We start from the raw sequence: 142,699 nt of genomic DNA, 5'->3' as shown, positions 1-142,699 counted from the left end.
GACACGGAATTTGAAGCAGGCTCCAGGCTCCGAGCTGTCAGGGCCCCATGCGGGGCCCGAACTCACGAACTGTGAGATCATGACTTGAGCTGAAGTTGGACCCTCAACCAACTGAGCCACCCAGCCGCCCCTCAATAACAACATTTGAAAAGTAAAAGTCGAGGAGAAAAGAGAGGGGAACTTAAGCCATGGAGTTTAAAACCTGGCTCCCAAGCTGGGACAGTGGCCTGCCTCGATGCCATCTCTGTGGCATCTCAAGACCCAGCAGATACTAGGATTGGCCTCTAAATTCACTGGCACAACTTCCGCATCCTGATGGGCAGACGCTGGCCACGTGGAGGATTTCTGAGTCCTTCTGTAGGAAACCAGGCCAGAAAGTAAACACGAGAAAGAACGGACTCATTCATGCTCTCGCTCCCTTGTTTAAGGAGGCCTGACAGCCCCCGTGTTTGGGCTGCGCAAAGCCGGGAAGCCTTGGCCCTCTGTGGTCTATGCTGGGACCATCCACATGCCCAGGATACCCTTGGACTACCCATCCCTGTGGAGCTCTGTGATACTCTCAAAGGGCAGGTGAACCTTACCCAAGGTCCAGGGGTCAGGGTCAGGGATGTCAATAATCAAGGGGGACCCACAGAGACAGAGCTGTGAAGGGGAGCTGAGGCTAAGAACAGTGGGAGAAACGGTCCCGAGATGTGCCACACTGCAGGCACCCCAAGTCTGCTTCATTGCAGAAGATAGAAGCTTACCGTCTGAGGCTGATCTTAAAGTGCTATGGATCTACCTGCTGAGTTGCACTGCCACCTGAGTCCAAGGTCCCCCCTAGCCCGCCCAATCTGCTGGAAGGTACAGAGAAGCATTGGCCTCTGCACCACTGGGACTTAGTTGGCTGCTAAGACGACTATCGTTGATTTTGTATGTCTTCTTGCGATCTCCAGTTTGTCATACCTACCACCATACAATAATCTTGCTAAAATGCAAACTTTACTTATTTATTTTTTAATGTTCATTTATTTTTGAGAGAGAGAGAGAGAGAGAGAGAGAGAGAGAGAGAGAGAGAGAATGAACAGGGGAGGGGCAGAGAGTAAGGGAGACATAAAATCCGAAGCAGGCTCCAGACTCAGCTCAGAGCCCGATGTGGGGCTCAAACTCATGAACTGTGAGATCATGCCCTGAGCCGAAGTTGGACACGTAACTGACTGAGCCACCCAGGTGACCCAAATGCAAATTTAATTATATCACCCCTCTCTCAAAAACCTTCAAGGACTCACTCCTCAGTGCCTGCTGGATAGTCAGCTTTCTTTTCCTAGTCTGTCATCACCAGCTTTCTAGCCACTTGACTTCAGTCCAATCAACCTTGTCGACTCGCCATAGAGGTGAACACAGATTCCTCCAGACCTTTGTGACCGTGTGCACACAGGTCCCTCTCCTTCCCCAGAGCTGACCCAGCATGGGTCCTACAACAGAAGTCTTGGTAGAAACAAACTGAAAAATGACAAAATATATAGTAGACATCTTTGCAAATGTAGGGGTTACAATAGAAGAATACCATCGAGAGAGCTAGAGGAAAACGTAATCCCTTTTGAAGGTCATATTTCCAACCTGTTCCCTGAAAACACCCCTCCCAGAAGTGTCAGGAAGTGGGAAAGCAATCTGTGTCCTCCCCAGGAGGGTCCTAGTGTACATGAGCACATTTACAGTTCTGAGAAGTCCTGTCATTTAAAAACAAACAAACAGGGGCACCTCGGTGCCTCAGTGGCTCAGTGGATTAAGCGTCTGACTCTTGACTTTGGCTCAGGTCATGATCTCACGGGTTGTGAGTTGGAGCCCCGCACTGCCAGGGGGGAGCCTGCTTGAATTCTCTCTCTTCCCCTTTCCCGCTCATGTGTGCATGCTTGCTCCCTCTCTAAATAAATACAATAATTTTTTTAAAAATTAAAAAAAAAATAGAACAAACAAAAGCCAAGAACAAACTAGCGTTTAGCCCAGCATGTCCCAAATGCAGTTGATTGTGGAATCCTGACTTTCTGCCCCACCCATCAGCATCCCTTGGAAAAAGCATTTTGTAGAATATGACTGAGAAGAATTACGTGCAGTTGTTCCTTTTTCACTGTGGCCTGAGACTTTTTTGAAATCTCATCATTTTTTCCCTCTATGCCCATAATATAGTATTTGGAAGAAGTCTTGGAAGACCAGTGGTCTCCCAAAGATTCTTGTCCCCTTGTCCCAGAATAATAATTTTTTAGTTGCGCACGTGGCTATCAAGAATAAAGTTGGCTCTACCCAGCCTCCCATGCGGCTAGATGTGGCCATGTGATGAAATGCTGGTCTGTGGAACGTGAGAGAAAGGCTATAGGTTCTCGGTTATATTCACACACACACAAAGGAATATGCTCACCCCTCTTCTTCCTCCCCTTCCTTCACCACAGTGACTGCAGTGCAAAGGGGTGGGGAGCCATCTTGAATCATGCAGTTAAAAGCAACACAGAGCAACAAGGGCAGAGCAAGACAGAAGGAGCCCGAGTGGCAACATCACAGAGCTGAGATGCCATACCACCGTGTCCCATTCTATGAGAGGAAAAAAAACTATTTCTATCGTGTGTAAGGTGGTATTGTTTTTTATCTCTGTCACAAGCAACCAAACCTATATTGTCACAAATGCAATCACCGTTTATTATCTTGTCTGACTGGAATAGTAGGCCTACCATGTAGGACATGCTTCTCCACTTTCTAATTGTGTAGTTCTTGGGGAGTCTTCAGGACCCAATTTTCCTGTCCGTGGTGATGGTTGCAGGGGTGTACACGTGATCCATGTCGACCAAGCAGAACTCCCTCTGGGATTTTTCTATTCGGAGCTGACGGGGAAGAGCTTTTCTCTTTGCCGGTTATGACGCTGTAAGAATATGAGCCTGGAGCTTCCTAAGGATCTAGTTCCGGGCTCCTGTGGGGATTGATGGTCTGAGAGACCTGGGCCAACCAGCATAGTCACGTAGGTCAGATTCCCCGGAAACAGACCGTGAAATGGTCTGTGTGCGAGAGATTACTGAGGAGGGTTTCTAGGGGTGCCAGGAAGGGAGTGGGGGAAAAGAAGGAGGTGGGGAAAGGGAGGAAGCTGAGCCACGGTGGCATTTCAGGTGAAGTGTGAGCCCCACCTGGTCCCTTAAGAAGCTCTGAGTGTAGATCATACCCTAGGGCTATCCTTGCCTCGGCAGGAAAGCAGGACCTGTCCTCTCCTGAACTCTCATTCACTGATTAAGGGCTGCCCTGGGGGATGCAAAATCCCAGTGCCTATGGAATAGCTCCAGGAACCCCAGGGCAGTCTTCTCTCGAAAGTCACAGATGCAGGTTGAGGAAGACCAGGGAGTCCCCAGGGTTGGGTGCCTAACCAGTGAGAGGGCTGCCAGAGGGTCTGGACAAGGTGCTGGTGGTAACTGCCACCAGAGCCCCCATGGAGCCAGCCTGGAGAGCCCTTGTGTTTCCTTCCCCGGGTCTTGACTTCACTGGCTCAGGCCACAGGCTCCCGGGCATTATCAAGGTGCTCCTGAGGGACAGAGATGGAACCAAGTTCAGGCCGAGGCCTGGCACCACTGACTGTGCTGAGTGGGCAGCTCCGGGGCTCAGCGAGGAGCAGTTGGCAACCCCCCCCCCCCCCCCCCCCCCCCCCCCCCGCAAGCGGGCGGCCAGCTCACAGCCAGGTGAGTCAAGGCCAACGTGAAGCTTGGGTTGGTGGGGATTGACGCCCCCCTGTGGGAGAAACTGGAAAAGGGTATGCTTGTCCCCCTCACTCTTGGACTGGCCCCCTCAACGCCACACTTTGTTCTCCTTTCTACAGCTATGCTTATCCGGTCCCATTGTGGGGTGTTCCTTGGCCATACCTACAGCTTACTCCTTTGTGTGGCCTCTCCGGCCCTGCCCTCAGGCCGCCTGGGCCTGCCCATCCGGCATCGGCATTGGCTTTCAGAGCAATCCTGCTCACGCCTGCTCTGCCTGTAAATTATATCCTGGTGAAATTGATTAAAAAATATATATATATTTTTCCTGCAGGGGTCCAACCTCATGACATCCTGTAAGTTTACAGGATTCTTATCAGGATCTCTAGCAATGACTCAAGGACCCAACTCCATCACTGGACAGGGAGTGCTGTGGGTTGACTGTTATCACACCCCCAGAAGATAATATGACGTAGTGATCAGAGAGGCTACCATTAAATACCATTGAATGGATGGACCCACCAATGCGTGAATGCCTGTTACATACACTCTTATTGATATCCCTTAATTCATTTACTTGGTCAACAAATATTTACTAAGCAGTCACGATATGACAGGTGCTATCCATTTAGATGTTGAGGATACAATGGTGGCCAAAAACTGACAAAACTCTGTGCCCTCATGGATTCCATTCTAGTAAAGGAGATACACATAAATAATATAAATGAGTGAACCCTGATGGATGGTGATAAGTATTAAAGAGAAAAATCAATCAGGATAAGGGGTAAGGAACATGGAGGATGGGGATTAGCATCACTGAGAAGGTGACATTTTTAAATACGGGAACTGTTCCTTCTTTCTTTCAGGTTTTTTTTTTTAATGCTTTTTTTTTTTTTAAGTTTATTTATTTCGAGAGAGAGCGAGCGAGCGCACAAGTGGGGAAGGGGCAGAGAGACAGGGAGGGAGAGAGAATTCCAAGCAGGCTCTGCGCTGTCAGCACGGAGCCTGACACCGAGCTTGAACTCACAAACCGCGAGTTCATGACCTGAGCTGAAATCAAGAGTCAGACGCCTAACCTAACTGAGAGCCACCCAGGCGTCCCAAGATTTTGTTTTTAAGTAATCTCCACACCCAATGTGGGGCTCGAACTCACAACCCTGAGAGTAAGAGTCACTTGCTCCACCGACTGGGCCAGCCAGGTGCCCCTCGAGGGACCTGTATTTTATTAATTTATTTTTTTAATTTTTAATAAAATTTATTTTGAGGGAGAGAGAGGCAGAGTGGGAGCAGGGAAGGGGCAGAGAGAGAGGGAGACACAGAACCTGAAGCAGGCTCCAGGCTGTCAGCACAGAGCCCCACACAGAGCTAGAACTCATGAGCCGTGAGATCATGACCTGAGCCGACTGAGCCTCCCAGGCGCCCCACGGGACCTGTATTTTCCTTTTGCAATGGGGCCCACCAATTCCGTGGCCGGTCCTGCATACAGCACTTTGTTCTTTTGGATAGGCAGTACCTTCTCTCAATACCCGCTTTGAAAGCATAGATATGGGGTGCCTGGGTGGCTCAGTCGGTTGAACATCTGACTTCAGCTCAGGTCACGATCTCACGGTTCGTGGGTTGGAGCCCCACGTCAGAGCGTCAGGCTCTGTGCGGACAGCTCAGAGCCTAGGGTCTGCTTCGGATTCTGTGTCTCCCTCTCTCTCTGCCCCTCCCCTGCTCATGATCTGTGTCTCAAAAATAAATAAACGTTAAAAAAAAATTTTTTTAAGATTGTTAAAAAAAAAAAAGCACAGATACTCCCAGTAAACAAGAATGATTTGCATTTCTAATACATGAGTGTGACTTGTTTTTCTTCTGACAGCTGTGAAGTATGAGCTATGACATAGCAATTGTACCAGTCAGGGTAGGCTGCATAACAGAACCCCCCAAGTCCTGTGGCTTAAAACCTCTCACGCTGTGTGCTCATCATGGGTCAGCTGGGGATTCTGCTGTGCATCGTCCTCACTCCGGGACTGAGGCAGAGGGAAGTTGTGTAATGGCTCTTCCAGCTTCTTCTCAGACGTGACACCCATCACTCAGACTCACATTCTGCTGGCCAGTGCCCATCACGTGGTGACACCCAGCCTGAAGGAATGTGGAAGTATAATCCAAACAGGGGCCCAGGAGGACGGGGCAGATTTGTTAATCCGTTATTCTAACACCCTTTAGTAAATAATCCATCTTTCTCTCTTAATTCTCATTGTCCCTTTATCATACAGTAAATTTTTATTGACCTTCAGGCCTTTTTTGGGATAATCTTTCTGCTCCATTGATTTCCATCTCGATGCCTATGCAGAGTTACTGTTTTAATTTCTGGAGCTTTATAATGTTATTTAATCTTTTTTTTACATTTATTTATTTTTGATAGAGAAAGACAGAGCGTGTGTGCGGGAGGGGCAGAGAGAGAGGGAGACACAGCATCTGAAACAGACTCCAGGCTCTGAGCTGTCAGCACAGAGCTGGACGCAGGGTTCCAACTCACAAACTGCAAGATCATGACCTGAGCCGAAGTCAGACGCCCAACCGACTGAGCCACCCAGGTGCCTCTATAATGCTGTTTAATATCAAAGAGGACCATCGCTCCTGGGTGGCTCAGTCCATTAAACATCCAACTCTTGATCTTGGCTCAGGTTATGATCTCACGGTTTGTGAGTTTAAGCCTCACATGGGGCTCTTTGCTGACAGCACAATGCCTGCTTGGGATTCTCTGTCTCCCTCTCTCTCTCTGCCCCTCCCCCACTTGCATTCACTCTCAAAAATAAACATTAAAAAAAGAAAAAGAGGGTAAGTACTTTTACCAGATTCTTCTTTGACAAATTTTTCTGCCTATTATCGTCCTTGATCTCTAGACTGATTTGAAAATTACTTTGTCAAGTGTTCTCCCCCATCTTGTGTGATTTTGATTAGAAGGGGATGGCATTGGAGACAAATTTGCGTCTCTTCACAATACAGAATTGCTAGTAATAAAATTTTGTGAGTATTTCCCTCAGGTGGTATGATTTTCTCCAAATATATTCAGTAACTTCCTACTCATTTGATCTCCAAATATTTTGTTTCATAGTTACTGTGAGCGAGACCCTTACTGTATTGTTTTCTAGGCATTATTCTAATACAGGAGAAGCGCTCTTGAGCTTGATATTCTTTGTAACCATTTATCCTACTGAACTTTCTTTAAAAAAAAAAAAAAGTTTATTTATTTGGCAGGGGAGGGGCAGAGAGAGAGAGAGACAGACAGAGAGATGATCCCAAGTAGGCTCTGTGCTGATAGCTGATTTGTAGGCTGCCACGTAGGCTCTGTGCTGACTTGGGGCTAGATCTCACAAACCTTGAGATCATGACCTGAGCCAAAATCCAGAGTCCGTTGCTTAACCAACTGAGCCACCCAGGTGCCCCAAATTAATGATGTTTTCTTTTTTTTTTAAGATTTTTTTTTTCTTTTTTTGAGAGTGAGAGAGGGAGGGAGGGTGGGACAGAGGAAGAGAGAGAGACAATCTCAGAGGGCTCCATGCTCAGAGGGGGCCCTACAACCCTGGGGTCATTACCCGAGGAAATCAAGAGTCTGACGCTTAACCGATCGAGCCAAACAGGCACCCCAAGTGTTTGGTAGGTTGTACATTGATTTACATTTACTTATTTACAAATTATGATTAATCTCTCGCTTTCACCATTAAAAAAAAAAAAAACATCTTCTACTTCTCATTTCTGCAGCACGAGTGAAACTTGCTGTGTGAACCGATGCGATTTTCATTTCCACTATTTTCTGTGATCTCATGACCACTGCTCTCCAGCCTGGCAGCAGCTAGGGTGTTCGGTGCCTACTGGCTTAGGGAAGGGGTGACACAGCAAAATGCACAGGGAAAGGAAGTCAAGTTCTTGGAATTTTTATTTTTGAATGTCTTTACCACATTTAGAAGAACAGATGAAGAGGTGACTGAGCCCTTATACCGGGTTACTCAGTGTGGCCTCTGACCACTGCTGGCCCGTGAGCTGTTTGTCACTGGGCCATGATGAGTTAGGTACATATCTGGAGAGGAATCATTTAGAAACTTTTATAGCAATTCGATGTTGCCACAATATCCAGACGCGTGAATGGCCGACTGGCTTCATGGAACAGTGTATAAACCAAAAATATTGATCCATGACAACCGGAAGTAAAATGATTCTTCACCCCACCGTGTTTGATCTTTAGATTAACTTCTTTAGATTAACCAAAAGGTTCTGGATTGAGAGAAAAGAGGAGAGTTAGAAGGAAGCAAGTGGGTTCAAGACCTCAAATGTGTCCCAGCGTCCTGGCCCCGCCCCCAGATGCTCTGTAAATGGAGGGCGGGGGATGGGAGAGGAGAGCTGCCAGCGGAGAACAACAGATACCCTTGACAGACTGGGAAATTGGAATGGGAAGGGGCCCATGCCCTTCTCTAAGTAGAGCCTGGGAAGCAGCAAGTTTCGATCATTTCTTTGAGAGATGAAAAGGCCCTGGGCAGAGCTAGACGGCTGGATTGGAGACAGCCCACACACTTCCCACACACCCAGCATGCCGCTGGGAGCAGCAGAATAATTTGCTGTGTATCCAAAAGGAGCCCAAAGGCGGTGAAGAACCTTGGAAACTCCCACTATGTAGGCCCAAGGGCCACCTGATGTCCTCGAGTGCCCAGCTGGGGTGCAGAAGGAGCTCAGGGGCAGAGACTTTAGGGAAATGTGCAGTTGATACACTTCGTGGTGAGCACAGCATACTGTATAGACTTGTTGAATCACTATGATGTATACCTTATATACTTGCTTAATATTGGGTCAGCTATCCTTCAGTTGGAAGGGAGGAAGGAAGGAAGGGAGGGAGGGAGGGAGGGAGGAAGGGAGGAAGGAAGAAATGAAGGAAGGAAGGAAGGAAGGAAGGAAGGAAGGAAGGAAGGAAGGAAGGAAGAAATGAAGGAAGGAAGGAAGGGAGGGAGGAAGGATGAGAGAGAGGGAAAGAAAGAAAGAAAGAAAGAAAGAAAGAAAGAAAGAAAGAAAGAAAAAGGAAGGAAGAGAGAAAGAGAGAGAGAAAGTGGAAGGTAGGGAGGGAGGGGGGAAGGAAATGTGCAGCTGAGAACAAGGGACAACACCATGGGTACATGTATGGACCAATGCCTAAGGTCTAGACAAGACAAAGGACATCTCAGCAAATAACAGTGTGGAAACACAAGGGCCAGATGCTTCCTCTCCCGAAGACCTTGACACCACTGGACACTCCCCTCCTGCCACTAAGATGGCAAACCTGGCGGCAAGGAGACCCTCCCATAATGACCAAGAGTAAATTTCAGGCACCTGGTGGAATGGTGACCCGTGGTTGAAATTCAGTGGAGTTATTGAAAAGGCAGAAAAAAATCGAACACCATACATCTTGCAAACTTGAGTCTATGAAATGAGATTCATGCCCACTTTTGCTTTGTGTAACCAGAATGAGAGGTGCTAAAGGATGCCATACCTTGTTTCTGATTTTAATGGGAATGCATCTGGTATTTTACTGTATGACATTTGCCATTGATTCTTCATGCTTTTATGATGTCAAGGTTCATCTATTTGAAGCTGGTTAGAGAGTTTTGTTATTAAATCAGGAATAGATGTCGAATTTTGTCTAATGCCTTTGGCACCTATCAGGAGGGTCATATGATTTTTGTCTTCTAACCTATTAAAGGAAAGTAGTACAGAAAAGATTTTAATACACTTTCGACTTTGCCTGTTTTAACTCATAGCTGAATTTGAGCTTATAGCTTATTTACAATTAAAAATTTTTTTGTTAATGTTTATTTATTTTTGAAAGATAGAGCACGGGTCAGGGAGGGGCAGAAAGAGGGGGAGACACAGAATCCCAAGCAGGCTCCAGGCTCTGAGCTGTCAGCACAGAGCCTGACGTGGGGCCCAAACCCATGAACCATGAGATCATGACCTGAGCTGAAGTCAGATGCTTAACCGACTGAGCCCCTACTTACAATTTTAAAAACAGTATTTATAAGTGAGTTTTGTGTGTACTTTTTAAAAAAATTCATTTAGACAAGATTTGATAAGGGGTTATACTAGGCTTATAAAATTTTCTCATGCTTAAGATTCTAGAATGTAGCAATTATTGATAGCCTCTCTTGAAGATTTGCTAGAAAATTTCCATGCTATTGTCCATCTGGGTCCAAAATTTGGATGAATAAGACCTTTGGCGACCCCTTTCCTATCCCTTAGAGTTAGTGGGTCTATTCGGGTTTTCCATTTCTTACTGAGTCAATTTTAGGAATTTATATTTTATTCTAAAAGTACATTTCATTTTCATTTTTAAACTCTCACATCAAGTTGTGCTTAACATTCTCGGGGCACCTGGCTGGCTCAGTTGGAGGAGCATGCAACTCTTGATCTCGGGGTCACAAATTCAATCCCCATGTTGGGTATAGAGATTACTAAAATAAATTTATGAGGCGCCTGGGTGGCTCAGTGTGCTGAACGTCTGACTCTTGATTTAGGCTCAGGTCATGATCTCGCAGTTGGTGAGGTCGAGCCCCATGTTGGGCTTGGCACTGACATGGCAGAGCCTGCTTGGGATTCTCTCTCTCTCTCTCTCTCTCTCTCTTTCTCTCTCTCTCTCTCTGCCCCTCCCCTGCTTGTGTGCACTCTCCCTCTCTCTCTCTCAAAATAAATAAACCTTAAAAAATAATTACTAAGTAAATAAAATTAAGAAAGAAAAAAATTGTACCTAACATTGTCTTCTCTGAGTATCTACTCCTGAGTAGAAAGCAGTATTCATCTGAAAGCAGAATTCCCAGACTCCAGGTGGCCCCTCCAATGTCCTCTCCAATCTCACCACAAACATGAATCTCCTTTTGGGACACATTTCCTGTTACTGGAAGCAACGCTCCTCTAATTTCCTGCTCCATTTTCTTTTGTGTTCCTGAATCTTTTCATGTGACTCTTTTCATCTTTACCCACAAGAGTCTGTTTTTATCCAGTGTCAGGAGTTTCATGGGCTGATCAAAGACTGGGATTTTCTGTTCTAATCTTCTAGCCTCAAAGGAAAGTCATACTTTCTCTGGGTTATTTGCCAGATTTAGAGGATGAGCTGAGAGTGAAGAGAAGGGCTGGACGCGCAGCTGGGGTAGGGGACGGGAGGCTAGCCTCTTCCCCATGGCACAGAGGGTTCTCCAAGATCTCACCTGCCTGCGCTCTCTCCAAGGCCCCTCCCGTTAGAATATCTTGGCAATAAGGAGCCGGCAGCTCTCAGGCCACATCTGCTTTGTCGCCTCTTACCTTCTTGTCAGCCCTGCCCCATCTGCCCGGGACGCCCTTGTGGTGCTTCTTGACTCGACAGGTGCTTCCTTGAGTTTTCACTTTACAATTATTTAAGCTATACATTTATGTTTTGTGCACTTTTCTGTATATGTATTATATTTCACAATGAAAAGGGTTTAAAAAGAATCTACATATTTTTATATTATACTTTTTTTTTCCTGAAAGAGTATACTAGCTTTGGAGGTGAGTGGGTAATTTTAATACAGTTCCATATTTAAATAAATTATGATTTTTCAAAGTCTGGAAAATGACCAGGTAGCAGGGAAACCCCAGGCTGATCCCAGATGACCAGAGACACTCTCACAGTCTTGGCCGCGTCCAGAGATATTTCAACACACATCTGTCCCCTTCCTGGACCACAGACAACCACGCCTTTGACCTGCTGCCTTCTACCCTCATTGCAGACTGTCAATCAGGGTTTTGGGCCTCAGGACCTGATCTTTGCCAGATCTGGCTCTTCAAGGCTTTCTAAGGATCTCAAAGAGCAACAGGACGTTTTTAAAAAAACAAAATAAAACAAAACTTCAAACACAATGAATTCTTTTTTTTTTTTTTTAAGTTTTTATCTATTGGGGCACCTGGGTGGCTCAGTCAGTTAAGTGTCTGACTTCGCCTCAGATCATGATCTCACCGTTGGTGGGTTCAAGCCCCATGTCAGGCTCTGTGCTGACAGCTCAGAGTGTGGAGCCTGCTTCAGATTCTGTGCCTCCTTCTCTCTCTTCCCTTCCCCCCACTTGTGCTCACTCGCTCTTTCTCCTTCAAAAATAAACAAACATTAAAAAAAATTTGTTTTTTAAGTTTTTATTTATTTTGAAGGAGAGAGAGAGAGAGAGGGAGAGAGTGTGAGCAGGGGAGGGGCAGAGAGAGAGAGAGAGAGGGAGAGAGAGAATTCCAAGCAGGCTCTGCACTGTCAGCACAGAGTCCAACGTAGGGCTTGAACTCCTGAACCGTGAGATCATGACCTGAGCCGAAAGCAAGAGCCAGACGCTCAACCGAGCTACCTAGGTGCCCCAAACACAATGAGTTCTAGTTCAATTTCCCTTAAAGAAAAGATACAAGAGTCCTTTCCAGGGTAGAGATTGAAAAGGAAGGAAGCTAGTCTTGTTTTGAGAGTGGCATAACATATATTTATTGAGCAGTTGTGGTAAATAAGTTAATGAGTGAAGTGGTGCCCATGTCTTTTAACTTGGCTAGGCCAGCAGAAGCGTGAGCAAAGGCCTAGCAACTGGGTTGAATGACAGAGAGGCCACAGGTGATTGGAGGTCCAAGCAGCAAGTATAATGTTGATGACACAAGCTTCTCTGCGCGTGGGTGGTGGGAACACAGCAGAATCCAGGCCCTGCAAGGGTTTGGGGGAAGAAGGAAACATGGTACGAGCAAAGAGCCCGTGGTACGGATCCGTGCAGGAGAGCAGGAAGGGGGTGGGGATAAGAAAACGGGCCCACATACAAGAACAGGGGGAGGCAAGAGGAAGAAAATCAGGGCTCAGTTACTGAAATCATCGCTCACTTTCCCTCTCATCTGTGGCACAGAGAGCAAAGAGAAAAAACGTTCGTGTGTAGCTTTGCTGGGACACCAACAGCTAGATTCCTTTCACCCAGGGCTAACACAGACCTTAGGACCCCGGGCAGTCCTAGGAGAGCGGTTCAGCTTCTCAGGGACAAGTAGGCTGTGCAGACTGACCCACTCTGACCTTCGTCCCATTTGCTAGAGAATGAGGAATCCTGATTGCAGAAGAGAAAGTGAAAAGGCAGAGAAGCAGCATGAGTTTATAATAGGACCCCCCCCCCCCCGCCCCCCGCCAAACTCAGGGAGTTGATGATGCCAAGTGCCTCTAAAAGTGGAGTTGAGGTCAAGCATACATGAATGGATTGGCTAAAACATCTAGTTAAAAATTAGACTTTATGTGTTTATGAAAATACAACAAGCTTTTGATTTGTGTACTTTTATGTATGCTATACTTCAATAAAAAGTGAAAAATAAAATGAGTTAAACCCGACCTCTCCTCCCCAACTCTAAGAAACAGGGCAAAGATCACTCCAATACCCTTGCAGAAATCTGGAAGCTTGCTCTTTGCAGAGGGTTTGTGAAATCAGGGTTTTTGACCGAGAGGCTGGGAGATACCATTTACAGGTGAGGTGAGAGCAGCATACTGAGAACAGGGAGTTAAGTAAGTAAAAGTCTACAGACCGAATGTCGAGACTCCCAACTCTTGTTGCCAACTTTGTTCTCAGGCACTGGTGGCCAGCCCTGTCTGGGAAAGACCAGCCTCAAGGAAAGATCGAAAGTTACTGACCACGAGTAACTTTGAATGAATGGTCCCTACAGAAGATCCCATAGTCAACAAGGCCCTTCCCCAGGCACAGAAGCTGCACTAGGTTTTGTATCCTGACTCTGTAACATGAGCTGACAGTCATGGATCACCTGAGAGATAGAGACTGAAGTGAAGAAATAGAAAAAGCAACCTAGAGAAAAGAAAGGCATGCAGGGAGAAGGAAACTCCAAAAACAAACCATGAATATCCTCAAAGACATTCATTCATTCATTCAACAAATCTTTTCACTCAACAAAGACTACCAGTGCCCCTTGTGCCAAGCATGGTTCAGAGGTGCTGAGAACATCAGTGAACAAAACAGAGTGTTTGCCCTTCCCAGTGGCATGGGGTGAGGGAGTGGAACAGGACAGAAAGCAATGAAGAACACACACAATAAGTAAAATTAAATAGTGAGCTAGAAAGTGACAATTGCTATGGGTAGCATAGAGTCGGGCAGGAGAAGGGAGACCGGGAGTGCTGATGCTGTAGGCAGGGGTGGGATGCGAGTGTGGGCAGGTTGCAGTATTATCATGGAGGCCAAGGCATGCCTTACTGAGAAGATGCAATCTGGGCAAAACCTTGAAGGAGTGAGGGATTCTGGGCAGAAGGAATAGGTAAGGCCAAGGTGCCAATGTGGGAACACTGAGGAGGCTGTATGGCTGGAACAGAGTGAGCAGGAGGTGGAACAGCCCATGACAGGGAGGCCAGGGGGAAGAGAGATCATGTCAGACCACATCAGCCACTACAGGGACACAGGATTTTTCTGTGAGTCAGATGCAGAGCCACCGAGGTATTTTGAGAGGAATGACATGATAGGACATATTTTCAAAGGACCATTCTGACTGCCATGCTGATAAGTGAATCTTTATGTCTTTTTTTTTTTTCTTAAATAAGATCTATACCCAACGTGGGGCTTGAACTCACAACCCCAAGGTCAAGAGTTGCGTGCTCTACTGACTAAGTCAGCCAGGTGCCCTGATTCATTCACCTGATTCAGGTGTCCAGAATGTTTATGTTGATAATATATTAAGATAAGAAAAGATGTTATGGCCACAAAATAAAATTTTGTTGCCATAAAAAGAACACCCAGAACACTGAAGAGAGTCTTTGGACATTAAAACCACGATAGCAAAAAACCAGAAGGTATGACAGAAGAGTTGGAAGACAGAGCTAAGTAAACCTTCCATAAAGGACATCAAAAAGACAAACTATGGAAAAAAGGCAAAAATGTGAAAAATAGGAGAGAAAAGGTAAGGACCAACGGCTAAAGAAACAATCCCAGAAACAGAAAACAGAGGCCTTTGAGTGAAGGAGCTTATCAAAGAAATTGATTTCAGAAAATCCCCTAACACTAAAACATGTGAGCTTCCAGAGTGCCTGTGCTGGAGAAAAACAGGCCATCAACAAGACATGTCATTGTGAAATGTCAGAACACTGAATGACATCCTACAGGCATCCAGGGAGAAAAACAGTAACAAAAGGAAGAACCGAGAATCGGAGGGGCACCAGACATCTCCACAGAAGTCACATGGGAAGCTGAAGGCATTGCAGTCACATCCTCACCTCTGGGGGACAATAAGCAGGGAGAGAACAGGGCAGCAGGCTCCAGAGAGAGTTCAAGATGACACGGAGAGAATTCCAGGGGATGCACATGGAAATGGTGGGATCGAATGGCTTGAATTAGTGACAGTTACGTAGAAAGTAAACAAACAACAGGATTGTTAACTCCAGGGAAAACTAAAGGTTGTGCCAGAAGGGAGAAGTAAGTCATAATACGTGTCCTGGCTAAGCTGCAAATAGGGTTTATATATTCTTAGTCACGTCAACATTTAATGTTGATCTGATCTGAGTCACGCCATTATGCGGAGGAAAGGGACGACTGCAAGGATGTGAGTATGATGGGAGACAAGGAGGGAACAGAGCAAAATCTCCATTTTCTACCAGATAAACTCAATTGATTAGGCTAGTACTGAAAAATTGCGAAGGGGTAATATAAACACTTTTTGTTGAACTCTCAAAGTCAATACAAAGAGATTCAGGCGGAAGAACAGAAGGAAGGTGGTTTGTCCCTTGGAGGACGAGGCAGAAGGGGTTTCTAAGAACTGCTGATTTTCATAACGAGCCTGGTGTAACTATTTAACTTCGTAAGATATGTGCGCTGATCGTTTTGAGAAAAAGAAAACAAAATTTAAAAAGAAAACTCTCATAGCTTCTCATTCCTTAGCTGGTCACAACCTAGTCCCACTTAATCTAGGCAACGTAATCCCCACTCTCCAATGCCCTGCCTGGACACAGCACACCCATTGCCAGTTGGGGTTCAGCCCAAGTTCCTTCCCACCTGCCCGGGGTCTAGCTCAAGTCCTGTCTCCACCAGGCCCTTCAGAGCCTGCTGAACTTCCTTTCCTTTCTAATCCACTTAGCAGAGCAACACTTTTCTAAATTAGCATGTATTAATATTACTTACTACATTTGGTTAGCTAGTTCAGGTATGGATGTCTTCTCCCTAAGTAAGTTGCAAACTTCTGGAGGAAGTCCACGATTCTTTTTTGATGCCTGGCAAATGTCTACAGTAGGTGCCCAAAAACATTCCATGAATCAACTTAAAAGTACTCAGGGGGTGTCTGGGTGGCTCACTTGATTAAGCATCTGACTCTTGATTTCAGCTCAGGTCATGATCTTGCAGTTCGTGAGTTCAAGTCTTGCATTGGGCTCTGCGCTGACAGTGCTGAACTTGCACAGGATTCTCTCTTTCTCCCTCTCTCTCTCTGCCCGCCCCCCCCCCCCCCGCCTCTATCTCTCTCTCAAAATAAACTTTTAAAAAAAGTAGAATTCAAGGTGAATTAACAGACAGATTTAAAACAAAGTCTGGAGATAAAATAAGATTAGATTAAGGCTGGGACTGAAAACAGAGCTGCCTTCTAAGCTTTGTGGTCTACTTTTTTGGTTAATGTTTCCAAGTTGACTTGTTTTAATAAGGAGATATTTTGCTCCCAATGTACTCTCAGGTTTCAAGTTTTGGTGACCTGGGCCTTGGAAAGTAAATGTAATCTGCTCTGCCCCAAACCTATGCGACTCTAGAGACTTTGTACCTGCCTTGTTCTTCTACATTACAAGACCCCGATCTCTGTGCTTTGAGAAGTTAATTTCTTTTAGGGCCAATCGATGAGATAAGACTGGTGGAGAGAGACTCCCCGGCCCCTTGCTGGAGGCGGGGCGTAAACACCGGGAGAGCAATACAGAGGAAGACCATCTTGAGTCAGTGTTCAGAATGAGCAGGAGTCCTTGATCTTGGGCCAGCATCATTCCGTGCTCTTTTGGTGTCACTGTGGCTGCCCTCCGCCATTAAATGGGGAAATACTTGGCATTATTCTGACATGCCCAAGAAGGGGAAACTTGGAACTCTCAGCAAGTACCCTGTCAATATGTTCTTAAGTCTTAAAAGGCTCACATCACGGCTCAGGGGACAGGAGCCTGCAGTTATATCCAGAGACGTGACTCAGCCCCAGCTCCTCATGGTTACAACTCTTGCCCGGTGCCAGTCACCTTCCCAATTCTGCCAGGCCACAAACCCTGCTAGCGGTGTTGGTGATCCCACCGTTGTCACCTTTTCAGTTGGAGGGGGGGACACTGGTCCCGAGGGTGCTGGTCTAAGCGCAAACTCTGTGGATACTAATCCCAGGGAAAACCCTCTCAAAAGAGGAGCATTTGAGCCAGGACTGGAGCATTTTCTAGTTGGCTCTTCTCCAGTTAGTGAGAGGGATGAAAGAATGGAGGCACTGGAGACCCACCCAGCCAGGGAGGAAAGCCAGCACCTCCAGTGTTCAGGGTAAACTAAGCCACCAGGCCTGGCTTCCATTGAAACTGCCAGAAAACAGATCCTGCCTCTCACTGGGTCCTAAATTACACTACCTCCGGAACACTAGAGTGTGCTTCCCCTCCTGCCATGGCCCTTCCCCATCTGCGGGACTTCCATTTTGATTTCTCACTGCTCACACAAAGGATCTTCACAAAACCTTCTTGCGTCGTGTCCAGGCCATTTCTAGGAACCTTCCTCAAGACACTGGGAGTTACTGTTTCAGCTGGAGAGTAATGATGGATCAAGGAGGAGGAGCTACAAATTCTGGGTGCCCCCCCACCCTCAGCCATTGGTGCTGCTAAGGGGAGGTCTAGCCCCAAAGGGAGGAAACAGATTAGGAGGCACAGGGCACCAAATCATTGCTTCTCAGGTACTGACACGCAGTGCACCCCCTGAACGTCTTGTTTAAATGCAGGTTTGGATTTGGCAGGGCTGGGGCAGGCCCAAGCTTCTGCATATCTAACTCCTGGTCCACAGGCCACACTTTGAATAGCAAGGGGCAAGACTGAGGAGGGACAGTGGAGAGGGAGGTGAAACTAGGGACCACGGGAAGAAAGGCGAGGGAAGGCCAAGCTCCAGGGTGACACGGTCCGATAGCACTACAGCTGCACCACCTCTGGTCTCCAGGGCCCTCTCTGCAGGGCCTTCCCGGGCAGGGCCTCCGTTGGCCGCACTGCGGTGCTTTGGTCCTTTCCCTTCCCCTCTCGCTCCACGGGACTGGAGCACACAGCCTCCCAGCTGCATGCTGGAGAGGGGCCAGGGTCCGGAGACCTCGTCACACCTCCAGTTCCGTCAGGGGAGCCCTGCCTCAGCTGGGGCCGACCACCACGCCAGCTCTGCCCAACGCCAGGGCAGTTCGGCCACGGAACAGAAGATTCTTCAGGTTGGCCCCAGGGATACGGATGGGCTTTCTCCCCTCCCGAGCCTCACCCCAGGCACCGCTCCCTGAAGCGGAAGGGGTGATTGTCTTCACCTTCTCAGACCGCAGCCTCCATTTACTGAGTGCTTACTATGTGCCAGGGTCTGGTTGAAGCCCCCTCCCACATTAACCTAATCTTCACAACTACCCTAGGAGACAGGACTTGGTTTATCCCCCACTAGATAAGGAAACTGAAGCTCGAGACATAATTTGTCCAATAGCTCCCAGCTAACAGGATTCGGTCTACCCCTCCTACCCTTGGCATTAAACCATAATGTGAGGCCAGGAGCCTGTGGGACTCTATCTAGGAGAGAGGCCTCAAGATAGGAGTTTAGAGGACACAAGACAACCCAGGTGAGTTTAGTTTAGGGCACTTGGAAGGTCAGCAGAAAGTCAAAACTGTTATTGTCCCCCTACCAGCTTCCCTCATCGCACCAGGAACAGCAGGCTCTTCTGTGCCAGCTGGCAGGGGACATGGCAGGACCCTGGAGGGAACTTACGGGATGCCTGGGAACTGGGTTCGATGGCCTGAGCAGAGGGTGCCAGGCGGAGACTCGGCTCACCAGGCAGCACCCAATCTTTCTGAAGAGCAGCTGGCCTGCCAGGCAGCCGATGGGAGAGTCATTTGGGAACGTCTGAGTCAAACGGTACCAGCCCAACTGTCCACACCTCAGAGGAGCGGCACATTGCATCCTGACGTGCAAATGCACTCTCAACGTTGGTTCTCCATTTATTTTTTTAATGTTTTTTTAATGTTTATTTACTTTTGAGAGAGAGACAGAGCACGAGAGGCAGAAGGGCAGAGGGAGAAGTCACAGAATCCAAAGTGGGCTCCAGGCTCTGAGCTGTCAGCACAGAGCCCGACGCAGGGCTCGAACTCACGGAGTGTAAGATCATGACCTAAGCTGAAGTCAAACGCTTAACTGACTGAGCCACCCAGGTGCCCTGTGGTTCTCCATTTAACAAACCAAAGTGCCCACAAACACTGGGCTGGACTTTGTGGGTCCCTAAGACACTCTCAGCCTTTAGTGAAGAAAATTAGCAGATTGGGTATAAAGGTAACCAAGCAACGGTGGGGACTTTGGTGAACTGGAGAACGCTGCTCACATGAAGCTGCTTTACTACCTTGCTTCAGTTGGTTGGGGCCTCTCATAAGGAAGGACAATCTATTGATTTTTCAAGAAAAGCCCCAAAGCAAGATCGTGTGAACCTTCCCATTTTTGAAAACAAAATGCAGGCCAACACCTGCGGCCACTAGTTTGCAACCTCTGCTCCGCTGCCTCCAGCATCTAACAAACCCTGGCAGAAAGCAAGCAGTCAATATGCATCTGCCACGTGCCCAGGTGAAGCTCATCCAGAGGCAATGGGTCTGAACCTGCACTGGACGTAGAACAGCTGATCCAATCGAGGAGGATTTTTAGCATTGGAAGTGACTAAAGAGAGAAGCCTAACAGTTATTGCAGATAAGAAAATCCTCATAAAGCTAGAGCGCATGGTTTGGCCAGCACTGTAAGCGGGGAGATGGGGAGAGGAAGGCTGCTTTTAGGTAAAGTGTACAATTGACCTTGGTCCCCACTGCTGCTGTCTATAGCTCTGCCCACCCCCCATACCCCACTTCTTTACTTGTCCAGGCCTTGAAGGCATCTATCTGGCTTTCATACTTGGTAAGGGGAATTCAGACTTTGCCTTCATATGAGTACCAAATGTCCAACCTATTAGCTAAGAACATTATCCAATGCAAGTGTTTTTTCCAAGGATTAAAATGAAACAGAGTATGTAATAACAGTGCTTGGCACAACATCTGGCAAATTGTTCAAGAAACATTCACATTATGAAGGTTTAGATGTTTTCTTTTTTATGAGTTTTTGTTTATTTCTTTTTTTATTTTTTTTTTATTTTTATTTTTGGATAGAGAGAGACAGAGCATGAACGGGGGAGGGGCAGAGAGAGAGAGGGAGACACAGAATCGGAAACAGGCTCCAGGCTCCGAGCCATCAGCCCAGAGCCTGACGCGGGGCTCGAACTCACGGACCGCGAGATCGTGACCTGGCTGAAGTCGGACGCTTAACCGACTGCGCCACCCAGGCGCCCCTTGTTTGTTTATTTCTGAGACAGAGACAGCATGAGTGGGGGAGGGGCAGAGAGAGAGGGAGACACAGAATCTGAAGCAGGCTCCAGGCTCTGAGCTGTCAGCACAGAGCCGGATGTGGGGCTCGAACTCACAAACCGTGAGATCATGACCTGAGCCGAAGTCGGTCGCTCAACCGACTGAGCCACCCAGGCGCCCCGATGTTTTCTTTTTTGAGAGAGTGAGCGCGCAAATGAGGGAGTGCAAGCGAGGGGAGAGAATCCTAAACAGGCTCCGTGCTGTCAGCACAGAGCCTGACTTGGGGCTCGATCTCATGAACCTGACCTGAGCCAAAGATCATGACCTGAGCCAAAGTCGGACATGAACTGAATGAGCCACCCAGGCGCCCCTAGTGTAGATTTTTTAAAAGAGCATGGCTGATCTCCATGGATATGGAAATATCTGCCAAACAAAGTAAGTGGCGGGGGGGGGGGGGGGGGGGGGGGAAGGAAATTATAGACCTATACAATGGGAACTTGAGTTTTAAAAAAGGATATGTATGTTCATGTGCTTAGAACACTTCTGGAAAGGTGTATTAGACAACCTTAGAGACTGAGTCTGGGGAACAATATTTACCTTCTACCACAAAATGCTTAGTTCTCATTTTATACCCTTCTGTTCCATTTTGAGTGTTTTCCCCTTACTAGCAGCATCATTACCCTTATTAAAAGGACCAAATAATTTGGTCTGCCCAAAACCTTCTGGTCTGAGCTTTGCTTTGCAAACAGTTCCCAGGATAAAGTGTAATAGATCTCAAAGTCTCCAGTGTCAAGGCCCAGGAACTTCAATTAGAGTACTGGGCTCCCCAGCCTCCTCTCCTATTACCAAATGCATCTAACTTTGGAGGCTGCTTCAGGCCACCCCCTGCTTTGTCCGTTTTCTGTGCCCTAGGTTTTTGTTTTTTTTTTTTCTTTTTCCCCATGTGCACTTTGCTCTGTGGATAGTATCACCCAGCTTTTAGATACTGTTCCAACAGTGACTACCCACTTTCTGTCTCTGGCCTAGTCTCCCTCCTGAACTCCAGATCCATGCTTTGCAATTGCCTATTCAACAGTTCCATGTGGATGGAGAGTACACATGTAAAATTGAACACATCCCAAACTGAATTCATCTTCCCCAATAGACCTGTTCCACCCACAGCCCTCCAAATCTCAGTTGATGGCACTTCCAGGCTGCTAGTCACCCACGTCCATAAGCTTATGGTAAAAGGACAACTGAGAAGCAGTCCAACCCACAATGCCAGTTATCTAAAAATGAAGATGGCCCTGGGTACTGGGATCAAAAATATATAATCACTGAACTAAAGGGTATTATGCTAAGCAAAATCAGTCAGTCAGAGAAAGGCAAATATCAGATGATTTCACTCATGTAGGATTTAAGAAAAAAAACCAGATAAACATGGGGGAAGGGAAGGGGAAAATAAGATAAAAACAGACAGGGAGGCAAACCATAAAAGAATCTTAAATACAGAGAACAAACTGAGGGTTGCTGGAGGGGAGGTAGTTGGGGGGATGGGCTAAATGGGTGATGGCCATTAAGGAGGGCACTTGCTGGGATGAATGCTGGTTGTTATACATAACTGATGAATCACTAAATTTTACACGTGGAAGGAAGGAAGGAAGGAAAGAAAGAAAGAAAGAAAGAAAGAAAGGAAGGAAGGAAGGAAGGAAGGAAGGAAGGAAGGAAGGAAGGAAGGAAGAAAGAAAGAAAGAAAGAAAGAAAGAAAGAAAGAAAGAAAGAAAAAAGGGGGACATACAATCATTAAACTGTTTTCTGAAGTAAGGGGTGCCTGGATGGCTCAGTCAGTTGGGTGTCAGACTTCAGCTCAGGTCATGATCTCAAGGCTTGTGGGTCTGAGCCCTGTGTCAGGCTCTGTGCTGACAGCTCAGAGCCTAGAGCCTGGAGCCTGCTTTGGATTCTGGGTCTCCCTTTCTCTCTGCCCCTCCCCTGCTTGCACTGTCTCTCTCTCTCAGGAAATAAACATTAAAAACAATTCTTTTTTAAATGTTTTCTGAAACACACTTAAAAGTAACACGTTTTAAGTCTAGGATTTAGATATTGGCATTTTAATTTCTTTTGATTATGTCACTTTTTCCAAGCTAGGAAACAGAATCAAACTAAGGCAGTCTATAGTCCTCTAGGGATCCAGGTCGAGTCTTGGGATCTTCAGCAGAATGACATCATAATATAAGGTGCTAACAACAGGCTTATAATCTCTAAATGATAACCACTTATCTGTACCTCTTCCTTAGGAAACAGCCAAAAGTTCAGTCCTTAAAGGCATGGTATACAGAACACCTTGATCTACAAAGAACAGAATGACCCAAATTATATGCTGGCCAGCTTACTGGTAGGCCAAATCAGAGCTAAGGATGGATGAACAGAGCAAGTGTCTACCTTTTGGAAACTTGATCTGAGATTTTAAAAAGTCCTGGCTGCTGCTCATAAGAAACCAAGTAAAACTGCACCCACACTGACACTTGATTTTGCCAAGATCTTCCACTAGAACACAAAGTTAGAGATGAGTGTAGGGATAAGATACTTCAATGTTTTCAAAATAAATTACTAGTAACAGGAAGTCTGAGACACTGAATTCTTCCATTTGCCGCCAGAACAAACCGACAACGAAGACTATGTAAAAGAAATGCTGAAAGCTAAAAAGGATGGTAGCAGTAACACTTCCCACTACAGAATAACCTCCTGCTTTCCCACACCACGAACACTGCTACCCTTCCAAGACACATATTCGTGTGGAAAAACTTGTCAGCTTTTGCTAGGGCCAGGAGACGAAAAACAGAGCATGCTCTAATTAGTTAATTGGTAACTGTAAGCTCAGTTGACATCCTGAGGATGGACCCATAAAATCTGGCCATTCTTTTGTTGAATGTCTGCAACTTGCAAAATTCTTTAGCCCTTAACCACAGTTTCTGCTCCGTATCTTAAAGCTGGTCTCAGTCCCATCTGTGACTCTTCTCCTCAGGGTTGAGGGCAGGTGCTAGTCATCAAAATCTGGAATGTCATCGTAGGAGTAACCCCGGTAGCCTTTGGAGGCATAGTAGGCGATGCGCAGGTGGTAAAATCCTGGCAGGAACACCAGGATGCCAATGATCAGGACGGGAACGGCCCGGTCTGCCCCCTGGTGGCAGAAGGAGGCAAACACATTAGCACCACACAAATCGTAAATTTTAAATAAAGCCATGGGTTCAATCCACATATCAGTATTTTACTCTTCAGGGTATTTCCTTTGGGTAGAATACCCAAATATACCAAAGGGAACAGGTTTACATCTCTTTTCCTCCTTATTATAAAATGTAGAAAAACTGCGAAGCACTAAATATTATAAAGAAAGAACTTATTTCTAGTTTCTCCATTCTAGTTTTCAGTTGTAAACACGCCATACCCTGTGCCCTATTTTAACAAGCAATTGCCAAAATATTATGAAAAGCTCTTCATTGGGAGATATGCAAAACGGTGAAAACAGTCAGAAGGTACGAACTTCCAGTTACAAAATAAGTTCTGGAGATGCAATGTACAGCATGTGACCACAATTAACAATACTGTGTTTTATGTCAGAAGGTTGCTGACACAGATCTTAAAAGTTCTTATCACAAAAAAAACCCTGTAACTATGTGTGGTGATGATTATCTCCCAATCTATACATATATTGAATCATGTTGTACACCTGAAGCTGATACATTATATGTCAACTAATGGTGTCTATCATTCCACTGTAATGGATACACCGCAATTTTACTCAACCACACCTCTCTCTCTCTCTCTCTCTCTCTCTCTCTCTCTCTCTCTCTCTCTCACACACACACACACACACACACACGGCCGGACTGCACAGAATACCACAATAAACTTCATCTGCATTTTTCAGATTATTTCTTTAGTGTATATTCCCATGAGCACAATTCCCAGGTCAAAGAGGAAGGAATGACGTTTAGTCTCTTTATCAGCAGGGCTTCAAATATTTGGGGAGTTCCCTGAAGGCAAAGACTTTGTTCATCCCTGTATTCCCAGCTGCACCCAACATACAAGTGTATTGAATGAATCCACCTTTATAAAACTGCTCTGTGTCTTGTCTTTATGTACAGTTTTAAACGTTTATACAGTTAAACCTATCCTCTTTTTCTTTTGTGATTTTTCCCATTATTTGTAGGCTTTCCCTCATCTAAAGATTTAAACCCAATCTAAAAATCTCATTTAAACAGGGCTACTTACACAATGTACACTGACAGGTTAGCTACTCAGTATAATTTTGGTTGCTTCATTCAAAAACAGCAACAGGAGTATTTGCCTCCTATGGCTACAGAAAAACGAAAGGAGGTAATACATGTAAGGCAAGCAGCCTCAGCTGCACACAATGACTCAACAAGCTTAAAACCCAGGAAGGAAAAAAACAAAACAAAACAAAACAAGAAAAGAGAACTTGAAGGGGCTCTCTCAGGCCAAAGATGGGACTATGTGAACATCAACAACAATAAAGTCTACAACTCTCACAATTGACATACTTGGTGCTACTTTTGTTTTCTTGTTTTTCCTGCTTCTTTTATCTTTTGCAGGATATTGACTGTACATCCCTAAAAGGACATATCCTAAGGATTAAAAGAATTACAAAGAAAACTTACAGCGCATTCAGCCTTTGTATACTTAGCATTAACATTCACACTTATTTTAAAGCTATTATATGTGTAACATACACTAAGGTAAGGAAGGCAAGATATCGCGATCATCAGGACAGGCATACATATAAAAATCAAAGAAACGGAGTTCAACTCTAATCTTAAATTTGCACTTGAAATTGTTGTCTAAAAGATATCTATTTCCTGGGGTGCCTGGGTGGCTCAGTCAGTCAAGTGTCTGACTTTGGCTCAGGAACTTGCAGTTCCTGAGTTCAAGCCCTATGCCGGGCTCTGCTGTCAGCGTGGAGCCTGCTTGGGATCCTCAGTCTCCCTCTCTTCTGCCCCTCTCCCATGTGTACTCAGGCTCGCTCTCTCTCTCTCTCAAATACAAATAAACATGAAAAAAAAAAGGTATCACGGTGTCTGGGTGGCTCAGTCGATTAAGCATCCGATTTCAGCTCAGGTCATGACCTGAGTTCCAGAGTTTGAGCCACACTGGGCTCAGTGCTGATAGCTCAGAGTATGGAGCCTGCCTCAGATTCTGTGTCTGCCTCTCTCTCTGCCCCTGCCCCATTCGCATTCTGCCTCTCTCTCAAAAATAAACATTGGGGCGCCTGGGTGGCTCAGTCGGTTAAGCGTCCAACTTCGGCTCAGGTCATGATCTCATGGTTCGTGGGTTCAAGCCCCACATTGGGCTCTGTGCTGACCGCTCAGAGCCTGGAGCCTGTTTCAGATTCTGTGTCTCCCTCTTTCTCTGACCCTCCCCTGTTCATGCTCTGTCTCAAAAATAAATGAATGTTAAAAAAAATAATAATAATTAAAAAGAATAAATAAACATTGAAAAATTTTTTTAAAAAATCGATTTCCTAATTCTGTCACTGAAAAGGCCCAGAAACTATGAAAACCAAAGCATGAGTACCATTAATGACCAATTTGTGACCTCTCTAAATCTACCTCCTATAAAGAAACCAGGGCTCCTCAGAGAATTGGTTGTTTATTAGTTGGGGGACAGGCAATGTACAGATGGGCCTAGGATAACCTGCTGTGCCAGAAAGCAAAAAAGCTATCAAAGACTACGTGGGTCAGGTTTAAAAGACACAAGAGTAACACACAGAAGTCCTACTGGCCAAATACGGGACAGCTTAGATATTAAAAAGAATATGGACTAGGACTGAGACAAATATGTAAAAAACATGAGTTTATAATGATTCTAACCATTTGATCACCTGTTGAAGTTGCAAGGTATGTTTTTATAAAAGTTGTGGAAGAGGAATAAACATTCTTCCTACCTTCACTACACATATTATATTCTGGGGTAATCAGATAGATTTGAAAAGTTCTTTATAGCAGAATTTCAGCTGATAAATGCAGAAAATGACCGAACTGGATTCATTAGTATAAAGGGTGATAGAGAAGTTTATAATAAATGAATTAGGCTGAAGACATTCAAACACACCAATTTATCTTAATAGCAACTAAAAATCAGGATAACCATTATGTGCTTCCTAATGCGATGCAATGGTTCTCAAAATGAGGTCGACGCAATACCGGCAACCCTGGGAACTTGTTAGAAATGCAGATTCTGACAACCTACCTACAGAACTGGAATCTCTGGGAGTGGAACCAAGGAACCCATGTGTTAACAAGTCTGCCAGTTGATTCTGATTAATACTGAAGTTTCAGAACCAATCTGCCATAGTAAATACACAGCACCTCCTTACAAAAGAGTCTTCCTCAAACAAAACTAAACACGAATCTACACAAACCCCAAAAGCTAACAAAAATATGAAGAAGAACAAGGTCAAAGATAATAAGATAGCGCCCTTGGATTTACGTAAAAACTGTTACAGATGTATACTGAAGACGCACACTCAGGAATACCAGCAAAATGTGGGGTGCCTGGTTGGCTCAGTCAGTTAAGACTTCAACTCTTGATTTCAGCTTAGGTCATGATCTCATGATTCACAAGATCGAGCCCCAGGTCGGGCTCTGTGCAGACAGTGTGGAGCCTGCTTGGGATTCTCTCTCTTTTCCTCTCTATCCGCTCCTTCCCCACTTTCTCCCTCTCTCGAAATAAATGAACAAACTTGAAAAAGAAACCAAACCCATTTTCACCCTTACTTATAAAGCAGTCTTTTGAAAAACTACACAAGGCAAACAAATTATCCAAGGTAAAATGATATTTGCTGCATGTGGATCTCACCTCCAACCTCAAATTTTATAATTAAACTGATACTGCATGTTGCAATGAAAGTTAACTGAAGGCACAGTCTTGAAGTGAAGTGTTCAAACGCAGATTGCAGCAAGTAAGCATCTGGCGGCCATTTAATAATTTTAAATAGATTAAGAACCAAAAGCAGATCAGATACATTTATTTTTCTTTAATTTTAGAGAAAGAGAGAGCGCACAAGGAAGGGAGAAGGGCAGAGGCGGGGGAGAGGGAGAGAGAGAAGGAGGGAGAGAGGGAGAGAGGGAGAGGAGGGAGAGGAGGGAGGGAGAGGAGGGAGAGAGGGAGAGGAGGGAGAGAGGGAGAGGAGGGAGAGAGGGAGAGAGGGAGAGGAGGGAGAGAGGGAGAGGAGGGAGAGGAGGGAGAGGAGGGAGAGAGGGAGAGGAGGGAGAGAGGGAGAGGAGGGAGAGGAGGGAGAGAGGGAGAGGAGGGAGAGAGGGAGAGGAGGGAGAGAGGGAGAGAGGGAGAGGAGGGAGAGGAGGGAGAGGAGGGAGAGGAGGGAGAGAGGGAGAGGAGGGAGGGAGAGAGGGAGAGGAGGGAGGGAGAGAGGGAGAGGAGGGAGAGAGGGAGAGGAGGGAGAGAGGGAGAGGAGGAAGAGAGGGAGAGAGGGAGAGAGGGAGAGAGGGAGAGAGGGAGAGAGGGAGAGAGGGAGAGGAGGGAGAGGAGGGAGAGGAGGGAGAGGAGGGAGAGGAGGGAGAGGAGGGAGAGGAGGGAGAGAGGGAGAGGAGGGAGAGAGGGAGAGGAGGGAGAGAGGGAGAGGAGGGAGAGAGGGAGAGGAGGGAGAGAGGGAGAGGAGGGAGAGAGGGAGAGGAGGGAGAGAGGGAGAGAGGGAGAGAGAGAGCGACAGAGAAGGAGAGAAGGAGAGAGAGAGAGAGAGAGAGAGAGAGAGAGAGAGAGAATATCTTAAGCAGGCTCCATGCTCATTGTAGAGCCTGACTGGGGCTTGATCTCACAAATCATGAGACCATGATCTGAGGTGAAATCAAGAGTCAGCTGCTTAACCAACTGAGCCGCCCAGGCACTCGAGATACATTTTTTAAAAGCCACATGCAGGGGCTCAGGTCATGATCCCAGGATCATGGGATCAAGCCCTGAATCGGGCTCTGTGCTGAGTATGAGTGTGGAGCCGGCTTAAGATTCTGTCTCCTTCTGCCCCTCCCCCTTGCTCTGTCTCCAAAAAAAAAAAAAAAAAAAAAAAAGCCACATGTAGCCACTTTATTGCAACATGCTATTCCTCATTTCTCTAATGCCCACGGTTTCAGCTCTTGGCTGTGTTCCCTCTGCAGAGTAACAGGACCATCATCCCCTGGCCTGGTGCGTGTTGAAGAACAGACATAGGGGCGCCTGGGTGGCTCAGTCGGTTAAGCGTCCGACTTCAGCTCAGGTCACAATCTCGCGGTCCGTGAGTTCAAGCCCCGCATCGGGCTCTGGGCTGATGGCTCAGGGCCTGGAGCCTGCTTCCGATTCTGCGTCTCCCTCTCTCTCTGCCCCTCCCCAATTCATGCTCTGTCTCTCTCTGTCTCAAAAATAAATAAACGTTAAAAAAAAAAAAAAAAATGAAGAACAGACATAATCTGGAGCACCTGGCTCTTGGTTTCAGCTCAGATCGGGGGTTTGTGAGTTCAAGCCCTGCATCGGGCTCTGTCAATACAGGCTCTGTATTGACAGTGCGGAGCCTGCTTGGAATTCTCTCTCTCCCCCTCGCTCTCTGCCCCTCCCCTACTCTCACACACACTCTCTCAAAGTAAATAAATAAATTCTTAAAAAAAAAAGTAGACGTAACTTATGATCACCATTACTTCAGAACAACCTGGACACTCTGTATTAGTGTTTGTATGTAGCCTGAGAGAAAGAAACACCAAATATCACTTTAGGTTTTGAAGATAAAATACTGAATCGTAACAGGAACTCCAACCAAACCCAGTGTAAGAAGGATAAGACTCACGAGTCTCAAGTCCTGGCTTGGTCAGTGGCCCCAGACCTATACAAGCCTCACTGCTTCTCCCCAAACCCTGGCACTGCAAAATTATAATAACACATTCTACTCCAGTTACAGCCTTTATCCATCAGGAGTCCTTAATGCCAGGCTTGGCTTTGCTGTTCCAAATTATGAGTCGGAAAACTGCCCAACATCTCAGAGGGAAAATTTGCCTACCTGCTCCCACCCACCTCATAGAAACCGTGGGACAAGCTTGTTGTTGCTCAAAACAAAGAGACACGTGTTTTGTGGTCAGAGAACAAAATCTAGAAGAAAATAGTTTTCTTCTTACTGCTGGAATCTGCTGTACTAGATATGAATATAAAACAGAGCCCAGGCTCACACTTTAAAGATTTTACGGCACATTCCCACAAATGCTTCTGCTTACCCCTTTGCTGATATAGCCTGCCAACAGGAGGGAGCCTATGATAATGAGAAAAGCGCCAATCAAAAACAGCACCGTAGCAAGTGCAATGGCCTTATATGGGATCTTAGGAGGGCTCTTCTTAAACTGGAAGAGAAACAAAAAAAGGCAGAGCATTATGAAAACACCAGGACTCAGACACTTTAAAACAGGGAAGATAATAAGAACCCATCTGGATGCTTTGTGTGCCTTGAAGGAAGTCCTACTACTCAGTACAGCTCTGGGACAGAAAGGAAAGGGACAAGCAGGAGGTGAAGCTCCACTTATTGCTCTAACAGTCACTCAAAGGAATCCCGGCAAAACGTTACTCTTTCTACTTCTAATCTCGTTCCACGTACCATTCACTGTACCGTAAGAAAATATTTTCTTACAAAAACAAAAGACACTTCATGGTCATTCACTGATTAGACATAGGTTTATTAGATGCCTGGCACATGGAAGGCTGTACTAATCCACAGGGATTCGAGAGTGAACATCATGCTCTGGAGAAGTAAAAAAAAAAAAAAAAAAAGTAATGTCTGGCATTCAAAGTTAAGTCAGCATATAGTCAACAGGTTTTAAAAACAGCTTTTTCTCAAGCATTACTTGCCTACCCCATGAAGTAACCTGACTCGTATTTAATAAGTTTGATTCAAAGTTAAGATCAGAGACAAGCTTTCTAAGGTGTGCCTCATCTGACCTAACTGGCTGGAAGCTTCCCAGATGTACACTTTAAAACAAAACAAAACAAAACAAGACAAAATCTCTCTCCTTCAAGTGTGGGTCCAAAGAATGCCAAGAATAATTGATTTTTTTATATTTAAAGGGATGGGTTCCTGCTACTTCCTCCTTGGCCCTGGTACCACCTAAGGTATTCTGAGGGGAAGTGGACAAAAGAAGATGTTACACCATTAAGTATTTTATAAACAACGATCAGGGTAGGATACAAACTTAATAAATATTCTGTTTTACTTACTGTTTGCCACAAAAAATACCTTTAATAAATTGGATCTCATGACATCAGGAAAGAAGGAAGATTCCCACAATCTGCTGGCTTTAGCAGTTAGTTTCTCCCTTAAAAGATGAACTGGCTTTGACTAAAGTGTAAATGAACCAATGACACAGTCCTTAGAAAAATTCTACTTGGGGCGCCTGGGTGGCTCAGTCGGTTAAGCGGCCGACTTCGGCTCAGGTCATGATCTCGCGGTCTGTGAGTTCGAGCCCCGCGTCAGGCTCTGTGCTGACAGCTCAGAGCCTGGAGCCTGTTTCAGATTCTGTGTCTCCCTCTCTCTGACCCTCCCCTGTTCATGCTCTGTCTCTCTCTGTCTCAAAAATAAATAAAACGGTAAAAAAAAAATTTAAAAAAAAAAAAAAAAAAAAAAAAGAAAAATTCTACTTAACAAAACATAATCTGAGTATTTTCCAGATACACTAGATAAAATTTGCAACTACTGGGCTCTGGTGTCATGTGTCACAACTAAAAATTCTTAGAAATGAACAATATTTATATTGGTTTGAAACTGCTCTACCAAGGTCCTTCCTTCTGCAAACTATGGCTGAAAGGATCTCAGGGCTTAGTTTCTTTCTTGCTGCTCCTTCTAATCCCCAGGGGCTTAGCAAAACCTCCACCTGCAAGGCCTTCCTGCTAACTCAACAGAAACAGAGCCAGCTGGTCTGATCAGCTCCCTTCTGCATTTACCTGAAGGTCAATGTAGCCATCGTCTGTGCTGGAGAGCCTTGAGTATTTCACTTTACTACTGGGGATTCCAGTAGCCAGGTTGGTACGAGAAGGCATCATAACACGCTGACACAGCTACAGTCTGAAAACAAAGAAAACGGTTATTGTCTGCAAATGACAACACTGTGTTACGTATACTGGATATACTGGCCTTTGGGGCTGTGATGTCACACAAAGCAACTGGCAATTTCTGCTCCACTGCACTTAAAATCTGATATTCCTTTGACAAAGTGAAAACATTCTCATTATGCATCTACTTTGGTTTGTCCTGGTGGAATGAGAGCCAAGACATTTACCAAGAAGCAGACCTCATGTTTACCTTGTCACCAATGTCCTCCTGACTCCTAATTTTTCCAAATTCACAGAGAGTAGGTGGAAGAGTGGTGCCTTAAATCTAAATCTGACACCAAAGTCCACATTTTCAGTCATTCTGCTGTTGTACTGCCTGGCCCTGTCCCTGCTTCAGGAAAAAGCAAGAGGAGCATATATTCTAGGGATACTCCTATTTGCCAGGAAGGGAGACAGGGTGGAATGTGGAATATGGAATACACTCACATTAGCATTTTGCTGATTCCCCCTGATGGGTATCATTCTTTTCCTTTTTTTTTTAAGTTTATTTATATTGAGAAGGGGGAGACAGTGCATGTACAAGTGAGGGAGGGGCAGAGAGAGGGAGGGAGAGAGAGAGAGACTCCCAAGCAGGCTCCGCATTGTCCGCACAGAGCCGACTTTGGAGCTGAACTTACAAACCATGAGATCATGACCTGAGCTGAAGTCCATGTTTAACCCAATGGGCCACCCAGGAGCCCCGGATATTATTCTTTTAATGCAAAGATCTGTAGAGCTTCTTGTAAATGTGGCTATCAGCACTATGGGTTCTGGTTATCAGCACTGTACCAGTGCCTTCTGATTTGCCTGTCCTTCTGCCCCACCCCTAGCACTAAAAGTAGTGATTTCATTTCCCAAATTACTTCTCTAGCTCCCTTAAACAAACAAAAACTTGTTTTTTCCAAAATATTCAAAACCAACTTCAGTAATGAAATCATGACTATTTTGTCACTAGTTTAAGAGATAGCAGATAAGATTAAAAACAACGACACTTTAATTGGAAAACGTCTCTAATTTGTGCGCTTTTCCTCCATAAAATAAAATTTATATGAATAAAACAAGCAAATCTATTTTGACTGTGAAGCTATTTCTAAAGGGGAAATGTATCTGTAAAAAGAGAAAGCGAAGTATTTCACAATAAGGGCAACAACAAAAAACCCCCAGAAACCATAAAGACTTTGCATTCCTCTGGTATGACACTTTGCAAATAACCATCATCATTATAATAATATCAATTAATAATCACCCAGTGTTGGTTAGGTGCCAAGTACTATTCTAAGTGCTTTCTATATACTTAATCCCAAATATTGATGATCTGTTTTAAGAGGTCCACAGTCAACCTAAAACAACCAGCATTATGATGGAATTGGTTGCGCTAACTGCAAATGTCACTTTTTAACAATTACATACCAGTGCAGAAATCAAGTACTGAATCAAGTATGCTAATTTATATGCTTTTCTAAAATGAGCTCACACTGCATTAAATACTAGGTTTCAAGTGTTGCGATTCCGATTACACGATAACCTAAACTTAATTCTATGAAATTTAAAGTCCAAACTACGGGTTTGGGGGTGGGGGTTGAGGGCATTTAATCACCTCTGATTTGTACTGTCTTCTTGAAAAAAGTTTACGTACTTTGCCAATACCTATTCATACACCTGCATCGAAACATAAAAGAGAGCAGGAAGCGAGGAAGAGGGACACGAATGCTCACTGATGCAAAGGGTAAGAGGAAGGAAAAACGTAACCCGAGGCTTTCAAAGTACCAGTGCAAGTTCCCAACAGGCTCTTTTTAACGGGCTGCACCGAGACCCCCAACCTCCGTCAGCATCCGAAGGCTGCGAGACTTGAAAAGCACCAGCAAAGCCCTTTGCGCAGTGCCTGGCACTACGCACATCCAAAGACACTACCGTCCTGCCCGTCTCCAGACCTAGGCGGGAAGAGAACTAAAATCCGACGCGAATTTAGACGGTGAACACACAAAACCGGTTTCTGGAAAGAGGCCAGCCGTGGCCGCGGCGGGCGAACGCTGCACACCCAGGGCGCGAAGCTAGGTTTCGGCGGGGAGCGCAGTCTCGGTCCCACCGAGCGCCTGAGCGGGGGCGCTTTCTGCTCCCGTCCCGCCGCACGCACGCCTTACCGGAGCGTCGCGCCAGGCCGCCCGCGCGCCGACAGCTCGCTCACGGTTGGCAGCGGAGGCGCCCGAGGCCTCATGGCACGCCTCACCCAACGGCCACCCGCCCCTCCCGTCCAGCTCGGCGGCGGAAGTGGCGCGTCGAGAGGCGGCGCGCCGGAAGTTGCGTCACCGAGAGCGTCGCCTTCTCATCCCAAGCTCGGGAATGTCCCGCGTTAGCTCTACGCTAGTGGGGGTGTGCTGCAGGCGGAACTCTCCGGCGGCAAGTACCTCCCTGTCGGTTGGCGGCAGTCGCTGCGGCCTGGGCTTGCTGCTGGCCACCTCCACAGGGTTGTGCGGGTGCCTAGGGTGACCGGCCGCCTGGGTCACAGTTAGACCCGGGTAAGCAGGCTACGTGTTTCTTTCCGTGATCCCTCGGGCGGTGGTGGTGGCGCCCCCCGGGAGACGAAAGCCGAGCCGGTGAGGCACCGGATAACCGGAACTGTTTGGTCTCCTATCCACTGCCCAGGACTGCGGGCCTTCCTTCAGGGCGCGCAGCGGTCTTGCTAGTCAATACCCCAACACTACTCGAGTGCCCCCACATTCTTGTGCTTCAGTTTCCCTCTCCTCGCCTATCAGGTCTTGCCCAGGTAAGAAGCCCGCCGACAAGGGACATTTTGCAGCACATGAAGCTTTTCAAAGGTCAGATTTATTAAAGTATAATTTACATACAATAAAGTACAATTGGAGGAGTTTGACAAGTGCACAGGCTTGGAATCATCACCACATTCTAGATAAGTTAGTCACATCACTCCCAACTCCCATCAGGCCCCTTTTCCGTCTTCTTCCCCACCCCGAAGGCACACAGAAGGTAATGAACAGTAACCTACTGGATTGAGTTCTTCCAGGTATTACACCAAAGAAATCAGTCATTTAAACCGCCAAGCCCAAAATACACTGGGAAAAAGGACTTTAGTGAAACAATTCTCAATATGTAGAAAGCCAGTTTGTGGCCTTGTGGCACCATTAGTAGGTACATTTCAACAGTCTGTTTCACAAGTGCTGGGATTAAGTCCCCAAAAAGGCTTCTTACACTAGAAAAATTATTTTTGCACAAACACACTCCTTGGGCCTTACCTCGTATCTACTAAATCTTTCAAGATTCTTTCAAAAGGCTCCATAGGCTAAAGAAACACTGCCCTATAGCACTGCTAGTCTTCTAAAGCACACACGGCTTTGGGTTCATAAAGCTTCTTAAAGTGTTAGTTTTGCTAACAAAATTGGCAAAATAACTAAATATATAGGATTTGGTCTATACTTCTGTTCATTTCTTGAGTTAAAGGTAGAAGAATACCAAAGTAATTTTGGCAAATAAATCCTCTCCCCCCCAAATATCTTGTCAGCTACTGTACTTGGAATACTTTTATTGCTGTATCAATGTATTATTTATCAGGCTCCCCTGGACTGAAAAAATAAACACATTTCTAGAAAACAGTAGCTTGAAGTGAATTCCCTAGGATACCTGCAACAGTCATGGTCCAAATGAAGGCACTGTCTTGTGATGTTTGAAATTCAAATAATGTTTATTTAAATTGAAAAAATTAAAACTGCATTTATAGTCAAAACCCTTTTGTTATGAAAATCATGGGTATTTCTAGGTTAAGGCAGAGATATTTCTAGGTTAACAAGACCAGATTTGACTTTGGACTTTATTCTTTAAACAAATTGTAAAGAATGGAGGAAAAAATAGGTTATTTACATAAAATATCTACATATGTACTGAGAGGTACAGATTTGGTGACAGAAGAGACTTAAGTACATGCTGGCATCTCAGAAGCAGTTCTCGAAGAGCTTAATTTTATTTTCTTGGATTTTAAGAATGCCTAAGATCCTTCTTCATCCTCGATTTTGGGAGCCAAATAGTACTTTAAATGTCCCATATCTGCAATTTTATACTCTACAACTGAAAGAAGACAGGAACATAGTTAATTATTGGGAAGGACTACATATACTACCTACAAAACAAGGTACCTTGTTATACCTACAAAAAAACTTATCTTACCAAGGGGTACATCTGCAGACATACTGAGTGTTACTGTAGGAGAGAGTGGAGTGGCTTTTGTAAAGAAGTTCAGGTATCTCAGTGCAAAAGTTAGCTGAACAGGCTCATTCATCTCTATGGTAACCTAAGAGAAAACAAAAGATTAATCTATTGAAAAACATCAAGAAAAATTGCACACATGTTTAGAATATACATTTAAAAACAAACCAAAACCAAAACTTAAAAAAAAAAATTTTTTTTAACGTTTATTTATTTTTGAGACAGAGAGAGAGAAAGCATGAACAGGGGAGGGTCAGAAAAAGAGGGAGACACAGAATCTGAAACAAGCTCCAGGCTCTGAGCTGTCAGCACAGAGCCCGTTGCAGGGCTCGAACCTGCAGACCGCGAGATCATGACCTGAGCTGAAGTCAGATGCCCAACCGACTGAGCCAACCAGGCACCCCCAAAACTTTTTTTTTTTTTAATGTTTATTTATTTTTGAGAGAGAGAGAGAGAGAGAGAGAGAGAGAGTGAGTATGAGCAGGGGAGGGGCAGAGAGAGAGGGAGACAGAATCAGAAGCAGGCTCCAGGCTCTAAGCTGTCAGCACAGAGCCCGACTCGGGGCTTGAACTCACAACCCACAAGATCATGACCTGAGCCAAAGTCGGATGCTCAACCGACTGAGCCACCCAGGTGCCCCCAAAACCAAAACTTTTATTGGTTACTTTGGAGAGTGGTATGAAACTAATTTTGAAGACTGATAAATAAAGCAAAAGAATCAAGTATTTAGTCTGCCTTTCTCATATTAACTGTACCTCAGGTAATCCAATTATGTGTTAAGAGAAAGCTGCTCTTCATGGGAATATTTCTAATAAATGAAGAATGGAATGTGTTAATACTTTACAACCCTAATGACAAGGATTCTAAACAATTATTATGGTTGCTAAAACAATGTATCTAGACACCTCATGCCTACTAGAGGGAGGCACACCACCATCTATAAAGTATTCTTACTCCCAAACACTGAGTATCAAGCCTCTAGAGCTGGAACTACCAGTTTATAGGAAATACAGGTTAGAGGAGCATATTAATTGACATAAGGGATACAATGGGCAAAATCCAGAGTTTGGGAAAACTCAATGACAAAGGACTTGCTTCAACAAATTGTAATGGGGGGGGTGCACAGAGACTGAATGGAGAACCAGTAGATTAAAATAAATTTGTGGGCCCACCAACCAAACTATAATGTGTACAGCCTATTAAAATCTTGATTCAAACAAACTTCTAGGGGCACCTGGATGGCTCAATTGGTTAAGTGGTCGACTCTTGATTTCAGCTTGATCTCACAGTTCAAGAGATAGAGCTGATGTACTGAACATGGATGGATCCTGCTTGGGATTTCCCCCCCCCCCCCCGCCCTTCCCCCACACCACACACTCTCTGGCATGCTTGCACTCTCAAATAAACATAAAAACACTCACACACACACAAACAAAAACCCTGAAATAATCAAGGAAATAGGAAACACTGAAAAATTCCTTAATATCAAAGAATGTCATAAAATGTTTATGCTTCAGATATAAAACATATTTATAGAAGAACTAATGTTTGAGATTAAAACAAAAAAAAAATCCAGATTGACAGGGGAGTTATTAATTCAGAATTAGCCCCTGGACTTTTGTTAGTAATAGTTTTAAGTCTTCATTTAAACTTGAGTTTTACCTTCATTTAAACTGAAGGTTGACTACTCATGCAAGGGACTAGAAAATAATATCTAATATTTACTATAAACTTACATTGTCAGACACTGTGTTAACCACTTTGAATACGTTACCGTATTTAATCCTAATAATCCTATGGAGATTTCTAGAACCTTCGATGGTCCTTTCATTTACAGAGTTAACTGATGCTTTGGTTCAAAGGCTAGCAAGTTTTTTTTAGTAAATTACAAAATATTAGTTTATAAATACTCTAAGGATCTTAAAAAAGCACCCAATTTATAGGAAAACCTTAATTTAAGGATATTTAGTAATTAGAGTGTTATTGCTAAATGGGGGGAGTTCTCTAGGTCCCCTATTGGGCCTTCCATGCAGAAAGTTAATATAAAGATCACATAAAGAGCTCCTAAAAGGTAGATTTTTACCTCCAAGTAGATACTTCTGTTGATTTACAATTACCTTGTTATAGACTGAATGTTTGTGTGCCTCCCCCCCCCTCATTCATGTTAAAACCAAATCACCAATGTGTTGGAACTTGGAGGTGGGGCCTTTGGGAGGTGCTTTGTGCTAGTACCCTTATATAAAAGAGGCCAGCTCCTCTGACCCTTCCGTGAACCAAGAAGCAGGTCCTCACCAGACATTGAATCTGCCAGTTTCCCAGCCTCCAGAACTGTGAGAAATCAATTTCAGTTGTTTATAAGCCATTGTCAATGTATTTGCTATAGCAGCCCAAACCGACTAATGTTAAGCAGGGTTATAATTCTCTTCAAAGTATCTTGTTTACTTAAAAACTTACAGCTTCCTCCTCTTTATCGACATTACTTGTTTGTGACAACTTAATATTTCCATTTCCTAGTTCTCCACTTGCAGAAAACTTCACTCCATCTTTTGCACAGGAAATTACAACAGCATCTCCAATATGACTGAGATCTCGGCATATACGTGCAAATTCACCAGAAGGCATCTTTACTACACAGCTATACTCTTGTTCCTATTAAAAACAAACAAACTTAAAGGTCAGTTGCTGGAAATTAAAGATTTGGCGTCCTCACTTTCTGAAGACTCAGCATGTAGACAAGAATTCAGAATTTAAGATTTCCTGATTACTTTGAAATATCACTCATTGTGTGATTTCTTAACACACTCTAACACTCAAAAAAATAAATGCAGATATAAAACAAGTATATAGTAAGAATAATCATAAGAAAACTAAAATTAGAGTTTAGACCTGTAATAATAAATGCGCTATCCAGGGAAAAGAGCCTCCCCTAATCACCCTCCAAAGCTAAATCAAGAGGGCATTAGCCCATGACATATAAACAATGATGGATGTTGTAAGCAGGCCCAACTACTTTCCAAAACAAGACAAAAAATATTAAGCATTTTCAACATCCCAACATCTCTTCTCTCTTTTGATTTTGATAAACCTAACCTTAATGAATTTGTTAGTATAGCCCTAAAGTATACTCTTTAAAAAAGGGGGGTGGTGCAGGGGCACCTGGATCACCCAGTTGGTAACCGTCTGACTTCAGCTCAGGTCATAATCTTGTGGTTCCTGAGCTTGAGCCCCACATCAAGCTCACTGCGGTCAGCCAGTCAGCGCAGAGCCCACTTCGGTTCCTCTACCCAACCCCGCCCCTCCCCTGCTTTCTCTCTCAAAAAATAAATAAAATATTAAAAAAAAAAAAAAGTCTTTAAAAAAAGGGGGACAGGTGCCTGGGTGGCTCAGCTGGTTAAGTGTCCAACTTTGGCTCATGGGGTTCTTTCTCTCCCTCTCTGTCCCGCGCCCCCATTTTCTCTCTCTCAAATTAAATAAACTTAAAAAAAAAAAAAAAAAAAAAAAAAAAAGCATGGAGGTTAATGCAAATATTCATTTAGCGGGAATGAAATGATCCATTTTAGAGTACTGTAGTTTAATGAAATTACAAATGACTAAGTACTAAAAACCCCACTTTGGAACATGTATCAGCAGACATATAGTTGTTGGGAACTGGGCTTTAAATTGTATTAACAAATATAACTATCATGACTTGTGTACAGTACACTCAGAAAATTTCATACTCACTGGAATTCCAAGTTGTTCAACATCTAAATCCATTAACTTCATTTCATAGTCTGAAACCTTTTCTTGGTCTACCAAAAGAAAGCAGATTGAAGAAAAGCATGTAAGTTTATAGCAGTGATGTAAAGTTTTACAAACATTACCTTAAATTTCTCACAACTTTGAGAAATACTTAACACTGCATTTAAATTTCCTCTAACTTTGTAGAACAGTATGACTTACTTGGAGCTTCGAATACAAGTGCCAGGGTGTCTGCATTATCTTCCGCCCTTAGTGTAATGATGTCTTCATTGCCAGCACATTTTAGTATTTTGGACATGCTAGAGCACAGAAGACACAGGATTTAAAACTGACACCACGTTCTCAAGCTCGTTAATTTCTGACGCAATTAAAACAAGGAGTTGCCATTTATACCCATTAGGCCGTCCAGCCATTTTGGAGTGCAATTTGGCAGTATTTATACTTTAACATGCACACACCCTACCAGTAGCAATTTCAATTCTGGACATAAACAAAAGAGCAGTATTTTATGAACTGCAAATCCTTTTGGTAGGTGAAGCAAATTATTGGGTCGTTACGATCATTAAAAATCTAAGATACCCATTAAAACACACTGCATGTAGTCCAGGTATTTCTCCTAAGCCTTAAGATTTAAACATGGTTATGTACTAGACAGGTAGCGACCAAAAAGTTGCAAGCCACTGCCCTGGAGAAATTTTAAGTCCAGAAACTTGGGGTGCTCACTGAAACTTTGTAAGAATAAAAGACCGGAACCAACCGATTGTCCCTAGGTAGAGTGACAGAACTAGGGCACGCTCTAAGTCAATCAAGCCATAGATTTCTCATCCAAGGCCGCCAGGACCAAATGGCCAAAGAACTGTGCAAGTCTCTTCCTGCCACCGCAGAGAAGCCGTCATTTTCCCGCCACCACCCGCTTTGTGACTTTGGCGCGGAAAGATCCGGTTCGCGCTGCTGCCAGCGCGGGCTTTCCGAACCGCGCGCTCTGCTAGATCCCGCCCCTCGGTGTCGCAGGCCAATGAGATGGCGCAGATGGTCCATGTGGGCCAATGAAGGCCCGGCTCACGCAGGCGCTCCCGCCAAGAGCAGGAGATGGGGGTGCACCGGAGCCCGGCTCTCGGCAACCCCAGGGCTCACCTGGTGAGGTTCACACCCATGGCCAAGTTGCGATCGCAGCGGTATGTGTCGAAGCCCTCGGAACGCAGGGTGAGCTGCACCAGGGAGACATGGGAGGAGTCCATGCTCTGCAGGTTTACGCCGCTCGAGCTTATGTCCCAGCAGGCCTCGTTGATGAGATCCTTAAGTGCCTCCAGCACCTTCTTCAGGATGGAGCCCTGGACCAGGCGCGCCTCGAACATGGTGGCAGAGTCGCAACGACGCGGCTACAGGTGAAAATAAGGAGGAAGTTGTAGCCTGCTTGGGCGTCACAAGGTAAGAGCGAGCCTGCAAACGCACAAGCGAAAGCCGGAGACCCAGGAAGATAACAACCAGCCTGCTGCGCCGGCAACCGTTTAATACAGCCGCGTCTGCGAGCGCGCGCTCTCCGCCTCGGCGCCCGTATGGACACGTCACCACGCTGCTCCGCCCACTGCCCGGGCGGAGAGACTCCAGGGCCAATAGTGCCCCAAGTCTGCAGGTAGCCCGCCCTCCCCGGACACCCATTGGAGGATTGGGTGCGGCGTCGGGGCAGGAGCGCGGCGCCTCCACCTCCTCTAGAACCACTTGCGTTGTTCCCCTGTTCTGGAAACCCGGGCGCTTGGCTAGTGTAGGCCTCTGTGAAGGCCAGGCCCAATTCGGGGGTGGGGGGTGGGCTTTGAGTTAGTTTTATGTTGCCTCCTCAATCTCCCGCTTCAGGAGTAGAAAGAATTTAGCCGCGAAAGTGAAAGCAAGACACAAATCCAGCCTACCAGGAGTAAAGGGCGCCTTGCAGCCTGAGGAATTAGTTGTTTTAAATGTGCATTTTATTCTTGCTATTATCGAGGTGATATGCTCCTAAAAGTCAGTAAAGAGGTATACAGTTATGACTACAAAATCATCTCGCTCCCCCCGCCCCGTACACACGCACACCAAGCTCGTGTCATTTACTGTATACAACTTTTCTAGGCTTTTTTTTTCTCTACAAATACACATTTTTAAAAAACAAAAGTGGATTTATACAGGAAACTTCTGCAATGTACTTGGTAAGATATATTTAATTTTATGCCACGAACATCTTTATATCAGCATTTCTTAAAAAGATGGCATAATATCCTATGCATGTAACCTAATTTACCAATTTCTTGTAATTACAAACACCTTTGAGCATTTAGCTGATTTTTATGAGATCGACTCCTTGTAGCATACACATTAAAGTTTTGATAAATGTTACTAAATTGACCCCTGAAAGACTGCATTTTACCTTCCAACCAAGACTGTGAGCATGCTCTTTTCTCCATATTTTCCTAACAGTGGATATTAGCAATCTTGTTTTAAAGTGTATGCTCATTTTTGTGAAAATTCCAATTTCCAAATTAAAAATTTGTTATAGATTGGACATCTTTCATATATATTTCTTGACCATTGTATGTTTATATCTTTTCTATTAAACTCTTTTTCCTGGGGCACCTGGGTGGCTCAGTGGGTTAAGCGTCTGACTTTAGCTCAGGTCCTAATGTCAGAGTTTGTGGGTTTGAGCCCCACCTGGGCTCGCGTGCTGAGCGCTCAGAGCCTGGGCCTGGAGCTGTTGCAGATTCTGCCTCTCCCTCTCTCTCCCTCCCCTGCTTGTTTTCTCTCTCTCTTTCAAAAATAAATAAATATTTTAAAAAATAAGTTCTTTTTTCCTATTGATTATAGGGACCACTTTATATATTAATCATTTCCCCATTTCATATATTCTCCCCCATTTTGTCATGTTTCTTTTGCTTATAGCATTTCTCTTTAGTTGTGTTTGCTATCCTATCTTGGTCTGTAGAATGTTTTTCTACTACATATCTTGATGTGGATTTAGTTTTATTTATGCTGTCCAGGGAGTTTTGTGTCCTCAATCAGAAGATTTATGTATTGCATCATATCTAGAATATTCTCAACTCTTAGGGCTTCACATATTGCCTTTCCCTACACTATTCTCTCCCTCTGGCAATTCTATTGGATGAATCTATTTCATGGAAAGTAAGATACCTCGAAGTATAATGCACCATTATTTTGTGTAGCACAAGAAAAAAATATAAAATGTTAAATGGTCACACAATACTTTATCATTTAGAATTTCTATTTTGCAATTGTTGAAAGAAATTTTAGTTTATTTAAAATATTTGTGTTGGGGGCGCCTGGGTGGCGCAGTCGGTTAAGCGTCCGACTTCAGCCAGGTCACGATCTCGCGGTCCGTGAGTTCGAGCCCCGCGTCAGGCTCTGGGCTGATGGCTCGGAGCCTGGAGCCTGTTTCCGATTCTGTGTCTCCCTCTCTCTCTGCCCCTCCCCCGTTCATGCTCTGTCTCTCTCTGTCCCAAAAATAAATTAAAAATGTTGAAAAAAAAAATTTTTTTTTTAAATAAAAAAAAAAAAATTTGTGTTGTATATTACTCCGTGTATACATAAAAATACAAAATAAATTAAGACATTCTTAATATTTCTCCACATTTAGTTTCTGACAGTTGCTAATACTGCTGTTTTTCCATATGCTAGCATACTCTGTTATCACAGGTGTTGATGATGCAGGCATTCTCAAGAGTGCTACTCTCTGGTCTCTGGAATCTCTTCCAAGTCTCTGCCACCCGCTTGTAAATTAAAGAAAAAATTTTTTTAAGTTTTTAATATATATATATTTAAATTTTTTTTTCAATGTTTATTTTTGAGAGAGACAGAGACAGAATGCAAGTGGGTTAGGGGCCGAGAGAGGAAGACACAGAATCTGAAGCAGGCCTCAGGCTCCTAGCTGTCAGCACAGAGCTGGACGTGGGGCTGGAACTCACCAGCTGTGAGATCATGACCTGAGCCAAAGTCAGTGCTCAACCGACTGAGCCACCCAGGTGCCCCAATATATATATATATTTTAATGTTTCTTTATTTTTGAGAGAGCACGCACATAGGTGAGCATGCGTGGGAGAGGGGCAGAGAGAGAGGGTGACAGAGGATTCCAGGCAGGCTCTGTGCTGATAGTGGAGAGCTTGATTTGGGGCTCAAACTCAAGAACCACAAGATCATGACCTGAGCCAAAGTCAGATGCTTAACCAACTGAGCCACTCAGGCACCCCATAAAAATGTTTAAGTCAATTTATTTAAAGTAAAACAAATAAGGAAACAGTTCACCCATTTCTCCCACCCCCACCCCCGACCTCTAGCAACCACCAATCTGTTCTCTATTTGTGAGCTTGGTTTTGTTTTTGTTTTAGGTTCCATGCAGAGATCATATGGTATTTGTCTTTCTCTGTCTGACTTATGCACTTAGTATAAAAGCCCTCAAGATCCAACCATATTGTTGCAAACAGCAAGATTCCATTCTTTTCTATGGGTGAATAATATTCCATTGTGTAAATACACATATATATGTATCATAATTTCTATATAAATTCATCAATGAATACTTAGGTTGTCTCCATCTTTTCAAGTTAATATTTTCATTTTCTTTGGATTGATATCCAGAAGTGAACTTGCTAGATTATATGGTAGTTCTATTTATATTTTTTATTATTTTTTAATATTTATATTTTGAGAGAGAGACACAGAGAGACAGAGACATAGTGCGAGCAGGGGAGGGGCAGGAAGAGAGGGAGACAGAATCTGAAGCAGGCTCCAGGCTCTGAGCTGATGATGGAGCTTGAACCTACGAGCCATGAGATCATGACCTATGCCAAAGTCAGACACTTAACCGACTAAGCCACCCAGGTACCCCTGGCAATTCTGTTTTTAACATTTTTGGGGAACGCCCATACTGTTTTCCATTGTGGCTGCACCAATTTACATTCTCTCCAACACTGTGCAAGGGTTCCTTTTATTCATATCCTTGCCAATACTTGTTATTTTTTTCTCTTTTTGATAATAGGTGTGAGATGATATCTCATTGTAGTTTTGATTTGCATTTCCCTGATGGTTAATGATGTTGAGCATCTTTTCATATGCCTGTTGGCCATCTGTATGTCTTCTTTGGGAAAATGTCTATTCAGATTTTCTGCCAATTTTTAAATTGGATTGTTTTTTGCTATTGAGTTGTGTAAGATAGTCCCTTATCTGTTACATGATTTGCAAGTATTTTCTCCCATTCAGTAGGTTGCCTTTTCATTTTTTTGATGGTTTCGCATTTGTAAATTTTGATACTGGCACCTTCTTGCTTTATGTATGATCAACTATTCTTTTGCATATATTTTAATATCAAAACGTAATAGTTTCATTCATTTGTATTTTCCTTTCTTATTCTGTTTGCAAAATGGGGAATTCTTTGCAAAATGGGGAATGTGTTCCCTCCAGGAACTCGGCTACTCTGTTTCTTTGCCTTTTGCTTACATAATAACATTTGGTTTAATGCCAGATCTAAGTGTAATGGATTTGAAGGCATTTTATTTTATTTTTTTTTTAATTTTTTTTTTTCAATGTTTTTTATTTATTTTTGGGACAGAGAGACACAGAGCATGAACGGGGGAGGGGCAGAGAGAGAGGGAGACACAGAATCGGAAACAGGCTCCAGGCTCCGAGCTGTCAGCACAGAGCCCGATGCGGGGCTCGAACTCACAGACGCGAGATCGTGACCTGGCTGAAGTCGGCCGCTTAACCGACTGCGCCACCCAGGCGCCCCTGAAGGCATTTTAAATGGCAATTAAATTCCACCCATGTCGCACCCACAGTGCAGGTTGATCAGTTGAAATGAAGACATATGAATGACTACCAACGATCTGTGGTCAGAGAAGGCCCTCCAAGGTAGTAGAATTTTACACAAAATCTAGCTGTTTGGAGAGTGGAAGAAAGTATATTCGGCTGGGGCACCTGGGTGGCTAAGCAACTTCAGCTTAGGTCATAATCTTGGGGTTTGTGGGTTTGAGGCCCCCGTTGGGCTCTGTGCGGACAGCTCAGAACCTGGAGCTTGCTTCAGATTCTGTGTCTCCCTCTCTCTCTGCCCTTCCCCCACTCACACACACTCTGTCTCTCTCTGCCTCTCAAAAAATAAACATTAAAAAAAAAAAGCATTCTAGGCTGAAAGAATAGTATGTTGAAAAAGGACAGCATACTTAGAAGATGTTCACATAGTAGTTTGTTTTAGAATTCAAAGATTTTTTTTTTTATGGGCAATTTCCCCCAGTTTTATTGAGATATAATTGACATATAATAGAACTCAAAGATTGATATGTCTAGAACACATTGAGAAAAGGGGAGTGTGGTACAAGATGAAGCTGCAAAGGGAAGCAAAAATGAGAGCTTGGAGACTTTGCAAGTGCAAGGGAAAATTATCAGAAGGTCACCGACAAGATCTAATTTGTTTTTAGAGGATCACTTCAACATCTGGTAAAGATGCTATTCCAATCAGCGAGAGAAACAATGTATTGATTATCAAACTCATTAAATGTCTAGGAAATAATAAAGCTATAGACTCTTCCTATTAACTCTTCACCAAAATAGATTCCAAAATAAATAGATTAAAGAATTAAAATTCAAATGAATGGAGGTGCCTGTCTGGTGAGTTGGTACAGCATGTGACTCCTGACCTCAGGGTTGTAAAGTTTGAGCCCCACATTGGGTGTAGAGATTACTTAAAAATAAAATCTAAAAAAAAAAAAAAAAAAAAAAGAAAATTTCAAATAAATGTAAACCCAAAAAGATGTGTAGAAGTCTTCTGGTGATTATGAGATCCTGCTATGGGTTTCTAGATATAAAAGGAAAAACCTCATAAAACATAAGAAATGGCTACATAAATTTAAAAACAATTTTTTTAATGTTTATTTATTTTTGAGAGACAGAGCATGAGTGGGAGAGGGGCAGAGAGAGAGAGGGAGACACAAAATCTGAAGCAGGCCCCAGGCTCTGAGCTGTCAGCACACAGCCCGATGCGGGGCTCGAACTCATGGATCATGAGATCATGACCTGAGCCGAAGTCAGATGCTTAACCAACTGAGCCCCCCAGGTGCCCCCCTTTTTAAAAAAATTTTTTAATGTTTTTAATGTGGTTTTTTTAAATTTTTTAAAATGTTTTTTTAAAACATAAGTTTTAAAACTTCAATATGCGTGAGAGCACTCTGTTGGTTTTCACGCAGAGAACCTAATTCAAACTTTTCACTTTTCAAGAGAAAAGGTGACTTTATCAATCTAAACAAAAGCCGAAGTAGGTAGTTTCCAGTGTCCAAGGCTCAGTCTTAGTAAGTGTATGGAAAAAATGGTTACCCACATTAATAAACAAAGGAAAGTAAAGGGAGACAGAATTATAACCTACCAATTAATGAAAATTGTGTTAATATTTGTTGATAGGAAGAAACCAAGGAAGTGGGCACTTTCATGCGTTGAAAATAGGAGTATAAATGGTTTACTTTTTCTCGTGGGAATTAGGTAATGTGTACAGAAAGCCTTCAAATTTTATTTATTCTTTGACACACAAATTCAAACTCCAGGATTTTTTCCTGAAGAAGTAATGGGGGTACTTACCAAGATGAAGCATGTTTATTTCTTGTATAATTATTAAAAATTCCTCTGAGGGGCGCCTGGGTGGCTCAGTAGGTTGAACATCAGACGTGGGCTCAGGTCATGATATCACATTGATGAGTTTGAGCCCCACATCTGGCTTTGCGCTATGGGGAGCCTGCTTCCGATTCTGTCTCCCTCTCTTTCTGCCCGTCCCCTGCTCACTCACGCTCAAAAATAAACAAACATTAAAAACAAATTATAAAAAAAAAAAATTCCTCTGAAAGTGGAAATAACCTTGAGGTCTAACAAAATACCGTTAAGTAACAAAATGCTGTTATGGTAAATCTGTAAGAATACTAAACGGTCTTTGAAATACCATTCTCAAAGGGCATATAATGATAAAGAGAAAAGTCAGATTATGAAATGGTATAAATAGTAGTATTCCAATTTTCTAAAATTGTTATATCGAGGTATAAGTGCACAGAAAATAGAATGAAAATGCAATAATGTAAATAATAACAATTATGTGTGGCTGGTGATACCATAAATGATTGTAATGTTTTCCATTATATGTCTCTGCATTTTCCATTTTATTTTTCTGCATTCTTCATCAGATATGTATTGTTGATCAGAAAATGTTAATGAATGTTGGGAGAGAAAAATGCTGTAAACTATTTTATATAATTTCTGGCAAATTTCTTTACAAGGTGGTATCATGTGTGAGTGATTCTCGATTCTAGCTGCCCATTAGAAACACCTGGGGAGCTTAACAACAACCAAAAAGCCTATTTCCTCTAGGCTCCATCTCAGAGATTCTTATTTAGTTGGTCCAGGGTGGGCCCTCCATTAGTATCTTTTAGAAGCTCTCCAGGTAATTCTAATAAATAATGAGGCCTGAGTAGTACTGTCTCTCACCATGTGTGATCAATAGATGAATATTTGCTTAAAGCTCCTCCATGTAGACTGTTGGTTTGAAAAAAATCAGACCTACAATTTGCCGAGAGGAAACTGACATTATAGTTTAAATGGACTAATGATTGACTAAGTTTGTGGGAGGGCAGGATTTGCATTTTTGAAGCTTTAAGAAGTTTGACAATTCTGCAGAGTGCACTCGTAATTCCATTTTGCATGTTGCCTCATTATACTGAGTAAGGTTTCCCTGAAAACACTCGTCAGGCTAAGAACTAGAAAGGCGATATGGAGGGCAAGGTAAAAAGCAGATAAAGCCTGTATTTGTTTAATGACAATTTTTAAAAGAAGTTACTGTTTAAAGAATTATTAGTTCTTCCGATGTAATAGAAGAAAATTCTTCAGGTAACTGAAGAATTATCTTGCTTGTACCAATGTAGTTTTCAAATATCAGAAAGGGGGGAAGTGTTTTTATCGTAGAATAATAATTATAGCAATAGCTGTCCACTTACACTGAGTTCACAGTCAGCCTGAATATTCGGGGGGGGGGCGGTTTAAGAATCTCTTGTTAGTTACCTCAACTAATCTAAGTAACATCTAAAAATAATGGAACTAATGAAGGAATGCAATGAAAAAGTCACTGTAAACAAGATATGCTACAAGCCCAGAAGAAATGACCCTAGGGAAAGAGCTATTATGAGGATTAGAAAAGAAAAATCAGGAATAGAGGAGGAGGTGTAAGGTAATGTAAAGGAACAAAATCTTTCTTCAGGCTGGAGATAAGGGGAGATTTTTAAAAATTTCTTTCTTTTTTTTAATTAAATTAAAAAAAAATTTTTTTTTTTTAACGTTTATTTATTTTTGAGACAGAGACAGAGCATGAACAGGGGAGGGTCAGAGAGAGGGAGACACAGAATCTGAAACAGGATCCAGGCTCTGAGCTGTCAGCACAGAGCCCGACGCGGGGCTCGAACTCACAGATCGTGAGATCATGACCTGAGCCGAAGTCAGCCGCTCAACCGACTGAGCCACCCAGGTGCCCCTAAAAATTTCTTTCTACAGTTAAGAGAGAGCTAGACCCTAAAGCTTGCCTAAAGGCCTATTAGTATGACTTTCAGAGGTCTGAGTACCTGTTCCCTGCTCTCTACAGCACTGATCTCATTAATGTACTTGGTCTAAGCTCAGTTAGCCCGGCAGGGCTGAGAGCAATGGCTGAGAAGTTTGTTCAGGCCAAATTGTAGGGGCTTATCTACCCTAGTAATCATACTGTCCATTCTGAAACTCTGATTTGTATGCACAGCTCTCCAGCCTCCTTTATATTAGGCTGGATTTGAAAGGCAACAGCTGAGCTGGAAGGACTGCTGTGATGCTTACTTCTCAGTTGTGACCTTTCAATTATGTAAGTACCCTAATAGTAATGATCTGGATACAAACACCTTCTGTCTCAGAGGATGACCTTGTTGGCTCTCTGTGTTGACATCCTTCTACATCCTTTAGATAATAAACCTTGGTTAATTTACTCAATACGTGTCTGGTGTTTAGATGAAGAAGTAACCGCTGACATTGGTCAAAATGGTGGTCACACAGTCCTCAACAGATTAAAAGAGCTTTAAAATTACCATTAGTATGCTATTTACTTTTATAAGTAATAAAAGACAAAATACAAAAGCAAAGTTTTTTTTAATGTTTTTATTTATTTATTATTATTTTTTTGAGACAGAGAGACAGAGTATGAGCAGGGGAGGGGCGGAGAGAGAGGGAGACACAGAATCTGAAGCAGGCTCCAGGCTCTGAGAGTCTGACACGGGGCTCGAACCCACGGACCGTGAGATCATGACCTGAGCTGAAGTCGGAGGCTTAACCGACTGAGACACCCAGGCGCCCCAAGCAAAGCTTTCTATAAATAAAGTATGGCTTAAAAGGAGTGGTTTGTTTCTCCCCTTCCCCGCCCCCCCCCACCCAAAAAAAACCCCACCAAGTATTTGTGCAACATTGTTGGTAGAAAACAAAACACACCTAGGAGCGCCTGGGTGGCTCAGTCGGTTAAGCGACCAACTTCAGCTCAGGTCATGACCTCGTGGTTGGTGAGCTCGAGCCCCGAGTTGGGCCCTGTGCTGACAGCTCAGAGCCTGGAGCCTGCTTCGGATTCTGTGTCTCTCTCTGCCTCTCCCCTGCTCATGCTGTCTCTCAAAAATAAATATTAAAAAAAAAAAAAAAACACACCCGGATTCAGTATTCCTCCATACCTATTTTACTGTCACTCTCAAGCACGGTTAACAGGAGCTTGGGAATATACTTATACAAATCAAGGAAACAACGCCTTTCTCAGAATTTTGGCTACTTCATCCAAAACTAAGGTCAAATTTGCTAATACGAAATTGCAACTCCTACGTGTGCAAGTTTCTCTCGCTAAATTACAGTATATTTATGGGAAGGCATCCCATTTCATACTTGTTTTACATCACTTACAAAGCAGAAAATAGGAACCGCTGAAAGAAATGTTTGAACCACACAGGTATGAATGAATTTAGGAAGGCAGGCAGTATGTACAATGGTTATCGTGGACTTTGGTAACAAATAGATCTATGTTCTAATTCCTAGTGGGCACTTTCTAGCTGTTGAGACCTTGGTTAAATCATTTTTCTCTAGGAGAACTTTTAAATCCATTCAAGTACCAAGGATGTGTCAGGTACCTCGGGGATGGCACTGTGAACGAAGAAGGCAACATTCCCGTCCAAGAAAAGGTCTTTCAACAGTCCAGAAGACAGAAGTTTGAAAAGCCGTGTAAGAACTCTATAAAACGAAAATCATATCCACTTCCAAGCAGATTGAGATAGATAAGGCGATTACTTAGTTCAGTGCCTAGCATAATTAACACTCAATAAGTACTAGAGACAGCTTGGAGAGGCAAAGCCGACTTAAGTTTGGGTTTCACTTCCTTATCACGTGAGTCTCTCCTACACAGGTGGGCTCCGCAGGCCTTTCCACTCAGGGCCTAACAAGTATCTGCTTATACGTGTGAGGGACGCGCCCCGGTTACAGAGGACGCGAAACTAAGATCAGCAAAACACCACCCACACAAGAACCTCCAGGCTCCCACCTCTAGCCCCCGGCTACCAGTTTTACCTCTAGGATCCTGGGCGCCAGCGCCAGTCGACCAAGGTCAGGCCCGAGCTGCCATTGGCTAGTCTCCTTCGGAAACACACGCCTTTTCCCGCTTCCTCACGTTGATAGTCCAATGCACGCCTCTCCGCTCCTCTCCGGTCCTCTCGGCCCCGCCCCTACCGCCCCGCCTCCCTGGCGGATTCACGCCATTGGTGGGTCTCTGGGGCCGTGATGGCGGCGGTGCGCGTGCGCGCTCGCTCCAGGGCCGCCCTCTCGAGAGGAGCTAGCGGGCGGGTGGTGGAGCAGGCTGACCGTGCTTCGCCTGGGTGAAAGGGCGGCGGCAGCACTGGGCGGGGCCGAGTTCCACGGCGGGCGGCAGGGCTGTGGTGGGTCCTGCAAGCGGCTCAGGCGGGGCGGGGCCGGCCCAGCGGAGTCCGCGCGCGCCCGCACTGAGCTGCCCGCTCCGGCGGCTGCGCTGCTCGCCTGCTGCGGCGTCGCGCCGGGGTCTCCAAGCATGACCGAGCTGAGGCAGAGAGCGGTCCGCGAACCGGACGCACCGCCAGAGGACAAGGTAGCGGCGGCGTCGGAGTGGGCGCGGATGGGCAGCGGCGTCCCCCGCAGGTTCGCGGGGCGGGGGGGCGCGCTGGGGGTCGTCTGGCTCTCTGACTCTTTGTCGTGGCCCACGGCGGCCCCGGGCCTGGGTAGCGCCCAGGGTCTTTGGGTGGGGGCCCCGGCGGAGCGCGCATCAGGGGGCGGAAGGTCCGGGCCCCGGGATCTGGTTGGGGGGGGTGGCATCTCCCGGGCGCAGGAGGGAGCGCGCGGGAGGTTGCGCGCGGCCACCTGCCTCGCAGGGTTGGTTGGGGTCCCCCTCCAGTCTCTCACCTCCCCGAGGCCTTCCTGGTGTGGAGACGTCAAGACCCCGTAAAGCCTTCTTTGGCAGGAGACTCCCCTGAGTTCGTCTGAGGCTCTCTCCTCTCCTTTAAAATGTTATTTGGGCAGGGAGGCGGCTATCAAGACAAGGCCATGGGCTTTGCTTCTTAGGAGATTTAAATCCTTTCTTGAAAGTTGAATCCCGTGGCTTTCAATTAAGCAGAGAAGTCTCTTGACTCACGTCTTCAGCAGGTGATGGAAGGTATACTCCCCGTATATCTTCCTTCCTTCGAGAGTGGGCATTGATGGGTTAGAGCAGGAAGGTAAAAAAAGAGGCCATCTTGGTAGGGATGCAGCTGGTTGGGGGGTGAGGGATGAGGGGAGTAGACACCTCCGACTCAAGTGCAAGATTTGTGTAGGGGAGCTGAGGACGGTGGAGAGTGGTTTGTTCTGTGGAGGTGGAATGACAGCCTAAGGATTGGGACTTCGCGGTAGTATTTCGAGCTTCAGGAGCAGTGTATTTGGTAAATTCATCTGGCAGTGATGTGTAGAATGGACCGAGGGAGCCTGGGCCGGAATCGAAGACACTGGTTAACTTGGAGGTGGCCAGTGTGTGACCTGCACATGTTTGCTTTGGTTGACGTGCTATTTTAAAAACCAGAAGGTTTCTCCCAACTTTCTGAACTTCGGGCCTATGTGGAGAGTTGGAGGGTCTGCCGTCATATTCCCACCTGATTAACGTGGGGCTGGAGCTGAGGAACAGCAGTTCCCACCAATCCCTGTTGCCCTACACCATGCCTACAGCACCCACTTATGTATGTTGCTTGCCTGGTAACTGGAGGAAAGGGGCATTAGGGAGATGCCAGGAAGGAAGAAAACACAAGATTTGGTGACAGTGTTAACAGAGCAGTTACACTAGGAGCAGTGTTTTGGGTGAAAGATAATAGGGTGTTAAACAAGTTTTTTGTTCTTGACAGTGGATCGTCCAAGGGCAGATTTTGGAGAAAATTTAGGGCTTCATCAGAAGTTTAGGAGTCACTTGCAGAGAAACGGTACTTTGAAGTCTCTTTACCTTCCCATTAAATGTTCTGGTTGGGCCTAAAAGAACTCTGTGCTACCATGCTAGTTGGTGAATATTCAAATGTTTGTAGGTGTGTAGCCTTGTTTAAGGGTGAGAGATAGACCTCATGTTAATGGGACTTTGTGGCCTAAAAGGTGGGAAGAGAGGGAGATAAAAAGAAGGCATGATAGCCAGTGGGCTATAATTTTTGAAAAGCTATTTGTAATAGACATACTTACTGGTGAAAACAAAACCGCCTACCCACGACCCTTGGGATTATGAGGTGAAAGTTTTTAGCCTCCCCACCCAACTCCTTGGGTCCACCTCCCAGAGAAAAAGTGCCCGGTTGAGTCTTAATTACTTTCTCCTTCCGTGTTTTTAGGTAGGGAGGACAGGAGGAGCTGTCCAGCTAAAGATACCTTAAATTTTCACAGCTGCACTTAAGCCACTTATACAATGACAATGCCTGGGGTGGTGAGCTCCACTAAGTGCTTGTTCCTAAATCACAGAGGCTACTGCATTCAGTTAAAAGCTGATTGATGTAGTCCGTTAGCCCAGAACAGGGCACTCAGCTCCTCACCCAGTCACTCAGTATTTCTGAACTATCACGTATGGTATTTTTAATAATAAAGGTACAGTTTAACAACTGTGAAACGTTTTCTTTGCCTTTGATGAATGCATATAGTAGAGTCTTCAATAATATTTACTCTATTTCAGAGTTTGAAACACCTATTTCCGTGACTCTGGCTTTGCTGACATTCTTGTGTTAAAACAAAATTAGAAGTAATAAAACAAGTATATCTCTTTAAAAAAAATTGAATTGTGAAATGAGGACTTTCTTATTTCATGGTAGAAGAATCCAGAAAATAATACCAGGTCAATTCATTAAAAGAACTGGAACAAATTTAAAAGGCTCTTTAAAATGTTCCAGTTGCTTAACGGTTGTGGCAAAATTGTTTTGTAAATAAGCAATCATTAGTTTCAAAATAATCTGGAGAATGTGTTTATTAGAAGTCAGAAGGTATTTTGTTATATTTAGCATCCTAGAATGGAATTTTCAAAGCCAATTGCTAATAAAGGAAATGTTTTCCTCTGGGAGCCGTGCTTATAATTTTAAAGTCCCAAAAGCACAGTATTGTTGCCAAATTTAAGAAACTTGGAATTTAAGCTTTGGGAATGATCCTCTTTCCGCCCAACCACGTTTTTCCAATGGAGGTTAGAAAAGAAAAGGATGAAACGTGGGCCAAAAGATTGGCATCTTACAATTTATGTTTGGGTTGACATTTCAGGAGACTTTGTTTTGAAGGTTAGAGTGAAGGCTGCTGTATTTAGGTGCTAGAGTGCTACTTAAATTAGAGCTTTACTTGTTTCAAAGCTTCCTTTGATGGATGAAACCAGAATGGGGAGGAAATAGTGACATCATTTGGAAAGGGGCTGTGCCACTTTGAGCACAGCAGGGTAACTCTGAGCAAGGCACTTGTATAAACACCTCAGTTTGTCCATTCCTAAAATGGGGGTGATAAAATTAGTATGTGCTTCATAGGATATTCCTGTGGATTAAATGAATATGCATGTTACGTAGGGTAGAGCAGGAATTGTCACATTGTGATAATGGGTTAGCTAATGTTGTCTTTGGCTAAAATACAGTTTTATAGAAAAAATAATCTTCACCTTCCATTCTTGTAAGATAATTAAACCATCAAGTTATGAGTTTTTGGAGTAGTCTTTCCCTATTCATCACTTTTTTTTTTTTTTTTTAATTTTTTAACGTTTATTTATTTTTGAGACAGAGAGAGACAGAGCATGAACAGGGGAGGGTCAGAGAGAGAGAGGGAGACACAGAATCTGAAACAGGCTCCAGGCTCTGAGCTGTCAGCACAGAGCCTGACGCGGGGCTTGAACTCATGGACCGCGAGATCATGACCTGAGCCGAAGTTGGCCGCTTAACCGACTGAGCCACCCAGGCGCCCCATCTATTCATCACTTTTTAAGGAAAGGGTTACAGACAGGGCTTGGCCTTCCTTGACCTATCTTTTGACTTCATTTTCTTGCTGAATTTTTCAGTGCTCAGAAACACAGGCTGTAGAAGCAGCATCGCTATATGCAATTATCTTCCCTTTACTGCACTAACTATAATATGTTTTAGGACAGTGGTTAGTAATTAAAAATGTTTTATTGATTTTTAAAAAAATGTTTATTTATTTTGAGAGAGAGAGCATGCAAGCACCCTTGAGTGGGGGTGGGGGTGAAGGAAGGAGGGTCAGAGAGAGGGAGAGAGAGAGAATCCCAAGCAGGCTCTGCGTTGTCAGCACAGTTCCTGATACTGGGCTCGATCCTACAAACCGTGAGATCATGACCTGAACAAAATCAAGAGTCAGATGCTTAGCTGGCATGCAGGCTCCCCTGTTTTTCTGATTTTTAAGAGTGAACTACTGAAATAATATCTTATTTTAAGAGCTATAAAACTACAGATGTAGGAGAAATGCTGTATTTCAACTTTCTTTTTTTTAACATTGAGAAATACTTTGGTATTGAAAAATCAGTAAACTTTAACTATGGTTCTTCTTTTTTTGTTTTTTTTTTTACGTTCATTTCTGAGAGACAGAGACAGAGCACAAGTGGGGGAGGGGCAGAGAGGGAAGGAGACACAGAACCTAAGCAGGTTCCAGGCTCTGAGCTGTCAGCACAAAGCCCAATGCGGGGCTCGAACTCACAAGCTGTGAGATCACGACCTGAGCCGAAGTCAGACACTTAACTGACTAAGCCACCAAGGTGCCCTTCGACTATGGCTCTTAAACAGGGAGAGAAGGTGCAAGATTTGTCATATAACCTGCCATTTTAAGTTTCTTATTTATGTTGATCAAACTGTAATTTTAAAAGCTCAATTACCTCCCATTTTATGACTACTCAATATTAATTTTTTTTAAAAAGCTAATTTTGAGGCACTTAGCTGGCTCAGTAGGTAGAGCGTGTGACTCTTGATCTCAGAGTTGTTAAGTTTGAGCCCTACTCTTGGTGTAGAAATTTACTTAAAATCTTTTTTTGTTTAAAAAGCTAATTTTGGGGGCGCCTGGGTGGCTCGTCGGTTAAGCGTCCAACTTTGCCTCAGGTCATGATCTCACCATTGGTGGGTTCGAGCCCCAAGTCGGGCTCTGTGCTGACAGCTCAGATCCTGGACCCTGCTTTGGGTTCTCTCACTGCTCCTCCCCCACTCACGCTCTGTCTGTCTCTCTCTCTCTCAAAAATAAATAAACATTTAAAAAAAATAGCTAATTTTGTTTGAAATGTTTTGTGTTTGCACACATTTGTGATATTTCATTAGAAGAATTTATATCTTTTAAAAAGTTTAAATTATTCTCATCGGGTGTTAGAACTAGAAGGACCTCAGGGGTCATTATTTTATACAAGAGGATACCACATCCCAGGGGGTTTACTTGCTGAAGAGCACACTGCTCGTTAGAGGCAGAATGGGTCCTAGTATGAAGGTTTTCTAATTTCTGTTTTTTTCTCATGTTGCATATGCTGCCTTCACAGGTATAGACTTAATTTACAGACTTTAAAAGCTCCAATACAGATTGGCTTTGATATAAAACATGCCCAGATATCACCTGTTTTTCTTATGTGGCTATAAAAATCAGAAAAATGGCAACATTTTTCAATGTGTGTGTGTATATGTGTATATATATATATATATATATATATATATATATATATATATATGAAAATTCTCAAATGTGGAGATTCTGAGGGAAAAAAATTGGCAGAAAAAGTTGATTAGGCCTAGTTTTCCCTGTTACTGGATGACTGGTGATTTCTAGATTTTTTTTTTTAATTTTTTTTTTTTAACGTTTATTTATTTTTGAGACAGAGAGAGACAGAGCGTGAACAGGGGAGGGTCAGAGAGAGGGAGACACAGAATCTGAAACAGGCTCCAGGCTCTGAGCTGTCAGCACAGAGCCCGACGCGGGGCTTGAACTCACAGACCGCGAGATCATGACCTGAGCCGAAGTCGGCCGCTTAACTGACTGAGCCACCCAGGCGCCCCGTGATTTCTAGATTTTGAAGCCCATCCTTTGGGGGAGCCATTTGGGTATCCTTGGAAGGAGCTCCCGGCGTGGTGCGGGCTTCTCCCTCTGAGCTGTCTATGAGCCTGCTTTCCGGATGATGACTCATAGTATCGGAACTGTCTGTTCCAGCAGTAATCAGTCACTCAGTATTCAACATACTTTCTCCTTAGAACATCCCCTGAATCCAGGGTCTGCTGTGTTCAGTCTTTGTTGTCTCCGAGGGAGGAGGGCTGGTGTCTGTGTTCGTGAAGAAAATGTTCAGGATTTTATACCGGTTCGGGCTCCAAATATTTGGAGAAATCTAACTTTGCCCCCAAATGAATCTTGTAACTAATTTCACAGTTGCAAAAGGATGCAAATGATCCTCCTTTAAACTGTTGGAAAGAATGTGAGCATCAGTACAGCAGCCCCCCACCCCCTATCTGCAGGGGACGTGTTTCAGGACCCTAGTGGATGCCCACAACTGCAGATCTCACCGAACCCTGTATATACTGTGTTTTTTACTATACGTACATACCTATGCTAAAGCTTAATTTGTACATTAGGTGCAGTAAGAGATTAACAACAGTGTTAAAATAGAATAATGATAGCTATGTACTATAATAAAAGTTACGTGTGTTCTTTCTCTCAAAATACTGTTCTGTACTTGCCCTTCTTGTGACAATGTGAGATGATAAAACGTCAACGTGATGAGGCGCAGTGAGGTGAACGATGTAGGCACTGTGACTTGGCAGTTGGCTACTGTTGACCTTTTGACGATACCTCAGGAGGATCGCCTGCTTCCAGACCCTGGTTGACTGCCGGTAACTGAGACCTGGGAAGGCAAAACTGCAGACTAGGGGACTACTGTGTTTCTGATTTGTGCGCCCTTCCATCCGTTCTCAGATCCACACAGGTGGAGTATGTTGAACTTGTTTGCAGACTTGCAGAGTAACTTCCTGCACACAGCTTCTTGTTCCCTGTGCTCTGACAGCCTCCCTGACTTTCCTGACTGGTGCTGGAGGCTGCTGGGTGTGAGAAAGCATGGCCTTTCATGTGCTGTACTGCCTCTGGCTTGTGAAAGAGACATAGAGACCCTGACTCTTGACTGGTATTTTTGCCAGGGTCTTTTTGGAAAAATACGTTGTTCCCAGATTTTGGAAAAATCTGTTGTTCCCGACATTGGGCAGAGTTCTTGCCTTCCAAGCCTTGTCACGTGGTGGTGCAGTGCCAGTGATGGTAGGCTGGTTCCACTAGGCAGCTCGCCCTGCTGGTCCCTGATCTTTGTTCTTCTGCTGTTTGCCCCAGCAGTGGGGATGGCATAGGGCCCATTCAGTTGAGTGACCTTTTCAAGACCTTATTGTGTCATTTTGACTGGACAGTGCATGGTTCAGAATTCAAAAGGTGCAAAGGGTACACTGTGACTTGCAGCTTCACTCCTACCCAGTTCTCCACAGAGGCAGCCTCTCGAGCCAGGTTGTGGGGCTCCTGAATGCCTGCTGTTGGTGCGGGACCTGATCGGTCTTTCCAAAGTCGGATGTCCTTTGTATTAGGGTCACCACAGGGCCAGCCTGGGGCTTCTCTGGAGACTCCGCTGTGTTTTTGAAAGAGCCCTTGAGTCTAGGATTTCCTGACAATGCTCTCTGCTCCTGGGTCTCTGATGTTGAGAGGATCTCTGTCATTGACCCCAGATTCCTCAGTGGGTGATTCTCAGAGCCTCCTCCCCACAATCTGTGTCCTGCTAGTCCTGGTGGTTCCAGGGGCTTAGAGGACATTCCCCAGTGCATATCCCTTAATCAGTGACTATCTCAAATCTGACTTGTCTTGTTCCAGACATTGACCCTCTTTCTGTCTCCTGTGCAAGTAGAATCCTATCTCTGAGTTGCTCCAGCTTAAAATCCGTTGGTCCCTGTGTCTCTGCTCCCTCACCGCATCTAGGTCACAGGTTCTACCCACGTGTTACCCAGATTCCTTACCTGTTGCTCTTGTGCATTTCACATAATTCAGCACTATTGTGAACCCTTCTAATTGAGCTCCGTTCTTTCAGAATTTGCATGGTCGGTTCTAGTCCATCTGTCCTTTCTGTCCTCTGACAGCTCTGAAACCATCCTGTAAATTACAGGGGAAAAAAGAATTCTGGCCCCTTTTTCAGATCTCTTAAACTTGGTCCTTCATAGCCTTCTCTCTTAACTGGTCCCTCCTCTTGCTTGGTGACCCTATGGTATCAGTCTTGGCTCTTGCTGTCTCCAACCCCTGAATTGTGCTCTTTCTCTACACTCTACCTATTTAAATCTTATTTTCTCAAAATCCATTTTGGATCTTCTCCATCTCAGTACTTTACCTGGCATATATTTATTGTAGAAATCACAGAAATGTATACATAGGAGAACAAAATCCATCTGTAATCCTGTAATGCAGAGAAACAACCATTGTTCAAATGCATGTTGCTACACATGGCTGTAATTGTAGTTACCATGTATGATCTGATAGCTTCCCTTTTTATGCTGTCAGAAGCATTTCCCCACATCGTTAAGGTTCATTAAGTTCTTTGTAAACAATATATCAAACTTTTTCTCATTATGAAAGAAACAGATGGAAATAAAAAGATATTCATTGTAGAAGCACCAAAAAGAAAAGAAATCACCTTCAGCCTGCCATTCAGAGATAACCAACCACTGTTGGTGTTTTGGTGTATAGCCTTTCTTTTTATACACATTGCACCTTCCTGTATTATATATACTACTGTTTTATAACTCCGTTTTACTTAAGAATATGCCGTAAACATTGTTCAAGTCTTTAAACAATGAACCAGTGTCCTTTCTTTGGCCATGTGTCATTTCACTGTGTGGCTGTACCTTAACTTATCGAACCAATCAGGCTCTTAAGTTGTTTTAAGTGTTTTTGCTATTGTAAGCATGCTGCAGGAAGTACCCTTGTTAAAACAAAACAACACAAAAAACCCTTTCTGCGCTTGCATAAAACCCTTTCTGCACTTAGACAAGTTCTATGTTTAGAACTGCTGATTCAAAAAGGGATGTACGTTGTCTAAGCTTTTGACACAATTAATATGTTTCCTTCCTGCAGTAAATTTGTAGCACCCTAACTTCATGAGAGTGTCTATCTTTGTGGTCTCTCCTCTCCCACAGAGACATACGGAGTATTTATTTGTTTCTTGATCTTAGAAGAGGCATTATAGCCTAGTGATTATAAGCACTGACTCCTAGTTGGACTGCTTGGTTTATAACTTGGCTCCCCCAATAATTTGACTCAGTTTTCTCATCTGGATAATGGGGCTTAGAATGGGGTTTGAGGCATTATCATGCTTTTCCCATAGGAACTGTACCTTAGAGTAACCAAATAGTTGATTAGAAGTTTCTCTTTACAGGCCCCCCCCCCCCCCCCCCGGGTGGCTCAGTTAAGCCTCCGACTTGGCTCAGGTCATGATCTCATTGCTTTGTGAGTTGAAGCCCTGTGTCAGGCTCTGTGCTGACAGCTCAGAGCCTGGAGCCTGCTTCAGATTCTGTCTTCCTCTCTCTGTGCCCCTTCCCTGTTGGCGCGTGCTCTCTCTCCCAAAAATAAATAAGCATTAAAAAAAAAAAGTTTCTTTTTATTGGATAAATAAATGGAAAAGGAGTTATAGAATATTAATATATTCAACTCCCCATTGAATTGATAGAATGAGACCATAACCATCAATGCTGCTACCATGAGAGAGACAGTCAGACATTGTGGATCTCCTGATGGAAGTACACAGTACTACTGATGGAGGAATCTTGTCCAAAAATCATACCTGAGCCTGATCAAGACTTTAGTTCTAAGTGCTAGTTGACAGGAAATTCAAAGGACAGGAGAACACGTTGAAAAACACCACTGGACAAATGACCTGGTTACTTTAAAAAATATATGGCAAGAGACTTCTTGACCCACTTAAAAAAAGGGTGTGTGTGTGTGAGCAATAGATATGATAAAACCGACAGATTAAAAGACTTAAGGCATGTTAATGATTTCTGGACCTCATTTGGATCCTGATTTAATGAAACTGCTATGAAAAGAAAAGAATTGAAAATTTTGTGTAAATATGAATATTGGAGATTTAATATAAAGGAATTATGAATTTTTATAGGTATGATAATGGTATAGTGATATTTAAAAGTCCCTAGTGAAAACACTAACTATAAAAGAAACAATCTATAAATAGAGCTACCTTAAAATTAAGAACTTCTGTTTATTAAACTAAATGAAAAGGAAGTCTACAGATGAGAAGATATTTATAAAAAAGATACTTGACACAAGACTCATATCCAGAATCTATATAAATAATTTCTACAAAATGAACATGTAAAAAAGACAACTCAGTTTTAAAAAGGCTCTTTAGACGGTCAATAAATATATGAAAATGTGCCCAACATCATTAGCCACAATGAGATTTCCACTGCACACCCACCAGCATGGCTGGGATTAAGAAGACTGATAATACTAAGGGATGGCACGTACGTGGAGTTCATATACTGTTTGGGATAGTATAAACTGGTACAATTACTCTGGGAAACTGTTTGGCAGATATTTACTAATGCCTATTTTATACACAAATCTTACGACCTAGGATAGATCCTAGGTGATTACCTGATAGAAATCTGTATATAATGTTCACTAAAAGATAAGTTCTAGAATATTGAAAGCAGTGTTCTTGGTAGTAGCCCCAGCCTGCAAACCACCCAAATTGGGAATAATGCTGCCATAAACATGGGTGTACAAATATCTGTTGGGATCTCTGCTTTCAGTCATTTTGGGCAGAGACCCCAAAGTGGAATTGCCGGATCATACTGTAATTCTGTGTTTAATATTTTTAGGAACCACCACATTGGTGTATTCTTGTATTTTAGGGATTTCTGTTTTAATTTCCAATAATGGCAAATATTGATGCATATAACCTACATAGAGAACTATTGAGGTCCTTAGTAATTAAGAGTGTAAAGAGGTCTTGAGAATTAAAAAAAAACAAAAAAAAAATCAAGAACTGCGGCTTTAATGAACTGCATTATTACTCACCAAGGAAGAGAAGGATTGAAGCAGTCTTTGCTAATGGATGTAGATGAGGTGGGTGACATTCTCCTTTGCCCTCCAGTGTCCCAGTTTGGAGGATACGTTATATGGTCACCCTAATGACGGGATCCATTATTAGGTGGATGGTCAAACTGGGCAACCCACTCACCTTTGCCTGGTGTTGTAGCGGAGCTTCCTAAACTGGCCAGCTTTCATCTTCTTGTGGACCGTGCTTTAGGATGAAAAAACTACAGAATGTAGCTACATTACATTCCTGGTTGTTACATTAAAAATTTCTTTGTATGATGCTGTAAGACATCATGTCATTTTTTTTTTTTCTAAAGGAAAACCTCATATATTCACAAAGCATATGTTGCCAGTGCGACTCTCAAAATTCCAGTAATTCTGGAGACTGTACATTCCTTTTGAATTTTGACTAATGACTTGAAATTTATCTAATGATTCTGACCTCCTCCCAGTGTTATTTGGAATGTAACTTGAAAATTTCCCCATGCATTGTTTTGTTTCCTACTTCAGCTCAGGTCATGATCTTGTAGTTCGTGGGTTTGAGCCCCACGTTCGGCTCTGTGCTGACAGTTCAGAGCCTGGAGCCTCCTTTGGATTCTGTGTCTCCCTCTCTCTCTCTCTCTGCCCCTCTCCCACTTGTGCGTGCTCTCTCTCTCAAGAATAAATAAACATTAAAAATATTTTTTTAAATGCCAAATGGATTTTTGAGACATAAATATACATTTGTTTCTTACATAAACATTGACTGAAAACCTCATGTTGAAGATCATGTGCATTGTTTGAAGTTTGCATATTAACAATCTGTGCCTATGTTCCCAGGCAAACACGAACTGGGGAGGGTTCGCAGGGTGTGCTTACTTGATACAGTCTCTTCTTCTGGCCTGCAGAACACCTCACTTCCTCCCAAGGCAGGCAGCACCAAGCCCATCCAGTTGCTAGTCCTTCTGCGCAGCCCAGAGTTCCTTGTCACCATTTGATGTCCAGTGGTCTCACTGGGTCTGGTGACTATGAACTAAAGGTTATCTTCCATCTCTCTCTTCTTCAAGGACAGCTGGGACAGGAGGAAGGAGGCAGGATAATCCAAATAAGTTTTCCCATTTGGACAAGGAGAGGATGAGGAGGACACATAGCAATGTCTTGGCTCACCTCTCTCCAGACTGGGAATTTGTCTGAGACTGTTGTTTTTGGTTGGGGCCTGTTGCGCGATAGACTTCATTTTAGGTTGAGCGGTTAGGGAGTGGGACCTCCTAAATGCCATCCCAGTCCCATATGTCAGATCTCAATCCAGAACCCTCCAGGGTCGTGGAGGGCAGAGGGCTTCTACTTTCTCTGCAGCCTTCCTGAAGTGTATACTCTTGTCTACACTTTGTTTCATTTCCTCTGTTCTTCTGAACATTTCCTTTGTTCTTCAGTTTACTTTGTTATCCAGAAATTTGTTAAAATCTCACATCCATGGATGGTCCCAGTCCCCTACTATTTCTGCCTAAAAGGCCATGGTTTTATTCCTTACTGTGCTTAATGACATTCATTGCAGTGGGATATTGAGGTCAAAAGGCATGCACTCTGTCTGCTTTTACCAACAGGAAGTTTTCAGTTTTGAGAGACTGAGTTGATCTTACATTAGAAGCAGGCTGTTGCAACCCTTTGTTGTTCTGTGTTGGGGGCGAAGGATAAAAATGGTTGCTCTTGACTGATGACACCTGTGAATTCCGGGCTTCTGCTCTTGACATTAAGAAGGGCAAGAGCTGACGAGCGACCCTAGGAAGGGCCTGTGTTTGACTGGAGTTGGCTGGTGGAGGAGATGAGACTGGGCAGGGGACCAAGGAAGAGTCAGGAGAGAGGTGTGCTACCAGATCCTGAAAGAACAAGTTTTTGAGAAAAAAGAAACACAGCTTTTCAAGTAGATCAAGTAGAATGAGTAGTAGACAAGGTTTTACCTTGCCACCATTGTTTCCCACAATGGTCCAAAAATCCTTTCATGGAAGATGGTATCTCAGAAGGTGATGGGGCCTAAATTTTTCTGAACTGCAAACTTGTATACATGTATACAAATATAAAAGCTTTATACGTGGCCCATTTAATGGATTTTGTTAAACTCTTATTTATTAGCTTCTATTATCTTATGAAATAACCAGTACTGTGTGTGTTTATAATCTATTTCTTTAAGCATTAGCACAAAGTCTCTGGCTTCTGTACCAAAAAGTAGTTGCTGCCCTGTTAAGCTACACGTGACTGAAAACCAAAAATGATAGTGGCTTAAACAAGACAGAAGTATAGATACACTTCTTCCTCACACAAAAGAAGTCTGGAGGTGGGCATTCCAGCAGCTTCACAGTGTCAAGGATTCAGGTTTCTTCTCATCTTGCTGTTTACCATCATGAGTCGGGTGACTTCCACCCCTGGTACAGGATGGCTGCTGGAATTCCAGCCATCACATTCATATTCCAAGAGGAAGAAGGGAAGGAGAGAGTCCTTTCCTGTAAGGACTCTTTCTAGGAAATGCACTATTTCTGCGTCTATCCCATTGGCCGGAACTCTCACATGTCCTTGTCTGGCTGCAAGGGAAGCTGGGAAACGCCCCCTCTTGGTGGTTGTGTGCTTGACTAAACCTTGGGGTTCCTATTACAATGGAAGGAAAGGAGAATGGATGTTGGGACAAACGGAGAACTGTGAGCACTTCCATGGGCCTGAAGATGCCTATGAAAAATTGGCAGGCATTCTACATAGCAGTGAAGAAGCAAAGCTGTGGGAGGACGAAGGTAGAGAGTAGAAAAGTCCAGTTTTGGTGGCTCAGGGTCTCCTCTGGTGGTGGTAGACAGCTGAGTCACTGACAGCCAGACAAGGAGAAAAGAGGGGCTGTTTCACAGGTGTGGGAATGGGAAAGAAGGGCCAGGGGATCAAGCACAAGGAGCTGCCTGCTGCTTAGTGGGAGAACTGTCCAGGCACAGGCCTTGGGTATTTATTGGTGAGTGGTCCATAAATGTCTCGCAAACAAGAGTAATATCCAGAAAACTCCCTGCATCCCAGTAGTTCCCAACTATGTCCAGCAACATTTTTTCTAAAGGTAGAGGAAAAAAAACAGGCTCTCAGTTTCATATCCCTCCTCTAATTTATATCTTGTGATCTCTCCATAGGGCAGAGCAGTAAATGTTACCTAAAATGACAATCTTCTTGTTCTTTTTTTAAGTTATCTCTATCCTCAACGTGAGGCTTGACCTCACGACCCCAGATCAAGAGTTGCATGCTCTACCGACTGAGCCAGCCAGGTGCCCCTAAAATGATGATCTTAATTCTTATGAAATTGTACCTGTTCAAGATAGCCAGCGGTGGTGCTGCTTTAACAAGATGGTTTCAGATAAAAATGATTATCGCACATGTAGCCTCTTTCCACCATTGCAGCGGAAATGTATGTTCCCTAGATGTTGGAACAGTCAGTTGCTGGAAATCCTGGCAGGGCTGTCTTGCTACCTGAAGGGCCTAACAAGCATGCCATGGTTAGGGTCTTAGTGCGACATGGCAGTTTTCTTTGGAGAAATGAATCAGTTACTAATAAGTTCAGTCTTCAAAATAATAATAGTCTTCTAAATAAGAGGTCATTGGTGGAAAAATAATCAGTTGAGAAAGGGTCCCATTATGTCGCATGTGTAAGCAGGCTCAGGGGGACTGACCAGCCAGCCTGCATTCTGATTGCCTCTAGCCAGTTTTTTTCCAGCGGCTTACCTCCGAAGGCATAAATCATGAATCTTTTCTGTTCCCTTCCACTGTAGGTGTATAGTGTCCCATCCTACTCTGAGTATGAGGGTAGTTGTAGAAGCCCAAGGACCTTCTTCACTGGCTAGTTTAAATAGAATCTCCCACTACAATCTGCTCTGTGCCGTGTTGAGACTGATGTCTGTCATCTCCTATAGTGTTGGGCGAACAAGAGCCACATGGGCTTTGTTTTCTTACAGGGATGTCAGCCAGACTCTCAGTTTTCCAGAACAGTTGCCATTTCTATCTTCTGTCTGTTCCATAGAGTTCTCTGTACAGAGAATTTTCAGTTTTCACATAGTGGTCTGCTGAAAACACGCCATGGCAGAGTAGCTATTTTGAGCACTTCTGACAAAGGGCCATTTGTTCCAGAGATATCCGCCTTTCCTAGAGGCTTTTTATCAGACAGGTGGCATCTCATCGTTCTGCTTGAGGGTCCTGCTTGAGTCCTAGGAGAAATGGTTAGACATCCTGTTTCCTGGATCTCAGGAAGAATTATCTGGAGTGTTGGGTTTGGCATTCTAACACGACTCTTACATTTCTCATTGGTCTTAAAGTATCTAAAATAGGAGCTCTCTGTCTTCTCTGCACTGGGCACAGCTCTCCTGCCACAGCTCCTCGTCCCCTGAAAATGTACACCTGGGCAGAGTTTGTCTCCACCCTTTCTTTGTCAGGAGCACTTCTCAGCTGTTGAGCAGCGGTGTTAAAACCACTGAAAGTTGAGAGCCTTAGCAGCTTTGGCAGTCCCATGCCTTACTTATTCCCAGCCACATCTTCCAAACCAGTGCCATTTCAAGGGACGTCCACACAGCAGCCAAGTTCATTGGGGTTGGGGCTGCCGCAGGAGGGGTGGCTGGCTCTGGGGCTGGAATTGGGACAGTGTTTGGTACTTCCATCGTTGGTTATGTCAGGAACCCTTCTCTGAAGCAACAGCTCTTCTTCTGTGTCGTCCTGGGCTTTGCCTTCTTGGAGGCCATGGGGCTCTTTTTCCTGACAGTGGCCTTTCTCACCTCCTTTGCCATGTGAAGTAGCCGTCTCCACCTCCCATAGATCTTTCTCCTGAGTCTCATCTGCCCTGTATGTTCCTTTTCCTATACCTCCCCAGGCAGCCTGTGGAAAGTGGTTGGCTCAGGGTTTGACAGAAGAAAGACAAATAAATACTGTATTAATAAGATTAAAAAAAAAATGTCCAAAGTATGAGAATGAGCCACTATTTGAAGTTGAAAACAAAGACTTTTAGTGTCCAGGGGACCAAAAAGGGGATGGGAAACCAGGATGGTTTGAGATTTTTCAGGGCTCCCCTTTTTTCCAGGGAAATTTGGCCTGGGATGTCCATCTTCATTCATCACAGATCTCTCTTAGCTTTGATGAGTTCAGTATAGGTGATGTGGTTGTGGAAGCTGACCTCAGGGGCTGGTTGTTTTGGTTACTTTTGAAGAATCTCATGTTGCCTCCTATGGTCATCTGTGTGGGATTCTAGGGCTCGCTCATCATTCTGAAGTGTTCAGCACTGCCTGGGCGGGAGTGGAGGAAAGTCTTGTGGGGTGGTGACATTTGAGCTGGAGGAGCAGGAATGTGTCTGGAAAGATGCACCAAGAATGAGTCAGGGGTCCCAATGGGAAGGCCTTGAGGGCCAGACCAGAGAGTTTAGGGGGAAGCCAGTAGAGATGTCAGCACAGAGGAATTGAGAGGCTTAGATGTATCCATTTAGTACTTTTTTTAAATTATGGAAGCAATACTTGTTTGGTGGAAAATGTGGAGGTGATGAGAAAATATTAAAAAATTTAAATTACCTTTAATTTTACTACCCAGAATGTAGCTGCTGCTAACATTTTTGTCACGTCCTGCTAATCTTTTTTCTATGGCTGCTTGGTGTTTTTCCCTATTTTTGTTAAGTAGATCATATAAATTGTTTCTTCTTATAATGGTGTGATGCACATCCTCATGTAAATGATACATTTCTCCAGATACTCATTTTGGATATATTTCTCATCAAGGAATGGCTAGATCAGAGGAGATGTGAATCATTTAAAGGCTCTTAATACGTCTTTCCAAATTGCCTTTCAGAAAGGTGGTACTAATTTATATTTGTGTGAGCCCTATGTGAGTGTACTGGTTTTCTCCAAGCCTCGTTCACAGTGAATATTCTCTTTATTTATTCACCCTGATGTGAGAAGATGGCTTCTATGGCCATTTTCTTTTTTATGTCATTGATTATTAGTGAGGTTAAATAAGTATACAGGTTGTTTGTATTTGGCAAATTGTCTCTCCTGATTTTTTTCTGTTGGCATGGCCATATTATAAGAGTTTTTTTTTTTTAATAGTTAAGGGAGCTGAAAGAGCCAAAGTGATATTGTTCCTAAAGGATTTTTTTTTTTTTACAATGATGATTTGTTTTTCATAGACATGGTGCAGTGATCACCTGGCAGGTATTTGAGGGCCAGGGGGCACTGTTCAGTAGGGCTGTGATGTTATTATACGGCCTGACTGATCATGCAGCCACCAGCTGGCCACTTGTATGTATATCTAAAGGCAGGCTTCCTGGATTATAAGTATTGGTTGCAGGATGCCTGGGTGGCTTAGTTGGTTAAGTGTCTGATTCTTGATTTCGGCTCAGGTCATGATCTCACAGTTCGTGGAATCAAGCCCTGCGTCCGGCTCTGTACTGACAGCGTGGAGCCTGCTTGGGACTCTCTCTCTCCCACTCTCTCTGCCCCTCCCCTGCTCACACACACGCACTCTCTCTCCCTCTCTCAAAATAAATAAATAAACTTTAAAAAAAAAAAAAAGTATTGACTCCGATTTTACAGGGATGAGCTAAAAGGCCTGAAATTCAAGTGAGAATTTGAACCCAGGGAGGCTGAATCTGAGTTCCATGCACTTTGTTTTGCCATTCTGCCTTCCTGGCTTCCTGGTCTCCCCAGTCATTTTCTTCCATCGTTTGGCCAAATTGGCCCTAACACAGGAAGACCTGTGAGTGTCTCAGCGTTGGCCAACAGGGCCCCATGGGGGTGGGAGAGTACTTGCCTCACTCTGCAACAGTCTTGTAGAGAGGAAGTGGGGGCAGTGGCCCCAGAGTTCCTTGGGGCCTGCATGCTGGAAGCAGGGGCATCTTAGCACAGGCCCTGCAGGCTGCAAGGAGGCTCGAGCAATGTGAAGCACGCGTGGCATAGAGCCCTCATCCCCTGATGCCCACCTCAGCCCCAGCTCCTCTGTGGCACCCTCTCTATTCCTGCACCCCATTTCTTCATCTTCCTTCCTTCTCCAGTCTCCTATGGAGATTGTTCAAATTCTGGGTAGGTGCTGTCTCATCAGCAAAGAAAGTCTCTGGAGTTAGACTCCTTGTCTTAGATTTGTGCAGGTCCCATGAGATTCAGTAAAGGCACAGCTCTCCTGCCGACTTGGTCATAAGCTCCTTGGTTGCTGTCAGACTTAGCTGTCCCTAGCACATATGGTTGTCAGAAGGTGGAGTGGTGTTAAGTCATCTGTGAAGATTAGCAACTGGCCAGGCAGTGAGAACCAGGGCTCTGGTTGCAGGAAGAATTTGTTGATCGTAGTGACTAGAGTTGTTGTAGAGCAAAAAGAAAATATTGGCATGTCAGGATTTATTTCTAATACTGAAGTGCCACATTATGTTAACATGACGTGTACCCCTTTTAGGAGTAGCTTGACTTCTGGCGCCATATTTGATTTTATTTTTTGCTAGTTGTGATCCACTGAACTGATTTTAAGACCCAGTAAGTTTCAACCCACAGTCTGAAAAACACCTACCTTATTTTATCTCCTCAATACCCCTGAGACAAGAATTGTTTCTTTCTTATAGGTGAAAAAGCTGAGGCCCAGAAGGTGACGTTATTTCTTCTAAGATCACACAGCATATACTGGTTCCCCCTTTCCCCATGCCTCTGAGATCTCTTCTTGAGATAGACTTGTTTCTTTGGAAAGTCGGTTGCAGCCTTTTTGTTTTTGTCTAGTTTATCACTCCCTCTTACTTGTGTTTACAGGATTGATATTCATTATTAATGTAGCCTTAGTGAATTCCAGTATTCTTAAGTACCGCAAATGTTTTTGTGAATATGAATGGTATACATTTGCTCACTGTTTTGGAGGTTGTGTGGTTTGGAGGCTGTCATGGCTTTCATCCTCTGCCTCCCCCTAATAGAATGAAACTCTGCTGGTGTATAGATAGCATGCAGGTATGACAGATGAATTGGACTGGGTGTAGACAGCTCCTCCCTGTCACCTGCCACAAAGCACTGTGCTGACCTGCATTTCCTTCTCTCTGTGTAGAAGCCTACAGGTAGATAATTCTTCTCACCCCATGTCTCCCTCAGGCTGCAGGAAACCTACCTGCAGGGCCTAAGTGTCATGTGGTCCTGTCATTCTCAAGCCTTTCTGATTGAGAGATTATTGCTCCCAGCCACGACCTCTTGGAGTAAATGCTCTGAGAGCAGCAGGGGCTGGTGTCTAACAGCGCATGCCTAGAAGTCCTTGATTGGGCACTGAGCCTGAGGACCCTCTTGAGCTGTGAATTACTCACGCCCTGTGTCCATTCTCAGGTCAGGCCTAGTTCTAAGAACCTGGGCCATCTGAGTTCTCCATCCTTGATAGAGTTCTCTGGGAGAGAGGCAGCTTGGAAACACTCTCAAGACAGGTCTGCAGCTAGCCAGTGGCCTGATAATGAGGGAGGATACTCTGGGATTCAAACTTAAGCACGAAGCACAGGGTCTGTACTATTGGGGCAGGCGGCATCTTTATTCACTAGCCCCTGAGTCCTGCCCAGCCAGAAGAACAGTAGAGATTTCAGGTGTTGAAAACAACATAGCTGGCCCAAAAATGGAGTCACTTTCGCTAAGCATTACATCACCAAACTGAAACTTAGTTTTGGCTCTGGCAGAAATGGAATCTTAAACCAGTCAGAAGTCATCTGATAGCACCGGTTAGGTAATCTGCCTTATAGACCCCTGTTGTCCCCTAAAGGAAAACGATCTCACAGTAACCAATCTGCTTGGGCCTAGCGTGACTTCCTTATTCCTACTCCCTTCTGCCTATAAAAGTCTTTCATTTTGTACAGCTAGTCAGAGCTCCTTTCTGTCTTCTAGAGGGATGCCGTCCTATTCAAGAATCATTCAAAAAAGCCAATGAGAGCTTTAAAATTTACTCAGCTGAATTTTTTTTTTTTTTTTTTTTAACAAAGGAAACCTAGAATGATGCCCTGTTAAATAAGTGTCCTCGTTGCAGAAGTGCATAATAATCTTTGGGTAGAAGATTTACAATCCTGAACATAAAAAGCCATTTTTTGTTGATGAAGTAGGTACATTTTGGTTATTGAGAAGTTTCACTGTGGATTCGCAGATTTCTCCTTAATGCCAGATTACTGAGGTGTTAGAGTTTTTTCATCAAACCTCAACTGTCAGCTGAGACAGAATTGGGTGGGCACAAGAGCCAGCCTGTCCACAGTGCAGAGACTGGAGTGGCCGTCACAGCTGCACCTGTTGCAAAGATGGTGAGTGATTTTCTTGGTTGTTGCATCTGTCTGGGGCAACAACCAGTTGGACAGGGGCTTAGCTTCTAGAAGCCTAAGCTGCAGGAAGCAGGTATTTCCCTTTTGCAAGATTGCTGGACAGGAAAGCAGTCAGTAGCTGCTGGAGATTATTTTCTCATTCTCCTACCACCTTTATTCTCTTGGATGTTTGATGCCTCATCCTTAGGACATTCTTAAAAATTTCCCATTCCTTCTACTTAGGGAATGTGCAAATCTGGGGGAACACAGTGAGACGGGACCATTTTGTGCAGAGCGGCTGGTTATGTGAGAAGTTATGCTTTCTGTTTTAACCTACAGAGTCAGAAACGGAGAACTGTTTAATTGTTCCTTAACTTGTCATCTTCCCACTCTTCCTCCCTTTCTGAAGAAACCTGTACTGGGGACCTCAGATATATCAGACAGTGTTGTAGGCCATGGGGATGTAGCAGTGAATAACCAACGTCCCTTCTTCTTTTTTTTTTTTTTTTAATGTTTATTTTAACTTTTGTTTTTTGGGGGGGAGAGTGAATGGGGGAAGGGCAGAGAGAGAGGGAGACAGGATTTGAAGCAGGCTCTGTGCTGAGAGCAGAGAGCCCTATGAAAGGCTCGAACCCATGAACCATGAGATCGTGACCTGAGCTGAAGTCGGAGGCTTAACCGATTGAGCCCCCCAGGCGCCCCCCAAAGTCCCTTCTACATGGAGTTTGTGCTCCAGCGGAGGCAGATAAATGTGTAATAATTTCAGGTGGTACTAGTGTTATGAAGAACAAAGTGGGTGTTTTTTTAATATGAGGGTAGTATTTTGAAGTGTTAGTGTTGGAAGGGCCCTTCCACTAATTAGTCCGATCAGCTCAAAGGACAAAGTGTTCTTACTCTTCCTGGAGCATTTCCCATTGTTCAAGGGAAATGTGCACAGACCTACCTTTTGTAGGGCAGGTCTGAACCATTCAGGGCTCTAAAAGGTTTTACTCTGCCCACTTATTCATTATTCCTGGCAACATTATGACTGTCTGGAAATATAGCTCATTGCCACCCTGGGTTTTATGGGCACCCCCTGGGGCCTTCCAGTCATTTTAACCTTTGGGAAGGGTGAAAATGCAGCCCTTTTAGTCACCAGTTGGATTTGTAGCGCTGTAGCTCTAGGGTGGTCTTCCCCAAAGAAATGCTGGCCTGCCATGATTCTAGGCTTTGTAGATAAAGGTTGATGAATTTGATTAAAATTCAGTGAGTTTTTAAAAAAACACTTATGTAGCTTTTACCAAATTCAAGGCAAGGAGCATTCAAGATAAAGATGAATAGTGCAGTCCCGATTTTTGAGGAGTTCGAAATCAAATCAGATTATGGAAAGTTCCCTCTTGACATAAATACACTTGGGCAACAAATGGTGTGAGAGAGGTGTAAGTAACATCCTGTGGGAACTTTATTTGTAGGAGATAAAGCTGGTGGGAAGGATGGGCTGTTTATTTCCTGGGGCTCTTCTAACAAATTACCACGAACTGGGTGATCTGAAACAACAGAAGTTTATTCTCTCACTTCTGGAGGCCAGCAGGCTGAAATGAAAGTGTTGGCCGGCCTGTACCCCTTTCATATCTAGGGGGGATCCTGTGCCTTGCCTCTGCCCTGCTTCTGGTGACTATTGGCATTCCTTGGCTTTTGGCCACATTGCCCCTCCTCTCTCAGATTTTTCTCTGCCCCCCTCTTATAAGGGTACAAGTGACTGCATTTAGGGGCCAGAATACACCTCCTTTCAAGATCCTTAATTCAGTCACGCCGTTTGCCATATGAGGGAATATTTACTCTTCTGCAACGTAAGGTAATATCCACAGGTTCCTAGGAAGTCAATTTATATTGAGGGAGGGAGCATTTTTTTATTCCTACTACAGATGAGAATCAGGGAAGACCTTCCTGGAGTCTCGGTGGATTCTAAGATGGGATTTAAGGGATGAGCAGGGAGGAGAAAAGGCAAGGAGCAAGGGAGAGAAGGAAGAGTGGGATGTAATCAGGGCCAAAGTGTAGTTAGTTGTGTTTGGTGGGAGCATGTGGTGTGTGCAGTGTGGAAGCCCCGGAAAGGGAGGCAGTTGGTCTTTAATTCACTAGGCAAAGATGAGTGGAGGCGGGGTGTGATCAGAACTGTGCTTCATGAATATTAATCTGGGAGTGTGTGCAGAATAAATTAGAGAAAGGAGGAATTGGTGGAGAAAGCAATTGAGAGACCAGCATAGTAGAGAGAGGTTGACGTGCAGACTTCAGCAAGGGTACTAGCAGTGGGAATGGGAATAAGAGAAGACCCTGTAAGTGAGAAGGTCACACGGTTTGAGAACTGATGAGGTGAAGGGTGGGTGGGGGGTGTTACACAACAACAGTTCAACTAAGTGAATTTTAAAGACTGAATTGGCTTTTCTTAAATGATTCATGAATCAGGCAGCATCCCATCTAGCAAATAGAGGGGAGCTCTGAGGAGTTGTATAGAATGGGAGGTTTTTTTTGGGAGGGGGTGCGGGGGAGAAAGTTACTAGCTAAAGAAAAGGATTGTTCCAGGCAAGTGGGGAGAAGCTGAAGGTCTTCTCATGCAGATTACTTTTCTTCATTTGGGGGATGAAGAGGGCCATGTGGCATACTTACTGCCACTGACCAGAACTTCCTGACTGCACAGTTAAGACTACATTTCTGGGGGAGGTTGAAACTGCAATTAGATTAGGTATTAAGCTCTGGTATGGGAACTTGGTGTAAGTGACACCATTTGGGGTCTGTAGTTTTCACCAGGGGGTTGGAGACAGTGATGAGGATGTGCTTCCCATGGAGTACATCTCAGGTTGATTAGGGTATTGAAGGAAGACAGAAGAGCTTGTGTGGGTTGGAAAGGAGGTGATAAGTTTGGACCTATTGAGTTTGGGGTGCTGGTCAGACATGAAGGCTGAAGTGTAGTGCTGTAGCTTGGGGGAGGGGACACAACTAGTGTTATGGAGGATGAGTCCATAGAAGAGAGGCTGATGGCAGTGGAGTGATCATTAAGGATATGGTGTAGAAATACAACCCGCATTTAGGAAGTGTGGGGAGGAAGAACAGAAAAGGTGTGATCGGAGAGGAAGAAAACTAAGATGGTTTTAGTTATAAATGCAGGAAGCTGCTCAAATTTGATTAAAATGGAAAAAGGAATCCATTGGCTCATGTAAACTTAAAGACCAAGGGAATTCTAGCTTCAGGTCAAATTTAATCTGGGGTCTCAGATGTCACCAAGCCTTGGTTGCTGTCTTTCACATTACTTTTGTTTTGAGGCTTCACATGATTGCAAGATTTCCCAGCAGATGGAAGTCCCATGGACAAAGTCATGCCTTCTTCCTTGGGGCTCCAGAAGAAGTACAGGAAATCACTGTGATTAGTGTGTGTGTCCAGTGAAAAACATACAAACCATGACCCAAACATATTTATCAATATTATCAAAACATACTGGCTCTTGAATGAGATCATTTTGTCAGTAGACTAATGGTTTAAGGCATGTACAGTGGTAAGTAGTAGGAATTTGAGAATTGCTGGTAGGGATGGATGATTATTTTGTCCAAACCAGGGTTCTCTTTGTATTGAGCCAACAATTATTAGATTTCCAATATTGTTTTTCCCTCTCTGGGGCCAATTGTTGGGTATCTCTGGTCACTTTTCCCAAATTATCGTTTGGGGGAACATCCTTTTGGAACATGACAGAGGTTAGGCCATTAGTTTCCTTGAGAACAGTGTTTTTGGTGGAAATACCAGCAAGGTGTTTAATTTGGCCCTCAGGGAGTGAATCTGGAATGCACGGTAATCTTAACAGTAGCCAGAGCAACCAGCAGAAGTATGGCATCTGATAAATTTTGGACATAGGAACCATACTTGATTTTGTCCCCATTGCAGGTAGGGACACCTGGTTATTTCCGTAACATTCCGAAGTCACGAGTTACCCCAAAGGCATAGCAACTATCAATATAAACATTTACTGTTTTACCTTGGGCTAAGGCATAAGCTCAAGTAAGGGTTTATAACTCTGCCCTTTGGGCTAAAGTAGCTAAAGGTGAAGGTGCTGCTTCAGTGGCTTCAGAAGGAGTCGCACTAGCATTCCCAGCACAGGATTTATCATTTTCACCCTATAAATAAGAACTATCAGTGAGCCATGAAAAATTTGCATTGGTTAGAGGAGTTTCCTGTAAATTTCACGGAAATCAAAAGGTAATCTGTCAGTGTTAAGCAGTCATGAGTTTCATCTGAATGCAAAACGTAGTTTTGGAATGGAACCGGAGTTTGAGCAAACCGAAAAAAAAAAAAAAAAGAGACAGAGACTTTATGTCTCTTTAAGGCCAAAGTGTTTTTTTGTTTTTTTGTTTTTGTATTTTTTAAAAGATATTATTATTTTTAAGTAATTGCTACACCTAGTGTGGGGCTTGAACACAACCCCGAGATCAAGAGCCACATGCTCCACTGACTGAGCCAGCCAGGTGCCCCTAAGGCCAAAAGTTTGAACCGGTGAATGCTGTCTCCTGTGAAGAGGTTTGAGAAAGGGAGCAGAGAAGCAAGTCATGTACATGTTGTAACCAACCAGAGCTTGCAGAAAACTTTATATCTTCCAAATCAGTTTTTAAGGTTTGTAAAAAGTTAAGAAGGATTATCTGTATAACCCTGGAGCATTACTGTCCAGGTATAGTACTGTTCTTCCCAAATGAAAACAAGAAGATACTGGCTGTCCTTATCAACTGGAGACTAAAAATGCACTGTATAGAACAGTTATAGTAAAGAATTTGCTTTCAGTGTAAACAGATGTCAGTGTGTGGGGGTTAGGAACAACAGGGCACCGAGGGATAATGTTGTTATTTATTGCTCTGAGGTCCTGGACTAACCTCCATTCTTGGCTACTGGGTCTTCTCACAGATAAAATTGGGGTATCACAGGGACTAGTGCAGGGGATAATAAGGCCCTGAGTCCATGGTGCCGTATTATGGGCTTGATGCCTTAAAGGGTTTCTTTTTTTAATCTACTTTTGGGGAGAGGTGTCGAGGGATCTGTTTGAATATTGATGGGAGGTGCACTGTGAATTCTGCCAGTATCAGTTGAGGAATCTGCCCATAAGGGAATCTATCCCTACTGATCCAATAGGGATAAGTGCTCAGCGTCCCCAGACTCCTTTATAGTGACATTAGGGATGGAGCAAATAAAAGATGTTGAAGGGTCATTTAATTCACCTGGTTGGCAATTTGTTTTTAAGTTTATTTATTTTTAAAGAGAGTATGAGGGTGAGAGGTGGAGAGAGAGAGAGAGACAGACAGACAGACAGACAGACACCCAGGCAGGCTCCACGCTATCAGTGCAGACCCCAATGTGGGGGCTCAGTCCCACAAACCATGAGATCATGACCTGAGTTGAAATCAAGAGTCAGTTCCTTAACCTACTGAGCCACATAGGTGCCCTGTGGTGATTTTGATTCTAGAATTATTTTTCTTTTGGGAGAAATTCTGGCATGATACTTTCCTAAGAAATCTTGGCCTAGTAAATGAATGGGGTAGAGATATTAAGGAAAAAAGGATGGGAATCTCAAAGGGCCTAAACGGGAACAGGTGCAGAGACAGGGACCTGTTGAGGTTTATGAGAGACCCCCACTATTTGAACTGTTTTCATGCTGTGAGACAGGACCTACTTTATAGCAGTGCTGTTGAGCCCCGAGAATGCAGCTCTGGGGTCACTAAGACAAAGAGATTCATTCTTAGTCTGGAGAGTGGTTTTTCCAAGCTGATTAAGAGGGAGAACTGGGGGGAAAAAAAAGAGGGAGGACTGGGAGGAGCCCCTGTAGGTCCTCAGAGCCCCGTCACTGGGAATTAAGAAGACGTTGGAAAAGCTGGCTAGAGGGCTGAAGGCTTCTGAAATGCTTATATTTGTAACGATCTTTTTTCCAGTGCCCTGGCCCTTTGCAGTGATAGCAGAAAGCCAGGGGGTTTTGGTCTGTTAGGCCCTTCATTTGCCAGAGTAGAAAATTGAGACGGGGCGCCTGGGTGGCTCAGTCGGTTAAACATCCAGCTTCAGCTCAGGTCATGATCTCACACTTTGTGAGTTTGAGCCCCGCGTCTGGCTCTGTGCTGACAGCTCAGAGCCTGGAGCCTGCTTCAGATTCTCTGTCTCCCTCTCTCTCTCTGCCCCTCCCCTGCTCATGCTCTGTCTCTGTCTCAAAAATAAATAAAAACATTAAAAAAAAACATTAAAAAAAAGAAAATTGAGAAAATTAGTGGTTATTTTTTTTTAAATTTTTTTAACGTTTATTTATTTTTGAGACAGAGACAGAGCATGAATGGGGGAGGGGCAGAGAGAGAGGGAGACACAGAATTGGAAGCAGGCTCCAGGCTCTGAGCCATCAGCCCAGACAGAGCCTGACGCGGGGCTCGAACTCACAGACTGCGAGATCGTGACCTGAGCTGAAGTCAGACGCTTAACCGACTGAGCCACCCAGGCGCCCCTAGTGGTTATTCTTTGAGGTGACTCCTCTAGCGTGTGAGAGAGCTGGTTTGCCAAGCTAGCTAATTCTGGAGTGGACACAATTTCCCATTTCATGCTGGTCCTTTAACTAAAAGATCTCAGTAAACAGAGTTAAACTACACAGGTGGATTCAGCCTCTAAAGGAAGACCAGAATCTTCTTTATAGACAGGCTGATTATAATGGTCATGAATAGGTTCATCAGGCTTTTGTGTGCAAGCCTGAGTTTTGTTCCTCAATCAGCAGGCTTGGAAAAAAGCTACTGTAATTTCCCAGTGAAGATTTCCAGTGACTGTTCTAGCATCTTGCCAAAAGTTAGGGGTTTATTTCTCTAAATCCTTTAGGATGTTCTCATGGGGTTAGTTTCATCCCACATTAGGCCTGGTTCTCACCAACAAGCACATGGCCTGACTGATACAAATCTGAGAAAGCAGGGTGGTAAGTTGGAGTAACTATGTTAAATTCTCTAGCAAACGTGGGTCCTGAGTCACTTTAGGAAACTCTAACTCTGGCTTGCAGTTTGGCCTTGGTCCAGGCAGCATAAGAAATCTGGGGTTTATTCAGATCTTCAGAAGACTTAACTTTAAATTTTAATCTTTTTTAATGTTTGTTTATTTTTGAGAGACAGAGTGTGAGTGAGAGAGGGGCAGAGAGAGGGGAAGACACAGAATTCGAAGGAGGCTCCAGGCTCTGAGCTGTTAGCACAGAGCCCCATGTGGGGCTTGAACTCACCAAGGGTAAGATCATGACCTGAGCCAAAGTCAGGCACTCAACCAACTGAGCCACCCAGGTGCCCTGTTTTTTAAATTTTAATTTTTTTAATGTTTATTTATTTTTGAGAGAGAGAGAGACAGAGACAGAGACAGAGTATAAGCATGGGAAGGGCAGTGAGGGGAAAACACAGAATCCAAAGCAAGAAGACCTAACTTTAAAGAAGCAGGTTTTATTAGGTTCAGGAAAGGAGAGAGTGGGGAGAAGTTCAGAGGAAAAGGGAAGTTCAGTAAAAGGGTTAGTATGGGAGGGGGGTGATATAGAGAAGGTAGGGACTGAACATAAGACACATCCTGAGACACAAAAGACAGGAAGGGAAAAAGGAAGCCACAGAAGCCCTTCCCCTCCACCCCCTTTGCTTTCTTCCACTAGTCTAGAAATTGTATTTTGCAGAGCAGCAATTTGGGACTCCTGGTAATGTTTGGAAGCTTCAAAATCCCAAAAGCCTGTTCAGTTTTGACAATTTTAGAGCCATGGCTATCCAATTCAGTTTTGAGAAAGTAAGTTTAGGGAGATTGAAAGTTCTCTATGATGGCCATTGAAGTTCTAAATTACTTTTAAGTTGGTCCATTTAGTTAGAAAAAGAAGCCTCAGAAATCATTTTGACTTCTTTAGATGATTTGGTTGCCTCAGTTAATTTAGAAATAGTGTTTTTGCAGAAAGGCAAACTTAGAATCTTGAAAATGTTTGGGGATCTCAAGAATCTTGAAAATGCTTGGGGGATGCCAATTAAAATAGGCATCCCAGGGTGCCTGGGTAGCTCAGTCGATTAAGCATCCCACTCTTGATCTCAGCTCCAGTCTTGACCTCAGAGTCATGAGTTCAAGCCCCATGTTAGGCTCTGTGCTGGGTATGAAGCCTACTTAAAAATAAAAATAAAAATAAAATAAAATAAGCATCCCATTGAGTTCTGTCTCTAAGGAGCCACAGTTTTCTTCTTTTTTTAATATCTAAATATCTTTTTTTTAAAGATTTTTAAATTTTATTTTATTTTTTTAATTTACATCCAAGTTAGCATATAGTGCAACAGTGATTTCAAGAGTAGATTCCTTAATGTCCCTTACCCATTTAGCCCACCCCCCGTCCCACAACCCCTCCAGTAACCCTCTGTTCTCCATATTTAAGAATTTCTTCTGTTTTGTCCCCCTCCCTGTTTTTATATTACTTTTGCTTCCCTTCCCTTATGTTCATCTGTTTTGTCTCTTAAAGTCCTCATATGAGTGAAGTCATATGATATTTGTCTTTCTCTGACTAATTTCGCTTAGCGTAATACCCTCTAGTTCCATCCACGTAGTTGCAAATGGCAAGATTTCATTCTTTTTGATTGCCGAGTAATACTCCATTGTGTGTATATGTATGTATGTGTGTATGTGTATATATGTATGTGTATACACACACACACACACACACACACACACACCACATCTTCTTTATCCATTCATCCATCGATGGACATTTGGGCTCTTTCCATACTTTGGTTATTGTTGATAGTGCTGCTATAAACATGGGGGTTCATGTGCCCCTTCGAGAGAACGCCGAATCCTAACCACGAGACAACCAGGGACGGTTCATGTGCCCCTTCGAAACAGCACACTTGTATCTCTTGGATAAATAACTAGTAGTGCAATGGCTGGGTCGTAGGGTAGTTGTATTTTCAATTTTTTTGAGGAACCTCCATACTGTTTTCCAGAGTGGTTGTATCAGTTTGCATTCCCACCAGCAGTGCAAAAGAGATCCTCTTTCTCCACATCCTTGCCAACATCTGTTGTTGCCTGAGTTGTTAATGTTAGCATTTTGACAGGTGTGAGTTGGTATCTCATTGTTGTTTTGATTTGTATTTCCCTGATGATGAGTGTGTTGAGCATTTTTTCATGTTCCGGTTGGCCATCTGGATGTCTTCCTTGGAGAAGTGTCTATTCATGTCTTTTGCCCATTTCTTCACTGGATTATTTGTTTTTTGCATGTTGAGTCTGATAAGTTCTTTATAGATTTTGGATACTAACCCTTTATCTGATAGGTCGTTTGCAAAGATCTTTTCCCATTCTGTCGGTGGCCTTTTAGTTTTGCTGATTGTTTCCTTTGCTGTGCAGAAGCTTTTTATCTTGATGAGTTCACTTTTGCTTTTGTTTCCCTTGTCTCCAGAGACGTGTTGAGTAAGAAGTTGCTGTGGCCAAGGTCAAAGAGATTTTGCCTGCTTTCTCCTCGAGGATTTTGATAGCTTCCTGTCTTACTTTTAGGTCTTTCATCCATTTGGGGTTTATTTTTGTGTATAAGAAAGTGGTCCAGGTTCATTTTTCTGCATGTTGCTGTCCAGTTTTCCCAGCACCACTTGCTGAAGAGACTGTCTTTATTCCATTGGATATTCTTTCCTGCTTTGTCAAAGATTAGTTGGCCATATGTTTGTGGGTCCATTTCTGGGTTCTCTATTCTGTTCCATTGATCTGAGTGTCTGTTTTTGTGCCAGGGAGCCACAGTTTTCTAATTTAATTCAAGAAAAACAAGTTTGGGGAGACTGGAAGTTCCTCATAGTGGCCATTGGTGCCCTAAATTACTTCTCATTAAGTCAGTCCATTTGGTTATAAATGTGCATATGCAGGGACCATAGTTTTTAAATATGAAACTCACTGGGGTCCCAGAAAGGGGGCACCCTCAAAGCATTTTGATGACTGGAATCCCATTTCTTAGAGGTTTTTCTCTAGAGCACAGAAATTCCTAAAAGCACAGTTTCAACAGGAACAGCTTTGTTCCAGAAGGAATCAGACCAGAGGCCAGCACAGTTCCAACAAGAAGTCTGACTCTGAAAAGGAGTCAGACTGAAGGCCAAAAGAGCATTCTCATAAGAAACAGGCCTTAAAACTGATCTCAAATAAAGCCTGGAGAGCTTGGACACAAACTGGAGCTTGAAATCTAGGAGAAAACTTACCTTCATACTCGAGTCAGCAAGAGAGCCGCGAGCCCCTTTGGCTCTGTGGGTACCGGCATCTTCTACCCACCAGCCTTGGAGTTTTGGGGGATCTTTTCTGGATCCCACTTCTTACCACCAAGTAATGTTAACATTAAAAATAAAAGTCATTTTACCAGTAGAAATAGGTTTACTTGGGAATAACAGAGACATGCAGTCAGACATAAGCAAGCTACTGGCAAAACCACAGACAAGTCCACAGAACAAACCAGAGGAATGGTCTCTTATAGAGGAGATGGAGGGAAGGTGGGAAGGCTGTTACAAACAAAAAGGCCATTGGAGTAAACTGGGAATTCAAAATATGGTGGCTTTTCATTGACTGAGTTGGGCTTTTTCTCATTGGCTGGGCTGTGGCGGGGGGTGGGGGGTGGGGGGGGTGGGGAAGAGAACCTTTCTTCCTCCTGCTGAGGTAGTAAAGTAGTAGTGATTTGACTTGCTGACTTGCAAAGTAGTCTCTTCTTATTGGGTCTGCCCTTGACCAGGAGTGGTAGCGCATGAGAGCTTCTCCTGGCCTCCTGACTTCCTTGTGAACAAGGTTTCCTTTCATTAGTTTTCGCAAACTGGTAGGCATCTTAGAAAGATCCCTGGCTCTGAGTGACTGCTGAGATATGAAGGATAGATTTGAGATCTGTTTTGGCTGTGGAGTCAGCAGGATTTGGGTTCATTGTCTTTCAGTTGCAAATAATCATGAAATTCATTAGCTTAAATCATTCTCTGTCCTCGCTTCTCTGTGCCTTTCAGGTGTATGGTCATCCCAAGGCTCTCACGGAGATGCAAGCCAGTGCTGGTAGCACCTGATTTCCTTTTTCCTCAGGCTAGGGAGGGAAAGAAAGCTCAAGTGGCTCTCCATGGTCTTCTTACCAGATTCTGGAGCTATAATTCGACTGTACCATCTGAGGCCAAGTGCCCACTCTAATAAAATAGCCATGGCTTAGGCTGGGGGTAAAAATGCCTCTTCAGGAACCTGTCACTGTGAAAAGGGGGGGTGCAATTAAAATAATTAGCTTGTACAGGCTACTGTGTGCCATCGAGGAGGAGTGGAATGGATTTTCAGAGGGAGCCAACTGCTGTGTCCAGTACTGGGGGAGGCTGAGGAGAGAGAAATTAAGCATGACTCCCAAGTTCCTGGCTTATGCAGGATACAGATTGTGGTGTCATCAACTTGTCAGCAAGGTGAGGCCTCAGGATCAACAGTTTTGAGGACAACATCTGTAGTTCTGTTCAGCTAGTTACGTTTGAGATGCTTATGAGAACTTTTTGGTGGAAATGCCATGAAGTATTTGGAAACAATAGTTGGGTCTGGCAGTGGGGGAGGGGTTGAGGTTGGCAATATAAATGTCAGAATGTTTGGCATGGAATTAGTAATTAAAGCTAAGGGGTTGGGTGGTAATATTTAGGGAGAGAATGTAACGGGTCTAGAATTGGACCAGAATTGGTCCAACATTTAGAGGTCATGTGGAGGGAAAATAGCACAGAGACTGAGAAAGAGCAGCCAGTCAGATGGAATGAGAACCTGGAAGGTAATGATCGTGGAAGCTAAGAGAGAAAAGTTTCAAGGAGGAAATGGTCAACTAGATCTAATATTTAATATTGCCAAGAGGTACAGTAAGATTAATACTGGAAAGTCCATCCAATTTGGCAGCATAGAAGCTATTTACTTCATGTGTTAGAAATTGAGGCCGTGTTGCTTTTCTCTGCTGAGGTACTGGATATCTCAAAGTCACTTGCAGTTCAGCGGTGACCTTTTTTTTTTTTAATTTAATTTAATTAAAAAAACTTTTTTTTTTTGGGGGGGGGGGCGCCTGGGTGGCTCGGTCGGTTAAGCGTCCGACTTCGGCTCAGGTCATGATCTCGCAGTCCGTGAGTTCGAGCCCTGCATTGGGCTCTGTGCTGACCGCTCAGAGCCTGGAGCCTGTTTCAGATTCTGTGTCTCCCTCTCTCTCTGACTCTCCCCCGTTCATGCTCTGTCTCTCTCTGTCTCAAAAATAAATAAATGTTAAAAAAAAATTAAAAAAAAAAACCACAAAAACTTTTTTTTTTTGAGAGAGAGAGACAGATCGTGAATAAGGGAGTGGCACAGAGAGAGGGAGACACAGAATCTGAAGCAGGCTTCAGGCTCCGAGCTGTCAGCACAGAGCCTGATGAGGAGCTCGAACCCACCAGTGCAAGATCATGACCTGAGCTGAAGTGGGACGTTTGACCGACTGAGCCACGCAGGCGCCCCTAGCCTGTCTGCATTCTAGCCAGCATGAAGGAAGAATAGTAGAAGTGCACACAACTGCTAATGACTCATTGGCCAGAATTGGAAAATGTAGTCCTGGTTCTAAGCCCAGCTAAAAATCAGGGGCTCTGTTACAATGTCTTAGGAAAGAAGAGAAGATGGACAGTGGGGCTACAACCCGGTGATACTTCATGTAGTGCTTGTTAAGAGCACAGGAAATGAGTTGCTGAGTCACCCAGCTATTTGCCAATTCAGTAAACCCCAGATCCTCTCTGACACCTTATGCAGATGTGGTAAGACCTGCTTACTGTCTTCTCTGTTGCGGGCCCCATGCCAGATATTGGGATACTGTGTTGAGGAAGTCCACAGGAGACCACGCTGTATGGTGTGCTCTTGAGAAATGACAGGGGGCCACTGGGGCACATAGGCAGTTAGGGAAGGTTTGGAGAGAAAGGGATCTCTTAGCCGAGATTCAAAGGCTAAGTTATAATTGACCAAAAAGAAGAGAAATAGGTGTCCTTAGAAGTGATTTGCAGACTGCTCTGGGTAGGAGCAGAATGAACAAAAGACCTAAAGGTGACAAAGTACAGCTGACTGTACTTCAGAATGGCCGCAAGGAATGAGGCTGGAAGGGTGGATAAGACTCGGATCTCAAAGTGGCTGGTACAACCATCTCAAAAAAGTGTAGATCTGTTCCATAGTTCAGTCTATCCTTTAGATTACCAGAAGTGGAAATTGCTCCATTTATACCGGTGCTCCAGAGGGAGTTCACAATAGGGAGCGACATGATCAGATTTTCTTGGTGCAGCGTAAAGAGTAGAGGGGAGGTAGGAGTGGACTAAAGACTGAGGGTGAGGTGGCCAGTTGAGCTGCTGCAGGTACTCAGCAGAGGTGGTACTGGCTTGAATTAAGGGAGTGCCAGAGGCGACAGGAAGTAGATGCAGCAGAAAGCCTTTTTGGAGCTGGCATTAACAGGCTGGGTGATAGATAGTTCTAGGGGCTGAGGGGGGAGCCATGAAGGATGAAGGTCGCATTTCTCACTTGAGAATTCAGGAGAAAGGAAGTAGTTTGGCTTTGGACACGTGGAGGATTTTAGGTGTGGTGGGGACATCCAAGGGGAGACATCTAGTACATTTGGATGAATGAATGTGAAGCCCAAGGAGAGGCAGTTGGAGGCATCAGAGTGAACGAGGCTACTCATGGAGAGTGGGTAGTACAAGAACGAGAGCCTCAGAAGAAACCTGGCAGAACCCCCAAATTAAGAGCCAGGAAGAGGAAGCTGCCAAGGAGAAGACTGCCTAAAGGAGGCCTGGCTAGAGAGGCAGCTGGGAAACAGGAAGGATGTGCTGGAAGCAAAGAAGGGGTGTGTCTCTTGCATTGGCTGATGGAAGGGAGGGACTGGGCAGAGGACAGAGAGTGCAGGGTTTAGTGATTAGGTCATTGGTGAGGGGAGAGCGCTTCAGCAGAGTGGCTGGGCAGGCAAGGCAGGTGGCTTGCCATGGTTGAAGAATCATGCGGTCAGAGAGGGGGATGGGGTTGTCCGCAGCTCTTGCCAAAGGTTCATTTGTGAACTAGGAAAGAGAGTGCATTGGGTGGATGAGCTGTCAAAAGCTTTTTATTGTTGAGCCTGCTCACCTGGTTGTAAGTAAGGGCCTGTGATGAGGGGGAGGAGAGGACTCAAGAGGGAGGGAGAGAGGTCAGTGGTGTGAGGTCTCAGAGGAGGCTGTAGCAAAAGGGATGTTGCATACTTGGGCGTGTGTGCAGCTGTCCTGGGAACGACTGTCCTTCAAGGGATGTGTTCTCTGCAAAGGTCCCTGGAGCTCCTTGTAAGAAGTGTTGTCTGGAGGTGAAATGGTTCATAGCCAGAGTCAGGTTTTAAAAAGCTGAGTCTCCCACGTACACGTTGTTCCATGTCCTTTCTCTGAGGTCTTTGGTCTGGGGTGCAGTCACCTGTAGAGGTAGTTTAGGTGAAGCAGTCCATCTGGAGTAGCTGAGTGCATTTTCTGTAGATCATATTATTATTATTATTATTATTTTAATTTTTTTAAACGTTTTATTTATTTTTGAGACAGAGAGAGACAGAGCATGAACAGGGGAGGGTCAGCGAGAGGGAGACACAGAATCCGAAACAGGCTCCAGGCTCTGAGCTGTCAGCACAGAGCCCGACGCGGGGCTCGAACTCACGGACCGCGAGATCATGACCTGAGCCGAAGTCGGCCGCCCAACCGACTGAGCCACCCAGGCGCCCCTGTAGATCATATTATTGATAGGCTTTTGGAGGACAGAGGATAGCCATATTGGGGATGATCCTGAACTTGCAGAGTAGGACTTCTCTTTCTTGATCTTTTGTTCAAACAATTGAACTTGTCAAATAGGATTAACATTAGAAAAAGCTAGAAATATTTGCTTTTCCTAACCCCCCCCCCCCAGCTACTTGGCTTTCTCAGTGAGAGGGACACTTAGGTCTCTGATATTAAGGATAACCTGTCTCTGATAGTTTCTTTCCCCGGGGATGGGTCTGTAAGTGGGGGAGTGGATTGCCCTGGCAGCTGCCACAGGGTTGAAAACGATGGCAAGCCCAATATTTAGCAGAAAAGTTAGGCTCAGCCTGATGACTTTCTTCTAGGGCAAGGTTTGCGATTTGCATCTAAAGTAGTGCAAAACATAGTTTGTGTGAGTTTGGAGTCACCTAGTAAATGAAACTTATGAATCTGAATGCATTGCCAGTGGAAAGGGCAGGGTTGTTGGAAGCATAACCAGCCAGTGCACTGAGCACTACCTTTTAATGAAATTTCTCTGAAAATGAAAGAGAGGAGAAAGGGCCTAGTGGATGGTACCCCTTATTTTCTTTCCTTAGTTTTTTGCTCCTCATGGGCAAATGTGAACAGAATATTAATATATTTTCTTTAGCAAGGTACAAAACCAAGTTGGCATCTGGTAAAGAAATGGGGTATGAGGTGGGGTGACTACCGTCTGCCTGGAGCCTGGTCGATACAATGCCAAGGGCTCCTGTTTAGCTTGGCCACAGCCACATTTTTTTTTTTTTGGTCAAGCTCTGACCATCACCACTTGTGGGTGTCACTGTGGAGTCTTGAGGAATAGCAACGTCAGAGGGTGGGCACTGACACTAACTGACCACCCAAAAAGGAGCCTCAAAAGGACACTGCCTAGTAAGCTTTTGTAAGCCCAAGGCAGGCCTTCAGGAAATACTGGGAATTAGGAGGGAGTGGGAAGAGGTAGGGTTGTCTACTTAGAGAATAACAATGAGAATGAGTTTTTTGAGTGCTGGTCCCTCCCCAGGCCAGGAAACACCAGGCCTCCGCCCCAAGGAGCTTCACCTCCCACCCCGCAGCTCCCCATAGGCCCTCCCTCACTGCCTTGTCCTTTGTTGAAAGAAGGTTCTGTGCTGTGCTGTTTTGAGCCTTAGGTCAGGGCTGGGGTTGCTTTTGGGCAGTTGTGGGTGCTGAAAGGCTGGTAGGGGAAGCCTTTTGAGCGTCTATTTCTCCAAAAATGTCAACAGGTCTTAGCTGAGCCCTTGGTACCCAGGACATTACCTCTGTCCGTCATTAGACAGGCTTTCTGCTTTCCCTTCAGGGTCTAAGTGAATCAGAAGGGCCTAGGAGGGAGCTTTTTTCTTTCCTTTTGAAACATTCTTTTGCTTCCTGTTTACATCAGCATCAAAGGCCCCTTGGGGAATGGCTAAGGGACTGTGGAGGATGGCTGTTAATTGAGATCAAATTGGAGAGATAGGCTATCCTCCACTTAGCCTTTGTTCTGGGCCCTTGGGTTGAAAAGGAAGGAGAGGCCGCCTGGGAGCTAGGCTGAGACAGTCTGAAGCAACAAAGCGGTCTCCTCCTGCTGCCCTCCGTGCAGGGAGAAGGCCAGAATGGGACTGGGCAAGTCTGGTCCTGCCGTGAGGGCCATTGGGAGGCAGGGGGGTTCTTGCACACTCTCGGTGCAGTCCGGATGCCTTGGCCTGTGGTGGGTCAAGTAGACTTCATTAGCTCATTGGGTCAACAAATCTTTGGGTGCCTGCTATGATCCAGGCACTGCTCAGCACAGTGGGAAACGAGCCTGTGGCCGCTGAGACACTTTTGTCTGACAGTGTGTGAGGTTTTAGCCACGTGTGCCAGCTTGCACGGACTTACTGAGTTATATACGTGTGCTGCTGGGTCCATCATAAAGCATGCACAAGAAAGAAAAATACAAAGGAGATAGAAGGAAGTCCTAATATTTCTTCTCACGCTTCAGTGGATTGTGTCGCACACATCCCACTTCAGAGAGCACTAGTATGTACTGCTGCCTCCGTGTGCCAGGCCACCCCCTAACACGGTAGCTTTGGGAAGTGGATCATTTTTGAGTTGAGGGGCCGCCTATTGGATGAGTGGAGGGTGCGAAAGAGGAAGCAAGGCAGGCTGGTGCTGAGCTCACGTAATTGGTCACACACAGGTCCCAGCACAGCCTGATGGCTCTTGTGCTTTCCACTCTACCCTCCTCTGCCAGGGTACCCAGGTCGCCTGAGTTAGGTGTTTAAGGTTCTTGTGCTCCTGTCCTGTAAGCCATGGTCAGGATACTGTGGGGCGGGGTGGCGGTGGTGTTGCTCTTCAGTCCCTTTATGGTTTTCATGACTTTCATCGGTATGACATTTGATCATTCCAAGTTGTTCAGGATAAGGGATCCTCTCTCCACTGGAAGACCAGAGATCTGAGGAGTGTAATGAGCATCGCAGCTAGGTCCTGGGCCCCTTCTCCCTGACTGGCTGCCGCCTCTTCCTGCAGAAAGTCTTCCTCTCCATCTGCCTATCTTGCCATCCCCTGGAGGAGCAAGGCAGTGTACCTTTCAGCACCTCTGACTCTTGGTCCAACATGTGCCACTTTTCTCCTGGGCAAGAACTCGAGCTCCGGGTTCCTGCCTCCTCGGCCTCCCTGTCCACTATGGGAGCCACCACCAGCACTGGGCTTCTTTGACTTAGAGGCATAAGCAGCCAAAGAGGTGGTCTTAGCGGTTCAAGCAAAAGGCTTTTGCCCATGGGGTGGGGAGGAGCCAGAACACTGTAACTTCCAAGTTGTTTTAAGCTTCTGTTCCCTTGGCCTGGTCTCTTGTGACATCTATACCTCAGGGAGTGGGGGGGATGGGGACTAGGGTTCAGGAGCCCACAGAGCCCGCTCTCTTGCTCCCTCTCTGTCCGTGTCTTTCTGGGTTGTGCCCTTGCCCCTTGCACAGGATTTGCCCTTCTTGTCCTGACAGTTAACAGCTATCTCCTGTTCTACTTCCCATCTCAGGGTATCTCTCTGCACCTCACCCCTTCTAGCAAGGAAGGAGGGGAGTCAGGGCTATATTGCAGCACACAGTGCTGGGGTGATGCTCATAAAAGGGCATGGAAGGTCCAGAGAGACTCGGCACCCAAGTCTCTCTACCCTCCCCTGCAGAGGCTCTGCCTAAGCTCCTTCCTGCCCTTCCTCGCCTGGGGAGACCAGCAGCAGCCTTTGTGAATCTCCTTGACAACAGGATGGATAAGTTAAAAATAGCCTTGTGCTGGGGCACGTGTGTTCGCACATGCGCTTGTGCCTGGATACATGCCCTTTCCCATGCTGGGCTCCAGCTCAGTCCCCGTGGCTTCTGGATGCTCCTGTGAGCATCTGTGGGAGGCCTTGGTAGAGCCCAGGTGGTCACGTGCTGAAGCTCCTGGGCTTGGGGGTCAGATCTAGATGTTACTTCGTATCATTGATGGTTGCTGCTGGGACGTGGGTGTTAATGTTAACATAAAGAATGGGAAGCTTTTCTGAATGCCTCGGTCTTCAGTCTAACTGGAGAGGGGTAACCCCGGAGGCACTGCCCTGTTTCGGAACCTCAGATGGTGGAATAGGACATAGCCCTGGGTGGAGTTTGTCTGGATCTCTTTAGGGAACCCTCACAAGGAGGACCTTTCCTGGCCCCCTTTTATAAGGTGAGGACACTGAAGTACAGAGGCACCAGTGTGACTTACTGAGCACCACCAGGCTCAGCTGTGGCAGAGTAAGGAACAGTGACCCTGTCGTCAGAAGCTGTGGCTCTGTCCCTCACATCCTACTGAGGAGACCATCTCTACGTCCTTTACCAAAGTCAGCTGTCTTTTTTTTTTTTTTTTAAGTTAAAAATTTTTTGTCCAGGAAAATCCCCTGAGATGGGTGATTCTTGTCCATCCCAGTTCCCCCCATCCCCAAACCAAGGCTCCTCACCCATAAAGTGTCAGGTGTCAGGAAAAAAAATGGATTCCAAGATACTTAAATAAAAGGAAGTCTAGTGGGATGAACACCTAGAAGTCAGAAGACCAGGATTAATAGGGGATTTGGGGCCAGCCATTGGACTTCTCAGAGCTCCTGTTTCTTCATTTGTAAGTAGGGATCTTCCTGTCTCCTTTCCCTTCCTTCCAGAACTCTGAGGTTCGCAGGTATGGGAAACATTCTTACAACTGTTGAGGGCCCTGCAAATACGGAGCAGTGTTGTTAGACTCTGTCTAATTCGAAGTGATTTGATTTCTCTTCCGCCTCTCCTCACGGCAATGATTCTAAATTTCTGTAAGAGAGAAATGCTCTGAGTAGCAGTAGGGTCCCTAGGATTCAGAGCAGCCTGCTCCTTGGTACTTCGGATAGAGAGCCTATTGCTGGCATGGCTCTGGTCCCCTCACAGGGGCTGGCGAGCAGGGTGACTGCCTGACTTGGCCGGAGCCTGGATGGCAACTCTGTGAGTGACATCGCAGGGTCTGCTGATGCCCAGGACCGGTGACAGGGAAAAGACAGCAACATGCCCGTCCTGGTGAACAATACTGTGCGGCCTCTACACTCGTTGGGGCTGGCCTCCTCTTGGGGTGCTCTTGTGAAGTCTGGAAGTAACATTGTGGACTTTGGGGAGTCCAGCGGGGAGCAACAGCCTGCGCATCCAGCCTTTCTCTGAGAGAGCCTGGTTCTGGGGCCACTCCAGTGGCTCTGAGAGTTCACGGCATGTTGTGGCAGAGCAGGGACTGTTCCCTGCATGATTCAGGTGTTGGGGGAGAGGGGTTTTCAGAGGTGGATATGTTTTCCTGGGTGCCAGCAGCCGAGCCCTTATAGGTAATGAGCCTGGCATTAAGGGCAGGGTCAGGAATGAGGTCCTGATGAAATTCAGGCCTGACTCCTGTTTGCCTTCTGTGGATGCAAAAGAACCCCTTTCTCCCTGTTCTGGACTGTTCCCTCCCCTGCCCCCAGTAAGGCAAGGGAAATTGAGCAGGTTGTGGCTGTCACTCATCCCCCACCCCGTGGTGCAGACGCATGCCTTACTTCCAGCAGAGACGGCCACCTCAGCACATGCTGGAACAGTGTTGGGATCGCTGTGAGTCCCATCTGTTCTGTCACCTGACTGTGCTATGTCCCTGAGCCCTGTTGGGGGTCTTTTCCCACAGATCTCCTATGATATGCATGTACTTCTCGGCGTGCTACTAGGCATTTTTTTTTCTTTTTCTAACCTTTCATCTGTTTTTCTGCCATGTAGGAATCGGAGTCAGAAGTAAAGGTAGATGGAGAGACTGCATCGGACACTGAGAGCCGAGCGGAAGCTGTTCCTTTATCCACCTCTGCAGACGATACCCCAGAGGTCCTCAACAGGGCCCTTTCCAACTTGTCTTCAAGGTAACCTGGCTTAATGTTGCAGATGCCCATGGGGGCTTCGCATCGGGTCCAAGTGCCGTGGAAGACCCGGAGCCCTCAGACAGCCTGCAGTCCTGTGGCACGAACCCACTAATGTTAAAATGTGCAGGGTGGGCCTGTTCACTTGCATTGGCCACAGTCTCCCTGCTTCTGCTCGGGGCTCCACTGAGTGTAATCTAGGGCTTAACAGCAACTACATCTGGCCCTTGAAGGGTGCTGCAGGTTGGGCTGGGAGGTGCAGTAGCCCAAGGAGGAGGAAAGTGTGGACAAAGGGGTGGTGGTGGTGGGAATGCAATCTGGTGCAGCCACTCTGGAAGACAGTATGGAGGGTCCTCAAAAAGCTAAAAATAGAACTACCCTACGACCCAGCAATTGCACTGCTAGGCATTATCCAAGGGATACAGCTGTGCTGTTTCGAAGGGACACATGAACCCCCATGTTTATAGCAGCACTATCAACAATAGCCAAAGTATGGAAAGAGCCCAAATGTCCATCGATGGATGAATGGATAAAGAAGATGTGGTGTATATATATACCATGGAGTGTTACTCGGCAATCAAAAAGAATGAAATCTTGCCATTTGCAACGACGTGGATGGAACTGGAGGGTATTAGGCTAAGTAAAATTAGAGAAAGACAAAAATCATATGACTTCACTCATATGAGGACTTTAAGAGACAAAACAGATGAACAAAAGGGAAGGGAAACAAAAATAATATAAAAACAGGGAGGGGGACAAAACAGAAGAAACTCATAAATATGGAGAACAAACTGAGGGTTGCTGGAGGGGTTGTGGGGGGGGATGGGCTAAATGGGTAAGGGGCACTAAGGAATCTACTCCTGAAATTGTTGCACTATATGCTAACTAATTTGAATGTAAACTGTAAAAAATAAAAAATAAAATATAAAATAAGATGGAAAAAACCCCAAAAAACAAAGGGGTGGTGGTGGGCAAGATTGCTGACGTAGCATGTGTAGGGCTTTGTGACTGATGGGCAGACTGCTTTCCACAGAGGAACCCAAGTTTCATGGTCAAAGTTTAGTTTTCCCTCTCCCACACATCCATTGTGGACATTCCTGAGATTCTTCTGGAAGAATTAAGAAATCTCAACTTGAGTGAATCCAGGGTTAAAGTGTTGGTCCCTTGAGACTCTGGTCCTCCAACACCAGCTATGTGTGTAGACTAGAAACACAAACTGTAAGACCCCAAGACATTATCTAAAAGTGTTTCTATGTGTGTGTCCCATGCACATCTCTCTTTGAAAGGTTCTGTTGTGGTCAAGGGCATGGGTTCTAGAGCTACACTCCCAGGATTCGGATATCCGTTTAACCACATCACAACTATATGATTTGTCCAATTCTTCCACTGTAAAGGCTAGTAGTGTTGAGTGTTAAATGAATTAATATATGCAAAATCCTTATAAGTGTGCCAGATGCATATTTGTGATAGCTATTAATCACTGGTTAATATTGTTATCACCATAATGATGCAGGGGCAGAGTGATGTAGGATTGTGCTGCAGGATAAATATGGAGTTTTTTCTTTGGATAGAAGCCATCCAAGTAGATACAGAAGTAGGCACCACATTTCCCTTAGGATTTTTGCCTGATTCCTTCGTTAAGATAGAAGCTGGGTGTATTTTTCTGTAGGCCGTGAGCACCTGCTGAGTCTGGTGGCAGTGAGGTGATGGCTCTATTGGCCCTGCTTCTGCCAGCCTGTGGCTAGTACCTCTGTCAAGGTGAAGGAGGTGTTCCTAGAAGGGATTGACCTCTCCTGCCAGAAAGAGCCCTCCCCCTTGGGTTTGTGCTTTGCTTCTTTCTGGGCTCCTAACATGTTTTCTCCTTTCTGTCTTCTCTAACTTAGATGGAAGAACTGGTGGGTGAGAGGCATCCTGACTTTGGCCATGATTGCATTTTTCTTCATCATCATTTACTTGGGACCAATGGTTTTAATGATCATTGTAAGTGTCATTTGCATGCTGTTTTAATTTTGTCTAATTTAATCTTGAGTATGGGGTTTGTGGTTGGTTCTGGGAATCAGCAGCGGGCCTGGCTCCTCAGACCACATCTGCCTTCCAGTATCTGTGACTTCTCCCGTCAGGAGCCAACCAGAGGGGCACTGGGATAGGCCAGTAGTATGTGGTTAAAGATCTCCCTTCACTTAAAAATTTGATGATATTATTTCAGCCATTTGATGAAACTGTGACCCCAGCTGTGACTCTGTGTGACTCTCAGGTTTGTTTCTGGTTTTCCTAGGGCCTCACTCTGGGGCTTAGGACTTTCATTTAAAAATCCCAGTCCACAGCACTGCTCTTGCAGTCTTCCCACTGTCATGGACAGGGTCAGATGACTAGCAGCTGACTGCTGAGCAAAGCAGTTGGGGCTTTTCAGGTATTCCTATTCAAAGTCAAAGGGAAGGGATTGAATCCAGGGAGGTGCAACAATAAAAAGTTAATTGAAGCTTCAGGGGTTTGTTTCTATTGCATCTACTCTGTGTGACATAAAGGACTACATTGCCAAGTCCTGCGGTGTGAGTGAGAGTGAGGAGGAGAGCGGAGTCCCTGTAGGACTGACATTCTTTTTAAAAAAAAATTTTTTAATGTTTATTTATTTTTGACAGAGAGAGCATGAGTGGGGGACAGGCAGAGAGGGAGGGAGACACAGAATCCGAAGCAGGCTCCAGGCTCTGAGCTGTCAGCACAGAGCCTGATGCAGGGCTTGAACTCACAGACCGCGAGATCATGACCTGAGCCAAAGTCGCACGCTTAACTGACTGAGCCACCCAGGCGCCCTGTAGGACTGACATTCTTAAATGTGATAGTTTTTCTTGAAGGCCCATGACCTGTGTGTGGGTTTCTGTTTCCAAAGATGGTAAGAACTGGGGAATCAGCAAGTATTTGGATTCTTTTGTGTCTTGCAGGTGATGTGTGTTCAGATTAAGTGTTTCCATGAGATTATCACTATTGGCTACAACGTCTACCACTCCTATGACCTGCCCTGGTTTAGAACCCTCAGCTGGTAAGCCGTCTAGCCCCACAGGGGCCCCACAGATTTGGATGAAAAGTGTTTTGTAGTGGGTATTTACAGGCATGGTGGTTGGGTGGGCGGGGAGGGATGGCCACCAGCTCACACAGTACCTTTGAGACCCAGGTATTTTATGTGGTTGGCCTATGAGGAGTGTTTATAATAGTTACCTGGGATCTGGAAACTTCCGCACTGGCTGTATCCATGAACACGTTGGCCTTGGTATTTGGATCCGTCAGACTTTGCACAGTGACCCCCCACTTCTAGACTAGCATATATTTTTTTAAATATTTATTCTGAGATAGAGCTTACACACATGTGCACACGAGTGGGGGAGGGGCAGAGAGAGAAGGAGAGAGAATCCCAAGCAGGCTCAGAGCCCAACCAGGGGCCAGAGGAAGGTTCTGAGACAGAGCGTAATTAACTGCTTAGTGAAATGATGAAATACTATATACTATGGAAATAAATGTGGGGGAGACAGATACATGTTAGGGTATATAAAGGTTTTATGAAGAAAATGGTATTTGAGCAACAAGTGAAAAAAATGGGTAAGCAAAGAGGATATTCCAGGCTGGGAAAGTCAGGAACAAAGCAGACGGTGGCAAAGCCAGAGTCAACCATTGTGATAGGTGCACAGGGCTCCTGGAAGAGTGGAAATAGGATGGGGAGGCAGGCTGAGGCACACTCTGGAAAGTCGTGTTATGGTTTGAGTGTTCTTACATTAGGCGTGGAAACTGGACAAAAGGAGCAAAAACTGAGCCCCCAATTTGTGATACATGGAGAGGGAGTGAAAGCTGCCACAAATTCCCGGATAAACTTCTCACCTACAGGGTCACCAGTAAACAGGGAACCCTGGTCTGCTTGTCCCTCTGCAAGCTGCCACCAGGGTCTCGAGGGGCGGGTGGACTGCCGCTCTGATCCCGGGAACTTTTTCACGGCCTCACTGTAAAGGAGCGGACACATGTGCCCCTCACAGCAGTGACCTGTCTTCCTTTACAGGTACTTTCTACTGTGTGTAAATTATTTCTTCTATGGTGAAACCGTGACGGATTACTTCTTCACTCTGGTCCAGAGAGAGGAGCCTTTGCGGATTCTCAGTAAATACCACCGGTTCATTTCCTTTACTCTCTATCTAATAGGTAGGCATTCAGTGGTTTACCGGTTCTTGTGTTTGTCTTGTGTTTGTATGTCCGTGGAGGAGAGGTTGGGGAATTTCTTGGTTCACGCAGTTTCGATGGTGTTAACTCTGTTCAGGGCAGCAGAGCTGAGGGCCCTGTAGCAGCTCTTGCCTAAGAAATGGGACCGAGGGCCTTGTGTAGTTGTGGGGACTTCAGTCTGTGCCATCTGACCTTGTGTCCCAGCCTCCGTCAGAGGACAGCATAACACGGTCCTGTCCTGACTCTCTTGTTGGCAGAGATTCTGCGGTGTGATCAAAACAAAAACTGTCCAGGAAGTTGGGTATAAAAACAAGCGGCTATCGCTAGGGGCGTGGCCGCATGGGGGACATTGCAGTGTAGTGGAAATTTTACCGACCTGGGTTTAAAAAGATTGTGTGACTTCATAGGAGCTGGGAGCTTCATCTTTGAATCCCTTTCATAATCTGGAGCTAAAACAGCAGGGGTACTGTGAGGGTTTAGTCAGATACATTAGAAGTTGACAAACAAACACTGTGTCCATCTAACCTCAGTCTTATCTGAGTGTTAAGTGTTCATGCTCCTGTTTTTTCATAGTTGCCCTCAAAGCCAGTTTGAGGCACATGAGAAATTTGTTCTGACCTAAATTTCCGTCTGATCTATTTTTGATCAGCTTATAGCAATACTTGTCTCTGTGAATGACACCTGGCTGTAAAATAGAAAATCCACTGCCAAGAGGTCTGCTGGGATTGAGCACAGTCAGAGAGCATGCCTCAGACCCTGAGAGTGACCCCTCACAGAGCCAGGTCAGGGGTCTAGAATAGCCACATGCTTTCTTCTGGGCAGAGCTGTGTTTGAGGGGCCCAGCACTCTTGTGGGTTAAAGTCTCTTTCCTTCCTGAAGGAGGAGGGGGAGGGCGGCTGCAGACTGTTTTGCCACCATTTGGGTCAGTGTGAGAGATGCAGGGGCGGCCTTGACTCCACACAGGTGGGTCTCCCTTAGCCAGACCTATAACTTTGGACAGGAGGAGTCAGCAAATTTTTTCTCTTTTTTAAAAAAAAAATTTGTTTTAATATTTATTTATTTTTGAGAGAGAGAGAGCGCGCGAGGGAGCGTGAGTGGGGGAGGGGCAGAGAGAGAGAGAGGGAGACACAGAATCTGAAACAGGTTCCAGGCTCCAAACTGTCAGCACCGAGCCCGACGAGGGGTCGAACCCACAAGCTGTGAGATCATGACCTGAGCCGAAATCAGACGCTTAACCGACTGAGCCACCCAGGCTCCCTTCAGCAAACCTTTTCTTAAAGGTCCAGATAATATTTTAGTCTTTGGAGGCCAAAGGGTCTTCATTGCACCTCCTCTGTTCTGGCCTTGAGCATGAAAGGAGAAGCCCAGACGACATGTAAACAAATGGGCATGACTGTGTTCCAAAAAAATTTGATTTGTAAAAACAGGCAGCTGGCTTGACCTTTGTTTGTTGACCCTTGCTCTAGGATCAAAACATTCCTATCTGGTGAACAGTGTTCTAAATTGAGTGTAGTCTGCAAGATTTAAAAATATTGCCTTCCTCTGACTGTCTTGAGGGAGTCCATTATCCCTGCTGTCATTGGAATGACTAGGATTATCCCCCTAGGCTTTGGAGTTGTACCCGGGTTAACCGCTGCCAGGGGATTGGCCAGAGGACCACTTCATGCATCTAAAGGAAATGACTAGGACAAAGATAATGCAGAGTGTGATTCATTTTGCCCCTTCTTCTCTTCCTGCTCCTCAAACTAGGATTCTGCATGTTTGTACTGAGTCTGGTCAAGAAGCATTATCGACTGCAGTTCTACATGGTAAGGAAAATGTATATGTGTGTCAGAATTCTTGGCTTAAGGGAAGTTCTGCAGAAACTCGGCAGGCCTTTTATGCTTTCTGTGACAAATCAACAGTCTGGAATGCAGGCTGTTGTGTTTGCATCTAGAACCTAGAGCACGAAGGAGTGTCCCATTTAAGTTAGGTGGCTCTGCTTCTACCTAGACCCAATCACTGTTACTTAATACACCCCAAGCAACCTCTCCACCAGGACCTGAAGGTGGCCTCCAAGTAAGGCTCAGGGTGAAGCTTCCGGCAATGCTCACGAATATCCTACCAGCTACATCGCTCCCTCAACTTGAAAACATCCCCTCACTGAGTGTCCCAAGCACCTAGTAAACACTTATTGAGAAAATGAGACATACCCAGGCTTTTGGAGCGTAGAAAGACTTGCTCACTAAGTGGGCCCTGTGGTTTCTACTTTTGGTGGGGATTGTAGCTGGGGGACAAAGTTACTCCCAAATGCCTGTTCTGTATCTTTTTACTTCCAATAAGACAGGTACAGAAGCAGACATTTTTTCTACGTGTTTTTGTTATTGTTGCTGGCAGTTTTCTATTTGTTACTGGCAGTTATTTGAAGTTCCTTTCAAGGTAAACATACAGGTAAAATGTAATCTATATCTTCTTTTGCAGTTTGGCTGGACACATGTAACATTACTCATTGTTGTAACCCAGTCACACCTTGTTATCCACAACCTGTTTGAAGGAATGATCTGGTGAGTGATGTCAGTGAGGGAGGTTTTCCCTTTTATTTTGTGGATTTTCTCATGTACAGGTAGGCTGAGAACCCCCGCTTACAGTCTAAGCCAGGGGTTCTCACCTTGAACTGCATCAAAATCCCCTGCCGGGCTGGGTACAGCACAGATCACTGGGCCTCACTTCTGAGTTTCTACTTCAGTAGATTCAGTACTAAGAATTTGATTTCTAATACACTCCCAGGTGATGCTGATACTGTTGGTCAGGATCTATATTTTGAGAACTAATGTTCTATTTAAAAAAATTTTTTTTTTAGTGTTTATTTACATTTGAGAGAGAGAGAGCAAGTGCAAGCAGGGGAGAGCAGAGAGAGATGGAGACAGAATCTGAAGCAGGCTCTAGGCTCCAAGCTGCCAGCACAGAGCCCAATGCGGGGCTCAAATTCATGAGCTGTGAGATCATGACCTGAGCTGAAGTCAGACGCTCAACCGACGGAGCCACTCAGGTTCCCCAAAAACTAATGTTGTAGACATTAGACATGTGCTTGTTAGCATATGGATATTTTTAATTAATTAATTAATTTTTAAAAGTTTTCTTTTTTAAAGTTTATTTATTTTGAGACGGAGTGCACGTGAGTAGGGGAGGGGCAGAGAGAGAGAAAGAGAGAGGGAGAGAGAGAGAATCCCAAGCAGGTTCCACACTGTCAGTACAGAGCCCAACGCCAGGCTTGAACCCACAAATCATGAGATCATGACCTGAGCCAAAATCAAGAGTTAGACACTCAACCAACTGAGCCACCCAGGTGCCCCTATACATGGATATTTAAAGAATAAAAGATAATGCAATTGTATAGCAACAGGTTTGAAAACAAAAGGAAACTTGCATGATTTGGCAAAATGGAAGCTACCAAAAGTCATGAAGAAGAAAACCTGAAAAGATCAATAACTATAGAAGAACTTTTGATTGCCTAAGAATCCACACCTGGAAGGAAAAAAAAAAAAAAAAACAACCAATGATAATCTCAGAGTTTTATCTAACCCTTCATACTAAAGCTAATAAGCATGGGGAGGTAGAAAGAATGTTAAGCTGATTTCTTTAATGATTACAGATAAGCCATTGTAAATAAACTATTAGCACATAGAATCTGGCAATGTGTCAAAAGAATGATATAGTTGTTACTTAGTAGACATTATTCCAGAAATGCAGTGGTTTCAGCAGGAAATCTATCAGCATTTATAGAAGTCTGCAGGCTGGCTAAGGAAACTGGATGATCTTAGTGAAAAGGTAAGGCATATCCTAGTTTATATTAGAAGTGTTGAGGAGTTGTGGTTAAGATCCCAGACTGTGTCTGTTTCCAGATCTCAGAATGAGGGTATAATAGTACCCACCTCCAAGTTAGTAAATATATGTAAAGTGCTTAGACCAGAGACTAGCTCAGATAATTGGCAGCCTTAGGCATTATTACGTTTAAAACAATGATAGCAATGGCCTGGGGAGACACACAGTCTTTCCTTTTCAGAGTTTCAGGTAATTTCGAGGAATGGCTCATGATAAGTCCTTATCTTTAGGGCCAAACGTGCCACTCGGTTCTACAGTGAATTATATTAAAATCTCTGGTTGTTGGTTTTCACACTCAAACTACAAGATTTAATTGTAGATGTAGAAAATATGTTGAGCAGAGAATATGTGCTAGAAGCCTCGACGAAGTAAATAATATCACGTGGTGTTGAGAGGATACAGATGCTCCCTTAACAAACAGGAAGTCAGAAAATACTGCCTGTAGTTTAGGGGCCAGGAAGTCAGAGATTTCTGTATGTGAAATTCAGAAATTTAAATAGGGGAAATTTTAAAAAAGTGCTGGCCAGAGAGTGGAGAGTGAGGAGGGCAGAAAGATGTTACAAGTGTGGGAACAGCCTCCTGTTTCATGGTGGGGCTGGTGGGAGAGGGTGCGGGTGTCGAGAAGGTAGCCAGCTATATGGGGTGTGGTTGTGCACTCAGCCGAGCACTAGGAAATGTAGGCCTCATCAGAGCTAGTCATAAATAGTTAAAAAAAAAATAGGTAAATTATGAAACATACTGCATAGAATTATGGAGATGACCTCTAGAAGAAGAGAAGTCAGAAGTCATTAAAAGCAGTTATTTTGGGCAATGGAGATAGGGATGGGAGAAACAAGGAAAACTTTCTTTTCTTTACAGTTTAAATTTGTAGTATTGTGTGCCTATATTACTTTGTAAGGATAAAAAGAACAAATGGCATTTTAGAGAACACCACCTCCGTTTACTCGGGAGTCGTTCAGTAAACACTTGAATGTCTGCTGTGTGCCAGGTACTAGGTATGGCTTATCTGCTGTTTAATTTCTTTTAGCTTATTAGTTAGTGGAGAACAAGTACTTAGGGGTTATTTTGGTGCCAGAAGTGATGAATGGCAGTTTTATAGACATCTGAGGTATTGTCATCTTAGGAGAGTTGATTTCTACTTTGGTTTATTCCCTAGGTTCATTGTCCCCATCTCTTGCGTCATCTGTAATGACATTATGGCCTACATGTTTGGCTTCTTCTTTGGTCGGACTCCACTCATTAAGGTAAGTGGGTCACCCTAACATGAAACACCACTGTGAGGCAACGGTGAGGATCAGCTTGGCACAGAAGAAATCTCACTAGCGTGTATGTCTTCGTGTCATCTTGGAGAAAGTCTTGCAATAGTTTAGTCTCAAGAGAAAAGCCAGACTAAGACATTTGACAACTATTCAGAAAGGAAGAACAAGTTCCTAGAGAAGATAATTGTATAGACTATACAGGCACACTTTGGGGGCTCTGATCTGAATTTGAGTGTTGTTATTTAATTAGTATACTATTTTATAATATAATTAAATTATTTAAGTGACTAATTGGGACAGAAAGGAAACTGAGGGATATCAGGCTGGGAACAAGGAAACCAAGCTTGGGGTTATTTTTAGAAAGGGAGGTGGTTAACAGAATGAAGGTTTTTTTGTTTATTTTTTGTTTGTTTTAACAGTAGGGAGGTTTTAAACAAGTAATCGTTGTTCCAAAGCCAGTTATCAAAATGACCTTTGTTAAGATTTGCTCTCTGTCCGTAGCTGTCCCCGAAGAAGACCTGGGAAGGCTTCATTGGGGGCTTCTTTGCTACAGTGGTGTTTGGCCTTCTGGTAGGTGGTGGTTTCCCGCTGGGTGGGAGAGGGCACAGAGACCTCAGCCCACCTTCATAGCTTGTCCAGGGCTAGAGAGCTTGTCTCCCGAGGCCAAGGACCCTGTCCCACTGAATGGTAACCTTGCCCTGCAAGGGGCATGAGCCTGGCATGCTCCGTAAGTGGCCCGGGCAGAGCCAGCTGTCCTTTATCTGCCAGATTCCAAACCGGGTCTCGGCAGTTGAGCAGGGCCGTGTGAACCTGTACTCCCCCCATGTCAAGGCACGGTGACACTCAGCAGGTAGCGTTCTTGTCCACGCATTTGATATTTCAAGATCAAGTGATTGGCAGCTAAGAGTAGGAGGTGAGGCGAGCCATGCCACTCTGGCCAAGGTTCTCTCCCATTTGTGCCCTGCCTGTGGGGGGTTGATCTTCCCACCCTTTCTGGAGCATTCCCTGCTTCTGACCATCAGGCCAGCCTCTCTCCTTTCTTCAGAGGTGTCCAGCCAACCTCCAGTACTGATTCCCTTACTTCATTATTCTTCCTTTTTCCTCTGGACTGGCTGTCTCTCACTATATCGCTCCCTGCCAACCTGCCTCCCGTTTGAATTAAATTAAGAGACGCTGAGAAAAAGGGACTGTAGCTTACCTGAATGGGGGGAATCTTCTTGTAGTTCTTTGCCCAGATTCCTTCAGGTCTGTCTTGGATTTTGGCCTGGATGTTGGGGTAAGTATGTGTGAAGCCTCAGCAGGCCATGAACCTCTTTTAAAATTTTTTCCCAGATTCTGGCAAAATACTCACGTGGGGAAATATGAACCTCTGATTTAGTGCACAGCTTGCAGCGAGCAGGCTAGGCGCTGTGAGGGACACAGCCAGGCCCCATGTCTGCCACCCAGGCAGGATGACTGGGACTGGTCTCCTCTGCCCGTCTCTGCTCTTCATCCTCAGCTGTCCTATGTGATGTCCGGGTACAGATGCTTTGTCTGCCCCGTGGAGTACAACAATGACACCAACAGCTTCACTGTGGACTGTGAGCCCTCGGACCTCTTCCGTCTGCAGGAGTACAACATTCCTGAGGTGATCCGGTCGGTCATTGGCTTGGTACGTGCCATTCACATGGGGCAAGCTATCCCTGGTTAGATAGTGACCACTCCCTCAAAACAGCAACAACAACAACAGCAACAACAACAACCTAGCTTCCTCCCTCCACAACGCTGCAAGCCCCAGGACAGAGAATTGTTCAGGTCAGTTCAGGCTGAAAGCAGAAGGAGACACTTCATCTGACTTCTATTCATTTAGACCAGTGGTTCTCAAACTGTGCTCTGTGGATCCTTGGGGGACCCTGAGATCCTTTCAGGGGGCCTGTGAAGTCACGATTATTTCCATAACAATATAATGACATTATTTGCCTGTTTACGTTGTTGAAATTTGCTGTGAATGGTAGGGTACACAAGCAGTGATGGGTAAACTCGCCTGGTGCATTAGTATGAGTGGGGGCTCTGGCCCCGAACTGGACTGAGTCATTGGATTCTTCGTGCCACACACACGCAGTGAGAATAAGAGAGTTCCTCCGAAGAGTGTCTTTGATGAAACAGTAAAACTATTCATTTTATTAAATCCTGACCCTTGAATACATATCTTTCTAATACTCTTGTGTATGAAAAGGATGCATAAAAGACTTCTGGTAAATACTGAAGTACAGCGTTTACCTAAAGGAAAGCATGCGTGCGCCTGTTTGAGATATGAGCTCAACTAGCTGCTGTTTTATAGGGACATCATTTTTACTTGAAAAGTCCGACAAGCTATGGTTTTTGAGACCTGTGTATTTGACAAACATTTTCCTTGAAGATGACGAAAGTGAGTCTGTCACTTGAAGGAAAACACCTAACGGTGTTTGTTACCAACGATAAAATTCACCTGCCAAGTGAAAATTAGTATTTTGGAAAGTGTAATAGGGTTTCCACCAGAGCTCTTTTTTTTTTTTTTTTTTTTTTTTTTTTTTTTTTTTTTTTAACGTTTATTTATTTTTGGGACAGAGAGAGACAGAGCATGAATGGGGAGGGGCAGAGAGAGAGGGAGACACAGAATCGGAAGCAGGCTCCAGGCTCCGAGCCATCAGCCCAGAGCCCGACGCGGGGCTCGAACTCGTGGACCGCGAGATCATGACCTGAGCCGAAGTCAGCCGCTCAGCCGACTGAGCCACCCAGGCGCCCCCACCAGAGCTCTTAATACTTCATAGCTTTGCTGATGAGAGTTGTGGTGATTCTTTGTAAGATTTTTATAGTGATTTTAACATATGATGACTTTAACATAATGATGTTTTGACATTATATATAGCAAAATGTGTCCACATTTGGAAGATTTACATAACTTAGTGAACTATTATTTCCTAAATAGTCAGTGCATGGTATTACAGCAGTCACGTGTGGGTAAAAGGTCCATTCAAAGTTCAAGACAGACCAATGGATTTTAACGCTAAGAGTACAAAAATTTCATTCCTGGATCTCAAATTCGACAAATTTTTAAGAAACTACCATTTGTCAAGTTCCGGTGCAGTATCAGAGGAGAATACCCGTAAGCATCTGAAAGACAGTGCTAAAATACTCTTCCTTTTTTCCTTTTTTTTTTCTTATTTAAAAAAAAATTTAATGTCTTTATTTTTGAGAGAGAGAGAGAGACAGAGTGTGAGTGGGGAGGGCAGAGAGAGAGGGAGACAGAATCCGAAGCAGGCTCCAGGCTCTGAGCTGTCAGCACAGAGCCTGACGTGGGGTTCAAACTCACAAACTGTGAGATCATGACCTGAGCCAAAGTTGGACGCTCAACCAACTGAGCCACCCAGGCGCCCCTACTCTTCCTTTCTTTCAACTACCTAATTTGTGTAAGGCCGGACTTTCTCCGCATATGTCAGCCAAAACATATTGCAACAGACTGAATGTATGATACTTAATGTCCTCCATTAAGTCAAATATTCGAGATTTACAAACACAAAATCCACTTTTCTTACTCATTTTGATTTTGGAGGGAAAATATAGTTCATTTGATAAAGAGTTATTTATGTCAACAAGGCATCTTGACTGATTTTCCCTTGTTCTTCTCAGACAACAGTCTGGATGTACCCCTTCCAGATCCACAGCATCGCCCTGTCCACTTTTGCCTCGCTCATCGGCCCCTTTGGAGGATTCTTTGCAAGTGGATTCAAACGAGCCTTTAAAATCAAAGTAGGAAAATCGTCTTCCCTATTCTTCTGTCTCCCAGCCCAGTCTCCTGTCCCACCCCATCAACCACCGCCCCTTCAAAATACCAGGCTATAAACCCTGACTGTTAATGTGTGCTTTCCTTCACTCGTGCATGAGATTTAGGTAGGTTAAATAAAAATACATTGCTTTCCAAGAAAATTCAGTATAGTTTTGACCCTTGAATAATGCAGGGGTTAGAGGCACTGACATTCCCCCCTACCACATCCTCCCATGTACTAGAAAACTCACATGTAACTGTTGACCAGAAGAATTATTGGTTGATTCACACCTGTTTTGTATGTTATATGTATTATATACTGTATTCATACAATAAAGCAAGCCAGAGAAAAGAAAATGTGATTAAGAAAATCATAAGGAAGAGAGAATACATTTATATTCCTGTACTATATTTACTGAAGAAAATGACGTGTAAGTGGACCCTTGTAGTTCAGACCCCTGTTGTTCAAGAGTCAACTGTAGTTGGATTTTCAGTTTATTTGTTAATATATCTTGTATCTTTCTTCAAAAGAAACATTTTATAGTAAGATTGTGTGGTATTATACCCTCAGCATTTGGGTCCATACTTCTTACTTTCTGTTGCCCTCAGCTACTCAGGATAGTAGCTGGACACTGAGGTGGGACCACAGGGCAGGGTTTGATCTTGGCCTAGCCCATACTTACCAGTCCTTCCCCTGCCTCTAACAGGACTTTGCCAATACCATTCCTGGCCATGGCGGCATCATGGATCGCTTTGACTGCCAGTATCTGATGGCCACCTTTGTCAACGTGTACATTGCCAGTTTTATCAGGTACGATGCCTTTCCATCTGAAGCCAGTTGTTGGATTTTTGAGTGTGGTGGACATCTGGGATTTTAGCTACACCTCAGTTGAAGTGAAAAGCATCCCAAATATGAATGCAGTTTTCAGTTGCTGCTCTTTTTTTTTTTTTTTTTTTTTTTAATTTTTTTCAACGTTTTTTATTTATTTTTGGGACAGAGAGAGACAGAGCATGAACGGGGAAGGGGCAGAGAGAGAGGGAGACACACAGAATTGGAAACAGGCTCCAGGCTCCGAGCCATCAGCCCAGAGCCTGACGCGGGGCTCGAACTCACAGACCGCGAGATCGTGACCTGGCTGAAGTCGGACGCTTAACCGACTGCGCCACCCAGGCGCCCCTAGTTGCTGCTCTTAATGGATTCTTTGAGGCCCCCTGCCCTCCATGAGTAGAGAATCCACAGGGAACAGCAGCTATTTGTATAATCAGGCCCTAGAAGCTGCTGAGTCCCCCCACTCAGAGCTGTTTCCTCATGTTCTCCTCCAGGGGCCCGAACCCAAGCAAGCTGATTCAGCAGTTCCTGACCTTGCGTCCAGATCAACAACTGCACATCTTCAACACCCTCAGATCTCACCTGGCTGACAAGGGGATGCTGACAGCCGGCACGGAGGATGAGTAGGGGCCCCAGGGCCGAGAGAGCAAGAGTGAGCAGAGCGAGGGGCAGGGCCCCAAGGCAAGCCCCACTGGTGTGTCTCAGACTATGACAAGGCTTCAACTCACTGGTGTTTTATTTTTGTTTTTTTTTTGTGTTTTTTTGTAGAGTGTTTTTTATTTGTGGGATTTAAAAACAATCTGTATATATACAGTCTATGTGCTTATGATTTGGGTTGTGGGTAAACCATAGCTTTGAGTTGGAAAGAAGTCACAAGGGTAAGACCATTTGGGTCTTTTATACAAAAGTTTTAACCTGGAAGGCAGTGTTGTGCCCACCTGGGGTGGGTCTGCTGGGTACTTCTAGCTCCCAAGCCAGAGCTTCTGTTTCGGTGTTCCATCAGAGAGTGGAGACGTTCGTCTGTGTCTGACCGGCTCAGAGGACCCCCTGCCTGCCTTGTAGCTGCCCCCCCAGCAGGGAAGGGGTGCACAGCTTGGATGCCTTTGCTACCCAAGAGCTTTCACATGGGCGTCTTGAAAACACCTGCGCCGGAGTAACGGGACGGTTGCCTTCTGTAGGCTGGAGGGACACAAGCTTATTAATCAGAGGAGCATCCTGCCCACAAAGCCCTGGGGAGCCTGAGCTGTGCTTTACGAGAAGGATTCACCTTACTTCATCACAGACTGAATGAAAGAAGGCTTCGTTTGATTTTTTTTTTTTCCAGAAAGCACGAGAAATTATTTATAATAGTCTGAAAAAATACACTGTAATATCTCAAGTGTACGCAGTAGAATGTACTGTAACCGAGCCCTCTCCCACAGGCTGTAGGCTCCGGTGGCTCCGACTAACTGTGTCTGTTCAGGGACGATGCTGTTCACGTTTGGGCTGTAGACTTGTTGCTGCTGAATCCTTTCTGGGGGCTTTCCTGTTAGGGAGCAGGGGCTTCCTGTTCACGCACCCTTAGCCTGACCGACCACCCACGTAGCTGCTGTGTTGTGTATATACTACTCTTAAGACAAATGTGTATCTGTGTGTGTGTGTGGTTTAAAAATCACTTATCCCTTGCGGTGATTTCAGTTGTACCATGACTTCTCCACTGAAACCACAGAATCCTGCTTACAGCTCTGGAAACCTAATCCGATTAGAGGTTTGACTCTTCTGAAGATTCAGTGCACATTTTATTTTTTTTTTTTAATATAATGTGACCAGTTTAAATGTAGTGTGTATTTCGTTGAGGGACCTTTTTCCTTTTAAACTGTGATTTATTTTTTTTTCCCCTGCCTGATTATAGGAGTGAGGTTGACTTTGGGAAGACAAGTTCTTTGTCAGGACAACAAGCAGGGGAGAATGGGAGAGAGAACTTGGTGCCCAAATGTGTTTGCTTATTCTGTGCCACGGCTGTTCTCATTGCCAAATGCAGTGCAGAGACCCGCTTCAGCACCTTGGTCTGCGGCCGGTTCATTCTGTTTCTGTTTAAATCAGCCCTCCTGCTTCCCTGAAAGCTCACAGTCCGCCCAGATGGCTGCCATGTGCAGCACAGGGCAGGCCTCCCTCAACATTGCAGCTCTCAGTCACTACGTGACTTTTTCTTCTGAGCGTGTACTTCTGTTTCAGCACATGGCTTTTCTTTTAAAGGTCCAAGGCCCCCTTAAAAACAAAATGTGTTTTTGCTTGGGGTTTCTGTTGTGGCTCTATGACCCTGGGCAGGACATAGCACTCTCCGGGGCCTCGTTTTCGGAGCTCTCTCCTAAGTCCAGTATTCTGTGATTTCTGGCTGAGCAAGTTCTTGTCACCAGAGGCTACTTATGGGTATCGAGTGATGTCCTGGGCACCCAAAAAGCAACAGCTTTCAGGCCATTTCTAAATGCTGGTCCTTGAGATGAGTCAGTATCTCACCCACAAATCTTAGTGGAGGTAATTAGTAACAAGTCCAGTTTTCACATTGAAGAATGAACTTGGTTCCTGAGACCAGAGACAGAAGGGGTAGTCTCTGTTGCCTTATTGTGGGCATATGGCGGGGTGCTTGGTGGCTGGGGCCTAGCAACTCCTGAATAAGGCCATCTTTGGGATCGAGGTGACTGGCACATTCCTTTGTGGAAGTGGTCACCAAGTGGGGAGGGTCCTGGCGTCCCAGGAAGCTGAAGCTGGGTGCTCATGAGAGCTCTCAGCAAGAAGCCCAGAGGGTCAGCTCGGGTTTTATCTTCTGATTTCCCCACATGCTTTCAGGTCAAGTAAGAGGAGCTTCCTAGCCTAGTAGCTGGGAAAGCGACACCACCTCGTGTGTATTTAATCTGTATCTATATATATGCACAGTGTTTTTCTTTCTCCCATTTATTGAAGATATTTCACTGTACAGACGAGATTCAAAAGACTATTTTAACATATACCTGTGCATTCTTAATGAATGGTATAACTTGCTTCAGATCCATTTTTTGTGTGAGAAATAAAATGTGGCTGAAACTGTAGGCTCTCCCTTGTGACTTCAGTTTCTCACTTCTGTGTGTGGATGTGTTTCCCACTTGTTTTGCTTCATAAATATCATGCAGTCCTGATGTCAAGATTTTTTTTTCTTTTCTTTTCTTTTCTTTTCTTTTCTTTTCTTTTCTTTTCTTTCTTTTTCCTTTTTCCTTTCCTTTTTCTTTTCTTTTCTTTTCTTTTCTTTTCTTTTCTTTTCTTTTCTTTTCTTTTCTTTTCTTTTCTTTTCTTTCTTAATGTTTATTTATTTTTGAGAGAGAGAAAGAGAGAGAAACAGAGCATGAGCAGGGGAGGGGCAGAGAGAGAGAGGGAGACAGAATCCAAAGCAGGCTCCAGGCTCCGAGGTGTCAGCACAGAGCCTGATGCAGGGCTCAAACTCACAAACCATGAGATCACAACCTGAGCTGAAGTCAGATGCTCAGCCGACTGAACTGCCCAGGTGCCCCAAGGTTTTTGTTTTCTGCTCTGAATCTTACAGGTTCTCACAGCAGCCTCCTGGGGGACCTCGGGCAAGAGTCCTGAGCGCCTTGCCTGTGAGGACGCTGAGGGCAAGAGCACGTGGAGCGCTTCCCCAGGGTCGTGGGGGCAGAGGCAGACCTCACTCCAGCTTGCCAGGACAGGAACCAGCCCTAGTTCCACTTGCTTTTGTGAAAGTGGTGTAGGTGTGCCTGAAATTCCAAGAATTCTGGAATATTCGTTCCTCAAGCCGAGGAGGTCAGCCTGTGCACCAAGTTGGAGCTTCCCCAGGGAGCTGACGGACACGCTGTCAAGGAGAGCAGGGCGCATCTGCAGAGGGCCGGGCCTGAGCCGCCTCCCTGTGAGCCCTACTTGTGACCGCTCACGGGACACCTGGGTCTTTCCCCTTTACGAGCGGGCGCACCTAACTGCCACCCCTAACTGCCCTCAGCACGGGGAAAGTCCACGGCAGCCTGGGTCCTGTTTATGTTTATTATTATTTGCCTGTTTCATGTTCTGAGCATATTAGTAGCTATTGTGTAATCATATTTAAAACATATTACTCTTAGTGTTTTCCATAGTGTTTTCTGGGTTTCTAATTCTGCAGTGTATGTTTGAAATTAGTGTCTCTTTTACTTGTAGAAGGGGTGAAATGTAACATTTAACTTTGCCCAGGTGGACTTTGAAGTCACTCTTATGGTATTTATTTTTCCCCACTGGGCTTCTTCTCCTGTAACTTGATTCATATTTTTGGAATCTTCCTGTATGATATATTTTAAAGGCGATTAAACAGACCCTGTGATTTGAGTCTAAGCGAGTTGCTGAGTTGGCCAGAGGCTGATCCGAATGGATCCTTGAATTCAGATCTTCAGTGTGTCCATGAGGTCCCAGCAGGCTCAGAAGCACCCTGGATGTTGATGGCGGTGGGCAGGGGAGGATGTGAATGGCTCAGGGCAAAGAGCGGCACTGCTTGGAAAATTAACAATGGCCTTGCTCCATAAGGAGCCTGCCTTAGGTCAGTTTCTAGGCAAGTAGAATTTTGTTTCTCTGCCAGATGTGATCCGTCCTTGCTGGAACCTCTTCCTGTGCTCATCGTATCTTAGGCACTGTCAGTCTTTCGGAGTAGCAGTCTGTGCCCGCCTTGCTTGCGCATTGTGATGATGTGCTGAGTAAGGGTGGAGTGGGGAGGGGTTTGGTTTCACCTGGTCCCAGGGTTCCTGTTCCTCCAAAGTCAGGGTGGGGAGGAAAGGCTAGAGGAGGATGTCCAGGTGGCTGTCTAGACACATCACAAGAAAATAAGCGTGGACACACTCACTGTGCTTGTCTGCAGCAGGGGCTGTGACAGCAGCCAGAACAGACCTCCCACTCCCTGCAGAGAGGGGCTAATTCTTGGGCAGTCTCATTATTCTGTCCTTGTCTTGGTGAAAACAAACTTCCCTTTCCCTCGATCGATCTCCAGTTGACCAATTTCCAGTTTTTGAAGAGATTTGCCACTCCCACTGCCTGACTAGGTTTCCCTTGTTGAGGGAGGGCCTGATGGCCTAATCTACAGAGGGTGCTGCAGTTTGGACCAAGTGGTGGTGAGTGAAAGGTCTCTTCTGGGCCCTGAAGGATCTGTGAAGGATCTGTGAAGGCCCTGGAGGATCTGTGAAGGCCTGAAGGATCAAGGATCTGTGAAATTCTCGAGCCAAGGAAATGATGGTAACAGGACTACCAATTGACCTTTGCCTGTTTCCTGGGTGTTGGTGGGGAATGGAGACCAGACTCAAAGGCCCATTGTATTTAAATAATGGCCTCTCCCCTTCAGTTACCCAAAGAAGGAGTGATTATGACAGGAATCAGGAGAACAAGGTTGTGGAAGTGTTTAGTAAGCAGCTGCTGTGACAGCTGCTGATCCTGGCTTGCCCTCACGCCCTCCCGGACCTGTGTTTGCCAGACCTGGCACTTCCTCCCTCATTGTTGCATTGGATGGACCCAGGCTGCTTTTTTCTGTAGAGAAGTGGGGTCTAAACTGGGGAGAAGGGCCCTCTAGACATTAGACTGAAGATGCCTCTGTGTCGGTCTCCAGGCATTAGGCAGGGCCTAGCTCCTTACAGCCTCCTGGGGGCTTTACCTATATGTAGCGCTCAGATGGATTAGCTGGGCTTAGTCCCCTGGTGATTCTTTTCCGGGAGAAATTGTATCTGACAGTCCGCATCACTGTCTTTGTCCTTGGCTCCTGGAACACGTCTATTTCACACCTCCATTAGGTTCATGTACTGAGCTTGCCGCCTTTGTGCCTAGAAATGCCAGAATAGGAAGGGAGTTCTAGCGGGCAGAACATGCATACCTGTTCTTAAAAGACGCCCTTCGTGTGCTGTTTCGTTTAAATCCTCCATACACAGAGCACCGTGTTCCTGCCTTAAGTCACACTAGCTGGGTGCCTGGGGACTGGTTAGAAAGGGGAAGAGCTGAGCAGACATCAGGGCCAATAAAACCAGAGGACTTGGAGCCAAGAGAACAGGTGAGGGACAGGACACAGAGAGCTGCTGTTGTCCAGCTAGGGGACAGCCGAGAGACCACAGGAGCCAAGGAGAGGCCAGGAGTCCTGCAGCTGAGGGCAGATTGACAGAGGCCGGCTGTGTGTTTTGTGGGTGCAGGGGTCAGGAACAGGGCTCAGAAGCCCATCCGGGGAGAGGCAAAGCTCATGGATTGTGGACTACCTTCTGGAGCTGATGCTGATGCCAAATTTTAATTTTTATTGATGTTTATACTTTCCAGGAGAGGAGGGGAAGATCAAAGTGGTAGAGGAAAGAGTCCCCTCTGTTGAACCCCTGGGAGCCCTGTGCCGTTGGGTGAGTTGGGCACAGCTATGGGCCTCCTCCTCAATTCTGTCTATTCTGAGGATCTGTTTCAGGGTAAAGTTCCCCCAAACAGAAGTGGCCTCCCTTGGGGAGTGCCAGGCAGTCACATGTTGCCTATCACTGCCTGTGTCTGAGCCACGCAGGGGTTAGCCCATATATACCCTGCCCCCTCAGGGTCACTTTCTCTGCCTCTCCTCTTGTGTGGGTGAGATTTGGTATTCTTGCATGGATATACAGGGTGTTGACATTCGGTTTTCTTGACCTCAAACACGGGTGACCTTGGAGCAGCTCTTGGGCGTGTGTGGAGCACACCTGACAGTCCTAGGGCCTCCCCCAATAGGTGTGAGCCCATGTGCTGCCGCCGTGCCCTTTACCCAACTTAGTGGTTCACAGTCCATGTGTGTTAGCCACCGCTGACCTTTCTCCGCGTGCTGTCTGATCCCTGTTGAACAATACACGTAGATTCTTTCCCAGCACGGTTCCACAACATGATATATTGTCCATTGGGAAGTATTTACCTTATTTATATACCTGAGTATTCCTGTTACACAAATAAACATCTATTAAATTCTGTGTCACTTGTGGTTTCTGTTGGGGGAGGAGTGCCTGTTGAAGACTAGGGGTGCAGCAGGGGCGGATGCACTTGGCTCGAGCTGGGCGGGGGGCTGGTTGTGTGGAACCAGCGTCCCTTCCCAGGATGCTGCCAACAACTGCCTGCTTCTAGAGACACTCTGCCCTTGGCCTTCACAACCTGCTCTCTTGGCTTTCCTCGGGCTTCCTCAGCTTCTCCTCCACGCCACCTTTTTTTTTTTTTTTTTTTTTTTTTAATGTTTGTTTATTTCGAGAGAGAAACAGTGAACAGGGGAGAGGCAAAAAGAGAAGGTGAGAGAGAATCCCAAACGGGCTTGTCGGCGCAGAGCCCAACACGGGGCCTGATCCCATGAACTGTGGGGGTTATGACTGAGCCGAAACCAAGAGTCAGTCGCCTAACCAAGCCACACAGGCGCCCCTCCTCAGCCACTTTTCTGAGTACCTTCTTCCGCCCGTCCCTCAGATGGTGGCATTCTGCCCCAGGCCCTCTTCCTCTCCAACTGAACTCCGTCCTGGGTATTCTCCCCCACTCCCATGGCTCCCATTACCACACTCATCTCCACGATTCCCAAGTCCACATCGCTAGCCCACATGGGCTGTGAGGCCCCTTCATGTGGACTTCGCACGACCAAACCCAGACCCTGGCCCCTTTCCCACACCTGCCCCAGTCCAGTGTTCTGTTCCCCAGCCGGTAACTAGTGTTCTGTTTTCAGTAACCACAGCTGCGAGAAGCCCAGCGTTGGTTGTTTTCCCTGGCTGCCTGCCCCCCTGTTGTACTGGGAGCCAAGGCTCATGTGGTGCTGGAGAAATGGTGGGGCCCCCGGTCCCCAATCCATGTGCTGAAGGCTCTTGTCGTCCAGGCCCATGAGGTCCTTCTGCTTGCTCTGAGGAGGTCCCCAGTCAGTGGTATCAGGGCCCATCCCCCATGACACCCCCTGCAGTTGTCTGCACCTGGTGTCCTTCAACCTCAGAGCCCCTGTGCTCTGGTCTTGATGATCTCCACGCATTCAGCACACGCTCATGGGATATCTGCTCTGTGGTTGGCCTGTCCGGACACTGGGATGCAGCCACAGAGCCAACAAAGTCCCTGTCCTTGTGGAGTTCATTTTAGGAGTGGGTGGCAGACACCTGGAGAAGGTAGTATGTTAGTTGGAGAAAACATAGCCAGGAGAGGGGAGGGCTGGTGGGGAGAGATTACAGCTTTAAATAGGGCCCTCGGGAAGACCTTGCTACCAAAGGGATGTTTGGGCAACTGGATGCACTGAAGGGTGTGGGGGATGTGTTTGGGCAGGTGCACAGCAACGCGTCCTCGAGGAACTGCAGTGGGGGTGGAGCAGGGTGAATGGGGAGGGGGCGGTGGTGGGAAATGAGGTCCCAGAGATAGGGGGTAATTATGGAGGCCAAGGCCATGGGCTTTTACTCTGTGAGAGATGAGAAGTTGTTGGAGGGCTTGGAGCCAAGGAGTAACTTGATCGGATGTTTTCAAAGTCATTCAGCTGCTGTGCTGAGAACAGATTTCAGAGGGGTTGGAAGGAGGACGACCAGAGAGGGGGACCCAGTGGCAGTCCAGGCAGGAGATGGTGGCTCAGTGTGGGTGGTGTCGTGGGACTGAAGGATTCTATGTGGCATGGGAGAGAAGAGAGGAGTGAAGGGTGGCTATGACACTGTTGGCCTGGGCAACCAGAAGGATGGTGTTGCCATTTTGGGGGGCTGAAGAAGGCTGAGGGAGAACAGATTTGGGTTGGGGGGTGGAGCAGAGAGGGAAGATCAGGCGTTTGGTTTTGGACACAATAGGACTGATGTGCCTGTGAAATACCCATGTGGGGTTGTCCAGTCCAGGGGGGTGGCCAAGATGTAGATAATATTCTGCACCAGGAGCCAGGATGAGACCATTGATGGGGAAGAGTTGAAGTCCAAAGCTAAGCCCTCTGTTTGTTGTTCTGGACTTGGGGATCTGCTTTTCACCTAGGGCCTCTCCCCTCATCCCTTCAATGAGACAGTGTCTCCTTTCTCAGGGAGCCTCAGACCATCCAGCTATTCGGATGGGACAAAGGCCTGGATGGAGTTTGTCTTCAGGTGGTCCCACTCCCACCCGACAGCCACAGCAGCCGTGGCTGCTAACTTCCTTCTGGAGAAGGGGGCCAGAATTTTGTAGGCTTGGGTGCCCCTTCCTTGAGAAGGAAGGGTGCCATTACCTTTTTGGTCTCCCGGGGGAAGGTGGCAGAGGGAAACAAAGCCAGAGTGACTTCCGTATTTGGATGTTCAGAGGACTGGCAGTTGGAGTAGAAAGCCCCAGAGAATGGACTGATGGCCTCATGGTGACATAACCACAAGCCATTACTTCCCCATATTTGCCAGAAGACAGTACCAGTTCCAAAATCAACCCAAACCCAGGTTGCTCTCAAATGCAATAAAACCATGCCGCCCTTCCCTTAATGTCTCTTCTCAACTTTAACAAGACACCTAAGCGCATTTTCAGGCTCAGATGCACATCCATCAGAGACTAGGTTCAGGGTTCATTCTGATTTCTCTTTGAGGTGATTGAAGCTGTTATTCCTACAGCAAAGATGGGCTCTCTGATCTTGTTCATGTGGTCCTGATTTCTCTGAGATTCAAAGAGCCTTGGAAGGTAGTGCCTTCTAAGCCAGTGATTCTCAAGCTTGCCTGCACATTAGAATCACCTGCAGAACTTAAAAAACAAAAAACAAAAACTCAATGCCCAGGCAGCACCTTGGACCAATTACATCAGAATCTCTGGGGGTGGGACTCAGGCATGGGTGGTTTAAAGAAATTCCCGGGTGATTCCAATGTATGGCCAAGGTTGAGAAGCAGTGGTTGGAACTCTCTGCAGTGAATACATCCCCTCTCAGACACCCCCTCCCCCTGTAGATGGTCAGCACCCTCTTGGGGGAGCATCCCCAGTGGGCACCCCAGGGTGCCCTGAAGTGAGCTTTCTGGATTAATCATTGGATGGCATTCTGCACCATGGTCCCGATGTAGAGTGACCTGTGCCTCCCAGCACCTCCACTCAGTGCTCATAGTGTCTTCTCACATCTCACAGACTGAGTCTGCTTCTATTTTGCTGGACAGAGATCCATAGTGTTCCCTATGTGCCCCCAGGTAGCTCCTTTCCTTGTCACCCAGCTCTACTCTTCCCAAGCGCCCCATCTTATGCCCTTCATTCTACCTCACGAGAAATGCCTTCTGGCCCCTTCACTATGCTGACCGGTATCCGGACACACACAGGCTTATCCTTTTTGAGGGTCTCCCCTCCTTGCCTACAGTGACAAATTCGCGTGTGCCTTAGTAGGGCTGCACATGGGGTCCTGTGGGAAGTGAAGACCCCTAGTAGCTACTGCCCAAGAGGTAGCTTCTTCCTCCTCTCAAGGGTCCCTGTACTCCGGACCTACCGTGGTGGTTGTGCTTATTGTCATGAAGAAGGGCCGAGGAGGGAGCCCCGTGGCTCAGAAATTTGTAGTCTCCTACAGACTCCATCAGTAGCTAGAGACTACTCTCAGGGGAGCTGTGGTGGGTGGCTTCCTGAAAGTACAGTTTATTTGAAATAATTTCAGACGAACAGAAGAGTAAGAATAGTAAAGAATTCCCTACATACTTCCCCCAAATCCCCCAAATGCTAACATTTTCCCAAGTATTCTCTCTCTCCGCACACACACTTTTCCAAATTGCTTGAAAGTTATAGACGCGATGTCCCTTTACTCCTATGTGACCTTATTCAAACGTCACCAATTATCCTAATACTGTTCTTCATAGCAAAATAATATAGTTTCTACTGATGCGATTTGAGGAGCGTTGCCAGTGGCTTTGAGAATGAGAAATACCATCCCTGTTCCCCGCCCCCCCCCCCCCCCCCCAGGTCCTCCTCAGGTGGGATCACTCTGGACACCGTGTTCTGGAAGCATAGGTAACACGTGGTTACAGCACATCAGGGAGGTGCTCTCATGAGCCCAGCAGAGGGCAGCAGTGGGGCACAAGTGAGGCACAGGGCTGTGGTGTGAGAGATAGAACAGAGCGGAAATCTGGTCCAGAGGTCGCTAGCTTCATGGCTTGAACAAAACACTCAACCACTCAGCTTCCTCCTCTACAAAACAGAGATTCTCGAGGAAATGTGCAAAGCACCTCCTAATCCCCCATCAGAAATTTATTTGTGCTATTCCCACCTTGGTCTGAGAAGTGAATTTCTGGGGGATGCTGGGGAAGGAAGGAGCTAGCACCATGCTCCAGGGAAGGTGGGAGCAGGGCCGGACACTGAGGCTGGTGCACAGACTAGGAGGGACGCTGCTGGGGAGGGAGGCAGGGGGAACTGAGGTTAGCGGCTGGATCACTTACCTTGGGCATCCCAAGGTCAGTTAGGTCGAAAACTCTCATTGGATGCTGACTGCGCAGATTCCCATGTGTGCTGCAACCCCCCACCCTCCCTCCACAGAATCCTTAACGATCCACAAAGGAGGAGTGCTGGTCTTCTCTTCCATTTTGGTTGGGAGAGTGCCCCTGACTTTGTCTCCTGGCTCCATCATTTTCTGGCATGACCTGATATGACCTGGTAGCTTCCACCTAGTTATTTAACCTTTCTGTGCTTCCGTTTCCTTATCTGTGAAATGGGGGTAACAACAGTGCCCACCCCGCGGTGTCGTTATGAGGGTTAAATGAGTTAGGACTTGGAGAGACCTAGACCAGCTTCTGGCACACAGTAAGTTTTCATAAATATTAGTTATTGTTATTTTAGTGTTTCCCTCCCCACCCCCCCTTGCTTCCTGATCTGTATGCTTGGCCTTTTCATATCACCCTGGAGACGACCCTATGGGAGTGGAGGAGTTAGTGTTGGGTCTGGGCCGCCCTCTCTCGAACATACCTGTTGTATGTAAATGGCTGCTCACACTGAACTCCCCATAGCCCCCAGTCAGGCTTGTGAGATTTTAAGCTGCCCAAGGGCTCCCTACCTGCCCATTACCTACCTATTGCTGCAAACGTATTAGAGAGCAAGGAAGCTATAAAAAACAATAGGGCCACGTCCAAATGACTCAACAAGAAGAGGCTCCCAAAGATAGGACATTCTGAACATCGGTTGGGATTAATAACTGCAATTGACTGAAATGTATCAATTAGGTAAATACATGAATTCTGGATGATACTTAAAGTCAGTGGATCACCACTGAAGGATGCTGGTAAATTAAAACTATTTCTAAAACTTATAAACAGTGGTGCCTGGGTGGCTCAGTCGGTTAAGCGTCTGAGTTCGGCACAGATTATGATCTCACGATTCATGAGTTCGAGCCTCGCCTCGGGCTCTGTGCTGACTGCTCAGAGCCTGCAGCCTGCTTTGGGTTCTGCATCTCCCTCTCTGTCTGCCTCTCTCTGAAAAATAAATAAAAACATTTGAAAACATTTTTTAAATGTTTATTTATGTTTGAGAGAGACAGAGTGTGAGTGGGAGAGGGGCAGAGAGAGAGGGAGACACAGAATCTGAAGCAGGCTCCAGGCTCTGAGCTGTCAGCACAGAGCCCGATGCGGGGCTTGAACTCATGAACCTTTGAGATCATGATCTGAGGCCAAGTTGGCCACTTAACTGACTGAGCCACCCAGGCGCCCCATAAATAAACACATTTTTTAAAAAATTAAAAATAAATGAAACTTATAAACAAAGGGGCAAAATCAAGCATTCATCCTGCCTTTTCTAAATAAACTGTAGCAAATTTTTTATACCTGAATAAATACCTGCCGCATGAAGACGAACCAACTAGCAGCCTAGGTAGAAACTGGTGAATAAAGGGAAAGAATTAAGAGCAGGGAAACAGACCTGCACATATATGACCACTTGGTTTACGACCAAGGTTAGTGCAGCAGGGAAAGGATGGGCTTGTCCGTAATTGTGGACGGGGCCCACTGTTTCCTGGTAAGAGTCTCACTACTTAGTATAGGACAGAGGTGGTTACGGAGATGGGGAGAGATCCGAGGGAGTGGGAACATAACTGGGTAAAGGTTGTGAAGGATGTTTCCGAGGAGAAACACCTGAAACACTTTCCAAATCGGGACTTCTCATGGTGAAGTCGCGTTCACCTGGGAGTCGATGGCGCTAGCCAGGGCTGACTGCTTTGGTGCGTTCGTATCTGTTATCTTTGTTTTGACAGCCTCTCTCTTTCTGGCATTTTGCGGGCGTCAGCATATTTAGGTTTGCAGAAATAACAGCGGTTCTTATTCTGCCCACTGAGCGGGATTGATTTGACTGTCATTGTGTACGTTCAATTCCTCTGTGAAAATTACTCCCCGTCTACACTGGAGTCTGAAAGAATTAGAAGAGCTGAAGGAAGAATCAATATACTTAGTCCTTTAAACAGCTGCTTGCAACTGGGCTTCTCCAGGAGCAGACCCCGAGACAAGGAGGTTGTTTGGAAGTACGTTCAGGACAAGCCTGCAGGGTGGTGTGGAGAACAGACCGAGAGATGTGTATTAATGAGAAGCTCCTGCCAGGGGCATCTGGGGCTCAGTCCCCCTGCAGGAACTTGTGACACTATGAAAAGCACATTCTTCAGAGTTGTCACCCCCAAGAGGTGAGGAAGGGCCTCCAACCTGCTTTGTCACCAGTCGAGGAGAGCTTCGGGGGACATCAAATCCTCCAGCAGACCATACCCATGGTGCAGTGGACCAAGAACATTTCTGCAGCCAGAGGGACCTCTCAGGCGATGAGTCCCCAGCACTTGCTATCGGGAGCCATTGCACGCTTGGGGACGGTGAGGGCCAAGGGGACATGGGTGGGCACTGATGTCCTCGGCTGCTGCAGCTTTCAGGGAAAAGCTGGCTGTTGAACCTCAAGCCTTGGCCGGGAGGGCAGGCAGACAGTCTTCCCAAGCATAACACAAAGGATGCCATGGGCGCCTGTGGCACTTCCATAGTCGGAGAACCTCACAACAAATTATAAGCAACAGCAAAATAATTTCCATGATATTCCATCCCAAAATATTCCACCCATGTTTGATACTTCCTCTAATGATTTTGTTCTTTAAAATAGCCAGCTTGCATGGAGCCCATGCAACTGGCATTAAGTATGGGCTGGTCCTGCCAGATCTTTTCCAGGAATTCATGCATATATTACCTAGGTAATTAGCTGGCTTTGACGTTTGGAGGCCTCGCTCACGTGGGCTCAGTCTGGATACTGTAGGGTGGACCCCTGCTGCACAAGGGTGCTGGGTGAGGGGGGGCCAAAATGCACAACAGCTACACTCACCTAGTCTCCAATATCCAGTAAGGAGTTGTATCCAGTCCGGATACATCTGGACACAAGGAATCTGCAACCTGCCTGGAGGATGTATCTTGTTCTAATTTGTACAAATTTGCCATATGAGTCAACGTTAATGGAAGTACTATCTGGGAAAAGTGAGTTTAGAAGACAATGATTTATATCCAGGATGTGTCATTAAGTCAACTGTTGGGCATGATGAAGGCACAGTATTGATGTTCCGTGTGGACGTGAAGACGAGTCATAATTAGTTCGGGGAGCTGCCACGTTTCTTCCTACGTCAGTCCAAACGCACACCGACCCTTCTGAGGACATTTAACTTGAAAAGGGGTAAGTGGAAAGTCATATCAGCTGTCTTTAATAACAGCTTTTACTTCCAAACAGTAGCAAGGGAAGGCTGGGTAGGTAGCTCAGTTGGTTAAGCGTCCAACTCTTCATTTTGGCTCATGGTAGTGAGATCGAGCCCTGCATGGGTGTGCAGCCTGCTTGGGATTCTCTCTCTCCCCACCCCTCCCCGGCTTCATGCTCGCTCTCTAAACAAACAAACGTTAACACATACCAAATAACCACTCACCCCCACTTTCCAAAAAAGGGCAGAAAGAAACACAGGAGCCTACCAGTTTGGGCCTCACAAAGTCCACAATATTAACCAGCTTCAGGAAGTGTGTGGCAGTAACAAGACCATGCTGACTTCAGAGTCCCCTGCAATTCAGTATCTGGTGACAAGAGTGAGTTAGTTGCCTTAAATAATGAAATAGGAAAGTTGCAGCCCGAACTCCTGCTTTGGGCCCCTTATGGGACAGACCTTCCATGGGGAAAGTAGGGAAAGTTCAAAGAGGGTCTTTGCCATAAGGAAAGGAACAAGGAGGAAGGAGGGGGGTGCTGGCCAAGTCACTGGATGCCACCCTTCGCCTCTCTAAGCCCACACTGCACACAGGCAGTGTCCATGTCTGGCCTTCTTCTTGGCCTCTTAGGTTTGTATGGCATGGATATCTGGGACATCACTTCTGGCACAAATGTGTATTTTACTTATACTTTCCCTTAAAAATGATGCACTTTGCATCCAATCACTTCTTGCCCCTTCCTATCACCTTGGAGTGGGTCACTGTCATGTCATACCTAGATTAGCCACCCTCCTAACTGGTACTGGTCTCTCTTTCTCTGTCCCTTCCTTCACTCTAGTATCAACACAGCTTCCAGAGTGATCCAACCCACTCAGATCCTCTCCCTCCTCTGCCCAGAAGTCTGCAGGAACTTTCTTCTCACTCAGCAAAAGCCAGAGCCCTTATGATCTGTACCAACCACACTGGCCCCTTGGGAAAGCACAGCCCACCTCAGGGCCTTTGCACTTGCTGTTCCCTCTGTTTTGTTTTTAAAATTTTTTTAATGTTTATTTATTTTTGAGAGACAGTGGCGAAGGAACAGAGAGAGAAGGAGACATAGAATCCAAAGCAGGCTCCAGGCCTAGCTATCAGCACAGAGCCTGATGCGGGGCTCGAACTCACAAACCGTGAGATCATGACCTGAGCCAAAGTCAGTCACTTAACCGACTGAGCCACCCAGGCGCCCCTACTGTTCCCTCTGTTTTGGATTGCCCTTACCCCAGATGTCCACATAGCTCCTTCAGATCTTTACACGAATGTCTCCTCCTTAGTGGGTTTTCATCAGGACACTCATCTAACAGCACACACACCTACATCCCAGATAACCTCCTTCCCCATTCATGACTTTTTTTCCCCATATGCTTGTCACCAACATACTACGTATTTTACTTATTTGTTTATTGTCTATCTCTCCCTCTCAAGGGTGAGATTCCTGAGGGCCAAAATTTTGCCCCTTTGTTCCCTGTTGTGTCCTAATCTTCTAGAACAGTGCTGGGCCATGGTAAGTTCCCTGCAATACAGATTAGATGTGAACATTGGGAACCTAGCAGTGTTTGTTCTATGAATTTATCAGCAACCATCTCACCTGGCCACTGGGATCACTTCCTTCCTGGATTCCCAGGGGTGTGAAAGGTTAAATGTTTTGGCCTTCCCCTCCTAATCCCCTGCTTCTATCTGGCTGTATAGACAAAGATGCCCTGAAATCCTCTGGGCTATGGCTGCCTGTAAAATAATGGGTTTGAACTGGATGACCCTGGGGCTCCCGAATATTAGATTTTTAATTTTATTTATTTATGTCATTTCTACCTTCATGTGGCCAGCCTTCAACCAAACTGTAGTAGCAGGGTAATTCATGAGTCCTTCTGGTGAGTTCCAGTCTTGGCTGCCGACAGCAGACCTCACCAGTGACCAGCCAGCTCTTGGCACTCACCATTCGAGGACATGTAGACCGCATTCCACTGCGAGCCCCTGTACCTTCCTGCCCGAGGCTTCCCTCTCCGCACTGAGGAGGCTGGAATTCTGGGGAGTAAGCGTCCCAGGGAGGGGCCTATCAGCGGGTGATGTGGAGGAGTTGGTAGATAAACAATCCAGCCCCTTTGCCCCAGCGGTGGGCTAACTCAGGTGTGTTCTGTGCTGTCTGCCAGAGCTGCCCGGCAAGACTGAGCCCCACCTGCCCAGAGTGATGTCCTGCTTGTTGCCACTTCCTGCCATCCCTTTATCTCTCACCCTACTCCCCTTACCAGCATTTCGGGGATCACCTCCCTAATTGTCTGCTTGCACTCAAATCCTGTCTCAGGTCAGCTTCTGGGGAACCACCTAAGATGCTGCTCCCTGACTTCTGTTCAGTGACCCAATGCACCTGCTGCCTCCATGGGTCCCCCTTTCTCTGGGATTGATGGCAGTACTGGCCTCATCCTCCCACTAGGGTCCCTCCCTCCCACCATATTGCTAGGACCCCTTTGGTCTCACTTTCCCTTCTACGATCTCATCCCTTTTCTCCAGGCCCCAGCAGACACATCCCAAATTATTATGCAGAGCGATTTAACTGTTCTTTATCCTTCTCTCTCTCACCCAAGCTATGCCCAAGGGATCTTTACTTCCTCTAGTAACCCTACCTATCGAGAGTCTTGGCTAAACAAAGGAGGAGGTCTCGCCCTGCACATTTTGCTTACTTCTGAGTGTTGGCTGTTGCTCACACTGCAAACAGTTTAAAACAATATATTTTCCTCGTTACATCTGGCACTATGAGAAAAAGTGAGGTCCAGGTACACCAAGGAGGCTTAAAGCCACAGATGGAAAGTCCTGTTTGTTCACAGAGCGTTCAGGGTTAAGACATAGTCTCTGTTGGTCACATGAATAACAAGCAGAGATACAGACAAATTGTACAAGAAAATAATGTTCCTTCTTCCTGGAATCTCTCTAAAGAGGAACGATGAGGACTCTGGGTATTATTATTTTTAAAATTGGCATACAGCCTCAAATTGCCAACCAGCCTCAAGCATACACTTGAGCCGATAATTTCTCTTGAATATCTAGCATACAAACGTTAACCTCCAAGTCCTTAACTAGACTAGCACCATGGACACACTGGAAATACTGAATGGGCTGCCTCCTGGAGGCAAGGTGCATTTGAAAATAAATAATGCCTTCCACAATCCCACGCGACATCATGCTTCACGGAGCCCTGAGAGATGTAATGTGCTTCTATCACTTGTGCTTCCCCCAGGCATTTCTAATGAGCTCAAGGACTGTGGGCCCCTGTGTGGGGTTCTGGGAGAAGGAGGCGTGGAGAGAGGCTTTTGCCTATTTTCTCATCCTCGTCTCCATTTGGTCACCCCAGACCTCTTTGCCTCAATGATAAGGGGCCCAAAATCCCAAAACTCAACTGGGTATAAGTCCGTCCCTCTAGACATCCAACCCCGGGACCCAGCTAGATAGATGATCAAGGTGTGATGACTTGTCATAGCCCTTATAGTCATGTTCTAAAGAATATTGACATACAAGGGTAAGTGCTCACAACAGATTACAAACTACAAGGCAGGATGTACAGGAACTCCTCATTTTGATAAATTGCACAGGCAAATAAAAATTATAGGTACATTTGTAAATTACCCCCATACACAAGACACATGCTTATATTGTACATGTAAGTTACTTACACACATAAATCACATATACAGACCCACAGGGAGAGTAGACAAGACTGTATTCATAATGGGTACATTGGAAGGAGGGGTGGTTTGGAATTTGGGGAAAGATACTATTGGCGTGTTTTCACAGTGTTTTATGTTGACCATATTCTTTTTGCAAGGAGAAAAATATATCAAGAAAAAGAATATTGTCTTTGATCCTGTTAATGCAGATAGTTTGAGCAGAACTACACCTCGCGGTTGCCTTCCAACGTCAGGTGTGGCGCTGTCATTCATACTAACAGGGTTTACCTGGGCTGGCGTGCTGGTCAAACGTCAGTAGACCTGAGGGGCGCCTGGGTGGCTCAGTCGGTTAAGCGTCTAACTCTTGACTTCAGCTCAGGTCATGATCTCGTGGTTCATGGATTTGAACCCTGCCCGCATCAGGCTCTGTGCTGACACTGCAGAGCCTGCTTGGGATTCTCTCTCTCCCTCTTTCTTTCTACCTCTCCCCCATGCGTGTGCGCGCTCTCTCTCTCTCAAAATAAATAAATAAACTTAAAAAAAAACAAAAACAAAAAAGGTCAATAGACCTGAGTGAGCACAGGCTCCTCACCCATGGGGCCTCTGTCACCATGAAGAAACAGCGACATCCTGTAGAAGTCTCATCAGACCACATCGTTGACCGTGGTTATAAGCTCTTCATTGTCCTGTGTATCAGCTTAGATGGTGGGGAAATTGATTTTAGCACAGAGATGACGCCAGCTAACTATAGTATTGCCCTGTTTTACTATAGAGGTGAGGTTACCTGCTGCTTCAGCAAGGGCTCAGGCTGTTTTTATAAAGACCCTGTTACATGGAGATACAACTTGGCAGCAGAAAAATCTGGATTTAAGTCCTAGGTTAGAGTTTCAACCCTATGTGCTGTGTGACTTTGGGCAAATTACTTAACTTCTCTGAACTTCACTTTGCCCATCTGTAAAATAGGATCCGTGAAAGGGTTATTGTGAGGATTAAGAAAGTCCATCGCCTGACATCTGGTGGTCAGTCAACACATGATGGTCACTATTATGGTCTACTTCTGTCACTTACTAGCTTTTGACCTAGGCTAGAACTCTGTCTTGCAAGGACTCAAGGTTTGCACGTATAAAGTAAAAACAGCGACAAGGAAAACTGAACCTGCCTGGCCAACCCGCATGGGGTTGGGGTGAGGATTCAGTAAAGTGAAAATGAGAAATGGTCATTAGCCAAAGCCAAGGGGAAGAATTCAGTATCTGGCCATGGAGAGGAACCAGAAAGAAAGATTAAGGAGTCACTCTCATTGCAAAACTGATTGCAAAATAGCTCCAGGGCTTCCTCTCCTTGTATCTACACCCCTAGGAGATGTGACTTGTTGGTTTCTTCCATCAAGAGGTGGAGTTTATTTTTCACTCCTGGAAATTGGTGCAGGGCCATGTGACTTGCTCTGTGTTGCAAACAGAGGCTTGGAATGTGCTAGCACAGTGGAGCTTGCCCTTTCATGGTGCTCTTGGGAACCCTACTACTGCTCTGTGAATGAGCCCACTGCAGGATGATAAACAGACTGTTATTGTCCCTGCCAACAGGCAGACACCCGGCAGATGTGCGAGTGAGGTCATCGGCCACGAGTTGACTCTAGTGCACGAGGGAGCCCTGCCAACACCACGCTGAGCAGCCATCCCACTGGCCCAGCCCATCTATCACAGGCCACATTCCTCCATATCTTCAAGTAAAATCACCGTCTGAATGATTGCCCTTATTAGCTGCCAATCTACAGTTTAAATCTTTATCATTCCTGTTCCGTGTGTGTTTGAAAGCAAATGGTACAGTTCCAGGCTGAGGCAAGGCTCATGGTGAATGTTTATAGGCTGAATGATAGATGCATAGATGGGTGACGTAGGTCAAGGCAGGATGAAAGGCTGGAGCGGGGGGGGGGGGGGGGGGATTCTGATGAAAAATAGTTAGAACAGGGTTTCTCAAACTTAGCATTATTGACATTTTGGTCCAGATAATTGTTTTTTAGGTGCGTGTTGGACGGTGGGGGAGGAGGGGATGTCCTGTGCATTGTAGGATATTTAACAGCACCCCTGCCCTCTATACACTAGATACTAATAGTAACCCCCCGATCCCCACAGTGTGACAACCAGTAATGCCTACACACATTGTCACATGTCCCCTGGGGAGCAAAATCACCACCCCCCATCCCCACCGAGTTACAGGAGAAGATTCTAAGTGGTTCTGGAGGTTACATCTGGGTAGTAGGGGGCAGCTGCCTCAGACAGCTTCGTCCAAGGACCCATGAACAGCACCAAGAGGTCAGGAAGGCTGGCTGGTGCTTCTGGGGCCGAATGCCAGAGTCATTGAGCCGCTGGCCCTAACAGAGCTCTGCAGCTCAGCTCTAGGGTAGAGTGAGAATTGAAGGATCTCGTCCGTGATATGCATCTCTCTTTCCTGCCTCCCCGAGCCTGCCACTTCACCTCTTCATCGGTATTTCCACCAGTCAACGGACAGAGGAAAGAAAGACTGAAGAAACTCCGGGGAGCCAACATTGTTATTTGCTTTAAGGGTGTGGGGAAGGGAGAGGGAAGGAACCAAAATTGCTTTTGTGGGAATTTCAGTTTCCTTAGCCATTGTCCTCTTATGGAAAAGGTAATTAGGAAGGAGCTTTATTTCCAAATAGTGACATATACCCAGGCCGGCAGCAATCCTTACCAAAAAGTTTTAGGAGAAGATAGTAAAATCAGAGCACTAAACGTTTTCTCCCAGACGACACAGCAGAGATTGATGGCTATTTGAGTAACTTCTCCATCATAATTCAGCCACCCATAAGCCTTTGGGTCAGATGGCGTTGTTATAAAGCCTTTGTCTATCAAGGACATTTTAATATCCCCTGACACCATTACAGAACAGAAGACAGAGAGCGTGCCTGGTCTAATAGCTTTTCTCTCCCACTGTTATTCAAACCACCCTAATGCGGGAACTCTCACATTTATAATTTTGTTAGCAAAACAAAGCCTGCTTGCTGGCTGTAGAAACCACTTTTACGGGTGTGGGAAAATACACGGAGGAGATGCCTGAATGTAAGTATGTTTCCACAGAGGCAGAGCCGTTAGATGAAGTTGTCTTTATTGGTGGCCTCGGGGCACTGGGGATAATGAAACACTATGGTAGGGGTTTCTAGCAGGATTGGGAGAGGAGATTTCCAAGCGAATCCAACATCCTGGCCTTTGGAGCTGGCGAAGATAAATGAGTGACTGTTTTTGCCATATAAGACTATTCGTTTGCCATCGCAAAGTACCACAGACTGGGTGGCTTAACTAACAGAAATTTGTGTTTTCACAGTTCTGGAGGCCAGAAGTCCAAGGTCAAAGCGTCACCAGAGTATAATTATCCTGAGGCCTCTGTCCTTGGCTTGCAGACTCTCTCTGTGTCTTCACATTGCCTTCCATCCGTGAGTGTCTAGGTCCTAATCTCCTCTTACAACGACACCAGTCGTATTGGATTAAGGCCCACCTAAAGACCTCGTTTAAGCTGACTTTTTTCAAATACCCTATCTCCAAATACAATTCCATTCTGAGGTACTGGAACCTAGGACCTCAACATATGAATTTGGTGGTGGTGGTGGTAACACAGTTCACCCCACAATAGTGACAGTAGCCCATATACACATCACCGAGTGTACAGAAATGCCAGACAGCCTTTACCAGCCGGTGTACCCATCTCTCATTTGCTGCGACTGTTGGCAGATAGTGGCTCACAGTCGCCCCCTCCTGCACAGAATTTTCCTTGTCTGGGAACTCCCTTGGGAGAAGTTACGCACCCCCCCCCCCCCCCTCCGGCAGCCCACAGCAAATGACGACTGATAAGGGGTACAAAAGGCCAGTCCCCTTGCCTTAAGGTGGGACTGATCACGTGGTGCATTCACACTTTAGAGCTCTCTGTGGACTAGGCTGACGCTAGACTCCAGCTGAGACCACATCCCTGCTCAGCTCCTTCCCCTGCGCCCTCCTTCTTCTCTTACTCCTCTTCTCCATTCACCCTCAATAAATCACGTGCACCTGAATCCTGTCTTAGCCTCTGTTATTTTATTTTATTTTATTATTTTATTTTATTTTATTTTTTGAAAGAGAGAGTGCCTGCATGCGTGAGAGCAGGGGAGGGGCCAGGGAGAGGAGAGAGAGAGAGAGAGAGAGAGAATCCTAAGCAGACTTCACACAGGGCTCGATCTGAGGGTGAGATCACACTTGAACCAAAACCAAGAGGCAGACTCTTAGCCAACTGAGCCATCCAGGCGCCCCTCAACCTCTGCTTTTAAGGGATTTATCTTGAGACTGAATTTCAAAGAAAGCACTCAAATGCATTTAACAGGAACATTCTTCAGAAGACAATTTAGTTGTTCTTTGATGGTTCAGAAGATACTCCCTGACCATGCAGGGTCACTTGACTCTTATTAGGAACATCGATTATTTCTACAGGTGGGAGGAAATATCCCTGAATAGAGCACCCTTATGGCTAGCACGTGCAATTACACATTTTGATTTAACAGCAGCCAGAACCCAATCTGGCTAGATCCAAATAAAGCCAGATCTGATGGCAGAGGCAGAGATCAGAATGATGTCTCTGGTTGGCATCGTCCACACCAACCATCACAAAGCGTAGTCATCACTCTCCCAACTGGCGCTTCTTGCTTGGACAGTACTTCCCATCGTTCATCTCGTTTTTTTTTGGTTTATTTATTTCGAGAGAGAGGGAGAGAGCATGTGTGCACGTGAGGCGGGGAGGGGCAGAGAGAAAGAGGGGGAGGGAGAGAGAGAATCCCAAGCAGGCTCCACACTGTCATCATGGAGCCCGATGTGGGGCTCAAACTCATGAACCATGAGATCGTGACCAGAGCTGAAGTTGGATGCTTAACTGACTGAGCCGCCCAGGTGCCCCTTGTTCATCTCATTTTTAGATACATAGGCTGTTAGTGCTGGGAGGGTCTGTAGTCATTCCTCTAACATCTATTTAGAGCTCTGTGGTGGGTTGGATTGTGCCCCCCCCCCCCCCGAAATATGTTGAAGTCATAACCCCTGAGACCTCAGAAGATGGCCTTACGTGGAAATAGGGTCGTTGTAATTAGGATGAAGTAACACTGGAGTAGGGTGGGTCCTAATCCAAAGCTCTCCACTTTTTCATTGCTTTGTTTTTGAAATCATGGGCAACGGGATTCAGAACTCGACAAAATATTGTGAAACTTCCTGACAAATGGAAAGCCACTTTTAATATTTTCTATCACTTTTAATATTTCCCGTCTAGGAGCGTAAAGATGGCAGGCTCCATGCCCTTGTGTAAAACGTCTCATCCTCCTGGAATAAAAACGATTGAAAGAATAAACGAAAACAAGATGGTAGCAAAATTACGGTGCGGTCCTTGGTCAGAAAATCAATGGAGGACACCTAGAAAATGCGTCTGGAGATTTGGAGAATGTGAAAACAAAGGGCTCAGGTGGGAAGTTGGCAGTGCAGTTTGGTACAAGTACAGAGAGCTCTTCCTAACGTGTCCCAGGGTATATAGTGCTTGTTAGGTTCTGGCAGTAATAAAATGCAAGAGATGTTTTTAATGAGCCATGAAAGAAAAGATGAACTAGACAGAGAGTCTCAGCAGTAATGAGTTTTTGAATAAAACCAGTGTTTGATGAAAAGGAAAGCCCAAAAACCTGTAGCCAGCAAGGATCGTCTGCTTTAAGAAGGGATCAGAAAGGATTTTGGTGTGAGGGTCTTGAACATCCCATAAAAAACACATCCACCATTGTTTCAGAGTCCAGGTATTGCAGCAAAGAGGTGGAAATCAGAAGTGCTCCACTGACATAGCTTGCTGAATAAGGAAGTTTCTAAGAGGATGGGCATAAAAATCATTTGACCACACGAGAATTCATGGGTTATCTGGTGGAAACGTTTGTTAAAGGGCATCTAATTTAAAAGTTACACAGTTTTCCTCTAAAACAAGGCGAGTGTTTCAAATTTGGGAGCCTATTCTGGGAAGACAAGTAACTATCAATAGCATTGACAAGTGATGGTGGAGGGTCAGACTGGCAGAAGGACAAGAGTAAATCAGCAAGACTCGCTTATCTCGTGGATGGGGAAGGAAGTTGGTGTCGTCAGAATTCACTGCAAAGAGATTAGAAACATTAACTGAGCCATACAGGGAAGTAAAATTGTGCACTAAATCTTCTCCCAGAGATACACATTGTCAGATGACAGAATCTGATCAAGTAAGGATTCCAACAGACCTTCTGGAAGCCTCTTTGGCTCCAGACTTTCATAATTTTGCACTGGAGCCAGAGGCACTTCATCACTCTTGGAGTTTATGATATGAAATATTATTATAGGTCCCAATACCCTCCGCCATGAACACAGCCTTCTGTGTCCCCTTTGCTTCTCCAGACTAACAGCCTTGTCCAGACACATTCCTGAACCTAGTGCTGTCCAGCTGTCTTTGGATTAAGAGGGACTTGAGAGACCTACTAACCAAATGCAATGTGTGGTCCTTGTGTGGATCTTGGCTCAGATGGACCAGCTGCAAAAGACGTTATGGCAACAATTGGAGAGATCTGAATACGGATCGGGTACCAGGTGACATGAAAGAATTATTGTTCATTTTGTTAGGTAGAGTGGTATGGGGTTATTTTCTAAAAATAGGCTTATTTTTAGAAAATAGAAATATGAAAGTGTTATGAAGTAAAATGTCATGTCTGTAATTTATTATAAATACTTTGGCAAAAAATAGGAAGCAAATCTGGCGAAATGTTAAGAATGGTTAAGTTTAGGTAATGCATATATGGGAGGTCATTACACTATTTTTTTCTATTTTTCCATATGTTTGAAAGTGTTCGTAATAAAAATTTTATAATAAACAAAATTAGTAAAAAAACAAAACAAAACAAAACAAAACATCTACCACCAAGGTGAAAATGATGGTTCAGGATTGAGAAAGAAAGCAAATATTTTTTTGGAATAAAACATATGGAGAGAACATTTTGAAAGTTTATATTTTACTGATCAAAGAAAAACAAGTGGGTCGTCTACCTCCTGCCTTACTTTTTAAAATTGGGGGAAAAACAACTGACCAACCCAAAAAGGAAATTGAGAAAATAATTTCATTTACAATAGCAATAAAAAGAAGAAAATACTTAGAAATAAACTTAACCAAGGAGGTGAAAGCCTCCTGTCCCGAAGACTACAACACGTTATTATTTTTTATTTTTTACAATTTATTTTTTAGACAGAGAGAGAGCAGGGGAGGGGTAGAGACAAAGGGAGAGAGAGAATCCCAGGCAGACTCTGCGCTGGAGTACAGAGGCCAACACAGGGCTCGAGCTCACAAACCATGAGATCATGACCTGAGCTGAAACCAAGAGTTGGACACTTAACTGAGCCACCCAGGTGCCCCATAAAACTTATTGAAAGAAATTAAAGGAGATGAATAAGTGGAAAGAGATCTTGTATTCATGTATGGAAGACTTGACATTGTTAAGATATCAATTCTACCCAAAGCAACCTACAAATTCAGTGCACTCCCTATCAAAATCCCAACGACATTTCTCATAGAAATAGAAAAATACATTCTAAATTCATATAGTTTCTCAAGAAACTCAGCATAGCCGAAACAATTTTGAAAAGGAACAAAGTTGGAGGACTCACACTTCTTGATTTCAAAACACATTACAAAGCTACAATAATCAAAACAGTGTAGTATCGGCATTAACACAAATAGAAGAATGGAATAGAATAGAAAGCCAAGAAATAAGCCTTTGTGTATATGGTCAAATGATGTTCAACAAAGATGCCAAGACCACTCAATGGGGGAAAGACAGTCTTTGCAACAAATGGTGTCGGGAAAACTGGATATCCACATGTAAAAGTATAAAGTTGGACTTTGGCTTACACCATAGACAAAAATTAACTCAAAATTGATTAAAGATCTAAATTTAAGACCGAAAACTATAAAACTCCTGGAAGAAAACATAGATGAAAAGCTCATGAGATTGGCAATTATTTCTTGGTTATGACACCAAAAACACAGACAACAGAAGCAAAAATAGACAAATGTGACTACATCAACCTTAAAAACTTTTGTGCATCAAAGGACACAGTCAACAGACTGAAAAGGCAGCCTATGGAATGGGAGGAAATATATGCAAAACATATACTTGATAAGGGGCTAATATTCAGAATATATAAAGAATGCTTCCAACTCAACAACAAAAATTCAAATCAGCCAACTGAGAATAAATATTTCTCTAAAGATAATATAGAGATGGTCAACAGGCATATTAAAGGATGACAATATCACAAATCATCAGAGAAACATGAATCAAAACCACAATGAAGTATCACCTCACCCCCATTCAGATGTCCACTATGAAAAACAACACTAGAAAGTAGTGTTGATGAGGATGTGGAAAAATTAGAACCCTAGTGCACAGTGGGTGCGATTGTAAGCTAGTCCCACTGCTAATGGAGAACAGTCTGGAGATTCCTCAGAAAAACACAGAACTATCATATGAGGTAGCAACCCCATTTCTGAGTGTATATATCTAGAATAATTGAAATCAGAATCTTGAAGAGATATTTGCACACTCATGTTCACAGCAGCACTGTTCACAATAGTAAGAGACAGAAGCAACCCAAACATCCAATGACAATTGAATGGATAAACAAAATGTGAGATACACACACACACACACACACACACACATTATTCAGTCTTAGGAAGGAAAGAAATCTTGGGACACCTGGATGGCTCAGCTGGTTAAGCGTCTGACTTCGGCTTAGGTCATGATCTCATGGTTTGTGAGTTCGAGACTCACATCGGGCTCTGTTCTGACAGCTCAGAGCCTGGAGCCTGCTTTGGATCCTGTGTCTCCCTCTCACTCTGTCCCTCCCCGCTCACATTCTGTCTCTCTGTCTCTCTCTCAAAAATAAACATTAACAAAATTTTTTTTTAAAAAAAGGAAAGAAATCCTATCACATGCTACAACAAGGATATACCTTGAGGACTTTATGCAAGTCATAAAAGACAAATACTGCATGATTTTACTTATATGGGGTATCTAGAGTAGTCAAATTCAGAGACAGAAAGTAGAAAGGTCGTTCCCAGGAGTAGGGAGAGGGGAAAAGAAGAGTTCATTAACTACACTCATTAGTGTAGAGTTTCATATCTACAAGATAAAAAATTCTGGAGATCCATTCACAACAATGTGAATAAACTTAATACTCCTGAATAATATACTTAAGAACGGTTAACATGGTAAATTTTATGTTATGTGTTTTTTGCCACAATAAAAAATGGGGGGAAAAACTTGGGAACAGAATGGTTGGGCTGTTTAAAATCTTCCAAATGAAATATTTCAGTAGGTTTTGAAATGAAATACTTTGTTATTATATAAGAATATGGGCACCCTCTGATTAGTCTGCAAAAACATCAGGGAACATAGTGATTTACTGTCTACATGTCAACAAGAGTCTTTGCATAATTGTTGGTGGAAGAGAGAAAAAGAAGTATCACAATTTAGGAGAGCATACCCAATGATGTCCTTACTACATTTACTTCTTATGAGGAATATTTTTCGATTACAAGAGATATCAAAAGCAAGTGTTAAAAGAAACAGACCTATGGGGCGTCTGGATGGCTCAGTCAGTTAAGTGTCTGACTTTGGCTCAGGTCATGATCTAAAGGTTCATGGGTTCGGGCCCTGCATCAGACGGTGTACTGACAGCTCAGAGCCTGGAACCTGCTTGGGATTCTCTCTCTTCCCCTCTCTCTCTCTGCCCCTACCCAGCTCTCGCTCACTCTCTCAAAATAAATAAGTAAACTTAAAAAAAAATTACAAAATAAAAGAAACAGACCTACCTTCAAATTATGTTACACAAAATGTTGAGTCAACATTTAAAAAAATTAAAGTGAATTGAGTTATGTATAATTCAAAGTACTACTAATACAAATATTTTAATCAGAACTATTCATTATAATAAACAATTGGCCTATGAATACACTTCTTTTTTTTTCATGTTTTTTATTTATTTTTGAGAGAGACCACCTGCAGGGGAGGGGCCGAGAGAGAGGGAGACAGGATTTGAAGCAGGCTCTGTGCTGACAGCAGAGAGCCCGATGCTGGGCTTGAACCCACGAACCATGAGATCATGACCTGACCTGAAGTCTGACGCTCAACCAACTGAACCACCCAGGCTCCTGACCTATTACTAAATTTCTAAAATATTTATTAAGTATTTATTTCCTGTTTAGTTCATTCTTTAAAAATTTTTTTTGTTACAGTTCCCGTATTTTTACTGATGTATAACAACTTTGGGGTCATTGCTGGAAAGTTCAGGAATTTATTAATATTCACAAATCCTGGAGATTTCTGTCCAGTCTCTTCCAGGAATTCTGAACCAGATGTAAGAATAGGCTGTGGTAGAAGAGGAGGGAGAGAGAGAAGAGGAGAGGAGTCTGGGAGGAAAGAGAATGAGTTTGGTTTTAATCTGATTTTCAAACTCTTCCAATTATTAAGAACGACACTATAGAGCTTTCCATAATGAAGGAATGTTCTAGGTCTATGCTGTCTGATACAGTAGCCACTAGCCATATGTAGCTACTGAGCACTTGAAATGTAGTTATTGTGACTGAGGAATGGAATTGTTTAAATTAATTAATTTATTTTGAGAAAGAGAGAGAAAGTGTGTGCATGCATGTGCAAGTGGGGGAGGGGCAGAGAGAGAGAGAGAGAGGAGGGAGAATCCCAAACAGGCTCTACCCTCAGCTCAGAGCCTAATGCAGGGCTCCATCTCACAGCAAGAGTTAGATGCTTAACAAACTGAGCTATCCAGGTGTCCCCCGAGGAACTGGATTTAAAATTTTGTTTGAGGGGTGCCTGGGTGACTCAGTTCATTAAGTATCTGACCCTTGATTTCGGTTCAGGTCACGATCTCATGGTTTGTGAGATCGAGCCCCACGTTGGGCTCCACGCTGATGGCACGGAACCTGCTTGGGATTCTCTCTGCCTTTCCCCCATTCATTCTCTCTCTCTCTCTCTCTCTCAAAATAAAGAAAAAATAAACATTTAAACATTCTGTTTAATTAAAATTTAAATGGTCACATATGGCTAATGGCTACTGTATTGGACATTGCAGTGCTAGAAAGAACCCACGGCCAAACATGCCTTAAATATTTAGTGACTGAAGGGAAATACGAAATGTGGGAGCCTGGCAATGGAGAGCTGCACACGTGTCAACGTGAAGATGTAAGCTGGTGCCGGGATGCAGAGATGGCATAATCTGAATGATGTAGGTGGCTGAGTCATACCAAAGAGCTCTTCCGTTTTCTTTTTTACCTTGAGGAAAGATTTACAATTTCTGTATTGTTGCAGAATGGAAATATAACTTATGTGTCACAACTTACCTGCCTACGAAATGTGTGCGTGATGCACTTTTTGTCGCTTTAATCATATCTCATAGTTTCAAATTATTTTTTTAATGTTTTATTTATTTTTGAGAGAGAGAGAGAGAGAGCAGGGAAGGGGCAGAGACGGAAGGAGGTATAGAATCTGATCCAAGCTCGGAGCTGTCAGCACAGAGCCCGATGCGGGGCTTGAATTTGTGAACTTTGAGATCATGACCCGAGCTGAAGTCGAATGCTTAACCAGTGAGCCACCCAGGCGCCCCTCAAATTATTTTTCCTTTGCAAAGTTGCAGGTGGGGGGACATGTGCCTCTTCTCCTTTACCCCATACTCTGGGCTCATAATTTCATCAGTGCAAATGGAGGAACTTCAGTCTTCCTCTCTTCGGGGCTGTAGATGGCCACTAGATTTCAAGTTCTCTCTGCCCCTTTGTTAAACTTCCTCCTCTGAAAGATATCTCCTTAGATGCTGATATAAAGTTCCTTTAACAGCAAGCAAAATCTTTTGTTCCCCAATTAGAGATAAAGGTGTATGATAGAAATACTACCTGCCATCATACAAGAAACACACATGCTAAGAAAAAAATTCAATCAGTGAATTGAGGAGGCCTTCAGCTCCTTCCCTACGAAGGAGAGGTGGACTGAAAAGGGAAACCATTAGCTCCGTTTAAAAAAGGGTGCAGGGACGCCTGGGTGGCTTAGTCAGTGGAGCGTCTGGCTCTTGATTTTTTCTTTTAAAAAATTTTTTTTAACGTTTTATTTATTTTTGAGACAGAGAGAGACAGAGCATGAACGGGGGAGGGTCACAGAGAGAAGGAGACACAGAATCTGAAACAGGCTCCAGGCTCTGTGCTGACAGCTCAGAGCTCGAACCCACGGACCGTGAGATCATGACCTGAGCTGAAGTCGGACGCTTAACCGACTGAGCCACCCAGGCGCCCCTGGCTCTTGATTTTGGCTCAGGTCATGATCCCAGGGTTGTGGGATCGAGCCCCTTGTCAGGCTCTGCACTGAGACTGGAGCCTGTTTGAGATTCTCTCTCTTTCTCTCCCCCTTTGCCCCTCTCCCCTTCTCTTTCTCTCTAAAATAAGGAAAAGGGGTGCAAATGGCAACAGTGTTTTTTCAATGTATATGGTGGGGATAAAGAAGAACCATATTTTCAGGCATCATCATCACTTTGCCTTGGGCTAAATGGGAAGAACAAACTGGAAGCAGCTCTGGGCTGTGAGTTTAGAACAACTCAGGGGTGAGTTGTCTCTCGGGACATTGTCAATTCTTGGGGGACAGGGACCAAGTACGATATATTTCCCGCCTGCGTCCCGGTAGTTTCCAGCATGGTGCCAAGTACATGGAGTATAAGAGTCTGTTGGAAAAGTGAAAGGATGTAACTTTTGAAAACCTATTTAAGTCCTGGAGCACTGCCTAAGCAGTGAGCATTTTCTTTTCCCCTTGAACAAAGCGGATGAGAAAATTAACTGATTAAAAACTTCCTGGGCACGATGTTACCTCCCCATCTTTGCTCCTCACTGCTGAGAACTTAGACTGAAGAGCTCTTCTAGAGAGTTCTTTAGCAGCACCCAATTTACTAATGAAAATCAGTGCTAACTATGCGAGCATTTTGGAAATTAAGATAAGGAGGATTTCCGTGTAGACTCAGATTTTTCATTTGTCAAGGCAAGATTTATTATGGGAAAAATGATGACATTTTACTGAAAGATGTTCAGGAATATCTAAATAATTGCATATGTTTATGACTAGGAAGAGGCAATGCCACACGTGTGTCCATTTCCCCAGCGCGGAGCTACAGATACCATGTAATTCCATGCAAAATTCCAATAAAGTCATCCTGGAACCCAAAAAGCTGATTTGAAAATTTGCATGGAAGAGTCAAGAGCCAAGCATAGTCAAGACACTCTCGACAGAGGAAGGGCAAGGTGGTGGGGAGGTCCTGCTCTACTGCCTGTCAAGACTTGTTAAAGAGTCGGAGTCATTAAGGCACTGTGATATTGTCACAGGAGAGACGACTAGACATGAGACGCGACGGAAGGGCTGGAGACAGGAGCACAAGTCTGTGGAAACCGGAGACGTGCCACGAGGGGCCATCGCAGGAGGAGGAAGGGATAGATCGGTTGACACATGGCTCCATGACCCCACGAAAGACTTGGTGCTCTATGCTTTCACTGCCACACCTGCAACAGCAGTGCACCCAGTCTCGAGGGTTAACTGGCGTCACGTTTATGCTCTCCTCGATTGCTAACCTAAGTCCCTTGATCTGTAGCAGAACTAACTTACTGCGATTTGCAGCCCACTGACCTTGAGGAGCGAAGGACCAAATGTTCCCAGAAGATAAGGCCTGACTGCACGCGAAAACAGCTGCCACGGATGCCAGCAAGTCTGTTCAGGGTCATGGCCGCATATGACTAACGACCCGGGCACTTGCTTCTTCTGCACATAGCTCCCTGCTCTTTCCCTGTGCCTTCCCCTTTGAAACCTTCCAGCTTCCTTTGGATGAGGAAGGTGGTCTTTGAGACATCAGTCCAGCATCTCCCCGGGTTTCCGGCCTCCTGAATAAAGCAACCCCGCTCTTTCCACCATCGCTTGTCTTGCAAGTGTTGATTTTCAATCTGCAAGCAGGCTAATCTTAGTTTGGAACCGGTTCTCTGGAAACACACTCGTCCATCACTCGGATGATCGCTGCTTTGTTCTCTTACTGTCTCTTCCACAAACTTGTCAATGCTGAGAGAGTGTCTAATTTTCCCTCTTTGCGTCACCTAACACAATGTCCAGCACACAGAAGGGTCTCCCCAAGATTGAGTTCCATCTTCTATGAAAATTTGCCCTTTACTCCATGAGGTCACTCTGAGAATTGAGAGATGATTTAAATAAATCTACAAGAGCCATGCTTTGCATAGAGGAAGTGGCCTTAAATGGTCATCATAATAGTGAACATTTATTGAGTCTTACTACGTGCCATGCACTGCACTAAATTCATAAGAATTGTCCCAACTTACTGCCAGCGGCAATCCTATGAGTCACGGGGAAATGGAGACACTGAGAAGTTAGGTACTTTGTCCAAGGCAATATACTGGAAGGTTGGAATTGAGGCTTTCAACCTGAGCAGACTGGCTTCCTTTTGGCATTCCAGTGTAATCTTAACCATTACATTATACTATGCTCCACACTAGGACCTTAGTTTTGTATAAAAGAAATATTTGTGGCATGGATGAGCACACAAAGCGATCCTGAGTCTTCCATAAAATGTTAAGAAGCAGGGAAGTGTGTAACGTGTCTTTGGGATTTCCATTTTATTTAATCTTGAAGGAGCTCTTATTGGCTGGAATTAAGTCTAGTGTGACCCACCTCATCACCACGTGTGCAGGAGAAAGAAGGTGTTGAAAGGTGACAGCACTCCCCTCCCCATCCCCAGTCCCCGGGAGAGTCAGGACAGGCACCTGCAATTCCTGGCCACCATGATGTACAGAGCTCCGTGTGTCTCTGGCCTGAGTGGGGGACCCTGTGAATGCGGGGCAGAGCGGGGAGGCTGGCTGGGTTGATGGAGATTCGTGAGTCAACGACAGCCTGGGATCCCTATTCCCAAATTATGCCTAAACCACAATGAGATTTCACTATACACCTATCAGAATACTTAAAATAATTTGTGATGGCACAAAATACTGCTGAGAATTCAGGAAAATTAGATCGTTCCTCCACTGCTGCCGGGAATGTAAAATGGTATGGCCGTCCTGGAAAACAGTGTGGTAGTTTCTTAAACTACGAGAACTATGCGATTACTGTAGCATCCAGCTATCGCACTCCTGGGCATTTATCTCAGAGAAATGAAAACGTGTTCACACAAGAAGCTGCTCATGAATGTTCCTGGCAGCTGTTCTTGTAATACTCTGAAAATGGAATAGCCCAGATGCCCTTCACTGGTTGACTAAACCACGGTGCATCCGTGTTGGGGAATGCTACTGAGCTCTAAGAAGGGTCGACAGGCAGCAGAGGCAACAATCTGGAGGAATCTCCAGACAATGCCGCAATCCTAAAGTAAACCCCGCTTCCTATACGGTATAATTCCATTTACGTAGCATTCTTGAAAGGACAAAATTATGGAAATGGAGAGGTTGCCAGGGGCCGAGGAAGGGATAAGGATGGGAGGGGAGCAGGTGTGACTCTAAAAGGGTAACATCCGGGGCGCCTGGGTGGCTCCCTCGGTTGAGCGTCCGACTTCGGCTCAGGTCGTGACCTCACAGTCTGTGGGTTCGAGCCCCGCATCGGGCTCCGTGCTGACAGCTCAGAGCCTGGAGCCTGTTTCAGATTCTGTGTCTCCCTCTCTCTCTGCCCTCCCCCACTCATGCTCTGTCTCTCTCTGTCTCAAAAATAAATTTTTAAAAAAAATAAAAAAAAATAAAAGGGTAACATCCTATGGTGATGGGAACGTTCTGTATCTTGACTGTATCAATGTCAATGTCTTGGTTGTGATACATTTAAAAAAAATATTTATTGTTGAGAGAGAGAAACGGAGTGTGAGTCGGGGAGGGGCAGGGAGAGAGGGAAACACAGAATCCGAAGCAGGCTCCAGGCTCTGAGCTGTCAGCACAGAGCCTGATGCAGGGCTCAAACCCACAAACCGTGAGATCATGACCTGAGCCGAAGTCAGACACTTAGGCGACTGACCCACCCAGGCTCCCCTGCTTGTGACATTTTACTATAGTTTTGCCAAATGTTATCATTGGGGTAAACAGGATAAAAGGGTATATTGAACTTTTTGTAACTGCATGTGAATCCACAATGATCTCAAATAAAAAATTTTAATTAAAAAGTAAAGCAGTCTCTCTGGGGCATGTGGGTGGTTCAGTTGATTGAGCTTCCAACTCTTGATTTTGGCTCAGGTCATGATCCCTGGGTCAGGGATCCCTGGGTCACACCTGTCTCTCCCCCACTCATGCTCATTTGCTCTCTCTCTTTCTCTCTCTAAAAAGAAAAAAAAAAAAAAACAGTCTCATGTCTTTTTACCTTTGTATTTAATTTCTTTTTTTAAAATTTTAAAAAAAAGTTTTTATTTATTTTTGAGACAGAGAGAGACAGAGCATGAGCAGGGGAGGGTCAGAGAGAGGGAGACACAGAATCGGAAGCAGGCTCCAGGCTCTGAGCTGTCAGCACAGACACCGACGGGGGCTTGAACTCACAGACCGTGAGATCGTGACCTGAGCTGAAGTCGGACGCTCAACCGACTGAGCCACCCAGGCGCCCCTGTATTTAATTTCTTTAAACATATACATAATTTTACATAAATGTACATAGTTTATTTCAAACGCAGTCTCTTTTCCTTCTTTTTACTTGCCCCTTCCCTTCTTCTTTCTCAGATCTTTATCCACATCCCTCTTCTCCCCCGCCTTAATTGCTGTTAACAGACTAATATGGAAAGGAGGAACCACAGAAAATGTTAGTGGATAAATGATAGATTGGGAAAAATGTCAATAATGATATTTAATATTAATATTCATTAAAATTCAAAGAGGTCTTACAATTCACGAGGAAAAGATCAAGCACTCACCAGAAAAGAATGGACAATGATTTATTTTTTTTATTTTTTATTTTTTATTTTTTATTTTTTTATTTTTTTATTTATTTATTTATTTTATTTTATTTTTTATTTATTTTTTAATATATGAGATTTACTGTCAAATTGGTTTCCATACAACACCCAGTGCTCATCCCAAAAGGTGCCCTCCTCAATACCCATCACCCACCCTGCCCTCCCTCCCACCCCCCATCAACCCTCAGTTTGTTCTCAGTTTTTAACAGTCTCTTATGCTTTGGACAATGATTTAAAGAGATGATTCACAGAGCAGCAAATTTAGATGGTCAATTTGCATGTGACAAGATGCTCAAACTCACCAGCAGCCAGGGAAATACAAATTAAGGTAAAAAGTATCACTTTGTATCCATCGGACTGGGAAAAAAACCCATTACTGGCAGGGATGTGAGGGCAAAAGGCACTTTCACTCATTGCTGTGGACATGTGCATTATAAACAGCCATCTGGCAACATCTATTACAATTAAAAAGTATTTATCCTTTAAAAATTCATTGAGTCATGCCCTGAAGAGTTATGCACTTCACTGAAATACATCTGCTTTCACCCAGTAACACTCTCCTAGAAGTCTGTTCCATGAACTAAAACCACCAGTCCATACAAAACAGAGGTGTTTATCACAACGTTGTTGGTTATTGCCAGAAGAAACTGGGGATACAGAAAATGCTCACAAATGGAGGCATGCTTGAATATGGCAGAATCGCCCTGATGAATATTATGCTGTCATTAAAAGGAGCCGATCATGGGAATGCAAGCTGGTGCAGCCACTTTGGAAAACAGCATGGAGGTTCCTCGAAAAACTCAAAATAGAACTACCCTACGACCCAGCGATTGCACTAGTAGGCATTTATCCACAGGATACAGGTGTGCTGTTTCGAAGGGACACATGCACCCCCAAGTTTATAGCAGCACTATCAACAATAGCCAAAGTGTGGAAAGAGCCCAAATGTCCATCGATGGATGAGTGGATAAAGAAGATGTGGTATATATATACCATGGAGTGTTACTCGGCAATCAAAAAGAATGAAATCTTGCCATTTGCAACGACGTGGATGGAACTGGAGGGTATTAGGCTAAGTAAAATTAGTCAGAGAAAGACAAAAATCAAATGACTTCACTCATATGAGGACTTTAAGCGACAAAACAGATGAACATAAGGGAAGGGAAACAAAAATAATATAAAAACAGGGAGGGGGACAAAACAGAAGAGACTCATAAATATGGAGAACAAACTGAGGGTTACTGGAGGGGTTGTGGGAGGGGGGATAGGCTAAATGGGTAAGGGGCATTAAGGCATCTACTCCTGAAATCATTGTTTCACTATATGCTAACTAATTTGGATATAACATTTAAAAAATAAAAAATTAAATTAAAAAAAAAAAGGAGCCGATCAGAGTTACACGCATGGCCTGGAGGTATCTTCCCAAGGTACTGTTGAATGAAAAAACCTAGATGGAGAAAAGTATGCATAAGGTGATCCCATTTTAATGAAGTCATTGTCAAGGAGCCCCGTATGTATGTATATGTGTCTGTTTGTGTACTCACATATGCACATCCTTGTATATGTTCTTTTTTTTCATGTTTATTTATTTTTGAGAGAGAGAGACAGACAGAGTGCCAGCAGGGGAGGGACAGAGAGAGAGGGAGACACAGAATCCAAAGCAGGCTCCAGGCTCCGAGCTATCAGCACAGAGCCCGACGCGGGTCTTGAAACCACGAACTGTGAGATCATGACCTGAGATGAAGTCGGACACTTAACCGACTGAGCCACCCAGCGCTCCCTTGTATATGTTCCTGACATATACATATTCCTGACATATACATATACATATATATGTGTATGTGTGTGTATATATATATATATATATATATACATACACATATATATGTCCATATATAAGGACATATGTATATGTCCTTTCCCACACTTATTATTTTTAAAATTGAGAGGGTTACCAAGGTGAAAACTTATCCAAACTTGCTCCCATTTCTGATACTGTACATATTCACACCCAACTGCAGTTGGGGGAGCTGGTGGATTAGCCCCACCAGCCTGTCAGTGAACTCTCTGGGCTTTTAGGATCACAAATCAGGAAAACGTCCTTGGCAGCACACGAATGTCTGTGTTACCACTGCACACTTCCTATACAATTTTGATGACTCTATGTCACCCACAAGCAGAGGACTC

The 142,699-nt window shown here is 44.9% G+C and overlaps 4 protein-coding genes and 1 long non-coding RNA gene across 6 annotated transcripts; 2 read left to right on the top strand and 3 right to left on the bottom strand.

The window, feature by feature from the left end:
- Positions 1 to 7,611: 7,611 nt before the first annotated feature.
- LOC131485459 (uncharacterized) lies at positions 7,612 to 16,122 on the bottom strand. The gene is made up of 2 exons (XR_009248858.1): positions 9,208 to 16,122; positions 7,612 to 7,964 (listed from the first exon to the last, which is right to left on the bottom strand). It is a non-coding gene; the product is annotated as an uncharacterized LOC131485459 (long non-coding RNA).
- A 6,191-nt stretch (positions 16,123 to 22,313) lies between these two features.
- Positions 22,314 to 33,633, bottom strand: TMEM230 (transmembrane protein 230). Of its 2 annotated transcripts, none has more exons than XM_058684961.1 (4): positions 33,492 to 33,633; positions 31,204 to 31,324; positions 29,490 to 29,612; positions 22,314 to 23,404 (listed from the first exon to the last, which is right to left on the bottom strand). In XM_058684961.1, exons 2-4 carry the CDS (start codon positions 31,300 to 31,302, stop codon positions 23,264 to 23,266), a joined length of 363 nt encoding a protein of 120 aa, XP_058540944.1. In that variant the 5' UTR covers positions 31,303 to 31,324; positions 33,492 to 33,633; the 3' UTR covers positions 22,314 to 23,263. The 2 variants fall into 2 exon arrangements, with proteins under 2 accessions (XP_058540944.1, XP_058540945.1); XM_058684962.1 differs by lacking the exon at positions 33,492 to 33,633 and adding an exon at positions 30,500 to 30,578 and having other exon boundaries at positions 31,204 to 31,323.
- Positions 33,634 to 34,153: 520 nt separating this feature from the next.
- PCNA (proliferating cell nuclear antigen) lies at positions 34,154 to 40,860 on the bottom strand. The gene is made up of 6 exons (XM_058684960.1): positions 40,441 to 40,860; positions 39,508 to 39,605; positions 39,289 to 39,356; positions 38,020 to 38,214; positions 35,527 to 35,650; positions 34,154 to 35,427 (listed from the first exon to the last, which is right to left on the bottom strand). The coding sequence occupies exons 1-6, from the start codon at positions 40,659 to 40,661 to the stop codon at positions 35,348 to 35,350; spliced, it is 786 nt and encodes a 261-aa protein (XP_058540943.1). The 5' UTR covers positions 40,662 to 40,860; the 3' UTR covers positions 34,154 to 35,347.
- Positions 40,861 to 51,190: 10,330 nt separating this feature from the next.
- On the top strand, positions 51,191 to 108,294 carry CDS2 (CDP-diacylglycerol synthase 2). Its single transcript, XM_058684959.1, has 13 exons — positions 51,191 to 51,466; positions 91,163 to 91,299; positions 93,180 to 93,276; positions 94,236 to 94,333; positions 95,339 to 95,478; positions 97,246 to 97,304; positions 97,957 to 98,039; positions 100,514 to 100,601; positions 101,118 to 101,186; positions 102,115 to 102,267; positions 104,265 to 104,384; positions 105,108 to 105,211; positions 105,724 to 108,294. The coding sequence occupies exons 1-13, from the start codon at positions 51,410 to 51,412 to the stop codon at positions 105,854 to 105,856; spliced, it is 1,338 nt and encodes a 445-aa protein (XP_058540942.1). The 5' UTR covers positions 51,191 to 51,409; the 3' UTR covers positions 105,857 to 108,294.
- On the top strand, positions 63,347 to 68,444 carry LOC131485458 (uncharacterized). Its single transcript, XM_058684963.1, is given in 2 exon segments — positions 63,347 to 66,596; positions 66,599 to 68,444. Coding segments are annotated over 2 exon segments (276 nt in total). The 5' UTR covers positions 63,347 to 66,439; the 3' UTR covers positions 66,718 to 68,444.
- Positions 108,295 to 142,699: the final 34,405 nt, after the last annotated feature.

The sequence above is a fragment of the Neofelis nebulosa genome, chromosome 9, assembly GCF_028018385.1.
Source record: "Neofelis nebulosa isolate mNeoNeb1 chromosome 9, mNeoNeb1.pri, whole genome shotgun sequence".
NCBI lineage: Eukaryota > Metazoa > Chordata > Mammalia > Carnivora > Felidae > Neofelis > Neofelis nebulosa.
The sequence above is the reverse complement of the archived record's forward strand: the minus strand, read 5'-3'. Positions and strand labels throughout refer to the sequence as shown.

Bases quoted from the DNA above. Each gene is read 5' to 3' on its own strand.
- CDS2 (XM_058684959.1), top strand. From the start codon at position 51,410: ATGACCGAGCTGAGGCAGAGAGCGGTCCGCGAACCGGACGCACCGCCA. The intron at 94,334-95,338 runs GTAAGCCGTCTA...CTTCCTTTACAG, and splicing joins TGGTTTAGAACCCTCAGCTG to GTACTTTCTACTGTGTGTAA. The intron at 97,305-97,956 runs GTAAGGAAAATG...CTTCTTTTGCAG, and splicing joins ATCGACTGCAGTTCTACATG to TTTGGCTGGACACATGTAAC.
- PCNA (XM_058684960.1), bottom strand. From the start codon at position 40,661: ATGTTCGAGGCGCGCCTGGTCCAGGGCTCCATCCTGAAGAAGGTGCTG. The intron at 39,357-39,507 runs GTAAGTCATACT...TTCTTTTGGTAG, and splicing joins ACTTGTATTCGAAGCTCCAA to ACCAAGAAAAGGTTTCAGAC. The intron at 35,651-38,019 runs GTAAGTTTTTAA...GTTTTCTCTTAG, and splicing joins TCGATAAAGAGGAGGAAGCT to GTTACCATAGAGATGAATGA.
- TMEM230 (XM_058684961.1), bottom strand. From the start codon at position 31,302: ATGATGCCTTCTCGTACCAACCTGGCTACTGGAATCCCCAGTAGTAAA. The intron at 29,613-31,203 runs GTAAATGCAGAA...TTTCTCTTCCAG, and splicing joins ATGGCTACATTGACCTTCAG to TTTAAGAAGAGCCCTCCTAA. The intron at 23,405-29,489 runs GTAAGCAGAAGC...TTCTGCCACCAG, and splicing joins CAGGCTATATCAGCAAAGGG to GGGGCAGACCGGGCCGTTCC.